This window comes from Echiichthys vipera (genome assembly GCF_963691815.1).
Source record: "Echiichthys vipera genome assembly, chromosome: 21".
Classification (NCBI taxonomy): Eukaryota; Metazoa; Chordata; class Actinopteri; order Perciformes; family Trachinidae; genus Echiichthys; species Echiichthys vipera.
This window is the reverse complement of record NC_139846.1, coordinates 1,352,044-1,496,222: the sequence shown is the minus strand read 5'-3', so window position 1 is coordinate 1,496,222 and position 144,179 is coordinate 1,352,044. Positions and strand designations below refer to the sequence as shown.

At 44.0% G+C, this 144,179-nt stretch overlaps 1 protein-coding gene across 1 annotated transcript; it reads right to left on the bottom strand.

Annotated features, from left to right (window-relative positions):
* Window positions 1-70,800: 70,800 nt before the first annotated feature.
* Window positions 70,801-138,138, bottom strand: tgfbr1b (transforming growth factor, beta receptor 1 b). The gene is made up of 9 exons (XM_083936239.1): window positions 138,042-138,138; window positions 111,021-111,272; window positions 107,171-107,440; window positions 94,880-95,110; window positions 92,768-92,935; window positions 90,798-90,954; window positions 86,854-86,978; window positions 86,563-86,693; window positions 70,801-75,959 (listed from the first exon to the last, which is right to left on the bottom strand). The coding sequence occupies exons 1-9, from the start codon at window positions 138,103-138,105 to the stop codon at window positions 75,834-75,836; spliced, it is 1,524 nt and encodes a 507-aa protein (XP_083792365.1). The 5' UTR covers window positions 138,106-138,138; the 3' UTR covers window positions 70,801-75,833.
* Between the last annotated feature and the right edge of the window lie 6,041 nt (window positions 138,139-144,179).

Below are 144,179 nucleotides of genomic sequence, written 5' to 3'. Positions count from 1 at the left end.
TCGTTCTGTGGTTAGTTCAGGTGTCTGTAATTACTGCAGGACAGTCTAATGTCAGTGGTTAGTTCAGGTGACTTAATAACTGCAGGACAGTCGGTCTGCGGTTAGTTCAGGTGTCTGTAATAACTGCAGGACAGTCGGTCTGTGGTTAGTTCAGGTGTCTACAATAACTGCAGGACAGTCGAGGGTCTGTGATTAGTTAAGGTGTCTGTAATAACAGCAGGACAGTCGAGCATCTGTGGTTAGTTCAGGTGTTTGTAATAACTGCCGGACAGTCGGTCTCTGGTTAGTTCAGGTGTCTGTAATAACTGCAGGACAGTCGGTCTGTGGTTAGTTCAGGAATCTGTAATAACCGCAGGACAGTAGAGCGTCTGCGGTTAGTTCAGGTGTCTGCAATAACTGCAGGACAGTCAAGTGTCTGTGGTGAGTTCGGGTGTCTGTAATAATTGCAGGACAGTCGTTCTGTGGTTTGTTCAGGTGTCTGTAATAACTGCAGGACAGTACACCTTCTGTGGTTAGTTCAGGTGTCCGTAATTACTGCAGGACAGTCGAGCGTCAGTGGTTAGTTTAGGTGTCTGCAATAACTGCAGGACAGTAGAGCGAATGGGGTTAGTTCAAGTGTCTGCAATAACTGCAGGAAAGTCGGTCTGTGGTTTGTTAAGGTGTCTGTACTAACAGCAGGATAGTTGAGCTTCTGTGGTTAGTTCAGTTGTCTGCAATAACTGCCGGACAGTTGAGCGCCTGTGGTTAGTTCAGGTGTCTGTAATAACTGCAGGACAGTAGAATTTCTGTGGTTAGGTCAGGTGTCCGTAATTACTGCAGGACAGTCGAGTGTCTGTGGTTAGTTCAGGTGTTTGTAATGACTGCCAGATAGTCGGTCTGTGGTCAGTTCAGGTGTCTCTCATAACTGCAGGACAGTCAAGCGTCTGTGGTTAGGTCAGGTGTCCGTAATAACTGCAGGACAGTCGAGTGTCTGTGGTTAGTTCAGGTGACTTAATAACAGCAGGACAGTTGAACATCCGTGGTAAGTTCAGGTGTCTGCAATAACTGCAGGACAGTAGAGCTTCTGTGGTTTGTTCAGGTGTCCGTAATAACTGCAGGACAGTCGGTCTGTGGTTAGTTCAGGTGTCTGTAATAACTGCAGGACGGTAGACCTTCTGTGGTGAAATTAGGTGTCCGTAATAAGTGCAGGACAGTCGGTCTGTGGTTAGTTCAGGTGTCTGTAATACCTGCAGGACAGTCGGTCTGTGGTTAGTTCAGGTGTCTGTAATAAATGCAGGACAGTAGAACGTCTGTGGTTAGCTCAGGTGTCCGTAATTACTGCAGGACAGTAGAGCGTCTGTGGTTAGTTTAGGTGTATGCAATAACTGCAGGACAGTTCAGCGTCTGGGGTTAGTTCAAGTGTCTGTAATAACTGCAGGAAAGTCGGTCTGTGGTTAGTTCAGGTGTCTGTAATAACAGCAGGACAGTCGAGCATCTGTGGTTAGTTCAGGTGTTTGTAATAACTGCCGGACAGTCGGTCTGTGGTTAGTTCAGGTGTCTGTAATAACTGCAGGACAGTCGGTCTGTGGTTAGTTCAGGAATCTGTAATAACTGCAGGACAGTAGAGCGTCTGCGGTTAATTCAGGTGTCTGCAATAACTGCAGGACAGTCAAGTGTCTGTGGTGAGTTCTGGTGTCTGTAATAATTGCAGGACAGTCGTTCTGTGGTTAGTTCAGGTGTCTGTAATAACTGCAGGACAGTTGAGCACTTGTGGTTAGTTCAGGTGTCTGTAATAACTGCAGGACAGTCAAGCGTCTGTGGTTAGTTCAGGTGTCTGTAACAACCGCAGGACAGTTGAGTGTCTGTGGTTAGTTCAGGTGTCTGTAATAACTGCAGGACAGTCGTTCTGTGGTTAGTTCAGGTGTCTGTAATTACTGCAGGACAGTCTAATGTCAGTGGTTAGTTCAGGTGACTTAATAACTGCAGGACAGTCGGTCTGCGGTTAGTTCAGGTGTCTGTAATAACTGCAGGACAGTCGGTCTGTGGTTAGTTCAGGTGTCTACAATAACTGCAGGACAGTCGAGGGTCTGTGATTAGTTAAGGTGTCTGTAATAACAGCAGGACAGTCGAGCATCTGTGGTTAGTTCAGGTGTTTGTAATAACTGCCGGACAGTCGGTCTCTGGTTAGTTCAGGTGTCTGTAATAACTGCAGGACAGTCGGTCTGTGGTTAGTTCAGGAATCTGTAATAACTGCAGGACAGTAGAGCGTCTGCGGTTAGTTCAGGTGTCTGCAATAACTGCAGGACAGTCAAGTGTCTGTGGTGAGTTCTGGTGTCTGTAATAATTGCAGGACAGTCGTTCTGTGGTTTGTTCAGGTGTCTGTAATAACTGCAGGACAGTACACCTTCTGTGGTTAGTTCAGGTGTCCGTAATTACTGCAGGACAGTCGAGCGTCAGTGGTTAGTTTAGGTGTCTGCAATAACTGCAGGACAGTAGAGCGAATGGGGTTAGTTCAAGTGTCTGCAATAACTGCAGGAAAGTCGGTCTGTGGTTTGTTAAGGTGTCTGTACTAACAGCAGGATAGTTGAGCTTCTGTGGTTAGTTCAGGTGCTTGTAAAAACTGACGGACAGTCGGTCAGTGGTTAGTTCAGGTGTCTGTAATAACTGCAGGACAGTCGACCGTCTGTGGTTAGTTCAGGTGTCCGTAATAACTGCAGGACAGTCGAGTGTCTGTGGTTAGTTCAGGTGTCTGTAATAACTGCAGGACAGCCATTCTGTGGTTAGTTCAGGTGTCTGTAATGACTGCAGGACAGTCGAGTGTCTGTGGTTAGTTCAGGTGACTTAATAACAGCAGGACAGTAGAGCGCCTGTGCTTAGTTCAGGTGTCTGCAATAACTGCCGGACAGTTGAGCGCCTGTGGTTAGTTCAGATGTCTGTAATAACAGCTGGACAGTTGAGCGTCTGTGGTTAGTTTAGGTGTCTGTAATTACTACAGGACAGTCGAGCGTCTGTGGTTAGTTCAGGTGTTTGTAATAACAGCTGGACAGTTGAGCGTCTGTGGTTAGTTTAGGTGTCTGTAATAACTACAGGACAGTCGAGCGTCTGTGGTTAGTTCAGGTGTTTGTAATAACTGCAGGACAGTCAGGCTGGGGTTAGTACAGGTGTCTGTAATAACTGCAGGATAGTAGAGCTTCTGTGGTTAGTTCAGGTGTCTGTATTATCTGCAGGACAGTCTGTCTGTGGTTAGTTCAGGTGTCTGTAATAACTGCAGGACAGTTGGTCTGTGGTTTGTCAGGTGTCTGTATTATCTGCAGGACAGTCGGTCTGTGGTTAGTTCAGGTGTCTGTAATAACTGCAGGACAGTAGAACGTCTGTGGTTAGTTCAGGTGTCCGTAATTACTGCAGGACAGTCAAGCGTCTGTGGTTAGTTCAGGTGTTTGTAATAACTGCAGCACAGTCGAGCGTCTGTGGTCAGTTCAGGTGTCTGTAACAACCGCAGGACAGTTGAGTGTCTGTGGTTAGTTAAGGTGTCTGTAATAACTGCAGGACAGTCGTTCTGTGGTTAGTTCAGGTGTCTGTAATTACTGCAGGACAGTCTAATGTCAGTGGTTAGTTCAGGTGACTTAATAACTGCAGGACAGTCGGTCTGCGGTTAGTTCAGGTGTCTGTAATAACTGCAGGACAGTCGAGGGTCTGTGATTAGTTAAGGTGTCTGTAATAACAGCAGGACAGTCGAGCATCTGTGGTTAGTTCAGGTGTTTGTAATAACTGCCGGACAGTCGGTCTCTGGTTAGTTCAGGTGTCTGTAATAACTGCAGGACAGTCGGTCTGTGGTTAGTTCAGGAATCTGTAATAACTGCAGGACAGTAGAGCGTCTGCGGTTAGTTCAGGTGTCTGCAATAACTGCAGGACAGTCAAGTGTCTGTGGTGAGTTCTGGTGTCTGTAATAATTGCAGGACAGTCGTTCTGTGGTTAGTTCAGGTGTCTGTAATAACTGCAGGACAGTACACCTTCTGTGGTTAGTTCAGGTGTCCATAATTACTGCAGGACAGTCGAGCGTCAGTGGTTAGTTTAGGTGTCTGCAATAACTGCAGGACAGTAGAGCGAATGGGGTTAGTTCAAGTGTCTGCAATAACTGCAGGAAAGTCGGTCTGTGGTTTGTTAAGGTGTCTGTACTAACAGCAGGATAGTTGAGCTTCTGTGGTTAGTTCAGTTGTCTGCAATAACTGCCGGACAGTTGAGCGCCTGTGGTTAGCTCAGGTGTCCGTAATTACTGCAGGACAGTAGAGAGTCTGTGGTTAGTTTAGGTGTATGCAATAACTGCAGGACAGTTCAGCGTCTGGGGTTAGTTCAAGTGTCTGTAATAACTGCAGGAAAGTCGGTCTGTGGTTAGTTCAGGTGTCTGTAATAACAGCAGGACAGTCGAGCATCTGTGGTTAGTTCAGGTGTTTGTAATAACTGCCGGACAGTCGGTCTGTGGTTAGTTCAGGTGTCTGTAATAACTGCAGGACAGTCGGTCTGTGGTTAGTTCAGGAATCTGTAATAACTGCAGGACAGTAGAGCGTCTGCGGTTAATTCAGGTGTCTGTATTAACTGCGGGACAGTCGCGCGTCTGTGGTTAGTTCAGGTGTCCGTAATAACTGCAGGACAGTCGAATGTCTCTGGTTAGTTCAGGTGTCTGTAATAACTGCAGGACAGTCGAGCGTCAGTGGTTAGTTCAGGTGTCCATAATTACTGCAGGACAGTCGAGTGTCTGTGGTTAGTTCAGGTGTTTGTAATGACTGCCGGATAGTCTGTCTGTGGTCAGTTTGGGTGTCTGTAATAACTGCAGGACAGTCGAGCGTCTGCGGTTAGTTCAGGTGTCCGTAATAACTGCAGGACAGTCGAATGTCTGTGGTTAGTTCAGGTGTCTGTAATAACTGCAGGATAGTCGTTCTGTGGTTAGTTCAGATGTCTGTAATAACTGCAGGACAGCCAGTCTGTTGTTAGTTCAGATGTCTGTAATAACTGCAGGACAGTCGAGCGTCTGTGGTTTGTTCAGGTGTCTGTAATTACAGCAGGACAGTTGAGCGTCTGTGGTTAGTTCAGGTGTCCGTAATAACTGCAGGACAGTCGGTATGTGGTTAGTTCAGGTGTCTGTAATAACTGCAGGACAGTCAAGCGTCTGTGGTTAGTTCAGGTGTCCGTAATAACTGCAGGACAGTCGAGTGTCTGTAGTTAGTTCAGGTGTCTGTAATAACTGCAGGACGGCCATTCTGTGGTTAGTTCAGGTGTCTGTAATAACTGCAGGACAGTCGAGCGTCTGTGGTTAGTTCAGGTGCTTGTAAAAACTGCCGGACAGTCGGTCAGTGGTTAATTCAGGTGTCTGTAATAACTGCAGGACAGTCGACCGTCTGTGGTTAGTTCAGGTGTCCGTAATAACTGCAGGACAGTCGAGTGTCTGTGTTTAGTTCATGTGTCTGTAATAACTGCAGGACAGCCGTTCTGTGGTTAGTTCAGGTGTCTGTAATGACTGCAGGACAGTCGAGTGTCTGTGGTTAGTTCAGGTGACCTAATAACAGCAGGACAGTAGAGCGCCTGTGGTTAGTTCAGGTGTCTGCAATAACTGCCGGACAGTCGAGCGTCTGTGGTTAGTTCAGGTGTTTGTAATAACTGCAGGACAGTCAGGCTGGGGTTAGTTCAGGTGTCTGTAATAACTGCAGGATAGTAGAGCTTCTGTGGTTAGTTCAGGTGTCTGTATTATCTGCAGGACAGTCTGTCTGTGGTTAGTTCAGGTGTCTGTAATAACTGCAGGACAGTCGGTCTGTGGTTAGTTCAGGTGTCTGTAATAACTGCAGGACAGTAGAACGTCTGTGGTCAGTTCAGGTGTCTGTAACAACCGCAGGACAGTTGAGTGTCTGTGGTTAGTTAAGGTGTCTGTAATAACTGCAGGACAGTCGTTCTGTGGTTAGTTCAGGTGTCTTTAATTACTGCAGGACAGTCTAATGTCAGTGGTTAGTTCAGGTGACTTAATAACTGCAGGACAGTCGGTCTGCGGTTAGTTCAGGTGTCTGAAATAACTGCAGGATAGTAGAGCTTCTGTTGTTAGTTCAGGTGTCTGTATTATCTGCAGGACAGTCTGTCTGTGGTTAGTTCAGGTGTCTGTAATAACTGCAGGACAGTCGGTCTGTGGTTTGTTTAGGTGTCTGTATTATCTGCAGGACAGTCGGTCTGTGGTTAGTTCAGGTGTCTGTAATAACTGCAGGACAGTAGAACGTCTGTGGTTAGTTCAGGGGTCCGTAATTACTGCAGGACAGTCAAGCGTCTGTGGTTAGTTCAGGTATTTGTAATAACTGCAGGACAGTTGAGTGTCTGTGGTTAGTTAAGGTGTCTGTAATAACTGCAGGACAGTCGTTCTGTGGTTAGTTCAGGTGTCTTTAATTACTGCAGGACAGTCTAATGTCAGTGGTTAGTTCAGGTGACTTAATAACTGCAGGACAGTCGGTCTGCGGTTAGTTCAGGTGTCTGTAATAACTGCAGGACAGTCGGTCTGTGGTTAGTTCAGGTGTCTACAATAACTGCAGGACAGTCTAATGTCAGTGGTTAGTTCAGGTGACTTAATAACTGCAGGACAGTCGGTCTGCGGTTAGTTCAGGTGTCTGTAATAACTGCAGGACAGTCGAGGGTCTGTGATTAGTTAAGGCGTCTGTAATAACAGCAGGACAGTCGAGCATCTGTGGTTAGTTCAGGTGTTTGTAATAACTGCCGGACAGTCGGTCTCTGGTTAGTTCAGGTGTCTGTAATAACTGCAGGACAGTCGGTCTGTGGTTAGTTCAGGAATCTGTAATAACTGCAGGACAGTAGAGCGTCTGCGGTTATTTCAGGTGTCTGCAATAACTGCAGGACAGTCAAGTGTCTGTGGTGAGTTCTGGTGTCTGTAATAATAGCAGGACAGTCGTTCTGTGGTTAGTTCAGGTGTCTGTAATAACTGCAGGACAGTACACCTTCTGTGGTTAGTTCAGGTGTCCATAATTACTGCAGGACAGTCGAGCGTCAGTGGTTAGTTTAGGTTTCTGCAATAACTGCAGGACAGTAGAGCGAATGGGGTTAGTTCAAGTGTCTGCAATAACTGCAGGAAAGTCGGTCTGTGGTTTGTTAAGGTGTCTGTACTAACAGCAGGATAGTTGAGCTTCTGTGGTTAGTTCAGTTGTCTGCAATAACTGCCGGACAGTTGAGCGCCTGTGGTTAGTTCAGGTGTCTGTAATAAATGCAGGACAGTAGAACGTCTGTGGTTAGCTCAGGTGTCCGTAATTACTGCAGGACAGTAGAGAGTCTGTGGTTAGTTTAGGTGTATGCAATAACTGCAGGACAGTTCAGCGTCTGGGGTTAGTTCAAGTGTCTGTAATAACTGCAGGAAAGTCGGTCTGTGGTTAGTTCAGGTGTCTGTAATAACAGCAGGACAGTCGAGCATCTGTGGTTAGTTCAGGTGTTTGTAATAACTGCCGGACAGTCGGTCTGTGGTTAGTTCAGGTGTCTGTAATAACTGCAGGACAGTCGGTCTGTGGTTAGTTCAGGAATCTGTAATAACTGCAGGACAGTAGAGCGTCTGCGGTTAATTCAGGTGTCTGTATTAACTGCGGGACAGTCGCGCGTCTGTGGTTAGTTCAGGTGTCCGTAATAACTGCAGGACAGTCGAATGTCTCTGGTTAGTTCAGGTGTCTGTAATAACTGCAGGACAGTCGAGCGTCAGTGGTTAGTTCAGGTGTCCATAATTACTGCAGGACAGTCGAGTGTCTGTGGTTAGTTCAGGTGTTTGTAATGACTGCCGGATAGTCTGTCTGTGGTCAGTTCGGGTGTCTGTAATAACTGCAGGACAGTCGAGCGTCTGCGGTTAGTTCAGGTGTCCGTAATAACTGCAGGACAGTCGAATGTCTGTGGTTAGTTCAGGTGTCTGTAATAACTGCAGGATAGTCGTTCTGTGGTTAGTTCAGATGTCTGTAATAACTGCAGGACAGCCAGTCTGTTGTTAGTTCAGATGTCTGTAATAACTGCAGGACAGTCGAGCGTCTGTGGTTTGTTCAGGTGTCTGTAATTACAGCAGGACAGTTGAGCGTCTGTGGTTAGTTCAGGTGTCCGTAATAACTGCAGGACAGTCGGTATGTGGTTAGTTCAGGTGTCTGTAATAACTGCAGGACAGTCAAGCGTCTGTGGTTAGTTCAGGTGTCCGTAATAACTGCAGGACAGTCGAGTGTCTGTAGTTAGTTCAGGTGTCTGTAATAACTGCAGGACGGCCATTCTGTGGTTAGTTCAGGTGTCTGTAATAACTGCAGGACAGTCGAGCGTCTGTGGTTAGTTCAGGTGCTTGTAAAAACTGCCGGACAGTCGGTCAGTGGTTAATTCAGGTGTCTGTAATAACTGCAGGACAGTCGACCGTCTGTGGTTAGTTCAGGTGTCCGTAATAACTGCAGGACAGTCGAGTGTCTGTGTTTAGTTCAGGTGTCTGTAATAACTGCAGGACAGCCGTTCTGTGGTTAGTTCAGGTGTCCGTAATAACTGCAGGACAGTCGAATGTCTCTGGTTAGTTCAGGTGTCTGTAATAACTGCAGGACAGTCGAGCGTCAGTGGTTAGTTCAGGTGTCCATAATTACTGCAGGACAGTCGAGTGTCTGTGGTTAGTTCAGGTGTTTGTAATGACTGCCGGATAGTCTGTCTGTGGTCAGTTTGGGTGTCTGTAATAACTGCAGGACAGTCGAGCGTCTGCGGTTAGTTCAGGTGTCCGTAATAACTGCAGGACAGTCGAATGTCTGTGGTTAGTTCAGGTGTCTGTAATAACTGCAGGATAGTCGTTCTGTGGTTAGTTCAGATGTCTGTAATAACTGCAGGACAGCCAGTCTGTTGTTAGTTCAGATGTCTGTAATAACTGCAGGACAGTCGAGCGTCTGTGGTTTGTTCAGGTGTCTGTAATTACAGCAGGACAGTTGAGCGTCTGTGGTTAGTTCAGGTGTCCGTAATAACTGCAGGACAGTCGGTATGTGGTTAGTTCAGGTGTCTGTAATAACTGCAGGACAGTCAAGCGTCTGTGGTTAGTTCAGGTGTCCGTAATAACTGCAGGACAGTCGAGTGTCTGTAGTTAGTTCAGGTGTCTGTAATAACTGCAGGACGGCCATTCTGTGGTTAGTTCAGGTGTCTGTAATAACTGCAGGACAGTCGAGCGTCTGTGGTTAGTTCAGGTGCTTGTAAAAACTGCCGGACAGTCGGTCAGTGGTTAATTCAGGTGTCTGTAATAACTGCAGGACAGTCGACCGTCTGTGGTTAGTTCAGGTGTCCGTAATAACTGCAGGACAGTCGAGTGTCTGTGTTTAGTTCATGTGTCTGTAATAACTGCAGGACAGCCGTTCTGTGGTTAGTTCAGGTGTCTGTAATGACTGCAGGACAGTCGAGTGTCTGTGGTTAGTTCAGGTGACCTAATAACAGCAGGACAGTAGAGCGCCTGTGGTTAGTTCAGGTGTCTGCAATAACTGCCGGACAGTCGAGCGTCTGTGGTTAGTTCAGGTGTTTGTAATAACTGCAGGACAGTCAGGCTGGGGTTAGTTCAGGTGTCTGTAATAACTGCAGGATAGTAGAGCTTCTGTGGTTAGTTCAGGTGTCTGTATTATCTGCAGGACAGTCTGTCTGTGGTTAGTTCAGGTGTCTGTAATAACTGCAGGACAGTCGGTCTGTGGTTAGTTCAGGTGTCTGTAATAACTGCAGGACAGTAGAACGTCTGTGGTCAGTTCAGGTGTCTGTAACAACCGCAGGACAGTTGAGTGTCTGTGGTTAGTTAAGGTGTCTGTAATAACTGCAGGACAGTCGTTCTGTGGTTAGTTCAGGTGTCTTTAATTACTGCAGGACAGTCTAATGTCAGTGGTTAGTTCAGGTGACTTAATAACTGCAGGACAGTCGGTCTGCGGTTAGTTCAGGTGTCTGAAATAACTGCAGGATAGTAGAGCTTCTGTTGTTAGTTCAGGTGTCTGTATTATCTGCAGGACAGTCTGTCTGTGGTTAGTTCAGGTGTCTGTAATAACTGCAGGACAGTCGGTCTGTGGTTTGTTTAGGTGTCTGTATTATCTGCAGGACAGTCGGTCTGTGGTTAGTTCAGGTGTCTGTAATAACTGCAGGACAGTAGAACGTCTGTGGTTAGTTCAGGGGTCCGTAATTACTGCAGGACAGTCAAGCGTCTGTGGTTAGTTCAGGTATTTGTAATAACTGCAGGACAGTTGAGTGTCTGTGGTTAGTTAAGGTGTCTGTAATAACTGCAGGACAGTCGTTCTGTGGTTAGTTCAGGTGTCTTTAATTACTGCAGGACAGTCTAATGTCAGTGGTTAGTTCAGGTGACTTAATAACTGCAGGACAGTCGGTCTGCGGTTAGTTCAGGTGTCTGTAATAACTGCAGGACAGTCGGTCTGTGGTTAGTTCAGGTGTCTACAATAACTGCAGGACAGTCTAATGTCAGTGGTTAGTTCAGGTGACTTAATAACTGCAGGACAGTCGGTCTGCGGTTAGTTCAGGTGTCTGTAATAACTGCAGGACAGTCGAGGGTCTGTGATTAGTTAAGGCGTCTGTAATAACAGCAGGACAGTCGAGCATCTGTGGTTAGTTCAGGTGTTTGTAATAACTGCCGGACAGTCGGTCTCTGGTTAGTTCAGGTGTCTGTAATAACTGCAGGACAGTCGGTCTGTGGTTAGTTCAGGAATCTGTAATAACTGCAGGACAGTAGAGCGTCTGCGGTTATTTCAGGTGTCTGCAATAACTGCAGGACAGTCAAGTGTCTGTGGTGAGTTCTGGTGTCTGTAATAATAGCAGGACAGTCGTTCTGTGGTTAGTTCAGGTGTCTGTAATAACTGCAGGACAGTACACCTTCTGTGGTTAGTTCAGGTGTCCATAATTACTGCAGGACAGTCGAGCGTCAGTGGTTAGTTTAGGTTTCTGCAATAACTGCAGGACAGTAGAGCGAATGGGGTTAGTTCAAGTGTCTGCAATAACTGCAGGAAAGTCGGTCTGTGGTTTGTTAAGGTGTCTGTACTAACAGCAGGATAGTTGAGCTTCTGTGGTTAGTTCAGTTGTCTGCAATAACTGCCGGACAGTTGAGCGCCTGTGGTTAGTTCAGGTGTCTGTAATAAATGCAGGACAGTAGAACGTCTGTGGTTAGCTCAGGTGTCCGTAATTACTGCAGGACAGTAGAGAGTCTGTGGTTAGTTTAGGTGTATGCAATAACTGCAGGACAGTTCAGCGTCTGGGGTTAGTTCAAGTGTCTGTAATAACTGCAGGAAAGTCGGTCTGTGGTTAGTTCAGGTGTCTGTAATAACAGCAGGACAGTCGAGCATCTGTGGTTAGTTCAGGTGTTTGTAATAACTGCCGGACAGTCGGTCTGTGGTTAGTTCAGGTGTCTGTAATAACTGCAGGACAGTCGGTCTGTGGTTAGTTCAGGAATCTGTAATAACTGCAGGACAGTAGAGCGTCTGCGGTTAATTCAGGTGTCTGTATTAACTGCGGGACAGTCGCGCGTCTGTGGTTAGTTCAGGTGTCCGTAATAACTGCAGGACAGTCGAATGTCTCTGGTTAGTTCAGGTGTCTGTAATAACTGCAGGACAGTCGAGCGTCAGTGGTTAGTTCAGGTGTCCATAATTACTGCAGGACAGTCGAGTGTCTGTGGTTAGTTCAGGTGTTTGTAATGACTGCCGGATAGTCTGTCTGTGGTCAGTTCGGGTGTCTGTAATAACTGCAGGACAGTCGAGCGTCTGCGGTTAGTTCAGGTGTCCGTAATAACTGCAGGACAGTCGAATGTCTGTGGTTAGTTCAGGTGTCTGTAATAACTGCAGGATAGTCGTTCTGTGGTTAGTTCAGATGTCTGTAATAACTGCAGGACAGCCAGTCTGTTGTTAGTTCAGATGTCTGTAATAACTGCAGGACAGTCGAGCGTCTGTGGTTTGTTCAGGTGTCTGTAATTACAGCAGGACAGTTGAGCGTCTGTGGTTAGTTCAGGTGTCCGTAATAACTGCAGGACAGTCGGTATGTGGTTAGTTCAGGTGTCTGTAATAACTGCAGGACAGTCAAGCGTCTGTGGTTAGTTCAGGTGTCCGTAATAACTGCAGGACAGTCGAGTGTCTGTAGTTAGTTCAGGTGTCTGTAATAACTGCAGGACGGCCATTCTGTGGTTAGTTCAGGTGTCTGTAATAACTGCAGGACAGTCGAGCGTCTGTGGTTAGTTCAGGTGCTTGTAAAAACTGCCGGACAGTCGGTCAGTGGTTAATTCAGGTGTCTGTAATAACTGCAGGACAGTCGACCGTCTGTGGTTAGTTCAGGTGTCCGTAATAACTGCAGGACAGTCGAGTGTCTGTGTTTAGTTCAGGTGTCTGTAATAACTGCAGGACAGCCGTTCTGTGGTTAGTTCAGGTGTCTGTAATGACTGCAGGACAGTCGAGTGTCTGTGGTTAGTTCAGGTGACTTAATAACAGCAGGACAGTAGAGCGCCTGTGGTTAGTTCAGGTGTCTGCAATAACTGCCGGACAGTCGAGCGTCTGTGGTTAGTTCAGGTGTTTGTAATAACTGCAGGACAGTCAGGCTGGGGTTAGTTCAGGTGTCTGTAATAACTGCAGGATAGTAGAGCTTCTGTGGTTAGTTCAGGTGTCTGTATTATCTGCAGGACAGTCTGTCTGTGGTTAGTTCAGGTGTCTGTAATAACTGCAGGACAGTCGGTCTGTGGTTAGTTCAGGTGTCTGTAATAACTGCAGGACAGTAGAACGTCTGTGGTCAGTTCAGGTGTCTGTAACAACCGCAGGACAGTTGAGTGTCTGTGGTTAGTTAAGGTGTCTGTAATAATTGCAGGACAGTCGTTCTGTGGTTAGTTCAGGTGTCTTTAATTACTGCAGGACAGTCTAATGTCAGTGGTTAGTTCAGGTGACTTAATAACCGCAGGACAGTCGGTCTGCGGTAAGTTCAGGTGTCTGAAATAACTGCAGGATAGTAGAGCTTCTGTTGTTAGTTCAGGTGTCTGTATTATCTGCAGGACAGTCTGTCTGTGGTTAGTTCAGGTGTCTGTAATAACTGCAGGACAGTCGGTCTGTGGTTTGTTCAGGTGTCTGTATTATCTGCAGGACAGTCGGTCTGTGGTTAGTTCAGGTGTCTGTAATAACTGCAGGACAGTAGAACGTCTGTGGTTAGTTCAGGGGTCCGTAATTACTGCAGGACAGTCAAGCGTCTGTGGTTAGTTCAGGTATTTGTAATAACTGCAGGACAGTCGAGGGTCTGTGATTAGTTAAGGTGTCTGTAATAACAGCAGGACAGTCGAGCATCTGTGGTTAGTTCAGGTGTTTGTAATAACTGCCGGACAGTCGGTCTCTGGTTAGTTCAGGTGTCTGTAATAACTGCAGGACAGTCAGTCTGTGGTTAGTTCAGGAATCTCTAATAACTGCAGGACAGTACACCTTCTGTGGTTAGTTCAGGTGTCCATAATTACTGCAGGACAGTCGAGCGTCAGTGGTTAGTTTAGGTGTCTGCAATAACTGCAGGACAGTAGAGCGAATGGGGTTAGTTCAAGTGTCTGCAATAACTGCAGGAAAGTCGGTCTGTGGTTTGTTAAGGTGTCTGTACTAACAGCAGGATAGTTGAGCTTCTGTGGTTAGTTCAGTTGTCTGCAATAACTGCCGGACAGTTGAGCGCCTGTGGTTAGTTCAGGTGTCTGTAATAAATGCAGGACAGTAGAACGTCTGTGGTTAGCTCAGGTGTCCGTAATTACTGCAGGACAGTAGAGAGTCTGTGGTTAGTTTAGGTGTATGCAATAACTGCAGGACAGTTCAGCGTCTGGGGTTAGTTCAAGTGTCTGTAATAACTGCAGGAAAGTCGGTCTGTGGTTAGTTCAGGTGTCTGTAATAACAGCAGGACAGTCGAGCATCTGTGGTTAGTTCAGGTGTTTGTAATAACTGCCGGACAGTCGGTCTGTGGTTAGTTCAGGTGTCTGTAATAACTGCAGGACAGTCGGTCTGTGGTTAGTTCAGGAATCTGTAATAACTGCAGGACAGTAGAGCGTCTGCGGTTAATTCAGGTGTCTGTATTAACTGCGGGACAGTCGCGCGTCTGTGGTTAGTTCAGGTGTCCGTAATAACTGCAGGACAGTCGAATGTCTCTGGTTAGTTCAGGTGTCTGTAATAACTGCAGGACAGTCGAGCGTCAGTGGTTAGTTCAGGTGTCCATAATTACTGCAGGACAGTCGAGTGTCTGTGGTTAGTTCAGGTGTTTGTAATGACTGCCGGATAGTCTGTCTGTGGTCAGTTCGGGTGTCTGTAATAACTGCAGGACAGTCGAGCGTCTGCGGTTAGTTCAGGTGTCCGTAATGACTGCAGGACAGTCGAGTGTCTGTGGTTAGTTCAGGTGACTTAATAACAGCAGGACAGTAGAGCGCCTGTGGTTAGTTCAGGTGTCTGCAATAACTGCCGGACAGTCGAGCGTCTGTGGTTAGTCCAGGTGTTTGTAATAACTGCAGGACAGTCAGGCTGGGGTTAGTTCAGGTGTCTGTAATAACTGCAGGATAGTAGAGCTTCTGTGGTTAGTTCAGGTGTCTGTATTATCTGCAGGACAGTCTGTCTGTGGTTAGTTCAGGTGTCTGTAATAACTGCAGGACAGTCCGTCTGTGGTTAGTTCAGGTGTCTGTAATAACTGCAGGACAGTAGAACGTCTGTGGTCAGTTCAGGTGTCTGTAACAACCGCAGGACAGTTGAGTGTCTGTGGTTAGTTAAGGTGTCTGTAATAACTGCAGGACAGTCGTTCTGTGGTTAGTTCAGGTGTCTTTAATTACTGCAGGACAGTCTAATGTCAGTGGTTAGTTCAGGTGACTTAATAACTGCAGGACAGTCGGTCTGCGGTTAGTTCAGGTGTCTGAAATAACTGCAGGATAGTAGAGCTTCTGTTGTTAGTTCAGGTGTCTGTATTATCTGCAGGACAGTCTGTCTGTGGTTAGTTCAGGTGTCTGTAATAACTGCAGGACAGTCGGTCTGTGGTTTGTTCAGGTGTCTGTATTATCTGCAGGACAGTCGGTCTGTGGTTAGTTCAGGTGTCTGTAATAACTGCAGGACAGTAGAACGTCTGTGGTTAGTTCAGGGGTCCGTAATTACTGCAGGACAGTCAAGCGTCTGTGGTTAGTTCAGGTATTTGTAATAACTGCAGGACAGTTGAGTGTCTGTGGTTAGTTAAGGTGTCTGTAATAACTGCAGGACAGTCGTTCTGTGGTTAGTTCAGGTGTCTTTAATTACTGCAGGACAGTCTAATGTCAGTGGTTAGTTCAGGTGACTTAATAACTGCAGGACAGTCGGTCTGCGGTTAGTTCAGGTGTCTGTAATAACTGCAGGACAGTCGGTCTGTGGTTAGTTCAGGTGTCTGTACTAACAGCAGGATAGTTGAGCTTCTGTGGTTAGTTCAGTTGTCTGCAATAACTGCCGGACAGTTGAGCGCCTGTGGTTAGTTCAGGTGTCTGTAATAAATGCAGGACAGTAGAACGTCTGTGGTTAGCTCAGGTGTCCGTAATTACTGCAGGACAGTAGAGAGTCTGTGGTTAGTTTAGGTGTATGCAATAACTGCAGGACAGTTCAGCGTCTGGGGTTAGTTCAAGTGTCTGTAATAACTGCAGGAAAGTCGGTCTGTGGTTAGTTCAGGTGTCTGTAATAACAGCAGGACAGTCGAGCATCTGTGGTTAGTTCAGGTGTTTGTAATAACTGCCGGACAGTCGGTCTGTGGTTAGTTCAGGTGTCTGTAATAACTGCAGGACAGTCGGTCTGTGGTTAGTTCAGGAATCTGTAATAACTGCAGGACAGTAGAGCGTCTGCGGTTAATTCAGGTGTCTGTATTAACTGCGGGACAGTCGCGCGTCTGTGGTTAGTTCAGGTGTCCGTAATAACTGCAGGACAGTCGAATGTCTCTGGTTAGTTCAGGTGTCTGTAATAACTGCAGGACAGTCGAGCGTCAGTGGTTAGTTCAGGTGTCCATAATTACTGCAGGACAGTCGAGTGTCTGTGGTTAGTTCAGGTGTTTGTAATGACTGCCGGATAGTCTGTCTGTGGTCAGTTCGGGTGTCTGTAATAACTGCAGGACAGTCGAGCGTCTGCGGTTAGTTCAGGTGTCCGTAATGACTGCAGGACAGTCGAGTGTCTGTGGTTAGTTCAGGTGACTTAATAACAGCAGGACAGTAGAGCGCCTGTGGTTAGTTCAGGTGTCTGCAATAACTGCCGGACAGTCGAGCGTCTGTGGTTAGTTCAGGTGTTTGTAATAACTGCAGGACAGTCAGGCTGGGGTTAGTTCAGGTGTCTGTAATAACTGCAGGATAGTAGAGCTTCTGTGGTTAGTTCAGGTGTCTGTATTATCTGCAGGACAGTCTGTCTGTGGTTAGTTCAGGTGTCTGTAATAACTGCAGGACAGTCGGTCTGTGGTTAGTTCAGGTGTCTGTAATAACTGCAGGACAGTAGAACGTCTGTGGTCAGTTCAGGTGTCTGTAACAACCGCAGGACAGTTGAGTGTCTGTGGTTAGTTAAGGTGTCTGTAATAACTGCAGGACAGTCGTTCTGTGGTTAGTTCAGGTGTCTTTAATTACTGCAGGACAGTCTAATGTCAGTGGTTAGTTCAGGTGACTTAATAACTGCAGGACAGTCGGTCTGCGGTTAGTTCAGGTGTCTGAAATAACTGCAGGATAGTAGAGCTTCTGTTGTTAGTTCAGGTGTCTGTATTATCTGCAGGACAGTCTGTCTGTGGTTAGTTCAGGTGTCTGTAATAACTGCAGGACAGTCGGTCTGTGGTTTGTTCAGGTGTCTGTATTATCTGCAGGACAGTCGGTCTGTGGTTAGTTCAGGTGTCTGTAATAACTGCAGGACAGTAGAACGTCTGTGGTTAGTTCAGGGGTCCGTAATTACTGCAGGACAGTCAAGCGTCTGTGGTTAGTTCAGGTATTTGTAATAACTGCAGGACAGTTGAGTGTCTGTGGTTAGTTAAGGTGTCTGTAATAACTGCAGGACAGTCGTTCTGTGGTTAGTTCAGGTGTCTTTAATTACTGCAGGACAGTCTAATGTCAGTGGTTAGTTCATGTGACTTAATAACTGCAGGACAGTCGGTCTGCGGTTAGTTCAGGTGTCTGTAATAACTGCAGGACAGTCGGTCTGTGGTTAGTTCAGGTGTCTACAATAACTGCAGGACAGTCGAGGGTCTGTGATTAGTTAAGGTGTCTGTAATAACAGCAGGACAGTCGAGTGTCTGTGGTTAGTTCAGGTGTTTGTAATAACTGCCGGACAGTCGGTCTCTGGTTAGTTCAGGTGTCTGTAATAACTGCAGGACAGTCGGTCTGTGGTTAGTTCAGGAATCTGTAATAACTGCAGGACAGTAGAGCGTCTGCAGTTAGTTCAGGTGTCTGCAATAACTGCAGGACAGTCAAGTGTCTGTGGTGAGTTCTGGTGTCTGTAATAATTGCAGGACAGTCGTTCTGTGGTTAGTTCAGGTGTCTGTAATAACTGCAGGACAGTACACCTTCTGTGGTTAGTTCAGGTGTCCGTAATTACTGCAGGACAGTCGAGCGTCAGTGGTTAGTTTAGGTGTCTGCAATAACTGCAGGACAGTAGAGCGAATGGGGTTAGTTCAAGTGTCTGCAATAACTTCAGGAAAGTCGCTCTGTGGTTTGTTAAGGTGTCTGTACTAACAGCAGGATAGTTGAGCTTCTGTGGTTAGTTCAGTTGTCTGCAATAACTGCCGGACAGTTGAGCGCCTGTGGTTAGTTCAGGTGTCTGTAATAACTGCAGGACAGAAGAATTTCTGTGGTTAGTTCAGGTGTCCGTAATTACTGCAGGACAGTCGAGTGTCTGTGGTTAGTTCAGGTGTTTGTAATGACTGCCGGATAGTCGGTCTGTGGTCAGTTCAGGTGTCTGTCATGACTGCAGGACAGTCAAGCGTCTGTGGTTAGGTCAGGTGTCCGTAATAACTGCAGGACAGTCGAGTGTCTGTGGTTAGTTCAGGTGACTTAATAACAGCAGGACAGTTGAACATCCGTGGTAAGTTCAGGTGTCTGCAATAACTGCAGGACAGTAGAGCTTCTGTGGTTAGTTCAGGTGTCCGTAATAACTGCAGGACAGTCGGTCTGTGGTTAGTTCAGGTGTCTGTAATAACTGCAGGACAGTAGACCTTCTGTGGTGAAATTAGGTGTCCGTAATAAGTGCAGGACAGTCGGTCTGTGGTTAGTTCAGGTGTCTGTAATACCTGCAGGACAGTCGGTCTGTGGTTAGTTCAGGTGTCTGTAATAAATGCAGGACAGTAGAACGTCTGTGGTTAGCTCAGGTGTCCGTAATTACTGCAGGACAGTCGAGTGTCTGTGGTTAGTTTAGGTGTATGCAATAACTGCAGGACAGTTCAGCGTCTGGGGTTAGTTCAAGTGTCTGTAATAACTGCAGGAAAGTCGGTCTGTGGTTAGTTCAGGTGTCTGAAATAACAGCAGGACAGTCGAGCATCTGTGGTTAGTTCAGGTGTTTGTAATAACTGCCGGACAGTCGGTCTGTGGTTAGTTCAGGTGTCTGTAATAACTGCAGGACAGTCGGTCTGTGGTTAGTTCAGGATCTGTAATAACTGCAGGACAGTAGAGCGTCTGCGGTTAATTTAGGTGTCTGCAATAACTGCAGGACAGTCAAGTGTCTGTGGTGAGTTCTGGTGTCTGTAATAATTGCAGGACAGTCGTTCTGTGGTTAGTTCAGGTGTCTGTAATAACTGCAGGACAGTTGAGCACTTGTGGTTGGTTCAGGTGTCTGTAATAACTGCAGGACAGTCAAGCGTCTGTAGTTAGGTCAGGTGTCTGTAATAACTGCAGGACAGTCGAGCGTCTGTGATTAGTTCAGGTGTCCGTAATAACTGCAGGACAGTCGAGTGTCTGTGGTTAGTTCAGGTGTCTGTAATAACAGCAGGACAGTCCAGCATCTGTGGGTAGTTCAGGTGTCTGTAATAACTGCAGGACAGTCGACCGCTTGTGGTTAGTTCAGGTGTCTGTATTAACTGCGGGACAGTCGCGCGTCTGTGGTTAGTTCAGGTGTCCGTAATAACTGCAGGACAGTCGAGCGTCAGTGGTTAGTTCAGGTGTCCGTAATTACTGCAGGACAGTCGAATGTCTGTGGTTAGTTCAGGTGTCTGTAATAACAGCAGGACAGTCCAGCATCTGTGGGTAGTTCAGGTGTCTGTAATAACTGCAGGACAGTCGAGTGTCTTGGGTTAGTTCAGGTGTTTGTAATAACTGCCGGACAGTCGGTCTCTGGTTAGTTCAGGTGTCTGTAATAACTGCAGGACAGTCGGTCTGTGGTTAGTTCAGGAATCTGTAATAACCGCAGGACAGTAGAGCTTCTGCGGTTAGTTCAGGTGTCTGCAATAACTGCAGGACAGTCAAGTGTCTGTGGTTAGTTCAGGTGACTTAATAACAGCAGGACAGTAGAGCGCCTGTGGTTAGTTCAGGTGTCTGCAATAACTGCCTGACAGTCGAGCGTCTGTGGTTAGTTCAGGTGTTTGTAATAACTGCAGGACAGTCAGGCTGGGGTTAGTTCAGGTGACTTAATAACTGCAGGACAGTCGGTCTGCGGTTAGTTCAGGTGTCTGAAATAACTGCAGGATAGTAGAGCTTCTGTTGTTAGTTCAGGTGTCTGTATTATCTGCAGGACAGTCTGTCTGTGGTTAGTTCAGGTGTCTGTAATAACTGCAGGACAGTCGGTCTGTGGTTTGTTCAGGTGTCTGTATTATCTGCAGGACAGTCGGTCTGTGGTTAGTTCAGGTGTCTGTAATAACTGCAGGACAGTAGAACGTCTGTGGTTAGTTCAGGGGTCCGTAATTACTGCAGGACAGTCAAGCGTCTGTGGTTAGTTCAGGTATATGTAATAACTGCAGGACAGTCGAGCGTCTGTGGTCAGTTCAGGTGTCTGTAACAACCGCAGGACAGTTGAGTGTCTGTGGTTAGTTAAGGTGTCTGTAATAACTGCAGGACAGTCGTTCTGTGGTTAGTTCAGGTGTCTTTAATTACTGCAGGACAGTCTAATGTCAGTGGTTAGTTCAGGTGACTTAATAACTGCAGGACAGTCGGTCTGCGGTTAGTTCAGGTGTCTGTAATAACTGCAGGACAGTCGGTCTGTGGTTAGTTCAGGTGTCTACAATAACTGCAGGACAGTCGAGGGTCTGTGATTAGTTAAGGTGTCTGTAATAACAGCAGGACAGTCGAGTGTCTGTGGTTAGTTCAGGTGTTTGTAATAACTGCCGGACAGTCGGTCTCTGGTTAGTTCAGGTGTCTGTAATAACTGCAGGACAGTCGGTCTGTGGTTAGTTCAGGAATCTGTAATAACTGCAGGACAGTAGAGCGTCTGCAGTTAGTTCAGGTGTCTGCAATAACTGCAGGACAGTCAAGTGTCTGTGGTGAGTTCTGGTGTCTGTAATAATTGCAGGACAGTCGTTCTGTGGTTAGTTCAGGTGTCTGTAATAACTGCAGGACAGTACACCTTCTGTGGTTAGTTCAGGTGTCCGTAATTACTGCAGGACAGTCGAGCGTCAGTGGTTAGTTTAGGTGTCTGCAATAACTGCAGGACAGTAGAGCGAATGGGGTTAGTTCAAGTGTCTGCAATAACTTCAGGAAAGTCGGTCTGTGGTTTGTTAAGGTGTCTGTACTAACAGCAGGATAGTTGAGCTTCTGTGGTTAGTTCAGTTGTCTGCAATAACTGCCGGACAGTTGAGCGCCTGTGGTTAGTTCAGGTGTCTGTAATAACTGCAGGACAGAAGAATTTCTGTGGTTAGTTCAGGTGTCCGTAATTACTGCAGGACAGTCGAGTGTCTGTGGTTAGTTCAGGTGTTTATAATGACTGCCGGATAGTCGGTCTGTGGTCAGTTCAGGTGTCTGTCATAACTGCAGGACAGTCAAGCGTCTGTGGTTAGGTCAGGTGTCCGTAATAACTGCAGGACAGTCGAGTGTCTGTGGTTAGTTCAGGTGACTTAATAACAGCAGGACAGTTGAACATCCGTGGTCAGTTCAGGTGTCTGCAATAACTGCAGGACAGTAGAGCTTCTGTGGTTAGTTCAGGTGTCCGTAATAACTGCAGGACAGTCGGTCTGTGGTTAGTTCAGGTGTCTGTAATAACTGCAGGACAATAGACCTTCTGTGGTGAAATTAGGTGTCCGTAATAAGTGCAGGACAGTCGGTCTGTGGTTAGTTCAGGTGTCTGTAATACCTGCAGGACAGTCGGTCTGTGGTTAGTTCAGGTGTCTGTAATAAATGCAGGACAGTAGAACGTCTGTGGTTAGCTCAGGTGTCCGTAATTACTGCAGGACAGTCGAGCGTCTGTGGTTAGTTTAGGTGTATGCAATAACTGCAGGACAGTTCAGCGTCTGGGGTTAGTTCAAGTGTCTGTAATAACTGCAGGAAAGTCGGTCTGTGGTTAGTTCAGGTGTCTGAAATAACAGCAGGACAGTCGAGCATCTGTGGTTAGTTCAGGCGTTTGTAATAACTGCCGGACAGTCGGTCTGTGGTTAGTTCAGGATCTGTAATAACTGCAGGACAGTAGAGCGTCTGCGGTTAATTCAGGTGTCTGCAATAACTGCAGGACAGTCAAGTGTCTGTGGTGAGTTCTGGTGTCTGTAATAATTGCAGGACAGTTGTTCTGTGGTTAGTTCAGGTGTCTGTAATAACTGCAGGACAGTTGAGCACTTGTGGTTGGTTCAGGTGTCTGTAATAACTGCAGGACAGTCAAGCGTCTGTAGTTAGGTCAGGTGTCTGTAATAACTGCAGGACAGTCGAGCGTCTGTGATTAGTTCAGGTGTCCGTAATAACTGCAGGACAGTCGAGTGTCTGTGGTTAGTTCAGGTGTCTGTAATAACAGCAGGACAGTCCAGCATCTGTGGGTAGTTCAGGTGTCTGTAATAACTGCAGGACAGTCGAGCGCTTGTGGTTAGTTCAGGTGTCTGTATTAACTGCGGGACAGTCGCGCGTCTGTGGTTAGTTCAGGTGTCCGTAATAACTGCAGGACAGTCGAGCGTCAGTGGTTAGTTCAGGTGTCCGTAATTACTGCAGGACAGTCGAATGTCTGTGGTTAGTTCAGGTGTCTGTAAAAACTGCAGGACAGTCAAGCGTCTGTGAATAGTTCAGGTGTCCGTAATAATTGCAGGACAGTCGAGTGTCTGTGGTTAGTTCAGGTGTTTGTAATAACTGCCGGACAGTCGGTCTCTGGTTAGTTCAGGTGTCTGTAATAACTGCAGGACAGTCGGTCTGTGGTTAGTTCAGGAATCTGTAATAACTGCAGGACAGTAGAGCGTCTGCGGTTAGTTCAGGTGTCTGCAATAACTGCAGGACAGTCAAGTGTCTGTGGTGAGTTCTGGTGTCTGTAATAATTGCAGGACAGTCGTTCTGTGGTTAGTTCAGGTGTCTGTAATAACTGCAGGACAGTACACCTTCTGTGGTTAGTTCAGGTGTCCGTAATTACTGCAGGACAGTCGAGCGTCAGTGGTTAGTTTAGGTGTCTGCAATAACTGCAGGACAGTAGAGCGAATGGGGTTAGTTCAAGTGTCTGCAATAACTGCAGGAAAGTCGGTCTGTGGTTTGTTAAGGCGTCTGTACTAACAGCAGGATAGTTGAGCTTCTGTGGTTAGTTCAGTTGTCTGCAATAACTGCCGGACAGTTGAGCGCCTGTGGTTAGTTCATGTGTCTGTAATAACTGCAGGACAGAAGAATTTCTGTGGTTAGTTCAGGTGTCCGTAATTACTGCAGGACAGTCGAGTGTCTGTGGTTAGTTCAGGTGTTTGTAATGACTGCCGGATAGTCGGTCTGTGGTCAGTTCAGGTGTCTGTCATAACTGCAGGACAGTCGAGTGTCTGTGGTTAGTTCAGGTGACTTAATAACAGCAGGACAGTTGAACATCCGTGGTAAGTTCAGGTGTCTGCAATAACTGCAGGACAGTAGAGCTTCTGTGGTTAGTTCAGGTGTCCGTAATAACTGCAGGACAGTCGGTCTGTGGTTAGTTCAGGTGTCTGTAATAACTGCCGGACAGTCGGTCTGTGGTTAGTTCAGGTGTGTGTAATAACTGCAGGACAGTCGGTCTGTGGTTAGTTCAGGATCTGTAATAACTGCAGGACAGTAGAGCGTCTGCGGTTAATTCAGGTGTCTGCAATAACTGCAGGACAGTCAAGTGTCTGTGGTTAGCTCAGGTGTCCGTAATTACTGCAGGACAGTCGAGCGTCTGTGGTTAGTTTAGGTGTATGCAATAACTGCAGGACAGTTCAGCGTCTGGGGTTAGTTCAAGTGTCTGTAATAACTGCAGGAAAGTCGGTCTGTGGTTAGTTCAGGTGTCTGTAATAACAGCAGGACAGTCGAGCATCTGTGGTTAGTTGAGGTGTTTGTAATAACTGCCGGACAGTCGGTCTGTGGTTAGTTCAGGTGTCTGTAATAACTGCAGGACAGTCGGTCTGTGGTTAGTTCAGGATCTGTAATAACTGCAGGACAGTAGAGCGTCTGCGGTTAATTCAGGTGTCTGCAATAACTGCAGGACAGTCAAGTGTCTGTGGCAAGTTCTGGTGTCTGTAATAATTGCAGGACAGTCGTTCTGTGGTTAGTTCAGGTGTCTGTAATAACTGCAGGACAGTTGAGCACTTGTGGTTGGTTCAGGTGTCTGTAATAACTGCAGGACAGTCAAGCGTCTGTAGTTAGGTCAGGTGTCTGTAATAACTGCAGGACAGTCGAGCGTCTGTGATTAGTTCAGGTGTCCGTAATAACTGCAGGACAATCGAGTGTCTGTGGTTAGTTCAGGTGTCTGTAATAACAGCAGGACAGTCCAGCATCTGTGGGTAGTTCAGGTGTCCGTAATAACTGCAGGACAGTCGAGTGTCTGTGGTTAGTTCAGGTGACTTAATAACAGCAGGACAGTTGAACATCCGTGGTAAGTTCAGGTGTCTGCAATAACTGCAGGACAGTAGAGCTTCTGTGGTTAGTTCAGGTGTCCGTAATAACTGCAGGACAGTCGGTCTGTGGTTAGTTCAGGTGTCTGTTATAACTGCAGGACAGTAGACCTTCTGTGGTGATATTAGGTGTCCGTAATAAGTGCAGGACAGTCGGTCTGTGGTTAGTTCAGGTGTCTGTAATACCTGCAGGACAGTCGGTCTGTGGTTAGTTCAGGTGTCTGTAATAAATGCAGGACAGTAGAACGTCTGTGGTTAGCTCAGGTGTCCGTGATTACTGCAGGACAGTCGAGCGTCTGTGGTTAGTTTAGGTGTATGCAATAACTGCAGGACAGTTCAGCGTCTGGGGTTAGTTCAAGTGTCTGTAATAACTGCAGGAAAGTCGGTCTGTGGTTAGTTCAGGTGTCTGAAATAACAGCAGGACAGTCGAGCATCTGTGGTTAGTTCAGGTGTTTGTAATAACTGCCGGACAGTCGGTCTGTGGTTAGTTCAGGTGTCTGTAATAACTGCAGGACAGTCGGTCTGTGGTTAGTTCAGGATCTGTAATAACTGCAGGACAGTAGAGCGTCTGCGGTTAATTCAGGTGTCTGCAATAACTGCAGGACAGTCAAGTGTCTGTGGTGAGTTCTGGTGTCTGTAATAATTGCAGGACAGTCGTTCTGTGGTTAGTTCAGATGTCTGTAATAACTGCAGGACAGTTGAGCACTTGTGGTTGGTTCAGGTGTCTGTAATAACTGCAGGACAGTCAAGCGTCTGTAGTTAGGTCAGGTGTCTGTAATAACTGCAGGACAGTCGAGCGTCTGTGATTAGTTCAGGTGTCCGTAATAACTGCAGGACAGTCGAGTGTCTGTGGTTAGTTCAGGTGTCTGTAATAACAGCAGGACAGTCCAGCATCTGTGGGTAGTTCAGGTGTCTGTAATAACTGCAGGACAGTCGAGCGCTTGTGGTTAGTTCAGGTGTCTGTATTAACTGCGGGACAGTCGCGCGTCTGTGGTTAGTTCAGGTGTCCGTAATAACTGCAGGACAGTCGAGCGTCAGTGGTTAGTTCAGGTGTCCGTAATTACTGCAGGACAGTCGAATGTCTGTGGTTAGTTCAGGTGTCTGTAAAAACTGCAGGACAGTCAAGCGTCTGTGATTAGTTCAGGTGTCCGTAATAACTGCAGGACAGTCGAGTGTCTGTGGTTAGTTCAGGTGTTTGTAATAACTGCCGGACAGTCGGTCTCTGGTTAGTTCAGGTGTCTGTAATAACTGCAGGACAGTCGGTCTGTGGTTAGTTCAGGAATCTGTAATAACTGCAGGACAGTAGAGCGTCTGCGGTTAGTTCAGGTGTCTGCAATAACTGCAGGACAGTCAAGTGTCTGTGGTGAGTTCTGGTGTCTGTAATAATTGCAGGACAGTCGTTCTGTGGTTAGTTCAGGTGTCTGTAATAACTGCAGGACAGTACACCTTCTGTGGTTAGTTCAGGTGTCCGTAATTACTGCAGGACAGTCGAGCGTCAGTGGTTAGTTTAGGTGTCTGCAATAACTGCAAGACAGTAGAGCGAATGGGGTTAGTTCAAGTGTCTGCAATAACTGCAGGAAAGTCGGTCTGTGGTTTGTTAAGGTGTCTGTACTAACAGCAGGATAGTTGAGCTTCTGTGGTTAGTTCAGTTGTCTGCAATAACTGCCGGACAGTTGAGCGCCTGTGGTTAGTTCAGGTGTCTGTAATAACTGCAGGACAGAAGAATTTCTGTGGTTAGTTCAGGTGTCCGTAATTACTGCAGGACAGTCGAGTGTCTGTGGTTAGTTCAGGTGTTTGTAATGACTGCCGGATAGTCGGTCTGTGGTCAGTTCAGGTGTCTGTCATAACTGCAGGACAGTCAAGCGTCTGTGGTTAGGTCAGGTGTCCGTAATAACTGCAGGACAGTCGAGTGTCTGTGGTTAGTTCAGGTGACTTAATAACAGCAGGACAGTTGAACATCCGTGGTAAGTTCAGGTGTCTGCAATAACTGCAGGACAGTAGAGCTTCTGTGGTTAGTTCAGGTGTCCGTAATAACTGCAGGACAGTCGGTCTGTGGTTAGTTCAGGTGTCTGTAATAACTGCCGGACAGTCGGTCTGTGGTTAGTTCAGGTGTCCGTAATAACTGCAGGACAGTCGGTCTGTGGTTAGTTCAGGATCTGTAATAACTGCAGGACAGTAGAGCGTCTGCGGTTAATTCAGGTGTCTGCAATAACTGCAGGACAGTCAAGTGTCTGTGGTTAGCTCAGGTGTCCGTAATTACTGCAGGACAGTCGAGCGTCTGTGGTTAGTTTAGGTGTATGCAATAACTGCAGGAATGTTCAGCGTCTGGGGTTAGTTCAAGTGTCTGTAATAACTGCAGGAAAGTCGGTTTGTGGTTAGTTCAGGTGTCTGTAATAACAGCAGGACAGTCGAGCATCTGTGGTTAGTTCAGGTGTTTGTAATAACTGCCGGACAGTCGGTCTGTGGTTAGTTCAGGTGTCTGTAATAACTGCAGGACAGTCGGTCTGTGGTTAGTTCAGGATCTGTAATAACTGCAGGACAGTAGAGCATCTGCGGTTAATTCAGGTGTCTGCAATAACTGCAGGACAGTCAAGTGTCTGTGGCGAGTTCTGGTGTCTGTAATAATTGCAGGACAGTCGTTCTGTGGTTAGTTCAGGTGTCTGTAATAACTGCAGGACAGTTGAGCACTTGTGGTTGGTTCAGGTGTCTGTAATAACTGCAGGACAGTCAAGCGTCTGTAGTTAGGTCAGGTGTCTGTAATAACTGCAGGACAGTCGAGCGTCTGTGATTAGTTCAGGTGTCCGTAATAACTGCAGGACAGTCGAGTGTCTGTGGTTAGTTCAGTTGTCTGCAATAACTGCCGGACAGTTGAGCGCCTCTGGTTAGTTCAGGTGTCTGTAATAACTGCAGGACAGAAGAATTTCTGTGGTTAGTTCAGGTGTCCATAATTACTGCAGGACAGTCGAGTGTCTGTGGTTAGTTCAGGTGTTTGTAATGACTGCCGGATAGTCGGTCTGTGGTCAGTTCAGGTGTCTGTCATAACTGCAGGACAGTCAAGCGTCTGTGGTTAGGTCAGGTGTCCGTAATAACTGCAGGACAGTCGAGTGTCTGTGGTTAGTTCAGGTGACTTAATAACAGCAGGACAGTTGAACATCCGTGGTAAGTTCAGGTGTCTGCAATAACTGCAGGACAGTAGAGCTTCTGTGGTTAGTTCAGGTGTCCGTAATAACTGCAGGAAAGTCGGTCTGTGGTTAGTTCAGGTGTCTGTAATAACTGCAGGACAGTAGACCTTCTGTGGTGAAATTAGGTGTCCGTAATAAGTGCAAGACAGTCGGTCTGTGGTTAGTTCAGGTGTCTGTAATACCTGCAGGACAGTCGGTCTGTGTTTAGTTCAGGTGTCTGTAATAAATGCAGGACAGTAGAACGTCTGTGGTTAGCTCAGGTGTCCGTAATTACAGCAGGACAGTCGAGCGTCTGTGGTTAGTTTAGGTGTATGCAATAACTGCAGGACAGTTCAGCGTCTGGGGTTAGTTCAAGTGTCTGTAATAACTGCAGGAAAGTCGGTCTGTGGTTAGTTCAGGTGTCTGTAATAACAGCAGGACAGTCGAGCATCTGTGGTTAGTTCAGGTGTTTGTAATAACTGCCGGACAGTCGGTCTTTGGTTAGTTCAGGTGTCTGTAATAACTGCAGGACAGTCGGTCTGTGGTTAATTCAGGATCTGTAATAACTGCAGGACAATAGAGCGTCTGCGGTTAATTCAGGTGTCTGCAATAACTGCAGGACAGTCAAGTGTCTGTGGTGAGTTCTGGTGTCTGTAATAATTGCAGCACAGTCGTTCTGTGGTTAGTTCAGGTGTCTGTAATAACTGCAGGACAGTTGAGCACTTGTGGTTGGTTCAGGTGTCTGTAATAACTGCAGGACAGTCAAGCGTCTGTAGTTAGGTCAGGTGTCTGTAATAACTGCAGGACAGTCGAGCGTCTGTGATTAGTTCAGGTGTCCGTAATAACTGCAGGACAGTCGAGTGTCTGTGGTTAGTTCAGGTGTCTGTAATAACAGCAGGACAGTCCAGCATCTGTGGGTAGTTCAGGTGTCTGTAATAACTGCAGGACAGTCGAGCGCTTGTGGTTAGTTCAGGTGTCTGTATTAACTGCGGGACAGTCGCGCGTCTGTGGTTAGTTCAGGTGTCCGTAATAACTGCAGGACAGTCGAGCGTCAGTGGTTAGTTCAGGTGTCCGTAATTACTGCAGGACAGTCGAATGTCTGTGGTTAGTTCAGGTGTCTGTAAAAACTGCAGGACAGTCAAGCGTCTGTGATCAGTTCAGGTGTCCGTAATAACTGCAGGACAGTCGAGTGTCTGTGGTTAGTTCAGGTGTTTGTAATAACTGCCGGACAGTCGGTCTCTGGTTAGTTCAGGTGTCTGTAATAACTGCAGGAAAGTCGGTCTGTGGTTTGTTAAGGTGTCTGTACTAACAGCAGGATAGTTGAGCTTCTGTGGTTAGTTCAGTTGTCTGCAATAACTGCCGGACAGTTGAGCGCCTGTGGTTAGTTCAGGTGTCTGTAATAACTGCAGGACAGAAGAATTTCTGTGGTTAGTTCAGGTGTCCGTAATTACTGCAGGACAGTCGAGTGTCTGCCGGATAGTCGGTCTGTGGTCAGTTCAGGTGTCTGCAATAACTGCAGGACAGTAGAGCTTCTGTGGTTAGTTCAGGTGTCCGTAATAACTGCAGGACAGTCGGTCTGTGGTTAGTTCAGGTGTCTGTAATAACTGCAGGACAGTAGACCTTCTGTGGTGAAATTAGGTGTCCGTAATAAGTGCAGGACAGTCGGTCTGTGGTTAGTTCAGGTGTCTGTAATACCTGCAGGACAGTCGGTCTGTGGTTAGTTCAGGTGTCTGTAAAAAATGCAGGACAGTAGAACGTCTGTGGTTAGCTCAGGTGTCCGTAATTACTGCAGGACAGTCGAGCGTCTGTGGTTAGTTTAGGTGTATGCAATAACTGCAGGACAGTTCAGCGTCTGGGGTTAGTTCAGGTGTCCGTAATTACTGCAGGACAGTCGAATGTCTGTGGTTAGTTCAGGTGTCTGTAAAAACTGCAGGACAGTCAAGCGTCTGTGATCAGTTCAGGTGTCCGTAATAACTGCAGGACAGTCGAGTGTCTGTGGTTAGTTCAGGTGTCTGTAATAACTGCAGGACAGTCGGTCTGTGGTTAATTCAGGATCTGTAATAACTGCAGGACAATAGAGCGTCTGCGGTTAATTCAGGTGTCTGCAATAACTGCAGGACAGTCAAGTGTCTGTGGTGAGTTCTGGTGTCTGTAATAATTGCAGCACAGTCGTTCTGTGGTTAGTTCAGGTGTCTGTAATAACTGCAGGACAGTTGAGCACTTGTGGTTGGTTCAGGTGTCTGTAATAACTGCAGGACAGTCAAGCGTCTGTAGTTAGGTCAGGTGTCTGTAATAACTGCAGGACAGTCGAGCGTCTGTGATTAGTTCAGGTGTCCGTAATAACTGCAGGACAGTCGAGTGTCTGTGGTTAGTTCAGGTGTCTGTAATAACAGCAGGACAGTCCAGCATCTGTGGGTAGTTCAGGTGTCTGTAATAACTGCAGGACAGTCGAGCGCTTGTGGTTAGTTCAGGTGTCTGTATTAACTGCGGGACAGTCGCGCGTCTGTGGTTAGTTCAGGTGTCCGTAATAACTGCAGGACAGTCGAGCGTCAGTGGTTAGTTCAGGTGTCCGTAATTACTGCAGGACAGTCGAATGTCTGTGGTTAGTTCAGGTGTCTGTAAAAACTGCAGGACAGTCAAGCGTCTGTGATCAGTTCAGGTGTCCGTAATAACTGCAGGACAGTCGAGTGTCTGTGGTTAGTTCAGGTGTTTGTAATAACTGCCGGACAGTCGGTCTCTGGTTAGTTCAGGTGTCTGTAATAACTGCAGGAAAGTCGGTCTGTGGTTTGTTAAGGTGTCTGTACTAACAGCAGGATAGTTGAGCTTCTGTGGTTAGTTCAGTTGTCTGCAATAACTGCCGGACAGTTGAGCGCCTGTGGTTAGTTCAGGTGTCTGTAATAACTACAGGACAGAAGAATTTCTGTGGTTAGTTCAGGTGTCCGTAATTACTGCAGGACAGTCGAGTGTCTGCCGGATAGTCGGTCTGTGGTCAGTTCAGGTGTCTGTCATAACTGCAGGACAGTCAAGCGTCTGTGGTTAGGTCAGGTGTCCGTAATAACTGCAGGACAGTGGAGTGTCTGTGGTTAGTTCAGGTGACTTAATAACAGCAGGACAGTTGAAAATCCGTGGTAAGTACAGGTGTCTGCAATAACTGCAGGACAGTAGAGCTTCTGTGGTTAGTTCAGGTGTCCGTAATAACTGCAGGACAGTCGGTCTGTGGTTAGTTCAGGTGTCTGTAATAACTGCAGGACAGTAGACCTTCTGTGGTGAAATTAGGTGTCCGTAATAAGTGCAGGACAGTCGGTCTGTGGTTAGTTCAGGTGTCTGTAATACCTGCAGGACAGTCGGTCTGTGGTTAGTTCAGGTGTCTGTAATAAATGCAGGACAGTAGAACGTCTGTGGTTAGCTCAGGTGTCCGTAATTACTGCAGGACAGTCGAGCGTCTGTGGTTAGTTTAGGTGTATGCAATAACTGCAGGACAGTTCAGCGTCTGGGGTTAGTTTAAGTGTCTGTAATAACTGCAGGAAAGTCGGTCTGTGGTTGGTTCAGGTGTCTGAAATAACAGCAGGACAGTCGAGCATCTGTGGTTAGTTCAGGTGTTTGTAATAACTGCCGGACAGTCGGTCTGTGGTTAGTTCAGGTGTCTGTAATAACTGCAGGACAGTCGGTCTGTGGTTAGTTCAGGATCTGTAATAACTGCAGGACAGTAGAGCGTCTGCGGTTAATTCAGGTGTCTGCAATAACTGCAGGACAGTCAAGTGTCTGTGGTGAGTTCTGGTGTCTGTAATAATTGCAGGACAGTCGTTCTGTGGCTAGTTCAGGTGTCTGTGATAACTGCAGGACAGTTGAGCACTTGTGGTTGGTTCAGGTGTCTGTAATAACTGCAGGACAGTCAAGCGTCTGTAGTTAGGTCAGGTGTCTGTAATAACTGCAGGACAGTCGAGCGTCTGTGATTAGTTCAGGTGTCCGTAATAACTGCAGGACAGTCGAGTGTCTGTGGTTAGTTCAGGTGTCTGTAATAACAGCAGGACAGTCCAGCATCTGTGGGTAGTTCAGGTGTCTGTAATAACTGCAGGACAGTCGAGCGCTTGTGGTTAGTTCAGGTGTCTGTATTAACTGCGGGACAGTCGCGCGTCTGTGGTTAGTTCAGGTGTCCGTAATAACTGCAGGACAGTCGAGCGTCAGTGGTTAGTTCAGGTGTCCGTAATTACTGCAGGACAGTCGAATGTCTGTGGTTAGTTCAGGTTTCTGTAAAAACTGCAGGACAGTCAAGCGTCTGTGGTTAGTTCAGGTGTTTGTAATAACTGCCGGACAGTCGGTCTCTGGTTAGTTCAGGTGTCTGTAATAACTGCAGGACAGTCGGTCTGTGGTTAGTTCAGGAATCTGTAATAACTGCAGGACAGTAGAGCGTCTGCGGTTAGTTCAGGTGTCTGCAATAACTGCAGGACAGTCAAGTGTCTGTGGTGAGTTCTGGTGTCTGTAATAATTGCAGGACAGTCGTTCTGTGGTTAGTTCAGGTGTCTGTAATAACTGCAGGACAGTACACCTTCTGTGGTTAGTTCAGGTGTCCGTAATTACTGCAGGACAGTCGAGCGTCAGTGGTTAGTTTAGGTGTCTGCAATAACTGCAGGACAGTAGAGCGAATGGGGTTAGTTCAAGTGTCTGCAATAACTGCAGGAAAGTCGGTCTGTGGTTTGTTAAGGTGTCTGTACTAACAGCAGGATAGTTGAGCTTCTGTGGTTAGTTCAGTTGTCTGCAATAACTGCCGGACAGTTGAGCGCCTGTGGTTAGTTCAGGTGTCTGTAATAACTGCAGGACAGAAGAATTTCTGTGGTTAGTTCAGGTGTCCGTAATTACTGCAGGACAGTCGAGTGTCTGTGGTTAGTTCAGGTGTTTGTAATGACTGCCGGATAGTCGGTCTGTGGTCAGTTCAGGTGTCTGTCATAACTGCAGGACAGTCAAGCGTCTGTGGTTAGGTCAGGTGTCCGTAATAACTGCAGGACAGTCGAGTGTCTGTGGTTAGTTCAGGTGACTTAATAACAGCAGGACAGTTGAACATCCGTAGTAAGTTCAGGTGTCTGCAATAACTGCAGGACAGTAGAGCTTCTGTGGTTAGTTCAGGTGTCCGTAATAACTGCAGGACAGTCGGTCTGTGGTTAGTTCAGGTGTCTGTAATAACTGCCGGACAGTCGGTCTGTGGTTAGTTCAGGTGTCTGTAATAACTGCAGGACAGTCGGTCTGTGGTTAGTTCAGGATCTGTAATAACTGCAGGACAGTAGAGCGTCTGCGGTTAATTCAGGTGTCTGCAATAACTGCAGGACAGTCAAGTGTCTGTGGTTAGCTCAGGTGTCCGTAATTACTGCAGGACAGTCGAGCGTCTGTGGTTAGTTTAGGTGTATGCAATAACTGCAGGACAGTTCAGCGTCTGGGGTTAGTTCAAGTGTCTGTAATAACTGCAGGAAAGTCGGTCTGTGGTTAGTTCAGGTGTCTGTAATAACAGCAGGACAGTCGAGCATCTGTGGTTAGTTCAGGTGTTTGTAATAACTGCCGGACAGTCGGTCTGTGGTTAGTTCAGGTGTCTGTAATAACTGCAGGACAGTCGGTCTGTGGTTAGTTCAGGATCTGTAATAACTGCAGGACAGTAGAGCGTCTGCGGTTAATTCAGGTGTCTGCAATAACTGCAGGACAGTCAAGTGTCTGTGGCGAGTTCTGGTGTCTGTAATAATTGCAGGACAGTCGTTCTGTGGTTAGTTCAGGTGTCTGTAATAACTGCAGGACAGTTGAGCACTTGTGGTTGGTTCAGGTGTCTGTAATAACTGCAGGACAGTCAAGCGTCTGTAGTTAGGTCAGGTGTCTGTAATAACTGCAGGACAGTCGAGCGTCTGTGATTAGTTCAGGTGTCCGTAATAACTGCAGGACAGTCGAGTGTCTGTGGTTAGTTCAGGTGTCTGTAATAACAGCAGGACAGTCCAGCATCTGTGGGTAGTTCAGGTGTCCGTAATAACTGCAGGACAGTCGAGTGTCTGTGGTTAGTTCAGGTGACTTAATAACAGCAGGACAGTTGAACATCCGTGGTAAGTTCAGGTGTCTGCAATAACTGCAGGACAGTACAGCTTCTGTGGTTAGTTCAGGTGTCCGTAATAACTGCAGGACAGTCGGTCTGTGGTTAGTTCAGGTGTCTTTAATAACTGCAGGACAGTAGACCTTCTGTGGTGAAATTAGGTGTCCGTAATAAGTGCAGGACAGTCGGTCTGTGGTTAGTTCAGGTGTCTGTAAAAACTGCAGGACAGTCAAGCGTCTGTGATTAGTTCAGGTGTCCGTAATAACTGCAGGACAGTCGAGTGTCTGTGGTTAGTTCAGGTGTTTGTAATAACTGCCGGACAGTCGGTCTTTGGTTAGTTCAGGTGTCTGTAATAACTGCAGGACAGACGGTCTGTGGTTAGTTCAGGAATCTGTAATAACTGCAGGACAGTAGAGCGTCTGCGGTTAGTTCAGGTGTCTGCAATAACTGCAGGACAGTCAAGTGTCTGTGGTGAGTTCTGGTGTCTGTAATAATTGCAGGACAGTCGTTCTGTGGTTAGTTCAGGTGTCTGTAATAACTGCAGGACAGTACACCTTCTGTGGTTAGTTCAGGTGTCCGTAATTACTGCAGGACAGTCGAGCGTCAGTGGTTAGTTTAGGTGTCTGCAATAACTGCAGGACAGTAGAGCGAATGGGGTTAGTTCAAGTGTCTGCAATAACTGCAGGAAAGTCGGTCTGTGGTTTGTTAAGGTGTCTGTACTAACAGCAGGATAGTTGAGCTTCTGTGGTTAGTTCAGTTGTCTGCAATAACTGCCGGACAGTTGAGCGCCTGTGGTTAGTTCAGGTGTCTGTAATAACTGCAGGACAGAAGAATTTCTGTGGTTAGTTCAGGTGTCCGTAATTACTGCAGGACAGTCGAGTGTCTGTGGTTAGTTCAGGTGTTTGTAATGACTGCCGGATAGTCGGTCTGTGGTCAGTTCAGGTGTCTGTCATAACTGCAGGACAGTCAAGCGTCTGTGGTTAGGTCAGGTGTCCGTAATAACTGCAGGACAGTCGAGTGTCTGTGGTTAGTTCAGGTGACTTAATAACAGCAGGACAGTTGAACATCCGTGGTAAGTTCAGGTGTCTGCAATAACTGCAGGACAGTAGAGCTTCTGTGGTTAGTTCAGGTGTCCGTAATAACTGCAGGACAGTCGGTCTGTGGTTAGTTCAGGTGTCTGTAATAACTGCCGGACAGTCGGACTGTGGTTAGTTCAGGATCTGTAATAACTGCAGGACAGTAGAGCGTCTGCGGTTAATTCAGGTGTCTGCAATAACTGCAGGACAGTCAAGTGTCTGTGGTTAGCTCAGGTGTCCGTAATTACTGCAGGACAGTCGAGCGTCTGTGGTTAGTTTAGGTGTATGCAATAACTGCAGGACAGTTCAGCGTCTGGGGTTAGTTCAAGTGTCTGTAATAACTGCAGGAAAGTCGGTCTGTGGTTAGTTCAGGTGTCTGTAATAACAGCAGGAAAGTCGGGCATCTGTGGTTAGTTCAGGTGTCTGTAATAACAGCAGGACAGTCCAGCATCTGTGGGTAGTTCAGGTGTCTGTAATAACTGCAGGACAGTCGAGCGCTTGTGGTTAGTTCAGGTGTCTGTATTAACTGCGGGACAGTCGCGCGTCTGTGGTTAGTTCAGGTGTCCGTAATAACTGCAGGACAGTCGAATGTCTCTGGTTAGTTCAGGTGTCTGTAATAACTGCAGGACAGTCGAGCGTCAGTGGTTAGTTCAGGTGTCCGTAATTACTGCAGGACAGTCGAGTGTCTGTGGTTAGTTCAGGTGTTTGTAATGACTGCCGGATAGTCGGTCTGTGGTCAGTTCGGGTGTCTGTAAAAACTGCAGGACAGTCAAGCGTCTGTGGTTGGGTCAGGTGTCTGTAAAAACTGCAGGACAGTCAAGCGTCTGTGATTAGTTCAGGTTTCCGTAATAACTGCAGGACAGTCGAGTGTCTGTGGTTAGTTCAGGTGACTTAATAACAGCAGGACAGTTGAACATCTGTGGTAAGTTCAGGTGTCTGCAATAACTGCAGGAAATTAGAGCTTCTGTGGTTAGTTCAGGTGTCCGTAATAACTGCAGGACAGTCGGTCTGTGGTTAGTTCAGGTGTCTGTAATAACTACAGGACAGTAGACCTTCTGTGGTGAAATTAGGTGTCCGTAATAAGTGCAGGACAGTCGGTCTGTGGTTAGTTCAGGTGTCTGTAATAACTGCAGGACAGTCGGTCTGTGGTTAGTTCAGGTGTCTATATTATTTGCAGGACAGTCGGTCTGTGGTTAGTTCAGGTGTCTGTAATAACTGCAGGACAGTAGAACGTCTGTGGTTAGTTCAGGTGTCCGTAATAACTGCAGGACAGTCGGTCTGTGGTTAGTTCAGGTGTCTGTAATAACTACAGGACAGTAGACCTTCTGTGGTGAAATTAGGTGTCCGTAATAAGTGCAGGACAGTCGGTCTGTGGTTAGTTCAGGTGTCTGTAATAACTGCAGGACAGTCGGTCTGTGGTTAGTTCAGGTGTCTATATTATCTGCAGGACAGTCGGTCTGTGGTTAGTTCAGGTGTCTGTAATAACTGCAGGACAGTAGAACGTCTGTGGTTAGTTCAGGTGTCTGTAACAACCGCAGGACAGTAGAGTGTCTGTGGTTAGTTAAGGTGTCTGTAATAACTGCAGGACTGTCGTTCTGTGGTTAGTTCATTCATTCATTCATCTTCAACCGCTTATCCCGGGGTCGGGGTCGCGGGGGTGCTGGAGCCGATCCCAGCTGACATCGGGCCTAAGGCGGGGTACACCCTGGACAGGACGCCAGTCCATCACAGGGCACATAGAGACGTACAGAGACAGACAACCATTCACACCTACGGGCAATTTTAGACTCATCAATTAACCTAACACATGCATGTCTTTGGACTGTGGGAGGAAACCGGAGTACCCGGAGAAAACCCACGCAGACACGGGGAGAACATGCAAACTCCGCACAGAAAGGCCGAGGTCGGGATGCGAACCTGTGACCTTCTTGCTGTGAGGCGACAGTGCTAACCACTACACCACCGTGTAGCCCTGTGGTTAGTTCAGGTGTCTGTAATTACTGCAGGACAGTCGAGTGTCAGTGGTTAGTTCAGGTGACTTAATAACTGCAGGACAGTCGGTCTGCGGTTAGTTCAGGTGTCTGAAATAACTGCAGGACAGTCGGTCTGTGGTTAGTTCAGGTGTCTACAATAACTGCAGGACAGTCGAGAGTCTGTGATTAGTTAAGGTGTCTGTAATAACAGCAGGACAGTCGAGCATCTGTGGTTAGTTCAGGTGTTTGTAATAACTGCCGGACAGTCGGTCTGTGGTTAGTTCAGAAATCTGTAATAACTGGAGGACAGTAGGGCGTCTGCGGTTAGTTCAGGTGTCTGCAATAACTGCAGGACAGTCGAGCATCTAAGATTAGTTCAGGTGTCTGCAATAACTGCAGGACAGTCAAGTGTCTGTGGCGAGTTCTGGTGTCTGTAATAATTGCAGGACAGTCGTTCTGTGGTTAGTTCAGGTGTCTGTAATAACTGCAGGACAGTTGAGCACTTGTGGTTGGTTCAGGTGTCTGTAATAACTGCAGGACAGTCAAGCGTCTGTAGTTAGGTCAGGTGTCTGTAATAACTGCAGGACAGTCGAGCGTCTGTGATTAGTTCAGGTGTCCGTAATAACTGCAGGACAGTCGAGTGTCTGTGGTTAGTTCAGGTGTCTGTAATAACAGCAGGACAGTCCAGCATCTGTGGGTAGTTCAGGTGTCTGTAATAACTGCAGGACAGTCGAGCGCTTGTGGTTAGTTCAGGTGTCTGTATTAACTGCGGGACAGTCGCGCGTCTGTGGTTAGTTCAGGTGTCCGTAATAACTGCAGGACAGTCGAATGTCTCTGGTTAGTTCAGGTGTCTGTAATAACTGCAGGACAGTCGAGCGTCAGTGGTTAGTTCAGGTGTCCGTAATTACTGCAGGACAGTCGAGTGTCTGTGGTTAGTTCAGGTGTTTGTAATGACTGCCCGATAGTCGGTCTGTGGTCAGTTCGGGTGTCTGTAAAAACTGCAGGACAGTCAAGCGTCTGTGGTTGGGTCAGGTGTCTGTAAAAACTGCAGGACAGTCAAGCGTCTGTGATTAGTTCAGGTGTCCGTAATAACTGCAGGACAGTCGAGTGTCTGTGGTTAGTTCAGGTGACTTAATAACAGCAGGACAGTTGAACATCTGTGGTAAGTTCAGGTGTCTGCAATAACTGCAGGACATTAGAGCTTCTGTGGTTAGTTCAGGTGTCCGTAATAAGTGCAGGACAGTCGGTCTGTGGTTAGTTCAGGTGTCTGTAATAACTGCAGGACAGTCGGTCTGTGGTTAGTTCAGGTGTCTATATTATCTGCAGGACAGTCGGTCTGTGGTTAGTTCAGGTGTCTGTAATAACTGCAGGACAGTAGAACGTCTGTGGTTAGTTCAGGTGTCTGTAACAACCGCAGGACATTAGAGTGTCTGTGGTTAGTTAAGGTGTCTGTAATAACTGCAGGACTGTCGTTCTGTGGTTAGTTCATTCATTCATTCATCTTCAACCGCTTATCCCGGGGTCGGGGTCGCGGGGGTGCTGGAGCCGATCCCAGCTGACATCGGGCCTAAGGCGGGGTACACCCTGGACAGGACGCCAGTCCATCACAGGGCACATAGAGACGTACAGAGACAGACAACCATTCACACCTACGGGCAATTTTAGACTCATCAATTAACCTAACACATGCATGTCTTTGGACTGTGGGAGGAAACCGGAGCACCCGGAGAAAACCCACGCAGACACGGGGAGAACATGCAAACTCCGCACAGAAAGGCCGAGGTCGGGATGCGAACCTGTGACCTTCTTGCTGTGAGGCGACAGTGCTAACCACTACACCACCGTGTAGCCCTGTGGTTAGTTCAGGTGTCTGTAATTACTGCAGGACAGTCGAGTGCCAGTGGTTAGTTCAGGTGACTTAATAACTGCAGGACAGTCGGTCTGCGGTTAGTTCAGGTGTCTGAAATAACTGCAGGACAGTCGGTCTGTGGTTAGTTCAGGTGTCTACAATAACTGCAGGACAGTCGAGAGTCTGTGATTAGTTAAGGTGTCTGTAATAACAGCAGGACAGTCGAGCATCTGTGGTTAGTTCAGGTGTTTGTAATAACTGCCGGACAGTCGGTCTGTGGTTAGTTCAGAAATCTGTAATAACTGGAGGACAGTAGGGCGTCTGCGGTTAGTTCAGGTGTCTGCAATAACTGCAGGACAGTCGAGCATCTAAGATTAGTTCAGGTGTCTGTAATAACAGCAGGACAGTCAAGTGTCTGTGGTGAGTTCTGGTGTCTGTAATAATTGCAGGACAGTCGTTCTGTGGTTAGTTCAGGTGTCTGTAATAACTGCAGGAAAGTAGACCTTCTGTGGTTAGTTCAGGTGTCCGTAATTACTGCAGGACAGTCGAGCGTCAGTGGTTAGTTTAGGTGTCTGCAATAACTGCAGGACAGTAGAGCGAATGGGGTTAGTTCAAGTGTCTGTAATAACTGCAGGAAAGTCGGTCTGTGGTTTGTTAAGGTGTCTGTACTAACAGCAGGATAGTTGAGCTTCTGTGGTTAGTTCAGTTGTCTGCAATAACTGCCGGACAGTTGAGCGCCTGTGGTTAGTTCAGGTGTCTGTAATAACTGCAGGACAGTAGAACTTCTGTGGTTAGTTCAGGTGTCCGTAATTACTACAGGACAGTCGAGTGTCTGTGGTTAGTTCAGGTGTTTGTAATGACTGCCGGATATTCGGTCTGTGGTCAGTTCAGGTGTCTGTAATAACTGCAGGACAGTCAAGCGTCTGTGGTTGGGTCAGGTGTCTGTAAAAACTGCAGGACAGTCAAGCGTCTGTGATTAGTTCAGGTTTCCGTAATAACTGCAGGACAGTCGAGTGTCTGTGGTTAGTTCTGGTGACTTAATACCAGCAGGACAGTTGAGCACTTGTGGTTGGTTCAGGTGTCTGTAATAACTGCAGGACAGTCAAGCGGCTGTGGTTAGGTCAGGTGTCTGTAATAACTGCAGGACAGTCGAGCGTCTGTGATTAGTTCAGGTGTCCGTAATAACTGCAGGACAGTCGAGCGTCTGTGGTTAGTTCAGGTGTCTGTAATAACTGCAGGACAGTCGAGCACTTGTGGTTAGTTCAGGTGTCTATAATAACAGCAGGACAGTTGAGCGTCTGTGGTTAGTTCAGGTGTCCGTAATAACTGCGGGACAGTCGCGCGTCTGTGGTTAGTTCAGGTGTCCGTAATAACTGCAGGACAGTCGAATGTCTCTGGTTAGTTCAGGTGTCTGTAATAACTACAGGACAGTCGGTATGTGGTTAGTTCAGGTGTCTGTAATAACTGCGGGACAGTCGCGCGTCTGTGGTTAGTTCAGGTGTCCGTAATAACTGCAGGACAGTCGAATGTCTCTGGTTAGTTCAGATGTCTGTAATAACTGCAGGACAGTCGAGCGTCTGTGGTTAGTTTAGGTGTCCGAATAACTGCAGGACAGTAGAGCGTCTGGGGTTAGTTCAAGTGTCTGTAACAACCGCAGGACAGTCGGTCTGTGGTTAGTTCAGGTGTCGTAATAACTGCAGGACAGTTGAGCGCTTGTGGTTAGTTCAGGTTTCTGTAATAACTGCAGGACAGTCGAGCGTCTGTGGTTAGTTCAGGTGTCCGTAATAACTGCAGGACAGTCGAATGTCTGTGGTTAGTTCAGGTGTCTGTAATAACTGCAGGATGGTCGTTCTGTGGTTAGTTCAGATGTCTGTAATAACTGCAGGACAGCCAGTCTGTGGTTAGTTCAGGTGTCCGTAATAACTGCAGGACAGTCGGTCTGTGGTTAGTTCAGGTGTCTGTAATAACTGCAGGACAGTAGACCTTCTGTGGTGAATTAGGTGTCCGTAATAAGTGCAGGACAGTCGGTCTGTGGTTAGTTCAGGTGTCTGTATTATCTGCATGACAGTCGGTCTGTGGTTAGTTCAGGTGTCTGTAATAACTGCAGGACAGTCGGTCTGTGGTTAGTTCAGGTGTCTGTATTATCTGCAGGACAGTCGGTCAGTGGTTAGTTCAGGTGACTTAATAACTGCAGGACATTCGGTCTGCGGTTAGTTCAGGTGTCTGAAATAACTGCAGGACAGTCGGTCTGTGGTTAGTTCAGGTGTCTACAATAACTGCAGGACAGTCGAGAGTCTGTGATTAGTTAAGGTGTCTGTAATAACAGCAGGACAGTCGAGCATCTGTGGTTAGTTCAGTTGTTTGTAATAACTGCCGGACAGTCGGTCTGTGGTTAGTTCAGGAATCTGTAATAACAGCAGGACAGTCAAGTGTCTGTGGTGAGTTCTGGTGTCTGTAATAATTGCAGGAAAGTAGACCTTCTGTGGTTAGTTCAGGTGTCCGTAATTACTGCAGGACAGTCGAGCGTCAGTGGTTAGTTCAGGTGTCTGCAATAGCTGCAGGACAGTAGAGCGAATGGGGTTAGTTCAAGTGTCTGTAATAACTGCAGGAAAGTCGGTCTGTGGTTTGTTAAGGTGTCTGTACTAACAGCAGGATAGTTGAGCTTCTGTGGTTAGTTCAGTTGTCTGCAATAACTGCCGGACAGTTGAGCGCCTGTGGTTAGTTCAGGTGTCTGTAAGAACTGCAGGACAGTAGAACTTCTGTGGTTAGTTCAGGTGTCCGTAATTACTGCAGGACAGTCGAGTGTCTGTGGTTAGTTCAGGTGTTTGTAATGACTGCCGGATATTCGGTCTGTGGTCAGTTCAGGTGTCTGTAATAACTGCAGGACAGTCAAGCGTCTGTGGTTGGGTCAGGTGTCTGTAAAAACTGCAGGACAGTCAAGCGTCTGTGATTAGTTCAGGTTTCCGTAATAACTGCAGGACAGTCGAGTGTCTGTGGTTAGTTCAGGTGACTTAATACCAGCAGGACAGTTGAACATCTGTGGTAAGTTCAGGTGTCTGCAATAACTGCAGGACAGTAGAGCTTCTGTGGTTAGTTCAGGTGTCTGTAATAAATGCAGGACAGTAGAACGTCTGTGGTTAGCTGAGGTGTCCGTAATTACTGCAGGACAGTCGAGCGTCTGTGGTTAGTTTAGGTGTATGCAATAACTGCAGGACAGTTCAGCGTCTGGGGTTAGTTCAAGTGTCTGTAATACCTGCAGGAAAGTCGGTCTGTGGTTAGTTCAGGTGTCTGTAATAACTGCAGGACAGTTGAGCACTTGTGGTTGGTTCAGGTGTCTGTAATAACTGCAGGACAGTCAAGCGGCTGTGGTTAGGTCAGGTGTCTGTAATAACTGCAGGACAGTCGAGCGTCTGTGATTAGTTCAGGTGTCCGTAATAACTGCAGGACAGTCGAGCGTCTGTGGTTAGTTCAGGTGTCTGTAATAACTGCAGGACAGTCGAGCACTTGTGGTTAGTTCAGGTGTCTATAATAACAGCAGGACAGTCGAGCGTTGTCTGCAATAACTGCCGGACAGCAGGACAGTCGAGTGTCTGTGGTTAGTTCAGGTGTTTGTAATGACTGCCGGATAGTCGGTCTGTGGTCAGTTCAGGTATCTGTAATAACTGCAGGACAGTCAAGCGTCTGTGGTTGGGTCAGGTTTCTGTAAAAACTGCAGGACAATCAAGCGTTAGTGATTAGTTCAGGTTTCCGTAATAACTGCAGGACAGTCGAGTGTCTGTGGTTAGTTCAGGTGACTTAATAACAGCAGGACAGTTGAACATCTGTTGTAAGTTCAGGTGTCTGCAATAACTGCAGGACAGTCGAGCGTCTGTGGTTAGTTTAGGTGTATGCAATAACTGCAGGACAGTTCAGCGTCTGGGGTTAGTTCAAGTGTCTGTAATACCTGCAGGAAAGTCGGTCTGTGGTTAGTTCAGGTGTCTGTAATAACTGCAGGACAGTTGAGCACTTGTGGTTGGTTCAGGTGTCTGTAATAACTGCAGGACAGTCAAGCGGCTGTGGTTAGGTCAGGTGTCTGTAATAACTGCAGGACAGTCGAGCGTCTGTGATTAGTTCAGGTGTCCGTAATAACTGCAGGACAGTCGAGCACTTGTGGTTAGTTCAGGTGTCTATAATAACAGCAGGACAGTTGAGCGTCTGTGGTTAGTTCAGGTGTCCGTAATAACTGCGGGACAGTCGCGCGTCTGTGGTTAGTTCAGGTGTCCGTAATAACTGCAGGACAGTCAAATGTCTCTGGTTAGTTCAGGTGTCTGTAATAACTGCAGGACAGTCGGTATGTGGTTAGTTCAGGTGTCTGTAATAACTGCGGGACAGTCGCGCGTCTGTGGTTATTTCAGGTGTCCGTAATAACTGCAGGACAGTCGAATGTCTCTGGTTAGTTCAGGTGTCTGTAATAACTGCTGGACAGTCGAGCGTCTGTGGTTAGTTTAGGTGTCCGAATAACTGCAGGACAGTAGAGCGTCTGGGGTTAGTTCAAGTGTCTGTAACAACCGCAGGACAGTCGGTCTGTGGTTAGTTCAGGTGTCGTAATAACTGCAAGACAGTTGAGCGCTTGTGGTTAGTTCAGGTTTCTGTAATAACTGCAGGACAGTCGAGCGTCTGTGGTTAGTTCAGGTGTCCGTAATAACTGCAGGACAGTCGAATGTCTGTGGTTAGATCAGGTGTCTGTAATAACTGCAGGATAGTCGTTCTGTGGTTAGTTCAGATGTCTGTAATAACTGCAGGACAGCCAGTCTGTGGTTAGTTCAGGTGTCTGTAATAACTGCAGGACAGTAGACCTTCTGTGGTGAAATTAGGTGTCCGTAATAAGTGCAGGACAGTCAGTCTGTGGTTAGTTCAGGTGTCTGTATTATCTGCATGACAGTCGGTCTGTGGTTAGTTCAGGTGTCTGTAATAACTGCAGGACAGTCGGTCTGTGGTTAGTTCAGGTGTCTGTATTATCTGCAGGACAGTCGGTCAGTGGTTAGTTCAGATGTTTGTAATAACTGCAGGACAGTCGGTCTGTGGTTGGTTCAGGTGTCTGTAATAACTGCAGGACAGTCGGTCTGTGGTTAGTTCAGGAATCTGTAATAACTGCAGGACAGTAGAGCGTCTGCGGTTAGTTCCGGTGTCTGCAATAACTGCAGGACAGTCGAGCATCTAAGATTAGTTCAGGTGTCTGTAATAACAGCAGGACAGTCAAGTGTCTGTGGTGAGTTCTGGTGTCTGTAATAATTGCAGGACAGTCGTTCTGTGGTTAGTTCAGGTGTCTGTAATAACTGCAGGAAAGTAGACCTTCTGTGGTTAGTTCAGGTGTCCGTAATTACTGCAGGACAGTTGAGCGTCATTGGTTAGTTTAGGTGTCTGCAATAACTGCAGGACAGTAGAGCGAATGGGGTTAGTTCAAGTGTCTGTAATAACTGCAGGAAAGTCGGTCTGTGGTTTGTTAAGGTGTCTGTACTAACAGCAGGAAGGTTGAGCTTCTGTGGTTAGTTCAGTTGTCTGGAATAACTGCCGGACAGTTGAGCGCCTGTGGTTAGTTCAGGTGTCTGTAATAACTGCAGGACAGTTGAGCACTTGTGGTTGGTTCAAGTGTCTGTAATAACTGCAGGACAGTAGAACTTCTGTGGTTAGTTCAGGTGTCCGTAATTACTGCAGGACAGTCTAGTGTCTGTGGTTAGTTCAGGTGTTTGTAATGACTGCCGGATAGTCGGTCTGTGGTCAGTTCAGGTGTCTGTAATAACTGCAGGACAGTCAAGCGTCTGTGGTTGGGTCAGGTGTCTGTAAAAACTGCAGGACAATCAAGCGTTAGTGATAAGTTCAGGTTTCCGTAATAACTGCAGGACAGTCGAGTGTCTGTGGTTAGTTCAGGTGACTTAATAACAGCAGGACAGTTGAACATCTGTTGTAAGTTCAGGTGTCTGCAATAACTGCAGGACAGTCGAGCGTCTGTGGTTAGTTTAGGTGTATGCAATAACTGCAGGACAGTTCAGCGTCTGGGGTTAGTTCAAGTGTCTGTAATACCTGCAGGAAAGTCGGTCTGTGGTTAGTTCAGGTGTCTGTAATAACTGCAGGACAGTTGAGCACTTGTGGTTGGTTCAGGTGTCTGTAATAACTGCAGGACAGTCAAGCGGCTGTGGTTAGGTCAGGTGTCTGTAATAACTGCAGGACAGTCGAGCGTCTGTGATTAGTTCAGGTGTCCGTAATAACTGCAGGACAGTCGAGCACTTGTGGTTAGTTCAGGTGTCTATAATAACAGCAGGACAGTTGAGCGTCTGTGGTTAGTTCAGGTGTCCGTAATAACTGCGGGACAGTCGCGCGTCTGTGGTTAGTTCAGGTGTCCGTAATAACTGCAGGACAGTCGAATGTCTCTGGTTAGTTCAGGTGTCTGTAATAACTGCAGGACAGTCGGTATGTGGTTAGTTCAGGTGTCTGTAATAACTGCGGGACAGTCGCGCGTCTGTGGTTAGTTCAGGTGTCCGTAATAACTGCAGGACAGTCGAATGTCTCTGGTTAGTTCAGGTGTCTGTAATAACTGCTGGACAGTCGAGCGTCTGTGGTTAGTTTAGGTGTCCGAATAACTGCAGGACAGTAGAGCGTCTGGGGTTAGTTCAAGTGTCTGTAACAACCGCAGGACAGTCGGTCTGTGGTTAGTTCAGGTTTCTGTAATAACTGCAGGACAGTCAAGCGTCTGTGGTTAGTTCAGGTGTCCGTAATAACTGCAGGACAGTCGAATGTCTGTGGTTAGTTCAGGTGTCTGTAATAACTGCAGGATAGTCGTTCTGTGGTTAGTTCAGATGTCTGTAATAACTGCAGGACAGCCAGTCTGTGGTTAGTTCAGGTGTCCGTAATAACTGCAGGACAGTCGGTCTGTGGTTAGTTCAGGTGTCTGTAATAACTGCAGGACAGTAGACCTTCTGTGGTGAAATTAGGTGTCCGTAATAAGTGCAGGACAGTCGGTCTGTGGTTAGTTCAGGTGTCTGTATTATCTGCATGACAGTCGGTCTGTGGTTAGTTCAGGTGTCTGTAATAACTGCAGGACAGTCGGTCTGTGGTTAGTTCAGGTGTCTGTATTATCTGCAGGACAGTCGGTCAGTGGTTAGTTCAGATGTTTGTAATAACTGCTGGACAGTCGGTCTGTGGTTGGTTCAGGTGTCTGTAATAACTGCAGGACAGTAGAGCGTCTGCGGTTAGTTCCGGTGTCTGCAATAACTGCAGGACAGTCGAGCATCTAAGATTAGTTCAGGTGTCTGTAATAACAGCAGGACAGTCAAGTGTCTGTGGTGAGTTCTGGTGTCTGTAATAATTGCAGGACAGTCGTTCTGTGGTTAGTTCAGGTGTCTGTAATAACTGCAGGAAAGTAGACCTTCTGTGGTTAGTTCAGGTGTCCGTAATTACTGCAGGACAGTTGAGCGTCATTGGTTAGTTTAGGTGTCTGCAATAACTGCAGGACAGTAGAGCGAATGGGGTTAGTTCAAGTGTTTGCAATAACTGCAGGAAAGTCGGTCTGTGGTTTGTTAAGGTGTCTGTACTAACAGCAGGACAGTCGACCGTCTGTGGTTAGTTCAGGTGTCTGTAATAACTGCCGGACAGTTGAGCGCCTGTGGTTAGTTCAGGTGTCTGTAATAACTGCAGGACAGTTGAGCACTTGTGGTTGGTTCAGGTGTCTGTAATAACTGCAGGACAGTCAAGCGGCTGTGGTTAGGTCAGGTGTCTGTAATAACTGCAGGACAGTCGAGCGTCTGTGATTAGTTCAGGTGTCCGTAATAACTGCAGGACAGTCGACCGTCTGTGGTTAGTTCAGGTGTCTGTAATAACTGCAGGACAGTCGAGCACTTGTGGTTAGTTCAGGTGTCTATAATAACAGCAGGACAGTTGAGCGTCTGTGGTGAGTTCAGGTGTCCGTAATAACTGCGTGACAGTCGCGCGTCTGTGGTTAGTTCAGGTGTCCGTAATAACTGCAGGACAGTCGAATGTCTCTGGTTAGTTCAGGTGTCTGTAATAACTGCAGGACAGTCGGTATGTGTTTAGTTCAGGTGTCTGTAATAACTGCGGGACAGTCGCGCGTCTGTGGTTAGTTCAGGTGTCCGTAATAACTGCAGGACAGTCGAATGTCTCTGGTTAGTTCAGGTGTCTGTAATAACTGCTGGACAGTCGAGCGTCTGTGGTTAGTTTAGGTGTCCGAATAACTGCAGGACAGTAGAGCGTCTGGGGTTAGTTCAAGTGTCTGTAATAACCGCAGGACAGTCGGTCTGTGGTTAGTTCAGGTGTCGTAATAACTGCAGGACAGTTGAGCGCTTGTGGTTAGTTCAGGTTTCTGTAATAACTGCAGGACAGTCGAGCGTCTGTGGTTAGTTCAGGTGTCCGTAATAACTGCAGGACAGTCGAATGTCTGTGGTTTGTTAAGGTGTCTGTAATAACTGCAGGATAGTCGTTCTGTGGTTAGTTCAGATGTCTGTAATAACTGCAGGACAGCCAGTCTGTGGTTAGTTCAGGTGTCCGTAATAACTGCAGGACAGTCGGTCTGTGGTTAGTTCAGGTGTCTGTAATAACTGCAGGACAGTAGACCTTCTGTGGTGAAATTAGGTGTCCGTAATAAGTGCAGGACAGTCGGTCTGTGGTTAGTTCAGGTGTCTGTATTATCTGCATGACAGTCGGTCTGTGGTTAGTTCAGGTGTCTGTAATAACTGCAGGACAGTCGGTCTGTGGTTAGTTCAGATGTCTGTATTATCTGCAGGACAGTCGGTCAGTGGTTAGTTCAGGTGTTTGTAATAACTGCCGGACAGTCGGTCTGTGGTTGGTTCAGGTGTCTGTAATAACTGCAGGACAGTCGGTCTGTGGTTAGTTCAGGAATCTGTAATAACTGCAGGACAGTAGAGCGTTTGCGGTTAGTTCAGGTGTCTGCAATAACTGCAGGACAGTCGAGCATCTAAGATTAGTTCAGGTGTCTGTAATAACAGCAGGACAGTCAAGTGTCTGTGGTGAGTTCTGGTGTCTGTAATAATTGCAGGACAGTCGTTCTGTGGTTAGTTCAGGTGTCTGTAATAACTGCAGGAAAGTAGACCTTCTGTGGTTAGTTCAGGTGTCCGTAATTACTGCAGGACAGTCGAGCGTCAGTGGTTAGTTTAGGTGTTTGCAATAACTGCAGGACAGTAGAGCGAATGGGGTTAGTTCAAGTGTCTGTAATAACTGCAGGAAAGTCGGTCTGTGGTTTGTTAAGGTGTCTGTACTAACAGCAGGAAGGTTGAGCTTCTGTGGTTAGTTCACTTGTCTGCAATAACTGCCGGACAGTTGAGCGCCTGTGGTTAGTTCAGGTGTCTGTAATAACTGCAGGACAGTAGAACTTCTGTGGATAGTTCAGGTGTCCGTGATTACTGCAGGACAGTCGAGTGTCTGTGGTTAGTTCAGGTGTTTGTAATGACTGCCGGATAGTCCGTCTGTGGTCAGTTCAGGTGTCTGTAATAACTGCAGGACAGTCAAGCGTCTGTGGCTGGGTCAGGTGTCTGTAAAAACTGCAGGACAATCAAGCGTCAGTGATTAGTTCAGGTTTCCGTAATAACTGCAGGACAGTCGAGTGTCTGTGGTTAGTTCAGGTGACTTAATAACAGCAGGACAGTTGAACATCTGTGGTAAGTTCAGGTGTCTGCAATAACTGCAGGACAGTAGAGCTTCTGTGGTTAGTTCAGGTGTCTGTAATAAATGCAGGACAGTAGAACGTCTGTGGTTAGCTGAGGTGTCCGTAATTACTGCAGGACCGTCGAGCGTCTGTGGTTAGTTTAGGTGTATGCAATAACTGCAGGACAGTTCAGCGTCTGGGGTTAGTTCAAGTGTCTGTAATACCTGCAGGAAAGTCGGTCTGTGGTTAGTTCAGGTGTCTGTAATAACTGCAGGACAATTGAGCACTTGTGGTTTGTTCAGGTGTCTGTAATAACTGCAGGACAGTCAAGCGTCTGTGGTTAGGTCAGGTGTCCGAATAACTGCAGGACAGTAGAGCGTCTGGGGTTAGTTCAAGTGTCTGTAATAACCGCAGGACAGTCGGTCTGTGGTTAGTTCAGGTGTCGTAATAACTGCAGGACAGTTGAGCGCTTGTGGTTAGTTCAGGTTTCTGTAATAACTGCAGGACAGTCGAGCGTCTGTGGTTAGTTCAGGTGTCCGTAATAACTGCAGGACAGTCGAATGTCTGTGGTTTGTTAAGGTGTCTGTAATAACTGCAGGATAGTCGTTCTGTGGTTAGTTCAGATGTCTGTAATAACTGCAGGACAGCCAGTCTGTGGTTAGTTCAGGTGTCCGTAATAACTGCAGGACAGTCGGTCTGTGGTTAGTTCAGGTGTCTGTAATAACTGCAGGACAGTAGACCTTCTGTGGTGAAATTAGGTGTCCGTAATAAGTGCAGGACAGTCGGTCTGTGGTTAGTTCAGGTGTCTGTATTATCTGCATGACAGTCGGTCTGTGGTTAGTTCAGGTGTCTGTAATAACTGCAGGACAGTCGGTCTGTGGTTAGTTCAGATGTCTGTATTATCTGCAGGACAGTCGGTCAGTGGTTAGTTCAGGTGTTTGTAATAACTGCCGGACAGTCGGTCTGTGGTTGGTTCAGGTGTCTGTAATAACTGCAGGACAGTCGGTCTGTGGTTAGTTCAGGAATCTGTAATAACTGCAGGACAGTAGAGCGTCTGCGGTTAGTTCAGGTGTCTGTAATAACTGCAGGACAGTCGAGCACTTGTGGTTAGTTCAGGTGTCTGTAATAACAGCAGGACAGTTGAGCGTCTGTGGTTAGTTCAGGTGTCCGTAATAACTGAAGGACAGTTGAGCGTCTGTGGTTAGTTCAGGTGTCTGTAATAACTGCAGGACAGTCGAGCACTTGTGGTTAGTTCAGGTGTCTGTAATAACAGCAGGACAGTTGAGCGTCTGTGGTTAGTTCAGGTGTCCGTAATAACTGCGGGACAGTCACGCGTCTGTGGTTAGTTCAGGTGTCCGTAATAACTGCAGGACAGTCGAATGTCTCTGGTTAGTTCAGGTGTCTGTAATAACTGCAGGACAGTCGGTATGTGGTTAGTTCAGGTGTCTGTAATAACTGCGGGACAGTCGCGCGTCTGTGGTTAGTTCAGGTGTCCGTAATAACTGCAGGACAGTCGAATGTCTCTGGTTAGTTCAAGTGTCTGTAATAACTGCAGGACAGTCGAGCGTCTGTGGTTAGTTTAGGTGTCCGAATAACTGCAGGACAGTAGAGCGTCTGGGGTTAGTTCAAGTGTCTGTAATAACTGCAGGAAAGTCGGTCTGTGGTTAGTTCAGGTGTCGTAATAACTGCAGGACAGTTGAGCGCTTGTGGGTGGTTCAGGTTTCTGTAATAACTGCAGGACAGTCGAGCGTCTGTGGTTAGTTCAGGTGTCCGTAATAACTGCAGGACAGTCGAATGTCTGTGGTTAGTTCAGGTGTCTGTAATAACTGCAGGATAGTCGTTCTGTGGTTAGTTCAGATGTCTGTAATAACTGCAGGACAGCCAGTCTGTGGTTAGTTCGGGTGTCTGTAATAACTGCAGCAGAGTCGAGCGTCTGTGGTTAGTTCAGGTTTCTGTAATAACAGCAGGACAGTTGAGCGTCTGTGGTTAGTTCAGGTGTCCGTAATAACTGCAGGACAGTCGGTATGTGGTTAGTTCAGGTGTCTGTAATAACTGCAGGACAGTCAAGCGTCTGTGGTTAGTTCAGGTGTCCGTAATAGCTGCAGGACAGTCGAGTGTCTGTGGTTAGTTCAGGTGTCTGTAATAACTGCAGGACGGCCATTCTGTGGTTAGTTCAGGTGTCTGTAATAACTGCAGGACAGTCGAGCGTCTGTGGTAAGTTTAGGTGCTTGTAATAACTGCCGGACAGTCGGTCTGTGGTTAGTTCAGGTGTCTCTAATAACTGCAGGACAGTCGACCGTCTGTGGTTAGTTCAGGTGTCCGTAATAACTGCAGGACAGTCGAGTGTCTGTGGTTAGTTCAGGTGTCTGTAATAACTGCAGGACAGCCATTCTGTGGTTAGTTCAGGTGTCTGTAATAACTGCAGGACAGTCGAGTGTCTGTGGTTAGTTCAGGTGACTTAACAACAGCAGGACAGTAGAGCGCCTGTGGTTAGTTCAGGTGTCTGCAATAACTGCCGGACAGTTGAGCGCCTGTGGTTAGTTCAGATGTCTGTAATAACAGCTGGACAGTTGAGCGTATGTGGTTAGTTTAGGTGTCTGTAATAACAGCTGGACAGTTGAGCGTATGTGGTTAGTTTGGGTGTCTGTGATAACTACAGGACAGTTGAGCGTCTGTGGTTAGTTTAGGTGTCTGTAATAACTACAGGACAGTCGAGCGTCTGTGGATAGTTCAGGTGTTTGTAATAACTGCAGGACAGTCAGGCTGGGGTTAGTTCAGGTGTCTGTAATAACTGCAGGACAGTCGAGCGTCTGTGGTTAGTTAAGGTGTCTGTAATAACAGCAAGACAGTAGAGCGTCTGTGGTAAGTTCAGGTGTCTGTAATAACAGCAGTACAGTTGAGCGTCTGTGGTTAGTTCAGGTGTCTGTAATAATTGCAGGACAGTCGAGCGTTTGTGGTCAGTTCAGGTGTCTGTAACAACCGCAGGACAGTTGAGTGTCTGTGGTTAGTTAAGGTGTCTGTAATAACTGCAGGACAGTCGTTCTGTGGTTAGTTCAGGTGTCTGTAATAACTGCAGGACAGTCAGTCTGTGGTTAGTTCAGGAATCTGTAATAACTGCAGGACAGTAGAGCGTCTGCGGTTAGTTCAGGTGTCTGCAATAACTGCAGGACAGTCGAGCATCTAAGATTAGTTCAGGTGTCTGTAATAACAGCAGGACAGTCAAGTGTCTGTGGTGAGTTCTGGTGTCTGTAATAATTGCAGGACAGTCGTTATGTGGTTAGTTCAGGTGTCCGTAATAACTGCAGGACAGTCGAGCATCTGTGGGTAGTTCATGTGTCTTTAATACCTGTAGGACAGTCGGGCGGTGGTTAGTTCAGGTGTCCGTAATAACTGCAGGACAGTCGAGCATCTGTGGGTAGTTCATGTGTCTTTAATACCTGTAGGACAGTCGGGCGGTGGTTAGTTCAGGTGACTCTAATAACTGCAGGACAGTTGACCGTCTGTGGTTAGTTCAGGTGTCTTTAATAACAGCAGGACAGTCGATCGCCTGTGGTTAGTTCAGGTGTCTGTCATTACCGCAGGACAGTTGAGTGTCTGTGGTTAGTTCAGATGTCTGCAAGAACTGCAGGACAGTCGAGCGTCTGTGATTAGTTCAGGATTCTGTAATAAAAGCAGAACAGTCGAGCGTCTGGTTAGTTCAGGGGTCTTTAATAACAGCAGGACAGTCGAGCGTCTGTGATTAGTTCAGGATTCTGTAATAACAGCAGGACAGTCGAGCGTCTGGTTAGTTCAGGGGTCTGTAATAACAGCAGGACAGTCGAGCTTCTGTGGTTAGTTCAGGTGTCTGTAATAACTGCAGGACAGTCAACCTTCTGTGGTTAGTTCAGTGTCTGTAATGACTGCAGGACAGTCGAGCGTCTGTGGTAAGTTCAGGTGTCTTTAATAACTGCAGGACAGTCGAGCGTATGTAGAGCGTCTCGTATCTAAACTCCCAAAATGGGAACATTTGCATTTTATAATCACAAAATATATGAAATCAGTTTGACGTTAAATAAATAATGTTTAGACTAATTCGATAAAAGCTGAAACAAAATGAACACTGTCTATGAACACTGTAAAAATAGGGCCCAGGTTTAAAAATAATGAAGTAATCTTTCAACCAACTTAATATCATCATTATTAGTTTTTATGCATTTTTATTATTATTATTATTATTATTATTATTATTATTATTATTATTGTTACATCCACACTAAGACTTTGCTAAGACTTCTGAAAATGATGATGCAGATAGCCATGTTCACATTCTGATTTGGTCTTATTTTTCACCATTGCTGTTCATCCTCTGTTGTTTTAAAAAGAAAATATATTAGTGTGGACGCAGTCTAAGTGTCTGCTTTTTTCTCTGGCACATGCTTTATTAACTAAGTAACTAATTTTACCCCTTTCTGTTTTAGCCATGAGGCTAAAAACTGTGATACAGAAAACAGAACGATGAGAAAGGAAATTAATAAGCTGGCTTCAAAGAATGAGGGTGCTGGCCTCAAAAAGGAGATGCACTGAGTGCAACCATAAAATGAAGCTTACAAGGGCTGATACCACAAAGGATTGATATAGATGGTATGTGGAAGCTTAATAACGATAGTTTTGTCTAGCACCAGTAACTTGACTTTAGAATATCAAGTTCATTATTTGTTCATGTAATTTATTTCAGGAGATGCAGTCGGTCTTATCACACAATTTGACGTCCTATCAGAAAAGGCTCTATTTTCTACAGATCTCATCTAACCTTGCCATCATGGTTAAAATATATGCACAGGTTAGTATTTTATTTTATTTTGTTGCATACACATATAAGAAATACACACTCACACAACCATACAGTACTCTAATGTGATATAATATCATCCTTCTGACCTTTTCAAGTTAATGCCTAGAATAGCCACCATTTTGACAGCAAGCAACCATCTCTTCCTTTAAATTTTACATACAGTATACCTACTGTAGCTATCGAAAGAAATGTCCAAGTAAATGATTTGAGAATGCACATCTTTCACAAGTATTAGCATTAAATGATTACCTATGTAATCTACAGTCGCTGAACCTTTCCACACTCACCCAATAAACATTAAAACTTGAAAACATACCATATGCAAGAGGAGTGATGCTAAAGGTGATAATATTATTTATTTCAAAGACTGTTGCCTTGTCTCTCCAACACTTTAGCTCAGGGCTTAAGGAAAAGACAAGTGGACATGATAGAGGATGGTGTTTGTGGCAGCAGCACCTCAATAACAAAGATGACAACAGTGCTATCTAAAATCAGTCCAACGTCTGGAGAGGCAGCTTGCCATGAGAATTGGAGGGAAAAGAGCTTTTATAGCTACTGATGAGAGCAAATTCAGGCATAAAAGGAAGGTAAATTGACTATTTTGTAACAGTATTACTCTTTGTTAATATCACTCACTGAGAATATTAGCCTAATTGATGTTGTTTTGTATAGATGCAAATTAGGTTTTTATTGTATATAGTATTCTCGTTGACGATTTGGAGGAACTTGGAGCAGACATTCATAGGATTTTGGTAGGCTGGAGGTCAAAGGGCAGCGAAGAAGACCAGTGCTGAGACTTATCACACAGAGATCAAGCAGAGAGCTCCTGCCTATTATAAAAAGGCATGTGTGTCCTGGGAGCGAAGTCATCAGTGACTCTTGGCGTGCCTATCGAAGGTTATCCCAGGAAGGCTATATCCACTAGGTCAACCACTTTGTACATCCACAGACTGGTGCACACACAGCACATTGAAGGGGCATGGAGAAACAACAAGGACAACATATATCGATTCAGGGGGAATTTGACTCCAAAGGCTTTGAAAATGAATTTACGTTTAATCGAATGGAACCACTGGCTAGCAAGGCATCACAAGGATGGCATTATAGGCTGCCTGTTTAAAGATATAAGGGCATGCTATAACATGTAGCACAAAATCGATTGTCAAAAAAAAAGTGTAAGAAATAGAAACATTCTCTTCCCCCTTAATTCACAATACAATAAGTGATTAAATTAATTAATTAATTCATTCATTCATCTTCAACCGCTTGTCCCTGTCGGGGCCGCGGGGGGCTGGAGCCGATCCCAGCTGACATCGGGCGTGAGGCAAGGTACACCCTGGACAGGACGCCAGTCCAATTCAATTATATATTTTTTATAGTGCCAAATTATAACAAACGTTATCTCAGGACACTTTACAGACTAGGTATAGACCACACTATGACTTATTTATTATTTACATAGAACAAACAATTCCCCCGTAGAGTACGGTGGCAACGAAAACCTTCCCTATAACAGGCAGGAATGTCAGACAGACCCAGCTCTGTGGAGGACGGACATCTGTCTTGGCCGGATGGGGATGAAGAAAAGGAGACAGAAAGAGAGAAAAGACGGACAGATGGACAGAGAAAGACAAAAACAGACAAAAAAACAGAGACAAACATTATCCCCTGGCAGACTAGGCCTATAGCAGCATCATTAAGCAGAATAAAATCAGCATAAAAATAACAACATTGCTAAAGGCTCATATGCCCTAGCTGTAAGCTTTATCAAAGAGGAAAGTTTTAAGTTTACTTTTAAATTTGGGGACAGTGTCTGCCTCCCGAATAACACTTGGGAGTTGGTTCCACAGGAGAGAAGCTTGGTAGCTGAAGGCTCTGCCTCCTATTTGACTTTTGGAGACTCTAGGAACAACAAGTAACCCTGCATTCTCAGAGCGCAGCGATGTAATCGGGTAATACGGTACTATGAGCTCTTTAAGATACAGCAGCCTGACCAATAAGAGCTTTGTTGGTAAGGAGAAGGATTTTAAATTCTATCTAGATTTTACAGGTAGCCAGTGCAAAGAGGCTAATACAGGAGAAATATGTTCTCCTCGATTTGTTTTAGTTAGTACTCGAGCTGCAGCATTTTGGACCAACTGGAGACTCTTAACAAACTTATTGGAGCAGCCTGATAATAAGGAGTTGCAATAATTCAGCCTAACAGTAACAAATGCATGGATTAGTTTTTCTGCATCTTTCTGAGACACAATGTTCCTAATCTTCGCAATATTATGCAGGTGAAAATATGCAGTCCTTGTCGTTAGTATTATGTGAGAATCGAAGGACATATCCTGATCAAAAATAACACCCAGATTCCTTACTGTGGTGCTGGAGGACAACACAACATAATCCAGAGTAACAATATCTGTAAATATTGAGTTTCAAAGGCTTTCGGGGCCGAGTACAATAACTTCAGTTTTATCTGAGTTTAAGATCAGAAAATTGCAGGTCATCCAGGTTTTTATTTCCTTAATGCACATTTGAAGTTTAGCTAACTGATCGGTTTCTTCTGGTTTGATCGACAAATATAATTGTGTATCATCAGCATAACAATGAAAATTTATGGAGTGCTTCCTTATAATATTTCCTAAGGGAAGCTTACATAAGGTGAATAGAATCGGTCCAATGACAGAACCCTGTGGGACTCCATGGCTAGCTTTAGTGTGCATGGAAGATTTGTCATTAACATGTACAAACTGAGCTCTATCCTAAACCTAAACCAGCTTAATGCGGTTCCCTTAATGCTAATAAGATGCTCAAGTCTCTGTAGCAGGATGCGATGGTCAATAGTGTCGAAGGCCGCACTAAGATCTAGTAAAACAAGTACAGAGACAAGTCCTTTGTCTGAAGTTATTAGAAGGTCGTTAGTAATTTTTACCAGTGCTGTCTCAGTGCTATGATTCATTCTAAATCCTGACTGGAAGTCCTCAAATATCTCATTATAATGTAAGCTGATTGGCGACTAATTTCTCGTGGATCTTAGAGAGAAAAGGACGGTTAGATATAGGTCTATAGTTGGCTAGAACCTCTGGATCAAGACTGGGATTTTTAAGAAGTGGTTTTATTACAGGTACTTTAAAAGACTGTGGTACATAACCTGCTGATAAAGACATGTTAATCATATCTAATACAGGAGTGCTTACTAAAGGTAACACTTCTTTGAGTAACCTAGTTGGAATAGAGTCTAGGAGACAAGTAGAAGGCTTTGATGCTGAAATAGTAGAGGTTCATTTGTTAAGGTCAACTGTAGAAAAGCAGTCCAAGAATATTGTACAGTCGTACAGTTGTTTCTAAGGTTCCTTGGTTTGAAGAAAAATTGGTGCCAAGCGAGTTGATTTTGTCTCTAATAGTTAAAATTTTATCATTAAAGAAGGTCATAAGGTCGTCACTACTGAAGGTTATAGGAATACATGGCTGAAAAGAGCTGCGGCTCTCTGTCAGCCTGGCTACAGTGCTGAAAATAAATCTAGGATTGTTCTTATCCTCCTCTATTAAAGATGAGTAATAGGCTGCTCTGGCATTACGAAGGGCCTTCCTATATGTTTTTAGACTGTCATGCCAAACTAAACAATATTCCTCCAATTTAGTAGAGAACCATTTACTTTCCAATTTCCGCGATACTTTTTTTAATTCACGGGTTTGTGAGTTATACCACGGAGCTAACTTTCTCTGTTTCATTATCTTCTTTTTTAGGTGCAACAGAGTCGAGTGTTGTTCGTAGTGAGCCTGCAACACTGTCTACAAGGTGATCAATTTCAGAGAAACTAATGTTAGTGCAGGAATCTGGATTATTAGGATAAGGCATTAAATTAAATGCAGATGGAATTGCTTCCTTAAATCTAGTTACAGCATTATCAGATAAACATCTAGTGTAGAAACCTTTGCCGATTGGTGAGTAGTCCTGTAAGACGAAATTCAAAAGTAATTAAATAATGGTCAGATAAATAGGATTCTGTGGAAAGACTATTAAGTCATTGATTTCCACACCATAAGCCAAAACAAGGTTGAAGGTGTGACTAAAACAGTGAGTAGGTTTATGTACACTCCAAAACCAATCGAATCTAATAGAGAGATAAACGCAGTACTAAGGCTATTATTATCAACATCCATGTGAATATTAAAATCTTCTACAATGATTACTTTATCAGATTTAAGGACTAAATTTGACAGAAACTCTGAGAATTCAGATAGAAATTCAGAGTATGGACCAGGAGCACGGCACACTTTGACAAGTATAATTGGCTGCACAGTTTTCCAGGTTGAATGTGAAAGACAAAGAGCAAGACTTTCAAATTAATTATAATTTAGTTTAGGTTTAGGGTTGATTAATAGATCTGAGTCATAAATAGCTGCAACGCCTCCTTGACCACTGCCTCGAGGAATATGAGTATTAATATGACTGGGAGGAGTGGAGTCATTTAGGCTAACATATTCTTCATGACACAGCCAGGTTTCCCCCAAGGGGAAAACCACACACGGGAATCAGGAGACGAAAAACGAACGGATGGTGGAAAACGGGAACTCGGGAAACTATAACAAAAGAAACAAAGAAACGATTAACACAAGACAAAGCAACACGGAAAGGTAACACCATCATCAATTAGGTAGCCAACTAAACAAGAGACACGAACCGCGAAATAGCAATAACAGTCTGGCGCCGGACGTGAGTCACATCCAGCTATTAAATCAGGCGTTGACGAGGAGATGAGCCACAGCTGGGCGAAACCACGCCTACCAGCTCCCAGAGACAAAGACACAGGAAAAGACACAATCAGGGAGAAACAGACAGAGGGAGACAAACTCATACAAAAGGAAAAGGGAAGAGACCGACAAGACCGGGGTCTTGACAGTTACAGCATATTACTTGTGTTTTGACGGTCTTTCTGCTAACCGTGCACCCCCCTTCAGTCTGCATTAGATGGACTATTCCATGTTACACATCGCGCTGCATGTCTGCGGAAATGATTACAGCGTAAAATCCAAAACAGTAAATAGCGGTAAGAGAGTCTTACCTGAGACTGAAATGGAGCAAATATATGAAAGAGGGTCACAGAGAAAGAAGAAGAGGGACCAAAGGCAGGAGTTTACAGTCAGGGAAATATGTTCCCCCATAACCAATCTTATTATTTACTATGCTATTCTCTTGTTATGTTGGTACGGAGCCCCCCTGGTGTCAGTCAAGAAAAAAAATGTATGTACTAAACTGAGCTAACTGTGCCTACCGATATGACGTCAGCTACTTCAACAATTTGTTGTTTTCTTAACAAGGAAATGCAGAGTACTTCTTAAAGTTTAAAAAGTTTATTATAAAAACAACAGCAAAGAATCTTCAGCCTGGCCAGGGACTCTCTCTGGGGTCAGAAGTCACAGGCATCTTTGCTGTGACCACTGAGCAATATAGAGCAATAAAGTAATTGAGTTGTTGTAATTAAATCCTACAGAACATTTGAGTGCAGTCCATCCCTGCTCACCACAGAATTGGACTGAACTCGAACAGTTCTGCAGGAAGAATGGGGCACTATTCCCCAATCTCGGTGCACAAAGCTGGTAGTATACAATACAGTATACAAACAGACTTATGGCTGCGTTAAAGCAAAGGTTCAAAAAAGTATAACATATGGGGACTCATCACTTTTCCAACCCTGCTATTCTAGTTTTTCATTTATTTCTTTTCCCTAATTTTTTAAAATTAAATTCTGCAGATTAGTACACAAGAAAGAGCATACCAGCGGTACAGTGTCTGCAACATAGTCACAATAACCAACCAAGCAACCGAACAACATATAACATAAGTAGACAGGTAAAGTAAAAAAACAAAAAACTAAACTAAAACCAATAGCAAAAATAAATGAAGTAATTCAAGAAGGAGGAAAACAAAAACAAACAAAAAAAGGGGGGGGAGGGGAGGTTCTCTCCTTCCAGGCATTGGGAGGTGTCCTCAGCATCATCAGGAGTAACAGTAAGACTATTACTAATAAGAGCCAGCAGTGGGTCCCAAGTTTTGTGGAATGCTGTCAAAGAAGATGAAACTTTAACTTCTTTAACCTTAGACATTGTACAATTTCATGTATCCAACTATTATGAGTCGGTGGAGAAACCTGTTTCCATTTAAGCCTTGCGTTGCCCTCAGGGCCACAATGACCCTCGCTGTTTATTATTTTACAGGACAAGTGGTCCTCTGGGTGGGTGAAAACAGCCCCCATATTTTTGCGTTATATCGAGATGTCTCTATTGTGTCTCTGTCTTTTCACAATCGCTGCATTTATGTACACATCATGCTTAGACGAGAAAATAAAATGCCCTGTAACTGTGGGCACATATATCAAGAAGTCTCTATTGCGTCTGTGTCTTTTTGCCATTGCTGCATTTATGTACACGTCATACTTAAATGACACAATAATAGTAATCATAATCACAATCATAATAATAGTTAGGCTTAGACCAACCAATGGTAGATGAATCACAGGTTTATTACGTTAGACAGAAAACACATGACGATACACCGTATACAACAGTACTATCATATTTGTACAGAGCTCTCTTGTCAGTAAAGGATCGTGTTCTGCGTGGGTCACTCTCAGACCCACCTACGCGTTAGGCAGAATTGCGGTCCCTTTACATGCCGGTCTACGTCAGACCCACCTACACGTAAGAAAGTCCTGCTCGTTGATTAAGCTGTCTACACAGAGGCACACATGTGAAATAAAGTCAGTGTCCCGACTAAATAAATGTGACGCAGCAGCAACACTGGCAGAAGCCGGTCATGTTCACGTTGCGGTCCCTTTACATGCCCGTCTACACGAAACATAGTCTATGTCAGAGCCACCTAGACGTTAGACAGTCCTGCTTGTTGATTCCGCTGTCTACACACAGGAACATATGTGTTTGGCAAAAAAGTCCTAAAACATACAGGAAGGCCCTCCGTAATGCCAGAGCAGCCTATTACTCATCCCAGATTTCTTTTCACCACTGTAGCCAGGCTGACAGAGAGCCACAGCTCTATTGAGCCATGTATTCCTATAACCCTCAGTAGTAACGACTTCATGACCTTCTTTAATGATAAAATTTTAACTATTAGAGACAAAATCAACTCGCTTGGCACCAATTTTTCTTCAAACCAAGGAACTTTAGAAACAGAAACAGCTGTATGACTTGATATATTCTTGGACTGCTTTTCTACAGTTGACCTTAACAAATGAACCTCTACTATTTCGGCATCAAAGCCTTCTACTTGTCTCCAAGACTCTATTCCAACTAGGTTACTTAAAGAAGTGTTATCTTTAGTTAGCACTCCTGTATTAGATATGATTAATATAACTTTATCAGCAGGCTATGTACCACAATCTTTTAAAGTACCTGTAATTAAACCTCTTCTTAAAAAGCCCAGTCTTGATCCAGAGGTTCTAGTCAGTAAGATCCTCGAGAAATTAGCTGCCAATCAGCTGTGTGACTTTTTACATAATAATGAGTTATTTGAGGACTTCCAGTCAGGATTTAGAATGAATCATAGCACTGAGACAGCACTGGTAAAAATTACTAAGGACTTTCTAATAGCTTCAGATAAAGGACTTGTCTCTGTACTTGTTTTACTAGATCTTAGTGCGACCTTCGACACTATTGACCATCGCATCCTGTTACAAAGACTGTAGCATCTAATTGGCATTAAAGGTTCCGCATTAAGCTGGTTTAAGTCTTATTTGTCAGATCAATCTCAGTTTGTACATGTTAATGACAAATCCTGCATGCACACTAAAGTCAGTCACAGAGTCCCACAGGGTTCTGTCATTGGACCGATTCTATTCACCTCATATATGCTTCCCTTAGGAAATATTATAAGGAAGCACTCCATAAATTTTCATTGTTATGCTGATGATACTCAATTTTATTCATTGATCAAAGCAGAAGAAACCGATCAGTTAGCTTAACTTCAAATGTGCATTAAGGAAATAAAAACCTGGACGACCTGCAATTTTCTGATCTTAAACTCAGATAAAACAGAAGTTATTGTACTTGGCCCCGAAAGCCTTTGAAACTCAATATTTACAGATATTGTTACTCTGGATGATGTTGTGTTGTCCTCCAGCACCACAGTAAGGAATCTGGGTGTTATTTTTGATCAGCATATGTCCTTCAATTTTCACATAAAACTAACGACAAGGAATGCATATTTTCACCTGCGTAATATTGCGAAAATTAGGAACACTGTGTCTCAGAAAGATGCAGAAAAACTAGTCCATAGATTTGTTACTTCTAGGCTGGACTATTGCAACTCCTTATTATCAGGCTGCTCCAATAAGTCTGTTAAGAGTCTCCAGTTGGTCTAAAATGCTGCAGCTTGTCTACTGACTCAAACAAATCAAAGAGAACATAATTCTTCTGTATTAGCTTCTTTGCACTGGCTAACTGTAAAATCTAGAATTTAATTTAAAATCCTTCTCCTTACCTACAAAGCTCTTATTGGTTAGGCTCTGTTGTATTCCTAGAGTCTCCAAAAGTAGAATGGGATGCAGAGCCTTTAGCTACCAAGCTCCACTCCCAAGTGTTGTTTGGGAGACAGACATCGTCCCTATATTTAAGAGTAAACTTAAAACTTTCCTCTTCGATAAAGCTTACAACTAGGACTTATGAGCCCTTAGCTCTGTTGTTATTGGCATTCAATTTTTCTTAGAGCCAGCATGTACAGGTCCTAATGTCAGGATCCCAGTTCTGGCAGCCTCTCACTTTCCTTTTGTGCTAAAGTTTGTCTACCCTGTCTGTGTTTTCCTGTATGTGTCTGTTTGGAGACTGGAGGCGTGGTTCCGGACAAGCTGATTCCAATTCCACTAATAACCTCCCCAACAGTATAAGAAGCCGGATGTTGGACACATCCGGCGCCAGATCGTTTCATCATCTACTCGTTTCCAGTTATCCTGTTTCCCTGTCTGCATCCCCGCCTGCTTGCCTACAACCCCTTCGTGTTTTTCCCGTGATCACCCCGTTGTTGTTTCTTCACCGTCACTGGACTCGCTCTGGAGAGCTGCACCTTCACCTGGACCTCACCCCTAAAAACATCATCAGTAATATATCTCACTGTATTGCAGCTGTTATTACCACTACTCATCATTGATCATATTTACCACCATAAGTGTTATATTCTGTCACCTTGGCTGTGCTTGTTTCCTAATATTCTGCTAAATTAACTGCCATTACATATACGTCATATTCACATTACTATAGATATTATTTTTGTGGTTGCTTGCATCTCTGGAAGTGTGTCTGTCTCTCTGTCTGTCTTTGTCTCTCTCTCTGTCCATCTGTCCGTCTCTTCTCTCTTTCTCTCTTCTTTTCTTCCTCCCAAACCGGTGCAGACAGATGTCTGTCCTCCATAGAGCTGGGTCTGTCCGACGTTCCTGCATGTTATAGGGAAGTTTTTCGTTGCCACTGTACTCTACGGGGGAATTGTTGGGTCTATGTAAATCCTGAATAAGTCATAGAGTGTGGTCTATACCTACTCTGTAAAGTGTCCTGAGATAACTTCTGTTATGATTTGGCACTGTAAATAAAATTGAATTGAATTGAAACAAGCCCCACCGTCGGAGGACTCAACTTTTTCCGTCTTCAACATTGTGCACGGCCTGGTGGGTTAAACGAGACCACACCGATTGCGTTCGGGGGTTGGGATTGGTCAAGGGTGTCAGCAGCATGTTTCATGTAGATTGTTATAACGTAATCACCTTTTAATGTCACATCCAATCATGTCACAATCTTCAACAGAACTTGACTCGTGTTATTATCTCTATGTCAGATGCACCTAGGCGTTCTACAGTCCCTCTCGGTGCTTTTACTGTCTACACACACAGGCACATATGTGAAATAAAGTAATTGTCCAAACTAAATAAAATGTGTAGCAGCAGCAGTGGCACCGGCAGGCCATGTACAAGCTACGTTACGTTTACATGCCCACCGAAGGATTACTGGCCTCTGTCATACGCACCTACATGTTAGGACAGGACAAGTGATTGTCCAATTATCAATTTTGTGTTATATCAAGAAATAGCTATTGTATCTGTCTCTTTCGGCTATAACTGCATTTATGTACATAATAATCTCATCTCATCTTCAACCACGTATCCGGGGTCGGGTCACGGGGGCAGCAGCTTTAGCAGGGGACCCCAAACTTCCCTTTCCCGGGCCACATTAACCAGCTCTAACTGGGGGATCCCGAGGCGTTCCCAGGCCAGTGTGGAGATATAATCTCTCCACCTAGTTCTGGGTCTTCCTCGAGGCCTCCTCAAACTGGACGTGCCTGGAACACTTTCCTAGGAAGGCGCCCAGGGGGCATCCTTACTAGATGCCCGCACCACCTCAACTGGCTCCTTTCAACACAAAGGAGCAGCAGCTCTATTCCGAGCTCCTCACGGATGGTTGAACTTCTCACCCTATCTCTAACTCTCTATCTCTAACAACTAAAATCCACCATCTTCTACCCTCTGTTTTTCTATTAATGTGATGTTCTTTAGTTCTAGTGTTGTTTAACGTCCTTTTTGTTTGATTGTCTATTTTTTTTTTATGTGTAAAGCGTCTTTTAGTACTGAGAAAAGTGCTGTATAAAATTGATCTATTATTACTATTATTAATTACTGAGTTTCCCATGTGACACAATCAAGTCAAGGTAAAATATGTTTTACTAGGCCTTGAGAAGAGCCTACAGTGTGTAGAATGTGATGGAAAAACACAAGGAGTTGTGATGTCATGCGAATAATGAACGTAAATAAAACAATCAATTAGAGTTTTACTCTTGCTGAAGAGGGAGGTGGAAAAGAACAAGACAGAAATACAGAAATAGCAACAGAAAGTTAAAAATTGAGCAGTGTGTGTGTGTGTGTGTGTGTGTGTGTGTATAGCCTATTTCTATTTGGTAGTCTGTTAATGAAAGCTGTTGGCTGACTGCTCTGAATTAACTCTGTAAGTGAAATCAGTGAGCTGATGGATCAAAAGGAGCTGGAGTACAGGTTCCGAACAACCTGCAGTCACAAATTAGCTGCTGGCCTCAGGTTAGTCCGTGTCACAGGAATCGATATTAGGATTAAGTTCCAGGTTGACACACCTGGAAACTAGTGTTGCTGTACTTGTTTCACAGGATATGTAAAAGATATGGTTGTTGTCTAGACCAGGTGTGTCTAGACCAGGTGTGTATGTATACTAACTTAGAATGGCGGAAATTTCAGTCTAGGTTGGTAAGTATAATGACAATAATAATAATAATGTCATGCTCTAGCCATGCCTTGAGCGGGACTGCTTCCTTAATCTTGCTCCCCTCTGCGTGTCTGCTCCTATTTACACCTGCAAAAGATATGATTTTTATATTTTTAGTGTCATTGGTTTTTATGGAAGCCCATTTCCGCCACTGAAAATAAAAATATCGCCATGGTAAGTCATTATTATGAGACAAAAAAGAAATAATGAGATAGATAGTTGAAATTATGAGATAAAATGTTATAATTATGAGATAAAAAGTTGAAATTATTAGATAAAAAGTCAAAATAATTAGATAAAGTCATAATAATGAGATAAAGTCATAATAATGAGATAAAAAGTCGAAATAATGAGATATTTTATGAGATAGTTTTTGTCAACACTTACAGTAGCAGCAATTTGACACTGACATGGATTGCGAGTCCATAGAGGACTACTTTAAACGTGGTTTTACAACAGATGATATGCCGTCGTTGCTCAGAGTAGCTTCGTATTAAATTAGTAGGCATCATACTAGAATTGTCCTATGTAGTAAATGGCATGGCATAATGGCACCCTTTTACAAATAAAACAAACCATGGGTCTGGAGTACTTCATTAACGCTGCCAACACAGGTTGGCTAACACAGATAAGCTCGGGGTGGTGAGTTGGAGGCATTAAAAAGTATTTTTTAACCAATAATAATAATTAAAATAACACCAAACCTTTGCAGTAGCATGATAAGAGTCCTTACACATTGACCGAAGCACCAACAGACTTACCTACTCACCCCAGTACAAGCTGCTCCATTCAAGTGTCGATTACCAAATGCAATCCAAAAGGAACCCAGTGATGATTTATTCCAGCAAAACACGTAGACGTTGTGGTTTGTGGCAGACACAGTAATCCCTTTGCCTAAGCGTCTCCATCGGCGTCTCAATGTCCAGATTCAAAACAATAATCCACTGGTTTATCAGAGCACAGTCAGAGTACCACAATGGCAGCCTATGAAAGTTTTCTGGGTTGTGAGCTTTCATTTTTGGTTTGCAGCCAGGAAAGATACAAACCAAACCATTCTGTCTCTCTTCACTTCAAGTTGCAGGCTAGTCGTCTTTACCCGTGCCTGCACTCACTGTGCGTCTTCCGGCAACACACGCCCCCTGACCCCTGAGAACTGTTTTTTGGAGCAGTATTAGTGGTTACAAAAGACGTTTTAATGCGTCCAACTCGACGCCCCAAGCTTATCCATGTTAAATGCGGCAGGTTGTTAGCGACTCAAAGGAAAATCTATGTTAATAGTAGTTACACGAAAAAAAGTCTTGATGGCTTATTTGATGACCCAATTTGCCCAAAATGGGATGATTTTACACCGGAATATCACTTTAATGAGGTTGTATTGACTTGGAACAACCACAGTGTCCGTCAAGTCCACAACTCACAATCACCTCATGGACGTCCCTCCATTTCGCATGCAGTCCCACACCTGTATGCAGGCAGAGACTGTTTGCATCTGGTGAACCTGGAGAAGGTCTCCCTGGAAGAGTGAGTGTTCAAGGACTTCCCGCGTGACGAAGATTTGTTGGTAAATATTGGGGCAGATAACTTATCAGCCGATACTGGCCTATCCAGCTATACATGATATATCTGATTTGACAAATTGTTATTGCATTTAATTTGAATCCTTAGGCAAAATGCACTATAAAAAAATGTCTGAAGATTTAAAATAAAGAGCTGTGAAATATTAAACCATCCGTCTATATTCACTATATCTCAGCTTCTCTTACTCTCAGGTGTGCATAAACTACAGGTTATATAAGCATAATTTATCAGCTATCAATATAAACTGGAAAAAATACATACCGTGCATACATTTAAATGAAGGTATTGTGTGATTGAATATGTGATATGTATGTTTGTATGTATGTGTGTATATATATATATATATATCACGTATCTCCGGTGCAACTCACACCAAAATTATCTAGAGGGTTAAATTGCACTACAGGCTAGGGGGGAAATCAATTTTTTCATTTTGAGGTTAAATTACTGCCTTAATCACAATGAGTTCTCTGCACTAAAACATAGTCACTTAAAAGATTGTGTTCTTGAACTGAAAACAATGTTCACATTCTTCTGCTGTTCTTTGCCACTTTTGTTTTGTTGGACAGCTTGTTAAAGATGCAGCACTCAGTAAGGTTAAACAAGGTCACATCCTTTCTAAGTCAAAGATCTGGAAGACTTGCAAAAGCTAATAATGAACCTCTGGTGCCAGTCCAGTTCCTGTTGGCTGAAATCTTTTCATCTTAGGCAATATTCATTACCCATACGTTGCCCTCTAGGACTTTGTTCATTTCATGTTGAAAATCTGGGTAGCTGTCATAACTGACTGGCAACTCCAAATAGCAGCCACATGTATGAGCAACAGGTCTTCTCTGAAAGCCCTGAAGTTGTGTGAAGGTGACAGTGATGCTCCTTCCTGTGAACAAGTCTGATCCAATGCGAAACCTGAGAAAAGAGGAGAGGTGGTGGGTGTCGGACTCTCGAAGGTATGCACTTAAGAACTTGACAATTTGTTTCTCCTGGGCATTCTGGGCATTAGGGTAGGTAATTGATCTCATGATCTTGTGTGATATTGGTTGTAAGTGCATCATAGGAAGCTGCAATTCCTTTCAGCTCTGATTGAACAGGTGTGAGCGTGTTGCCTCATGGTTCAATCACAAAAGCTGGCTCTTGAATTATTTTTTGGTGACTAAGCTCGCTCAAGATTTGATCGATGTTATCTGCTGTTGGAAGCGTCTGGCAGTTGTGAATATCCAAGATTTCCATCAACTCTTCTTGGTCAACAACCTCAAAATCTGAACAACAAGATTCAAAGATCACTTGCTCAGACTCATACATACTTGAGAAAGCTGTCCACCAGACAACTCTTCACAATACAAGAACAGCTTGCTCAAGAATTACAGGTGCAAGTTTTACAGGAAGGTGCTTCTCCTGTTGACAGCCAAATGTGATTATTCAGCCTACTTGTTTACCAAAATCATGATGTAGGTATGGCACTTTAAAGGAATTTCCCTTAGTGCACTGTGCATAAAAGTCATTCCAAAATTGTGACAGCACATCCCTCAAAACACCTCCATCATCCACAGCCTTTTCAAGCTTTTCATCTAGAAGAATCACTTTAAAGCTGATGTCATCCCCTATGATACTTTCCTCAGAAAACACTTGAATAAGTTCCCTAAGAATCTGTCCACGATGAAGCACAATGAGTTTCTTCACTCTTTCTCTCAAGGGTCCTTCAAAAGAGAGTTCTTCACTGAGAGGCAAGGTATCATCAAGACTGGAGTACTCCATCCCAGAGATGCTTTCTAGTTGGAAAGTTACAATGCCCTCAGGGTTCTAAATTAACACCTGCAAACCCGGCGGGTGTTAATAATAACTTAGAGCGTACTCACACTGTCCTCCCGGACCGAGACCCGGACTTTAGGGTACTTGTCCCCCCTCCCTCTCCCCCCCCGCGCCCCAGCCCCGTTTGTACTCACAATGCCTCCCCAACCATCCAGATGCATATGGGCTCGTTGCAGCAGGTAGATAACAGCGTCATTGACTGCTAAATGGGGCTAAAAGGCAAACTGCAGAGGGTCCAGAAACATCCTCACCTGTGGCCTCAGCTCGGCCAAGACCATTATATGACCCATTTCTAAAATGCTTTCGACAGTGTGAACAGCACAAGTCGCATTGAATTTTCGCATTTTCCAATCAGAATTAGGCCACTTTTAAATGTGGTTGTGGCGTGGTGTCATCAATGTTGAACTGTGCATGTGGGTCACCTCAACTATCACCTCAAATATTCTCCCGTATTAGCTTCTTTGTACTGGCTCCCTGTAAAATCTTGAATAGAATTTAAAATCCTTCTCTTTACCTACAAAGCTCTTACTGGTCAGGCTCCGTCGTATCTTAAAGAGCTCATAGTACCGTATTACCCGACTAGATCGCTGCGCTCTGAGAATGCGGGGCTACTTGTCATTCCTAGAGTCTCCAAAACTAGAAGCTCCTCTCCTGTGGAACCAACTCCCAAGTGCTGTTCAGGGGGCAGACACTGTTCTCATATTTAACAGTAAACCTAAAACTTTCCTCTTTGATAAAGCTTATATTTAGTACTTACGAGCCCTTAGTTATGCTGCTATAGACCTGGTCTGCTGGGGGATAATACTGTTCCTGATACTCTGAGCTTCTCTCCTCTCTGTCTGTATCATTCATGTCTCATCAATGCATGTCACTAATTCAACTTCTTCCCCGGAGTTGTTTGTGCTTTGTTGTCTCGCAGGTCTCTGCTGATCATGGTGGTGCCTTCTGCCGTGGTCCTGCATGATGCTTCCTGCTGCTTTTATTATCATTACTGCTTTTACTTCTACTATTCATATCGCCCTATCATATTTACATGATTATTGGCCATAGCTATATTTCTATTATTGCTGCTATTCTAATCATTCTATCATAGGGGAGGGGGATGTTAAGGGGGAAAAAAACATTAACAAAAAATGGTATGTTTAATGAGTGCTGCTTCCAGATGTACCTGTGGTTCTGAATAAACATGTTTTACTAAGGTAACTAAAAAGACCAGTTCAATGACTGCTGGCTTCTCAGTGGCGGATAAATAAAGCAGACAAACACAACTGTGTAGTGAAATGTTGTTTCTTTATTCACACCATTTTCTACTCCAGCTATGTTAGAAATTAACATAAGTGTCAATCCTCTAGTTCCTATGTTGATCTCTCATTCATCTGTACACACTATAAAAAAAAGTCAAGATTATAATAGGTTTAGAAATCCAAGAGGGTTGAGGTGAGGAGGGTTCAGTGGCTGTTGAGGGGCTTTCTCTTTACAGTCCCTCCCCTCACTTCCAGTCCCCTCCATCTCCACTTACTCTTTTTCTTTTTTTTAATGAAACAAACATATTGAACAAGGCATTTGTACCAGAGCTCAGAAGGGGGCTTGGACATTTGTAAAGCGCTTTGACTGTACAGCTCACGCAGAACACAACCAACAGGTCATATACAGAGCATGGTAAAGGATGAATAGTATACTGCTTGGGCACAACACAAACACAATACAATGCCATCTGACAAAACAGTAGTGTTGAAAAGAAAAAAATATATTCTCTTCAACTTCTTTAAGCATTTCATAGAAACAAAAGAGAAAGATAAATTGCAAACTTGGAGTAAACAAATCAAGAATATATATATACAGTGAGGTAAAACACATTGGTCTTTAAAAAGGAGGTATTTTCTTTTTGATTAAGTGACCTTTTCAATATTTAAATTTTGCTTTTTAAGATACTTCTCAGATTTTGGATGACATCTATAAAGCAGGTAATGCAGACATCGATGCAGACACAATCACATGCAGTCTTGTCATTCGAGGAGAAAAGTAAAAGAAGTCTTGTCAAACTTAGGCAACAAATAAAACATGATAAAGCTTTCTACTACCCTACAAAGGCCTCACTGCAGCACTGAACCCCAAAGGAAAACTGAACCCTTTGGTGACCCAAACCCCTCATCACGTCAACCTGAACACTTTGCCTGGCTTTTGACCGTTGCAGATGCTTCAGCAGAGAACAGCGTACAGTAAGTCTGATGATGGAGGGCGACCATGAAGGTCCTTTGGCCCTAACGCGTTCCTCGTCACAGTGTGTGGATCATGCTAGCATAGATAGGTAATTCAACCTGTGTGATCCAGAGGGACTGAGTGGGCACATATGATTGGCCCTTTGCATAACAAGAGAGACACAGATAGAAACAGACCCGGATATTTGCATGCTCAGAAGTTGCTGCCACAACCTTTGGGCTTAGTTCACAGGTTGTGCTTGGATTGGTTGGAGAATCTGAGAGGGCCGATACATTCACAGCTGTTGGAATTTCTCAGTGCATGGTTTGAAGCGGTAGAGTTGCTGGCATAGTTTGACACCTCCCTGTTTTGGCCCTCCATCAATGCACACAGAGCGTGAACAGAATAGCATGAACAGGTACACAGTTTATCAGATTTACTGGGTTTGAGTCACAAAACGGCTCAGCAACAATGCTGCTCCAATCCATAACCTGCAACTTTGTCAACCATTGAACCTAGGTTTGAAATTGCATGGTTGCTGCGTATCAACAGTGTACAAAGAGCCTCCACACTTTAGTCTGAGCTAAGGAGAAAGAAGGCAATGCAAGATTCTCAAAGAGGAGGTACAGTGGGTTTTTGTTCGAAAAGTTTTAAAATGGGTCAGAGCCCCGAGAGTAAATACCTACACAAAAACTGTTTACCAAACCCAAATAAGTTAGAAAGAAGAGGGTTTACAGGCTCAGTCCTGGCCTACTGTATGGCCCCTTATGTAACCGCCAGGCCAACATATGTTTCAAACAGACTAGTTTGTAGAACATATGGACCAGCCCTATCTGTAGGCTGTTATATGCTGCCACAATCACACACTAACACAAACTCCTCTCCCAACTGTTGTGTGTACTGAGCACAACACCATGAATGTCTGAAGAAATGTCTCCTCATTGTCTCCAATGCACTAGTTGTTTCAAACATACGCCAGCCTCAAGATGCAAGTTCAGAAAGAGAAAGTGGGCATGAATGGATGTGGGTCGGTTCGCCTGGTGCGTACCTGGAAAGCCGGGGAACCAGCTGCAGTGAAGTGTGGCTCTTGCAGTTAGGAGATATCCTTAAGTGGTTTAGAGAAGATGGAATGACAAGAGAAAGGCAAGTAAAAATCAAGGACAGAGAGGTCGCTCTTTGAAGACCCCAAGAGAAAAACAGCTGGGTGCAAACATGTCCTTTTACAGTTAAGTCATCTTGGGTTTTGAAAAGAACAAGGCTGCTGGTGACTTTAAGACAGAATGAAGGTTGTTTTAGTAGAGGCATACCAGAGGTGCTGTTGAGCTTTTGTTGTTGCTAATGTCCCAGAGAATGCCACTGCTAATGGAATACACAAACGATTAAGTCTAAACCCCACCCAAAGGCCAGCAGGACTAGCCAGGCCTTACTTAAAAAAGTTTACAGCAGCCCCCCCACCCTACCCCCTTACCCACATGACTTACACCGAACATGCCTTGGCTCTAGCAAGTCCCAGTTTCCCTACTAATTTGGCCACTTTTGTATGCATTTAACATTTAATTCAGCATAATCACCTTTTTGTATTCAATATAGCAGCGATATGCACTTAACCTCCTTCAGATATCAGGACAGCTTTCTTCTTTTGTTTACTCCAAAAGATATTTACAACATGTCACCATTGTGCCACTGCTGACCATCTCTACATATTTAGGAATATTTAATTCACAAGGACTCTGAACAAAGGAACTACACAGGTGGTATATCATAACTTGCCCGCGTTTTGTCAAAGAAATTTTCTTTTTTTTTTTAAAGGGATGACAAGGGAATCATTGAATAAAGCCTGTTACAACTGATGTGGTTTTCATGAAAATGGGTGTGTCACATTAGAAACTGTTTAAAAGGCTACAGGAAAAAATGTTTAATTTCACCTAGCTACACGAGCATCATTTTGTGTCTCGTTCTTCAGAAATGTAACAGCAATTGTAAATTAAGTTCATTTAAGGAAAGGGTATCTTCACATTTATCAATCTCAACTCAAGGTCCACTTATGTGATCTGGAGCTTTAGCCTGTAACACATGGTCTAATCAGTCGCTCCCTGCTGGGCTGAGCTCACTGTTGACTTACTAGTGATGAGTGATGAGGTCAAAGTCCAGACACCAAATATCAACCCTCCACTCAACATGATCGACTGGACTTCATGCTGAAGGAGGTGACATTTCCTAAGTTAACATGGAACTGTAGATGTTCGAACCGTTTGTCCCTGATGCCCTACAGTGCAGAATCATGGAACGTTTGAATATTAAAGCTGCAGTTGGCAAGTCTGGCAGATAGAGTTGACTCAGTCAAATTTTGAATGTTTAAAACTCTCACGCCCCTCCCCCTCAGTGCGTGTGCATCATATTTATGCCTGTCTCTTCTACACACTACACAGAGGTAGGCTGGCTAACTTACCCATAGATAGCAACTGCTAACATTAATTTAGCGTATGCCTAGCTTGAGGCGTGTGCATGTGATATTGCAACATGCACGGGGGGTGGGGGGGGGTGGTATGTTCATGAACTGCGCTGAGTGGACAGGATGATGCTGGTGCGGTGGATTTTGCAAAACAAACAGGCTCTAGGTGCACGTATATGAGCGTTTTTCTTCTTCCTTCTAAAACCGGATGATTTGTCGAGTGTCGGCTTCAGTGAATATGATCAAACAAATGTTATCGAGGTTTCATTTTAACTGATGAACACCATGTGATACAGTTGAAAGTTCCGGAAGAAGCAAGTTCAGTGATCCATGAGTTGAGATTTTGTCACCGGCTCTTGTTTTATTTTCTTGTTGCTGTGATTGGTTTGAAACTTCAATCCACTGAAGCAAGAACTGGTAAAAAGAGATGAAATTATATCAACTGGAAGAATTGAACAAAAAGTTCTGTTTGCAAAGTAATGGGCACTAGAGCTCTGTCTGACTGACTTCAAGTGACACTTTTTGGGCGAGACACAGGCGACGCTACATTCAACCTTGGTGGGCACTAGTTCTTTGATGTTGGTTGGTGTGTCTGGGCCTTTAGAAGAATGCATTAGTTCTGCTATTACATTACCAGGGACTTAAAAGCTTGTATTTAAAAAAAAACCCATATGTGATTTTACATGACCAGTTATTCCATCAACAAGGTTTGTGTTTATAGAGAACCACTTTTTGATAAACAAATCACTACCTGTCAAATAACTAATGTCTTTCCTCCCAGTTTATACCTGGACTTCTACCAGAGGAAAAATATGTATCAATACATTTTCAACCGTGGTTATGTGTGGAGAGAACAAGTTACTCTGATGCCATTGGTTAGATTGGCACAGGTGCTTTCAACTATGGAGTTTTCCAAGTGAAGTCATCAGTGTATGAGCTGCTGCTCTCTAACATACCTCTCCTTGAGACGACCGCCAACCAAATGACACAGGGCTGGATTTGTGTCACAATAACATGGCACAGAATGATCAGATTCAGGCAATCTGACGGGATTTACACCAGCCAGCTGAACATCTAAGTAGCAGCACATCAATACATTATGTATCCATAAAAAGAAACAATGGAGACAGACTGAATCACGGATATCCAAACTGCCACACAGGTAAACCCTGCAGTGGTTCAGAAGTGCACTTATTGCTGAACAATCAAGAGACTCTGTGGGATTTCTTTGAGCAGATCACGGTCTGGCAGATCTGATTTATGGGACTGACTGCTTAACAATTTAAGCATTTAAAAGCTGTATTTAATTATGGACTTGGTTGAACTCCGACACAAGCAACTGTGTAAAATGAGATCAAAAGTATTTACTTTAGATGTATGGCAATTTCAGAACACGATAGAAAAACTGTTAAATCAGGTGCTACATAGGTTTTTCTTTTTGCCATTTAGAGAGAATAATGACACTACCTTTATCAAAGTAATCAATGATATATATATTTTTTTCATTAAAAACAAACCAAACAAAATAAAGAAAACAAAATAAGAGCAGATCCTGACTCTTACGTGTTGGTCCCTTAAGGTTGCTAAGCTGTAATGACAAAACTGTCTTTTTTTTTTTTAACACATTTTTTCATCTTTTGTTTTTCGTAAATGTACATTCTAGTAGAAAAACACCTTGCCACAAAAAAAGAAAATACACAACCTGGAAAATCTATGGCTTAATAAATCTCCATTTGCTATATTTAAATGAATGTACCTCATTGTTGTCGATTATCCTACAAAGAAAACGCTTGAAAGGTTGATTTGCACTGCTGTGCTTTCAATGGCGCAAATGCGTGAAAAGAACAAAAGTCAAAAACCCAAGAGTTTACATTTATAGGGCATCTTCAGTAATGCTTACAAGTCTTTATGTCTTTTTCCCAAAGCCGCCGCAAGCTTTTGGGGGCATCATTCAACGTAAGACAGTTTGAGGTGCTGGAGCACAGTTTCCAGACTCAGTCGACTAGGAGGAGAAGCTGTACGATGAGTTGTTTCTGGGGTGGTCGTGTGTGTGTGTGTGTGTGTGGGGGGGGGGGGGGGGGGGGGGGGCACCAGAAAGTCGGCTTGGTCGCGGTGTTTGTCCCTCCTTGCTTTCCGTCCCTACTTCTTGGATGTGCATAGTACAAGCTTGCTGTATGCTTGGTATGGCTCCCGCAGGCCTCCTCTGACGCACACGCACACGCTGCATACACGCAAGAGCAAGGGCTCCACAGCAGCCGACATGAGAGGAGTTGGGTTGTTAAAGCACTGGCACTTTCCGGTAACAGCTGGCTTGGAAGGCATGGTGGCAGCTGATTGTTGTTGTTGTTGGTGGTGTTCTTGCTGTTTGTGGTTTAGCAGAGCAGAGTATAGAAAATAGATACATTTATCTACTGTATATTGCATATGTTGCAGCATGTTCGCCAAAAATGAATGAGGTCATCATGTCCAGTTTAGTTTTGCGAAAAGGTTCCCCCGTCACAAGAAAGAAAATGTAAAAAACACAATAAATTAAACTGACCAATCCAAATCCCTGACCATACGGAGGGAGACGGGGATATACAACAGTAACAAATGGAAAAACAGGTGCAAAATTGTTGAAGAGATGATAGAGTCTGCTCAAAACTCAACAAGATGAAGAACAGATGAAGCCATTGTTTGTTTGGACCCCACAGGGTGGCTTAAACACTGCCCCATAACCCCCAGGTCCAAGCTTCAGTTCCCAATACCTACTATAACAAGACTCAAGAGTAGGGCTGCAACTTCACATCAAAACTCTTTTCTTTGTTCAATCATCTCTACTCTCTGAAAATAGGCTCATAGCTTACAGCCATGATCAGCCTCACTAAGCTTCATGACACAAATGAAGAGGAATTACGTCATGAAGCCTGGATGCAGCTTGCTTTGCTGCTCCTTTTCCAGCAGTAGACCAGTGACCAAGGAAAACAATTGCTTCTGGTGAACAGCAAACAAACGTCCAATGTTCTGTATATTTCACAAAGCATTCTGAGCCAAATGTGCAGTGCACATAAGCACAATGGAAAATATTTTCCCATAGAAAAACGCCTGCTTGTCTTGAGATTTGGACCCAAAGAAATGGCAAACAGGTTAACTGTCCATTCCCTGAAGTGTTGATATGAAACTGCTGGGGTGAGTGCATTCCTCACTGTACAGGACTGTTCACTCCTGCGCTAATAGTTGTGGGAGCAGTGCACATTGTTACATTAATTAAACTAATGGGAGATCACAAGGCCTGGATCAATCCAAAAGTTCCATTTGGACTTTAACACATTTTTGTGTTTCTAAAGGGAGGGCATCTTCCATTATACAAAGATGTAAATGAGCAACTTGCAGCCCTACTGAAGAGAAGCTCAACCCTGAAGAGAAGAATTAAATGCTAATATACAAATGAGGGGGTGATGATAAAGATGAAAGGAGATGAGAGTGGAGCTCTGGCAGCTCAGAGGCCTCTCAGGTGATTCCCAGCAGCCTGGCTGGCCTTTCGTTTACCTGATGGGGTCTGAGCTGTTATTGGTTGGTTGTGTGTTGAGTGATGGAGGTAGGACTTGAGATGGACATCAGTTGCCCCAATGGGTCTTTCAGAGACTTCATGTGATGAATGTAGTAAAGGAAGATGGAGGATAATGAGCGGAGGCTTCCTTTCTGCCTCTCTTATCCCCTTTAGGCACAACCATCCCTCATTAGATGCATCCAGCCACTCATTCATGTGTGTATGTCAGCCCAGTGCAACACACAAACACATCGTTTCTCATCAGTTTATCAATGAATGAAGTGGAATCAGAAAAAAGAGCACAGGAGGGTGTGTGTGGGTGTGTTGATGCGTTACTTTCCTTCAACTCAAAGGGGAGGAACAGCTGATGAATAATAATGAAGATAATAATGCTGTAATGCTAACAATATAGATGCCAGTCAGAGGTGTGTCCGTGTATGTGCGCGCACGTGTGTGTTTGGTAGTTATGTCTACATCTTGATTCCCTCCTGATGGCTGAGCTGAGACAGGGTTTTCTTGATTCGGAGAGCAGTGAGTCGGGCAGCACTGTTGGCATACCAACACTCCCTCATTATCTTCGCCATCACTCGCAACGCCTGCAGAGGAGAGAGAGAAGACAGAGGTTAGGGTTGATCAAGACCAATGAGTTAGAATCAGAATCAGAATCAGAATCAGGTTTATTGCCAGACAATTTTCATCGAAGGAATTTGACTTGATTTGACAGTGGCTACATAAATATAAACATGAACACAAGCAAGACTAAACATATGGCATTGAATTATATACATGAAATATAAGTGACTGTATTTGTATGACCAGTGCAGGTGGTAATGTGCAAGTTAAAGTGTCCAGTGAAAAAGGGGGGGAGGGGGGTGTTAATATAACACCTGTGATTTGGGTACGTTAATATAACGTATGAGTTCCAGATGTCGTTAATATAACGAATGACAGTTAAGTGTCTTTAACAGAATTCCAAAGCCTGATGGCAGAGGGGAAGAAACTGTTCTTGTGGCGGGAGGTTTTGGTCCTGATGGACCGCAGCCTCCGGCCAGAGGGGAGAGATTCAAACAGATAGTGTTCAGGATGGGAGGGATCAGCAGCTATCTTCCCTGCTCTCCTCAGAGTCCTTGAAGAGTAGAGTTCTGGGAGAGAAGGGAGGTTACAGCCAATCACCTTTTCTGCAGAACGTATGATACGCTGCAGTCTGCACCTGTCCTTGGCAGAGGCAGCAGCGTGCCAGACGGTGATGGAGGAGGTGAGGATGGACTCGATGATGGCGGTGTAGAAGTGGACCAGCATTGTCCGCGGTAGATTGAACTTCTTCAGCTGCTTCAGGAAGTACATCCTCTGCTGAGCCTTCTTGATGAGGGAGCTGTTGTTTGGCTCCCACCTGAGGTCCTGGGAGATGATGGTTCCCAGGAAGCGGAAGGACTCCACAGTGACCACTGCTCAAAGGATTTCATGACCACAGAGGTCAGGGCGACAGGTCTGTAGTCGTTTAATCCAGTGGGTCCTGGTTTTTTGGGGACTGGTATGATGGTGGAGGCCTTGAAGCAAGCTGGCACACGGCATGTCTCCAGTGAGGTGTTGAAGATGTCCGTGAACAGAGGAGACAGCTGGTCTGCACAGTGCTTCAGGCAGGATGGCGACACGGAATCTGGCCCAGCAGCTTTGCGGGGGTTCTGTCGCTTGAAGAGCCTGTTAACGTCTCTCTCAAGGACAGACAGAGGTGTCGGTGGAGGGGGGGTGGGGAGGGGCAGCTGTGGTGGTAGGAGGTTTACAGTCTCTATTGTGGTGGTGGGGGGAGAAGGGCTGATGGGCTGGAGCTAGTGGGTAGTGTGGTGGGGGGTGGTGTGAGTACTGTCCAGGTGATCTTCTAAGCGACAGTAGAAGTCGTTGAGGTTGTTGGCAAGTCGTTGATCGTTAGCAGCAGGGGGGGCTCTTGGCTTGTAGTTGGTGATCTGCCTGAGCCCCCTCCAGACAGAGGCAGAGTCGTTAGAGGAGAACTGATGTTGTAGCTTCTTGGAGTACAGCTGTTTAGCGTCCCTCACCGCCCTGCTAAACCTGTACTTGGCCTCTTTGTACTCTGCTCTGTTGCAACTTTTGAAAGCCCTTTCCTTGTCAGACCTCAACTGTGTTGGTACACAGCAGTCCTCACAGAAGCTGATGTATGAGGTCACAGCTTCTGTGTACTCATCCAGACTGGTGGAAGCAGTCCTGAAAACATCCCAGTCAGTACAGTCCAGACACGCCTTTAAGTCCTCTGCAGCTTCACTGGTCCACTTCTTTGATGTCCTCACCACAGGTTTAGAGAGTTTTAGTCGTTGTCTGTAGGCAGGAATCAGGTGGATCATGTTGTGGTCAGAGTGTCCCAGTGCAGCGCGGGTGACGGCGTGATAGGCGTTACTGACTGTTGCGTAACAGTGATCCAGAGTGTTCCCCTCCCTGGTTGCACATTTTATAAACTGTCTGTATTTGGGCAATTCGTGACTGAGGTTACCTTTGTTGAAATCCCCGAAGACAATAACTAAGGAGACCAGGTTGGTCCGCTCCACTTCCAGTATCTGGTCGGCGAGCGCGCGCTGTGCGTCCTGCACGTTGGCCTCCGGTGGAATGTAAACACCGACCAGAATGAAGGAAGCGAACTCACGTGGGGAGTAGAATGGTTTGCAATTAATAATAAAAGTTTCCAGGAGGGGAGAACAGTGCCGTTGTATCACCGTTACGTCATTGCACCAGCCGCTGTTGATGTAGAAACAGATACCTTCACCCTTTCTTTTGCCAGAGAGCCACGTGTCACGGTCCGCTCGGTGAAGCAGGAATCCATCCAGCTGTAGCGCAGAGTCCGGGATGTTCTCACACAGCCATGACTTGGTGAAGCACAAAACAGAGGATGAATTAAAGTCCTTGTCTCTCCTCAACAGAAGCTGAAGTTCGTCCATTTTATTGCCCAGTGAGCGCACGTTAGAGAGAAATATTCCAGGTAGCGGCGTGCGTCTTCCCCTCTGGCGAAGGCGCACGAGCGCACCGGCTCGTTTCCCCCTGCGACGGCGTAAAGTTATAAAGGCGAGGGCACCTTGGACTAAAAAGTTCACCAGAACCGATGTGGGAGCCAGAAATTCGGGAAACAAATCCCGCTGAGTTGTTACCCGAATGTTCATGAGCTGTTCTCTGGTGAAAGACAGCTGTGAATCCAGACAAAAAACACTGTTTACAAACAAAACAAGACAAAACAAAGCGCACCAACAAATCAAGGCAGCCATCCGCGGCGCCATCTTGAATTTACCATGATAAGTGGGCACATGTGGCATTAACTGAATAGTTTCTGTCATTGACAGGATTTTTTTTTAACAATGACAGAATCATCTGAAGGCTGAATGCTGACGGTGATCCACTGTGACTTTAATTCATACCCTGTCCGGTTAAACTGAAAGTGTCTTCTACAAATAGCATCAGTAGAGTATCAGGACAAGAGTTTACTGACAAGTTGAGGGCAGAGGATATGGTATCAAAGCGAAAAGCAAAAGACCTACTTGGCAATATTTGGGATTTAAACCCCATGCTAATGACTCCTGCGGTCTCGCACCCAAAACGCTGTGCAGATGCGCCCACTCGGCAGTGGACACCCGACCGAGACGAGATCAGATATTACTGATATCAAAGCAGCGGAGTGTCCAAAGTTTCCAATAACTGTGATGGCCCAATTGCAGAATTGTTTATAGTGTCCTCCGCTGGCACCGCGTTAAAAAATTAATCAAAATTGTTTTTGAAGTCTGACATGAAAAGGTACGGCGGTCAGGAACTCAGTTCATCTTTCCTCTCTATTTCCTTACAAATGTATAGTCTATAAACTTGCTCTGTATGTTAATGAATAAAAATAAATGGATGAAAATGAAACACTAAAATATCATTAAAAAACTAATAAAAAACATAATGATGGAATTTTTATGACCCTGACACCGACAGTGTGGGGTTCCTCAAGGCTCAATTCTTGGCCCCATTATATTTTATTCTACAGGCTTTTAGACGACTGTGCAGAGGTTTGGATAGGATGTCCAGTATTTACTAAATTACTCAGCTTTTGGGTGTTTTTGTATATTGTCCATGAATTACTCTTTTTCATGATTGAAAGCATTAAAAAGAGAAAAGTTTTCAGATTCACTTAATCTGTACATTAAGCAGCATCACTTGTGCCTTTGTTGTCAGCATCAAAAGCAGGACATTTCAGGTGATATACAACTCAACTTGAAGATACTTTTTCATGTTTGTTCTCCCGTTTTTCCCATTAAACAGGATTCCTACACATTTTCCATTTCTAAATTCCACACTTTTCCAGACTCAAATTTCTATATTAATATTAAACATCTGAATACCAATTGTTAGATGCTTTTGTAAATAAATGGTTTTAAATCCAACTTTAACCATGTGTGTTAAATTCTGACTATGTATGCCATTATGTTGCCAAGTAATGACAAGACATTTTTATGTACGTATTGTTCATATAAGTGAATGAACTCTGTTCAAAGCACAGCATATTATTCAAGCTAAATGATTAAAGAGTGAAATTAGTAACTGTGAACCTTCAACCCCTACAGACAGGAACAGTAGAGGTGGACAATTAACCAGGAACTACAAAAGAAAACACAAGTCTGTGATTCATTTGAATGGAGTAAACATACTGTAAATAAATAAAACAAGAATAAATAAAAATAAATCATAAATAAAATGTAGCTGACACGTATCGCGGTACGTAACCAGGGTAACCCGACATCGTTCTACAGCCAGCTTGAATAGTTTCATATCATCTACAGGTCGGCTATGTTGCTTTAGTAAAGTTGTTTTGATTTGTATATATTACTATATTTTATTTTAGAAAGTGAGATAATAGTCTGGAAACAACACAAACATTTTTCCATTCTCTTTTCCCTTTTTCCATACTTACTGTATCCAGACCTAGAAATTACACATTTTTTCACAAATATGCCTTTGTCCTTGTGTTATTATTACTTTATCATTGCTCAGTTTAATCTTGTTTTTCTGAGAAATGTGGATGACTCTTTCCTCACTATAGTGGTAACGTCCTATTGAATCTGCACATAGGCTTTGAAATGGGGTGAGAGCCTCTAGAGTTCACACTAATTCCTTTACGTCTCCCCTGGTATTTATCAGAAAAATGTCTGTGTCTCAGCCTCCATTTCACAGTGCCTATCTGCTGGAATGCCAGTGCTTCATCTACAAACTTCCTTCAGTGCTCATTCAGGTCTAGTCATAAACATAGGTATTTTTGAAACCGAACTTCTATGGCCCTCAGTTACAAAAAAATTCCCATCCACACCACCGTTGTGATAAGAAAATATATCTGTTGAGATGAAACAGCAAAGTCCGCCTCAAATAATGTCATGCACATGCCAAAGCAGTAGGTGGCGATAGCACTCCAGGAAGGCCATTTTAGCCAATCACAAGGCTGGAAAAAATCATACCGGAAAAACAACAATGGCAAACTTTTTTGGCTCAATCTTCCATAACAACAACTCTGTCAGCTGTTCACGTCTAGAGTGCTCCACACGTCTCCATGGATACAACTTACTGTTTACCGTCGCACAGTGTGACGTCAAATTTTAACAAGAAATTGCGGTTTTCCTGTCCACACATGACTGCTGAAACCGGACTTTTCAAAAAAGTTCACCCTGGACTGCGGCTACAAAAAACTCCGGTTTAAGGAGCCCACAACTGCGGTAACATGTGGATTAAAATGCAGAGAAACACACGTTTTCAAAAGTACCCGTGTTCGTGTCCCGACAGTCAACACATTCCAGGCCTCCATTCCTCAGGTAGATTAGAGAGTAGATTAGACAGTGGGAACTTTATTTCTGTCAAGGATCCTATAATAGACCCATTTCAAACCCGGAGTGAAGTCTTATTTGATCACATTTAGTCACCAGGATCCAAATGGGAACATTTCAGTTGTTAGTGTTAATGCACAGTAGAATAAGAGAAAATAGCAGTGAGAGTTTAACAAATATACAGGGGGAACAACCATTATTTTTACATGGTTCATGGTTGTGGTCATTGTTGTTTATATTGATCGTGAAATAAACAATTCTTCATTAATTGGAATCAACTGTTATTTCCAGTAACTCTTGGTAGTTGGATACTAAATGTATATGCACGCAAGTATGTGCATGGGCACAGGAAAATTGTGTTCACTGTTCATACAGTGTAAAATAGAAGTGTTTAAAATGTTCTTATTGTTGTCTTATTGTTCTTATTGTTATAATGAAAATAGTGCTTCCTCAATCAAATCCTACCACTGTAATTAAAAATGCACCTTTCTCTCTCTTTCTACCTTAAAATCCACATAGTATATTGTAATATAATATTTTAAATCTTGAGGATAAATAAAGTTATCTATCTATCTCAGTCCCCAGCAGTATGAATTGAACTGTGAGTGCTGGGCAAAGTCTATGGCTCAAAAGAAATTTTAGAATATAATCAGAAAAGAAAAGAAAAATAGTAGTTACTGGATGTAACCTCAATTTATGGCTGATGGCTGGTTTTTAAATGATATCGATATATTTAAAACACGATATAGGTTAGAGAATGTAGAGAATGACGTGTATATCAAGATTTATGCAGCGTGTGGCGGCCGGTGGCACAGTGGTTAGAGCCGCTGCCAGGTCTCCCCCTTTCTCTCTCATCCCATTTCCTGTCTGTCCTATCTAATAAAAGGCTTGAAAACCGCCAAAAAAAATCTTTGAAAAAAAGAAAATTCATACAGCGTTAACGTTACATTTCTTTCTTTGAGCCTATTGATCCTCTTCCTGTCAGTCCCTCACACAATTTTGCCTTCCTCTGAGTGAAACCAATACCAGCCCTTCCCCTACCCACTCACTCACACACGTCCCGCATGCAGCACCAACACAGACACACAAACAAGAGGAAAGAAGCCGAGGAGGAGTTGGTAAGTAAAATAAAAAATGAATGGCTTGATCATTTGGATTCAAAGTTTCAGATAAGCAGCAGAATACTTCAAACAGGTTGACACTAAAAGCTCTAGTGCGACAACCTCTACCGCTATTTACAACAGTGCCATTAAGTGCAATATGAGGAGTGTATGGACAACGTATGTCACACCAATACGACCATCATTTGTCTAAAGGGGATTTTTGTGTCCTTTTCTTCTTCCCCCAAATATTTCTATTAAGTTTTGCAATGCAAAAAATGTATATGTATATATTCTGGATATTCTGGATGTGTGAATGCCTGTGGGTCCTTGCATGCTTTTTTACTGCTTACTGAGTCAGGGATACTTTACCGAGGGCTACAATTGTACATTTACAGATGGCTAAATGAGCAGTATGATGTATTTTCATTGACTGTATGGACCTGGAAAATCATAATAAAAACTAATTAAAGAAAAAATGTATATGCAATCTATATGTATGCTGATCAGATGTTCTGTGAGACAATGCCACCACCACTGGAGAAACAAACCACAGGTGCAGGATTTAAATCAATATGCTGCCTGAGGCTCAGAAGGGTCTCATTACTGCATGTTTTGAGGGTGATTTCTCAGGATCCTCTCTGAGGTGAGGATATACTGTATGACTGACTACTAGGTCTATAAGATGTATTAAAGCAAGAAAGGGATAATAATAAAAAAAATAATCACAAAACATTGATGTTTTGTGGAAAAAGATATAATAATATATCACCATTTATAACATAAGCACCACACCACATGCATCAGAAAAACCATGACAAAAGGAATGAAATCACTTTCTTCATTAAGTGGTGGCTGTGGCCAGACGGAGAGATGACTCAAAGACAGAGAGAGTCTCTGAGCATGAACATTCAATCAGAAGAAGAAGAAGAATTCCTTTATTAGTCCCACGAATGGGGAAATTCAATTTTCACTTTATTATTTTTGATTTTACACACACATGCACAGCGGGACCTATATACATGCAACCAATGGAGAGATGTTAGAGCGAGGGGGCTGCCAGTGACCGGCGCCCCGAGCAGTTGGGGGTTCGGTGCCTTGCTCAACAGCACCTCGGCAGTGCCCAGGAGATGAACTGGCACCTCTCCAACCACCAGTCCACACTCCATTCATGATACCTCCCCAGAAAAGCTCATTTGTATTACTCTATAGCACAGCAATTCTATAAAGCCCACAGCACAGAACATTTGGGGTAGCGCTGGACTGGAATTATTATTGCAGAGAGAAACTTTTTATATAACTTATAATAATAAATAAATTATGTAGTGCCACCTAGTGGTCATACGTACTATATGTATGTGTTACCTGTGAGTTCAGTGGCTTTTTGTTCAGGTGTTTGCAATATTCTTATAACTGCTAAAGGGGAAAGTGTGTGCTGAGCTCACCACCACACAGGGACTGAATGTAAAAGCAATGTCAATGCTTTTAGAATTTCACCTGCTTGCATCAAAAAGCATCTGAATAAATAATCTTTACATATTTGCAAGAAGAATGCCTTGGACCTTTCTTCTTTTCTGAACCTTTGTGTTTCCTACCAAAAAGCTCCTTCATGGCACTTGTTTCAATGTCCGAGCGTGCAGGACTTTCTATTTTCAGAAGATGGATCCATTTTAGATAAAAAAATAATATGCCAGCTACTGTATCTGGATGCTGGCTAATGTCAAAATATACAACATAATGTGAGTTCTAACATAAGGTGATCAGGGTTTGTTCTAGCATTTACGCTCTTTAAGAAGTGTGTGCTTGCAGCAGAGTTAAGAGAGTCTGTGTTTATAAAGAAGTCTGGTTTGAACAGCCAAGATGTGGAGACTGGTCAAAGGAGCTGGATCTACTACCATGCAACTTGACTTAGGGCGCACTTAAACTGTCCATCCGTACCGTGCCCTGTGCTTTAGGGTGCTTGTCCCCCCCCTCCTTCTCCCCCCGTGGGCCAGGCCCGTTTGTACTCACACTACCTGGGCCTCGGCGGAATACTTCTTGCCTCCATATACGTCATCACGCCGTAACACGTCACACGCATTGATTGACGTCATCGCGATGCGTCGCTTTGTTTACAAATCTTTCCATAGACCTCTGAGTTTTTGTGCGTCTTATCCAACTGTTTTTGAATATTTTCATCTGACCAAGTGACAAGAAGTGTAAAAACACCTTGAATGGTTAGAAGACTAGATAGGCGCTATATAATTACAAGTCCATTTCCCATTCACAAGGGCATGACAAATGTCCCTCTTCACTGCATTAGGCTTCACAGCGGGATATGGTGCAGCTAACTGATAGCATTTCACCGATAGTGCCTACCTACGTTGAATCCTATCACATCGTAGCTAACCATTAGCCACAGGTGTTGGTCTGCAGCCAGTGGCAGATATCGTATCTCCTTTTCAAAATGGATTTGCTGTGTTTCTGTGGTTTTCTACGTGTGGTTCAACCCCTAACAAATGGCTTATAGAAAATCACTAACAATATGAAAATACATTCAACAGTTCCTGGTACACAATGCTGGCAAAAAGTAACATTAGGTGTGCTGTTCTTAATATAATGATATCAAGGATTACATTTAAAAGATTAATAAAGATCCATTCATCCATTCATGCATCCATTCTCACACCATGATGCTGCTGCTGCTGCAGCCTAAATCTACATGGACAAGATTAGATTATTGTAATGACTCCCAACACAGCAAACAAACTGATATCACAAGTGTGTGTGCCTGTGTGTGTGTGTGTGAGTACAATACTGTTCAAACTGAACCCAGAGACTGCACCAGATTCAACACACATGCTTTCTCCTCCTCCTAGCAGAGTGATTGCTTCCTTGGGAATGTGCCCCCCTGAGTAGATGCGCCACTCAGTTCGAAAATCTGGTTCGTCTTAAAAAGTATTCCGTCCACACACGAAACCATTGTAACGCTGTAGTAAACATGCCAGGCCTTTATGTGGAGCTGTAACTCTGCCACAGAAATACACCAACAATAGAGAAGAAGGGATGAGTATGAGCATTGAGCTTGCGCGCAGTATGCAAACCCAACACAACAACAAAAAGAAGATGAAGATGGCGAGTGCAAGATCAAGAACGAGAATGGAATTGTTTGTGTAGTTTTGTTGCTTTTGTGTTGTTGTTACGTGACGTCGCAGGGTAAGAGGGAGGAGGGCTAGAGGTTGAAGGCTTTAGTGTAGTGAGGTGGGGGCGATGACATCCATCGCTTCACAAAATATGCAGATTAGCGCCCCAGACAAAAAGGCAAGGGTGGTATTATGAGATGCATCCACTCTGGGACCCATTTTCACAAAATAACATATTCAGGCTCCCAAAACACTGCATCCATGTGGATGATTGGCCAAAACGATAAAAAACTTTTGCGGGTACAGCAAAATGCATCTCGGTGTGGACAGCCCCATAGTCAAATGGCGAAAATGATTTATTCATGTCATGCCATTTTCAGACATGTAGTAGCATTGAGCTTCTTTAGGTGAAGTGTAATAAATGATTGATAGCTAGTGGATGAGGAAAACTTCCATGCGACGGAAGTTCAAGGCATATACTGTGTATGCAAATGGTGGAAATCAGATGGGTGAATTGAACCCTATAGTCTCACCACTGACACCATAATGGGAAAACAGAATTGGAAAACTCCCTGAAACACTCTTGAATGAGAGGTATAGTGACTTTTGACTGCAAAGTTTTGAGGCTTTAATTCCCTGGAAAAAAACATAAGAAATATTTGGGTACTTCAGCCCATTGTTGACCTGTCAAGCTTAGGCACTTACTCAGCCTGCAGTGCAGTGTGTGTGCCCATCCGTTTCATCTTAAAAGACACTGAAACAATCAGAAACTAACGTCTAATTTCTTCCATTCAACTGCTTTCTCATTCACAGTGTGGCCTCCCTGTCCCTCTCTCTTTGCACATGCAAACTCAACACACGTCTGCAGCCACAGTCCAGTATGGCCGCTGGCTCTCATTAATGTCTATGTTTCTCTGCCTTTTTCAAAAAAGAGCCAGGAAGCCAAAATCAAAGCCCAACTATATCAGAAAATATTCTCCTCATACTAAAATGGTCATAAATTGATAGTAGAGTACTTCCTTGTTTTATGCATGAAGTGGTAGGCTGTGGTCAAAGTTCTTCAGGAGGTTCCTAGTCCTTGGTCCAATGGTCAAAAAGCACTATTAGACTCAGATACAGTTGCTCAAGTCCTACCTCACAGCTCTGCCAGCGGTTGGGAATGTTGGGCCGGAGCTTCTGCTCACAAACTACCTTCCTCATCTCCTCCACTGATGGATCTGACTGAACCAAGTCGTAATAGGGAAGCTGGTAATCCTCATGGATGCCTGACAGAAAAACATGAGATTAAAATACTCTGGCTTACATTAAGTTGTCTGCATGCTACAAGCAATCATCAGTCAGTCTGATCATCATCTTATGTTCCATGCATCCTTCACTTCCTCCATCATTCAGCCAGTGATTCACCTCCTCTCATTTGATCCTCACCTCCCATAGAGCAGCGGCTGGCAATCTCCCAGAAGACCAGGCCCATGGCGTAAATGTCAGCTCGCTTGAAAGACTCAAAGTGTTTCATATTTATTGAGTCGTCCAGGACCTCCGGAGCCATATACCTGAGAAGAAAGATAATAGGCTGTTAAAAAAAATATGTAAATACAAAAATCATGCATGCAATCATGCTCAATAATCACTTATGTCCTACTAGAAGTGTGTGGTGGTGTCTACATTTGCAGAGACAAAACATAATAAAATGTTATTGGACTGATTCTGATCTTGCAGTATGGCAGTATGATAGAAGGTTGAAAAAACATGGGTGGGATGGGATCATCAATATGTAACATGAATTTCACCCAAGGACAGAGCTTTTGTCTCCACTGACCCGAGGCTTATTGAATCATTTAGTAGCACTGGAGTATGCCTGCAGCATCAAACCACCACCCAGACACGGAGGCAGGAGAAAGTCGTGAACAAGATAATAAAAGAGGAGGGAGTGTGAAAAACAGATTGGGATTTAAGCTATGCTGATAATACTGTGGATAGGATGAAGAGAAAGAGTGTTGGCCATGGCCTCAATGTCCTGCTCACTTTCCAACCCTGCAGCTAGAGAAACAGAACAAGAGACATGTGGACAGAGACAAACAAAGGGAAAGGGAGAGTGAATTCCCTCGAAGCAAAGGCAGAGCCAAGTGGCTTTCTTTCTACGTTTTTCTCTCTCTGTATCATCCATGTCTCATCAATGCATGTCACTAATTCAACTCCTTCCCCGGAGTGGTTTGTGCTTTGTCGTCTCACAGGTCTCTGTTGATCGTGGTGGTGCCTGCTGACGTGGTCCTGCGTGACGCTTTCTGCTGCTATTATTAGCATTACTCATATATACTATCATTAGTCTGATAAATTTGTGACAAAAACAAAGTGTAGCCATAAAAACACCACCAGTGGTATGTCTCACTGTATCGCCGCTGTTATTACCACTACTCAACATTGATCATGTTTACCACCATAATTATTATCATTATCATATTCTATCACCTTAGCTGTGGTTGTTTCTACTATTCTACTATATTAAGTGCCATAACATACAAGTCATATTCATATTACTATAGTTATTATTATAGTTCCTGTTACTTTTGTGGTTGCTTGCATCGCTGGTCAAGTGTATCTGTCTGTCTGTCTGTCTGTCTTTGTGTCTGTCATCACCCAACCGGTGCAGACAGATGTCCATCCTCCATAGAGCTGGTTTGGTTCCACGTTCCTGCCTGTTATAGGGAAGGTTTTCGTTGCCACCGTACTAAATGGGGGAATTGTTGGGTCTATGTAAATCATAAATAAGTCATAGAGTGTGGTATACCTATTCTGTAAAGTGTCCTGAGATAACTTTTGTTATGATTTTGCACTGTAAATACAATTTAATTGAAATTACTTGCACAGAAGGATTGTGGTTGCATTGGAAGAGTGTTGGGGAAGATTTGTTTCAAGGTCCATGAGTGGCCCTGTCTTCCACTGAAAACACAATGCTATCTCTGCTACTGTGAGCACCAACTGAGACCTGGTTTCCATTCTCTGCAACAACAGGCTAGCCAGAAGTGACAAGATGACTGACTTTGAAACAGAAATGAAGTCCTAAGAAACTTCAGAGCTGAAATAGTCACCTCTTTTTTAAACGATGTTTAATTAATACATGCTTTATCTAAAGTTATAATCTGTAAGATTTTCATCTATTTATTTGTCTTTTAGGTTTCAATCTTTCAAATAGTGAGTTAAAACAATGATGATTGATCATATGACTCACTAATGAAAGCACTTGTTGCCTTTTTGCAGAGTATTCTTATATCCGTGTCTGTGGAGCAAAAAAAAAAAAAAAGAGTCCACACAGTGTGAACGTCAAGACAACAAGATGGAGCCTCTGAAAGAACAGGCTCGCCTGCAGGTACATCTTACTGCCACAGAGGCCGTTAGAAACAAGATATCTCAAATCCTTTGGGGTACAACTTTAAACTTTAAATAACCAGGTTAAGTCCCATTGAGATTAAGAATCTCTTTTTCCAGACAACACAGACAGAAAGAACAAAATACATTACAGCAATTACAACAAACACAAACAGATGTAGTATGAATAAAATCATTTACTGTATTGTACTGATTCCAGATATTTTAAAATGGATTTAGAGTGGTGGAAACCAGTTCATGAAATTTTGGGGCATTCTGTAAACTGTTCCAGTCTGAGGGGACAGAGTACTGGAACACCACTTTTCAAGGGACTTAAAATTTGCGATGAATCAAAGGGAGGCATGAAAAACTGAATCAAGCATATGCAATGCCTTGGCTGGGGCATGCATATATAAGAGACCCCCATAGTCCAACACGGGCAATATATTACATTAAAAGTAAAACACAACTTGTTTCTGAAATAAATAGTTAAGTGTCAGTTCTTTTAACAAGACATTCAACATGTGGTTTAAAAATGAGAAAATCATCTATTAAAATACCCAGAGAATTAAAAGAGTTGACTTTTTCAATAACTGTTCCCTCAAGAGTGACTACTGAAGGGAGATTCTGTGGCCTACTCTTAGATTTAGAGAACAGCATCAGTTTAGTCTTGATTGCATTTAGTGACAGGGTGTTCTGTACTGAACATTGAAAGCACATTTTAAAGAAAACAGTGGCTGCTGCAAGGGCTGACAGAAAGAATAAATAACCATGTCATGAGCATCAGTCACATCTTGACCCACGTTGTTTATAGACAAATCCGGTGAGCCGCCTTTGTGTTTCGCCATCCAGCTCCGCCGGCATTACTGCGGTGGAGTCTCCCTCCATAATGTGTGCTGTCATTAGAAGTGTACCTTTTCTACTTTTACCTGCTACTTACCAACTTCTTATGCAGCATTACTTTTGAAAATGTCTAGGAAGTCAGGATGAACCTTTGCAATTCTCTGCTGCTCCAAAAGCAGTGAAAACTTCAACTTTGGAAAGAAACTGAAATAACTACATAAACCTTTACCTCATGAAGAGCGCCCCTGTCTGAGGCCGTACGGTCTACATGGATTCAAACCTTTACCTCATGAAGAGCGCCCCTGTCTGAGGCCGTACGGTCTACATGGATTCCATTGGCGTGCAGATGTTCTCCAGAAGTGGATCAAGAATATTAACAGAGGGGACTTTGTTCCCAACAGCAACAGACGCTCAGTTTTGGTTCACACTCGTCAATCTCACAATGAACAGCATGCAGCTGCCTAGCTTAACACAGTGAAAAAGCATTGTCAGCTAAGCTAACACTGCTTAGCTAGCTCATGTTAGATGCCTCTATCAAGGCTGCCGTGGTCACAGGGTAAATTAACTCAATGTGGTGTTATTGTGAAATATAACCTAAGTTGCTCTAACTAGGGCAACCTAATGACCACAATGTAAACGTCAAAATCTGAGTTCATCAGCTGTGGAGGTAAATTACAAAAAATTACAAGCACTCTTCATGAGGTAAAGGTTTGCGACGGTTGTAGAAAAGGTACATTTCAAGTGACAGCTCCCATTCAACCACGCGTATACCGGAGGGAGAACCTACCACAGCAATGGTGGCTTGTTCACTTCTGGTACTTCGCTGGACTTGTCTATATAAATGCAAATAGAAAAGGACCGAAGACTGAGTCCTTCGGTACAGCCATGCTAACAGACAGAACATCAGAGCAGTACTTGTCATAATTGACACACAGACCTATCAGTGAGGTAGCTAGAGAACCAACCGCTGACTCCCTATATTAAAAAGTCTCTGCTTAAGTATATCATGGTCAGTTGTGTCAAAAGTTTTAGACATGTCAAGAAAGAGAGAGGTACAATAGTGCTTTCAATCTTTGTGTATACAAAGTTTGTTGTTGTTAGCTGCGTCAAAAGATATATAACAACAAGCACTTTAATTAGGGGTCTGTACAGCATGCAGTTACCTTTTGGTTCCCACTCTGTGGTTTGGAGCGATGTCGATGGTGTCAGTGGCTGAGTCGTGGCGTACAGCTAGACCCAAGTCAGCGATGCAGCAGGTCCCATTCTTCTTCACCAGAATGTTCTTTGACTTCAGGTCTCTGTGTGCAATAGCTGGCTTCCCTGGAGAGAGAGAGTCATACATTCAACATGAGCCCTGCAGCAACTGAAACCTCATAACTGAGCATTCAATACCGGAGCTACATAGCAATATTGGATAGAAAAAGGAGATGATAATGGTTTTGCTTTGCTACTTTGAACCAGGGTTGGGTATGACCTAAAGTTTCTGTTGCGACATCTTTTGAATTTTGGTTAGTAACAATGGGAGTGTGAATTGAAATGAACGCTGAGCACCAAGATACATTTAGATAAAGTGAAGTTACGTAGCATGCTTGACCCCTTCCACAATCCAGATTTAATACATTTGTATTCACACTCATTTGTAGCCACACATATGCATCTCCATTATTCCAAAACTGATACGGCCATCTTGGTGTTCCCAGCTACATTATAGAAGACAGTGACCCTTTGCCATGTAAAAGGCCACACCCTCTCGTCGGTGAAAACAAAGAAGAGTGTTCTGTAGGTGCTACTATAAAAAACAGGAGTGAGTACAGAGTTTATAAAAATACATTTGAATACATGTAAGGATATACAAGTAACATTTCCATATTTATTGACAGAATGATGGAAGAAAGATGCAGTGAGTGTGTGTGTCAGAGAGAGAAAGATCATTTAACCGTAGGTGGACAAAGCCTTGGCTGTTTTGTTTTGTTTCACAGAGCTAAACTAAAACAACAGTGTCTTAACCACAGAGAAAGGGATCGATGTCATAGTTCTGCATTACCTGCGGATTCAGTGAGGTAGAGTAAATGTGTGGGGATGTCACCTCTGGACACTGAGTGGCTCCTTTACCCACTTCTCCTCCAGTAAACTGGACAAACATTCACTAAACTCTTTAAATTTTATCCATATAAAAACCATCGCTCTGCAACAACGTAATATAGCAGTCTGCCTGAATAACGTTAGCCATTGCCGGAGGTTTCCAGGCCGGTTAAGGTAAAATAGGCAAAATCAGGACAGATAATGGCGGGATTAGTATTTACTGCCAGTCAAAGGCAGCAGTTTGTTTTCACCGGAATGGGGGTGTGGATTTATGTGCTACTCTCATCTATCAGTTAGTGACATAACTTTCTATCAGTTTACAAATACACGGATGGACTATGGGTAAGTAGAAGAATAAACTGATAATAACCATTCTTTCTGAATCCAACTAGCTGCAAAGGTCCTCAAGAGTCTGTGTAATGAAAATCTGGTTGCCCACACCAACGCAGTCCCCGAGCTGATTTTGGTCTCAATCCCAACTTCAGGGATCAGATACATGCTACGACAGCACATTATACCGAACTGAAGCCACTTTGATACACTAATTTACAGTTCCACTTCAGCAAAGGGGAACAAATCCTGTAGTTAGCCAAACAGTTACTGATGTACTTTCACTTGGGTGGAGTAACTACTTATGTGTCGTGGAGAGACGCTTTTCACTCAAACAGAAGGTTTTGCAGAGCTTTAAGTGGGAGGGGCAGCAGCTCTGTATTGGATTTGCATTAGATTTTAACAGCTACTTAACTATTCACTGCAAGAGTTTTCCTTGTTTATTCTGGCCAGCGCTTACGTCCCACCTCATGCCTGTGTCAGTGAGGTGTTAGAACAGCTGACTGACCAAAAAAACATTCACAATTTAACAGAGCAATGGCAGCAAAAAACTACCAAAATAATTTAACTAAATCTAAGTTAAAGTATTTGGAAGGCATGCAATAGTACGTGTCTGGAACGTGTGTGTGTGTGTGTGTGTGTGTGTGTGTGTGTGTGTGTGTGTGTGTGTGTGTGTGTGTGTGTGTGTGTGTGTGTGTGTGTGTGTTTGTGTTTGTCTCACCTTGTGTTCCCACTATCTCCATGTGGAGGTGGGCGAGGCCACTGGCTGTGGACAGGGACAGTTTGATCATGCCCTCCACAGTGACGGTGTAGCGGTTCAGGTAGTCAAACAGGGAGCCGTGTTCATGATAATCGGACACCAGCCACAGCTGAGTCCATGTCCCGTTATCTACAGACAGGAAATTGAGCAAGAAGACAAAAATGGTTAAATATTAAGGTGACTTTGTCCCTGTTTTGCACCTCCAGGAAGAACTTATCTCCACAAGTGGGACTGATTTTTTCTTATGACTTAGTGCCGTCATCACTGAGTTCAAGTTGCTCAGATATGCCATCTGTTGTGGAATATACAGGTGCATCTCAAAAAATTGGAATATCGTGGAAAGTCATTGTTTTCCATAATGTAATTCGAAAGTGACATTCTCATCTAAATCCATTACACAAACTGAAATACTCCATGCCATTTTTGTTTTAATTTTCTGGTAAAATCTCCTGGTAGACGGCTGCTTTGAATTTGGACTTGATAAAACACAGTGGACCTACAGCAGCAGATGACATCATCTCTGACTGTGGAAGCTTCACACTGGACTTCAACAACCTTGATTCTGAGCCTCTCCACTCTTCCTCCAGCCTCTGGGAGGTTGATTTACAAATGAAATGCAGTGTGAAAATGAAATTGTCTCAGGTAGACGATGTCATGAGTCTAGAATACAATTTTCACTTTCTGAAATGACTGACAAAACCAACTTTTCACAATATTCAAATTTTTTAGATGCACCTGGAAGTTCTGTGACAGTTTTATGAGAAAAAGAGTGGAAATGAAACATACTGGGATGTTTTGGCCTGTATGTTCAGTTTTCAACACAAATACCTGTCTATGGAGTGACAGACGTGTTCCACAACAATATTTATGGGACATTGTGAACACTGAACACAAAACTGACTCATGGTGTAAAACTAAACTAAAACAAACTACTGTAATGAATGTTGTTACTCTTCTTATTTTCTCATAAAATACATTTATTTTGAGATTTTCATACCCACCATGATTAAGGTCAGTGAATAAAAAATATTTTGCAAGATGATTCTTATAGGTTAACTTCATCCTGTTATTTTTATAATCCTACATTTACATTAAATCTGCACTATTTAAAACTCTGCATTAGCTACTACAGTTCCTGTCTGTACTGGAATCATGGATGTGTGCAGACAACAATCACTGGATTACTGCTGACAATGACTATTTTCTCCATGACTTGTAATTGAATTTACAAGCAAAATGTAAACACTTTTCAATGTTAATTTTCTTGCTTATTCCAGCACCTTATTGCTGTGGTAAATAACATATGTATATACAGTATACTGATTATTACACTTCTTCAGCACATTAAATACATTAATGTTATTGTGCTATATATTTGTTTGTACTTTTATTCCGTTTCTGTGTCTGCATTGGGCCCTCTCTTTTGTGTGTTATCTCTGTACCGTTCATGACACGACACACATTATAGAGTTCTAATCAATGTTTTTTCAAACACAAGACAGTGTCACTGTTACTACATCATACCCTACATACCACATATAGATAGCAACCTGCAAAACATATCGGTCAAACTGTAATGAACACAAAAAACCCATTTGCTCAAGGGCCCCAGCCATCCTGTGTGTGTGTGTGTGTGTGTGTGTGTGTGTGTGTGTGTGTGTGTGTGTGTGTGTGTGTGTGTGTGTGTGTGTGTGTGTGTGTGTGTGTGTGTGTGTGTGTGCTCTTAGACTGTGTGGTAATGTGTGCTTAGCCTTCACTGAACTGTTACTTTGTCTAGCAGCTAGTCCATTCACGGTGAACACTGCACCACAAACACAACTCCACCAGGCCACACAGCTCAGTCTTATGAAGATCTCATTCACAGGGTTTGGAACCGATACTCTTGACTCAATCGGGATTCTTTGATGGCACTTTAATTTGCCTCACAATTGTGTAACCTATTTTCATTATTTTCTTTGTGTTAATTATTCATGTTAAGTTCCTGCTGACTCCAGTCTTGTTCTATTCTTCTGCACTGTATGCTAACCCTAACCCCAGGTACAAATACAGTCTTATCTTCTGGATCTTTCTCACCTTTGTTGTCAGCAGCGATGAAGCCCAGAATGTTCTCGTGTCTTAGCATCACGGTCTGGTAGATCTCAGCCTCGCGGAACCAGGAGCGCTCCTCGCGGGAAGAGAAGATCTTCACAGCTACCTCCTCACCGCGCCATTTACCCCGCCACACCTCCCCGAAACGGCCCTTCCCGATGCTCTCCTGGAGGATGATGGTCCTGGCTATAGTCCTTTGGACCAGAAGTGGCAGGCCTGGTGAGAAACAAACAAAAATAAAACATTTATCAGCATGCCTTGTCCTAGAAAAATTAAGACACACAATGAAAAAGAAATCAGCCAAATTTAATGAGATCTGGAACCCCTTTCCTTCATTCTTGGAGAACTGTGAACTGGGGGAAACTCTGGAATTATTAAAGTGATCTATTCACAAGGAATGCCAATGTAACTTTTGTGTTAGCCATATGATGCTAAGCTATTTTAATGTCCCATTTATGTAATGTCGTTACCCTTTTTGTGTTTTTCTGGGTGGGGGTTTTTGTTTTGCTTTACGTTAATTGTTTTATGCTTTGTTTGAATGTACTGTGATGTGATTTGTTAGAAATCAATAAACATATGTTTATATTAAAAAAAAACATTTAAAAAGCTGTAAAAAAACGTTTGAGTTTACTTCATTTCAAAAGGGACAGTGAAAATGAATACATACCCCAATTCCAATGAAGTTGGGATGTTGTAAAACGTAAATAAAAACAGAACGGAAATCCTTTTCAACCTATATTCAATTGAATACTCTTCAAAGTCAAGATATTTAATGTTCAAACTTATAATTGGTTGATAATTGGTTGTTGTGTTAAAAACTTACCCACATACAATAGTGCTATTTTCTGATTGACTATTGTGTAACCCTGTTCTTTTTTTTACTGGCTTGAAGAAGAAGAAGAAGAATTACTTTATTTATCCCGCATGGGGAAATTACATTTTTTCACTCTTATTATTATACATGTTACACACACAGGCCCGAAATACACACATGCACAAACAGGACCTATACATGCAATTAAGGAGAGATGTTAGAGCGAGGGGGCTGCCAGTGACCAGCGCCCCGAGCAGTTGGGGGCTCAACAGCTCAACAGCACCTCGGCAGTGCCCAGGAGATGAACCGGCACCTCTCCAGCCACCAGTACACGCTCCATAAATGGTCCACACAGTGACTTGAACCAGCGACCCTCAGTTCCCAGCCAAGTCACCTATGGACTGAGCTACTGCCGCCCCATATCGCCCGAACAGGGACTTGAACCCTGGACCCTCAGATTAAGAGTCTGAAGTTCTGCCGTCTGAGCTACCCAGGTGTCTCTCACTTGGTTCCATAGTGAGAGACATTTTGTACACTGTAGCATTTTATAAATTGTTTTTCCACGTGAGAAACACAATGTGTGGCGGGAGTGCGTGACCAAAGACCGAAAAGAGTGACTGACACTTGAGGCCTGGAATTAATTTTTTCCCCAGACATTTTTTTATGAATTTTACATATGGTTAAAGAAGAAATGGTACTTCCGGTTTGGCTGAGATTGAGCAGACAAAGGTTGAGTCTTGCTCCCGCAACTTTTGATCATTTTTACGTTTCAGGACCCCGAAAGTAACAACAACAGTAATATTCGTCACGTTCAACTTATTCACCACCTAAATATGCCAACACATTCGACCAGATACATTGTAAAAGACCAGGGGGCGAAGGTTAGCCCCGCAGAGAAGGCAGGCGGTGAGATTAGCATGGCGGCTATTACTAACCTCTTGGAGTATCACCGCACAGCCCTCTCCGCCGAAATCAAAGCCCTCTCTGTCAAGTTCAAAGCCTCCATTTCAATGCTCGAAGCAAAGATGGACCACGTCCACGCCACAGTGTCCAACCACGCTCAGAAGATAGGCTCCCTCAAGGTGAATGCAAATTTACAGTACGAGCGCTGGAGGCCTCCTGTGCCGCGCTAACAGACAATGCCAAGCTGTTGGCTAAAGTCAGCAACCTGGAGTCCCACAGCTGCCGCAATAACAGAGTGATTGATTACCAGAATCTGTTGAAGGGCCGCGGCCCACAGCCTTCTTCGCGGAGCTGCTCATGGAGGTTTTTGGGGAAGGCTTCCTGGAATCACGTGACGGGGCTCACCGCACACTAGCTGAGAAACCAAAGCCGGCGCAAAGAGCACAGGCAGTCATCATCAGGCTGCACAGGTATCAGGAGATGGAGAAAATCATACGCGAAGCCCGTGCCAGGAAAAGCCAGCTACAATACAGAGGTTCTCCCATCGCCATCTACGAGGACTACGCTCCGGAGGTGGGGGAGCAGCGCCAGAAATACAGAGAGTTTGATTTCACCGCAGAAGAGCCGCCGTCATGTTGTCTGGATAACCGCGAGTGGTGCTGACTGTGTCGCTGTGCTATAATAGCCGGACTGACCGGAGTTTATATATTTTATATTTTTTTAGACCGCTTCATTAACAGTTAGGGTCTTAACGGGCTGCCGATTTTCTGCCAAAGTTTTGAACAGGAATTGCTAAGTGGTCAGTTTAACGCACTGTGGACATGTTGACTCGAGGTCAAATGTTTGCTGATGTTTTTTTAAATTCCTATTTCCTCATCCTGTTTTTGTGCCTGCTCACACTGTTATGTGAATTCAGTTTGTCTTCGGTCAACCTTCGTGTCAAGCACTGGAAGCTCGTCTGCATGTGGATTTCAGTTCGTTATTATACATTTCTTTCACAGCTTTATTTTATTTTAAACTTTTTATCACCCACCACCACAGTATTATCTGAAGTATTCTTGTTCTCTGTTTGGTCAAAAGGCTTTACTGAAGCCTGACACTTTTTATAGTCTGATGTGCAGAGGTGACCTGTATCGATAGAGCGTGCATTCTAACGCAGGTGGAGGGTTTTATAAGGTAGAAAAATACCCTCACACTGACTAATTTGATTTAATGTCTGTTCTGGAATAATTATTAATACTATTTTTATGTTTTATTCTGTACTATTATTCTCATGTGACTTTAAGGGGTCAAACACTGTTTGTTTAGGGAGGAGACCCCTGAAGTTCAGTTTAGTGGTTAGTTCGAGCTGGAATGCTCAGAATGTGTTTTTTCTATGGGAGTAACCCTCAGATTGGTCACATTGTTACTGGCTTGTTTTATGTTGTTTTTATTCTGCTTTATGTGCGTTTGGGCCTTTTTTTGTTTTATTATTATTATTATTATTATTATTTATTGTTTTTTACCCTTCCTCCCCACTCTCTTCCTCCACTACTACGGAGTACTTTAATGTCATGCAGTGTCATTCAAACTTATTATTTTTGTTCCTATGGCTAATGCTGTAAAGACAGGTACTGGAGTGCGTCTGATTTCCTGGAATACTAAGGGAATGAACAAAGCGATCAAAATAGGTAAGGTCCTGACACAGTTGCAGCACCTTCAGGGGGATGTGATCTTTCTGCAGGAAACACATCTCAAATCTGCTGACACCTTACGTATAAAGAGGGCGTGGATGAGCCACTTATTCCACTCGAAATTTACAGATAGAGTTAGAGAGGCAGCTATCATCATTGATCAAAGGGTCCTGTTCGAGCCAACAAATGTAATCCTAGATACTGACAGCCACTATGTCATAGTTTTGGGCACACTCCAGAACATACCAGTGGTCTTAGTTTCGCTGTATGCGTCCACCTGGGACGATAAACAGTTTTTTACAAGGCTATTCGGCAAAATCCCAAACGCTGACAGTCATCACATTATCATGGGTGGAAACTTCAACCTAGTGCAGGATGTGACTCTTGACAGCTCTTCTCCTACACAGGTTACGCTATCCAAATCGGCACACACAGTAAAAACATATGCATCACAGTTGGGAATTTCTGATCCCTGGAGGTTTAGAAACCCCCATGGGAAAGCTTTCTTCTTTTTTTCCCCCATCTACACCACACATTAACCCGAATTGATTTCTTATGTCAATAACAACCTCCTCGACTGCGTGAATGCATGTGAATATCAGCCAATAGTCACTTCTGACCACGCTCCTACCACAGTTGACATTAGTTTTCCACAAGATACTATTCCACATTCACCGTGGAGGTTCAGCTCACACTTACAATCGGATAGTAAGTTTAAAGATTTTGTTGCGACTGAAATCCGCTCTTACATGGGGTTTCATGACACCTCTGATGCCAGCAGCGGCACTCTGTGCGGAGCAATTAAAGCTACTGCTCGAGGACAAGTGACATCCTATATTTCTCAAATGGGAAGGGCGTAATGGGCTAGGCTCGTGAAAAATGTGGAGGAACTGGTAAAACTTGATGGAACTTACTTCACCTCTCCACCCCCTCTATATAAGAAACGGCTACTACTACGTACTGAACACAGCCTCTTAATGACACGCGTAGTGGAGAGACAGCTACGACAATCCAAACAAAACTTTTTTTGAGCAGGGAGATAAGGCAGTGAGACTCCTGGCGCAAAGGGCCCGCGCAGCTAGTGCTTCCAGACTAATCTCTAAAATTGTGAGAATGTTCAATGACTCCTTTGCTGAAGACAGACTGCCAGCGACATCTATTTCATTACTCCTGAAGAAAGACAGGGATCATACTTCATGTGGCAGCTACAGACCAGTCAACGAGTATTGAGAGTACAGAGAGTAGCAGCAGTGTTTGCATGTTAATCAGTTCTGTGTGTGTGTGTGTGTGTGTGTGTGTGTGTGTGTGTGTGTGTGTGTGTGTGTGTGTGTGTGTGTGTGTGTGTGTGTGTGTGTGTGTAAGTAAATCAGTTCAGGGATGTGAGGGCGGGGGGGGGGGTCTTGATGAGGGAGCTGTTCACCAGCCTGATGGCCTGTGGATAAAAACTGTTTGTCATCCTAGTGGTTCTGGATCTCAGACTCCTGTAGCGTCTGCCTGATGGCAGCAGCGTGAAGAGTCTGTGCTGTGGGTGGGTGCTGTCTTTGATGATGTTGTGGGCTCTTCTGGTGGCGTAGATGTCCTGAAGTGAGTGGAAGGCTGTTCCAGAGATGGACTGTGCAGTTTTGACCACCCGCTGGAGGGCCTTCCTGTCTTGGGCAGTGCAGTTTCCATACCAGACTGTGATGGAGCTGGTGAGGATGCTCTCAACCGTACACCTGTAGAAGTTGCTGACGATTTTGGATGACATGCCAAATTTTCTCAGCTTTCTCAGAAAGTACAGTCGCTGCTGGGCTTTTTTAATCCTCTGCTGTGCGTTGTGAGACCAAGTGAGGTCCTTGCTGATGTAAGTCCCAAGGAATTTGAAGGTTTTCACCCTGTCCACTTCTGTCTCACCTATGCACAGTGGTATGTGCTGCACTGTCTTCCTTCTCGAGTCAATGATCATCTCCTTGGTCTTTTCTGCATTCAAGGAGAGATTATTGTCTTGAAACCAGGCCACAAGTTCTGCCACCTCTCTCCTATACGCCGTCTCTGACCCACCAGTAATCAGTCCGATGATTGTATTATCGTCCGCAAACTTTACAATACTGTTGTTGTTCTGGGTGGCCACACAATCGTAGTTGGTGGTGGATTTGAAGCAGACAGGAACAACAGCTTGTGCTAGTGACAGGTTGTAGATATCAGCAAGCACATCAGCCAGTTCCCATGAACAGACACTAAGGGCATGCCAGGAGATGTCGTGTGGGCCAGGTGCTTTTCGTGGATTCTTTCTCCTCAGAGCTGTGCACACCTCAGCTGTTGTCACGGTGAGTGGTGAGTCTTGTGCATGCTCCGTAGTCAGTGGTCCTCTCTGTTGGTTGGTGTCGAGGGCCTCGAAGCGGGCATAGAACTCATTAAGCTCATCTGGTAGTGAGGGCTGGCTGGTTGTGGCCCATCTGCTCCCCTGCTGGTAGTCAGTGATGTGCTGCAGTCCTTGCCACATGCGACAGAAATCTGTGGTGGAGTAGAAACCCTCCTGCTTTAGTCTGTATTGTCTCTTGGCATCTCTGATGGACCTACGCAGATCATATCTGGCCTTTTTGTAGTCCTCAGCGCTGCCTGATGCAAATGCAGCGGAGTGTGCACGTAGCACGGACCGAACTTCACAGTTGATCCAGGGCTTTTGGTTTGGGTATACCCTGCGTTCTTTGTGGGTACAATGTTTTTTTCACATGTACTGATGTAGCATGTTACACTGGAGGCATATTCCTGCAAGTCCACAATACAGTCAGTCCCCGTAGCAGCAGCTTTAAAAATTGTCCCAATTTGTACTACCAAAGCAGTCCTGAAGCACCAGTTCAGTTTCTTCATTCCACACTTTAACAGTAGTACTTACTGGGGGGGCTTGCTTGAGGCGTTGTCTGTATGCGGGGTAGAGAAAAGCTGAGATGTGGTCGGACTGACCAAAGTGAGGCCGAGACACAGCCTTGTAGGCTCCCTTTATGTTACAGTAGACCTGGTCCAGAGTGTTGTTCTCCCTCGTCGGAAAGTTCACTTGTTTGTGGTATTTGGGGGGAACACTCTTGAGGTTGTGGTGGTTGAAATCGCCAGCAGCAACGAACACTGCGTCCAGGTGTGTGGTCTCGTATTTGTTGATGATGTCATGCAGCAGCCTCAGCGCCGTGGTGGAGTCCGCCCGCGGCGGGATGTAAACACTCAGCAAAAACACAGCACTGAACTCCCTAGGCAGATAGAATGGTCTGCATTTCACCATTAAAAGTTCGATATCAGACGAGCAGTGTCTTTCAACCACCTGTACGTCCGTGCACCAACTGTTGTTTACGTAGGCGCACACGCCGCCGCCTCTCTTCCTTTCCGAAGACACTGTACGGTCTCCGAGGTGAACGGAGTGCGTTGCAAGATGAATGGCAGAGTTTGCCCACTTTGAATTGTTTAAACCTATTCATGGCAAATTGCGAGAGAATTGCCTTCAACACACACACATCTTGTCTCTGTCTCTCTACCTCTCCCGAGGCAGTAAACTGAATGCTTTTGCAAGAGCATATGGGAGGAGGCAGCACATAACAGTGCACAATGGCTGGTCTCTCTGAGAGAGGAGCACAGCAACCTCCCTGAACAGAACCCAGTGACTATCACAGGCAGACAAGAAGAACAAGTCTCAGGTATGAAAAACTGGACAGCACCCGGCCCGGACATGATCCACGTCTACTGGCTAAGGAGACTCACAGCACTCCATAAGCGCCTTGCAGCATAAATGAACCAGCTGCTGAGAGACGGAACTCACCCAGAATGGCTAACCGAAGGGCGAACGGTCCTTATCATGAAGGACCCCATGAAGGGTGTAGTCCCCTCCAACTATCAGCCAATAACCTGTCTCATGAACACATGAATACATGAACAAAGCACAGAAGGGCATTGGTAGAGACACCAGAGGAGCCAAACACCAGCTCCTGGTTTACAGGACAGTCACCCAAGACTGCAAGTCCTGACACACCAACCTGTGCACAGCCTGAATTGATTACCAGAAAGCCTACGATTCGATGCCACAGACATGGATCACGGAATGCTTAAAGTTGTACAACATCAATAGGACTCTGAGGGCCTTTGTTGCAAACTCAATGGGGATGTGGATAACCACACTTGAGGCCAATGGTAAGCCAATTGCACAAGTATCCATCAAATGTGGCATCTACCAAGGAGATGCTCTGTTCCCACAGCTGTTCTGCATAGGTCTGAACCCCCTAAGCCAAATAATCAACAAGACTGGCTATGGATACCGCCTCAAGAATGGAGCCACGATCAGTCACCTCCTCTACATGGATGACATCAAGCTGTACGGAAAGAGTGAACGGGACATCAATTCCCGGATCCACACTACCAGGATCTACAGCAATGACACGGGGATGTCATCCAAGCTCGAGAAATGTAGTAGGATGGTGACACGGAGATGCAAGGTAGTCCACACCGAAGGGGTCCCACTCCCAGAAGGAACAATAGCAGATGTGGAGGACAATTACAAGTACCTTGGAATACCACAGGCAAATGGCAACCTCAAACAGGCAACGAGGAAAGCGGCAACTGACAAATATCTCCAGGGAGTAAGACAAGTCCTAAGAAGCCAGCTCAATGGCAAGAACAAGTCTCGGGCAATAAACAGCTACGCCCTGCCAGTGATCAGATACCTTGCGGGAATTATCAGGTGACCAAAGGACGAGATACAGACCACAGATGTTAAGACCCGCAAGCTCTTCGCCATGCATGGTGGGGTCCATCCCAAAACCAGCCCCCTGAGACTGTACGCAACCCGTAAGGAAGGAGGCCGTGGACTATTGAGCGTGAGAGCCACTATCCAGGATGAAACATCCAAGCACCATGAATACATCAAGGATAAGCCCCCCACAGATGACGTACTCAGTGAATGTCTCAGACAATGGCGAGCAAATGAGGAGGTGCTGGAGGAGGAGCCAACATGGCAGGACAAGCCCCTACACGGCATGATCTCAAAAAGTCCTACCAATGGCTAGAGAGGGCTGGCTGACAGGACATCACTGAGGCACTCATGGCTGCACAGAAGCAGGCCCTGTGCACCAGAGCGATAGAGGCCCAGATATACCACACCAGACAAGACCCAAGGTGTAGGTTGTGCAAAGAGGCACCTGAAACGATCCAACACATGACCACAGAAGATCCTGTGGGACTTCCAGATACCAACTAACAGGATGGTAATGGCAAACCAATATCGTGGTGGTGGATAAAGGACAGACGAAAGTCGTGGTGGTGGATGTGGCGATACCAAGCCATTGGGACAACCGCAAAAAGGAAGACGAGAAACTTGAAAAATACCAAGGGCTCAGAGAGGAGCTCGAGAGAGCCTGGAAGGTAAAGGTGACAGTAGTGCCCATGGTGATCGGAGCACTAGGGGCAGTGACCCCCAAGCTGGAGGAGCGGTTACAGCAGATTCCCGGAACAACCTGGGACATCTTGGTCAAAAAAAGTGCAATGCTATGAACAGCAAAAATACCGCGCAGAACTCTCAAGCTCCCTGGCCTCTGGTAGAGGACGCAAGCTTAGAGAGAGGGTCAACCACCTGCGGAGGGTGGGGAGAAGATTTATATATATATCCGATTACTCGATTTATGGATGGAATAATCGGTAGAATACCCGATTACAAAAAGATTTAATAGCTGCAGCCATACTCTGCTCATTTCAAGTAATGTGAGTGCAAGCAGGTCTGGGCCACGTGCGAAGAGGGAGGGGGACAATCATGCTATAAAGTACAGCACGGATCATCTGGGCCAAGTGTGAGTGCCCCCTCAGTGTCAAGTCTCCAAGTTTTTTTAAAGTTTCTTTAGCAATTGCAACAGGTGCAACAGGGTTTACTCAAAACAGCAGAGAGTGAGAGAGTCAGTCACCCAAACACATTTGCATATCCTTGCAATATGGTGTAAATAGCTAGAAAAACTGAATCTAAGTCACTGGCGGTGTTGAAGGTGCCAGCCTCCACAGAGAACTGCAAATTTATGGCTGGCTTGAAGAACAGCTTTTGCCACTGCAGAGTGTGTGTGTGTGTGTGTGTGTGTGTGTGTGTGTGTGTGTGTGTGTGTGTGTGTGTGTGTGTGTGTGTGTGTGTGTGTGTGTGTGTGTGTGTGTGTGTGTGTGTGTGTGTGTGTGTGTGTGTGTGTGTGTGTGTGTGTGTGTGTGTGTGTGTGTGTGTGTGTGTGTGTGTGTGTGTGTGTGTGTGTGTGCGTGCGTGACATTACGCAGCCTGAATCTGCACCAGACAGTCATTATAATTTATTCTTTATTTGGATCCCCATTAGCTTCCACAAAGTTTAGTCTTCCTGGGGTCCACACAGGAGGAGTCAATAATTAAAACAAATAATAATAAAATCACACTATATCATTAAAAGAAAACAACTGTATCAATAAAAGAAAAACAAGGTAGCTATATTCACAAAACAAAACAAACAACAAGCTCAGACTCATAAATAAACAGTGAATTAGTGAAAACACCACAGTAGACTTCGTAATATAACCGTGGTAATTCATTAACAAGCACAATTTCTATAACTCTAAAAGGGAATTACTTTATCAACAAGGATTTAAAATAAGGATTTTCCAGAGATTCTCTATGGGGTTTAGATCTGGACTCTGGGCTGGCCAATTCATTGTTTCAATATTCTTAGCTTCAAGGCACTGCTTCACTTGTTTTACAATGTGACAGGGGACATTGTCTTGTATGAAAATTGCAGCTGATTGGGAGACAGTTGTAGTAAGGTATTGCATGTTGCTGAAGGAGGTTCACAAACATTTTCATTTACCCTGCCATGGAGCTGTACAAGAGGCCAAAACATCCCCCCAACCATGACACTTCCTCCTCCAAATGTAACTGACTTCTTTACACACTTTGGGTTCAGCCTTTCCCCAGTCATACGCCGTTTCCATCAGACCCAAATAAACTGAACATCCTCTCATCGCTGAAGTCACTCCTCTGTCCACACAACATGATCCTCAGCAAAGGCAAGTCTAGTTTATTCTTTCTGCTGATGAGAGGTTTGGTCACTGTAGAGTGGGCTTTCAGTCCAAAAAGTCTTAAATGATGAGACACAGTGTGCAGAGACAGATCCTTGCCCTGTTCAGCACTGAACTGGAGACCACCCCAGCTGCAGTGTTGAACCTATTACCCATTGATAGTCTTCCTGTCCTCTCGTGCACTTGTTTTACATGGACAACCTGCCCTTTTGAGGGACTTAGAGCCTACTCACACTGTCCTCCCGGACCGCGACCCGGACTTTAGGGTACTTGTTTCCCCTCCCTCTCCCCCCCGCGCCCCAGCCCCGTTTGTACTCACACTGCCAGGGCCGGCCAATGCTTCTTGCTGTCCATACGCCATCACGCCGTAACACGTCACACGCATTGATCGCGTGTGTGTGGCTTTGTTTACAAATCTTTCCATAGACCTCGGAGTTTTTGTGCGTCTTGTCGACTGTTTTTGAATATTTTCATCCGACCAAATCTGCAGTAGACACTCCACCTCCGCATCACACCAACATGAACCTTTCACCGCCATTGTTGTTGTTGTTAAATGTCCGCGCATGGTCCGTCCTTCTATTTACATGTCCGAACAGGCGGACATAACGCTACTGCCGTAGGGCTCGTGCTTGTGCTCGTACAAGTGCACGCGCTCGTACATGTGCAAACGGCTCCGCTAAAGCCCACCTCTTTCAAGCGGGCCGTGGACGGCCCGCTGGCCGCAGTTGTGGCCGGAGCGGGTGCACTCACACTTCTTAAAGGTACTAGGCTTTAGCTGAAAAACCGGTTTTGGCAGCGGCCAAAAGGACAGTGTGAGTAGGCTCTTAAAGGAATCTGTGTCCTTGTAAAGTTTAAATCTTCTTGAAATTACAGACTGTGAACGCCCAACCTCTCTCTGATGGCTGATAGGGGCATCCCTTTGGCCTTCATCTGGACAACCTGCTGTCTCAGTGTTTCATTCACCTTAGAGCAGCTTGATATCTTGCCAAGTAACCAGGAGAGCAGCAGATAAAAAGGCTGTGTCCAACAATGAAGTCAATTGTCACCAGGTTTCAGATTAACACCAATAACTGGGAGGGTTTTGAAAGTGTTCTCTAATTTTAATCACTGCTTTTTACACAAAATAAAGGTCAAGTGCCTTGGATATTATTATAAAAAACATCCAAGTACAGCAGATGTATACAGTAGACACAGCTGCTATTCTATCAAATTATGAACAATAAAAAATAACAGTATTTCAGAATAAATCAAGAATTAATACTGTTCTCTAATTTTCTATCTCCAGTGTGCACTTAAGCCTAATTGGTATAAGCATGCATATAAACCCTGACCATGTAAACCTCTAACTTTGTTTTTAAAAATAACAGTAAAGAAACGTTTAAAGCTTAACCTTAAATGTCAAAATTATAACAAACTTAATTGTCTTTCTTGAGCAACATACTGTACATTTTTTTAATAATGGTCGGATCTCGAAGTGCTCATAAAACTATGCAGCGCCGCTCCGATGATCTAAACCCATTCAGAGTGATAAGTCACCTCTGGAGTCTAGTAAATCCCTCTGGGGTCCTTTTTTTGTAATGGAGACACGGCGAGAGAGAGCACATGCGAGAGGACGTGCCGTGAAACTTTCCCAGTGGCCACATTTTACCTCAATGGCTGCCCATCATTTAGTCCTACCTCAACACTATCATTAGTGGTGCAGAAAGTATGTTACATCATCAGCCCATGCTTTATTCACAGCAGTAGATGCCACACCAGCCCCTCTCATTTAGGTGTTGGTGTAGTGTGGATGATGTTCAATGCATACACAAATTATGTCAGCCCAGACTGAACACCAGGGGTGTAGCATCGTACCTGATCCAGAGCCAGAGGTGGTCATGTCATAGATGAGGTCCTTCAGCGTTGTTCCAACGGTGATGAAGGGGTGGTCCATTGATGGGTCCTCTTCATTGGGCACCCGATGGTGATGGTGGTGATGGGCCCCAGCACCCCCGGCCCCCAGACCCCTGTGGCTGTGGCAAACATAGAATGCCAAGACCAACAGCAGGCAGAGCACACATACTGGACCAGCAATCACTGCTGCGAGAGCCATGGGGCCCAGAGGAGGAGTGATGACTGTGGGCACTGCAGACAGATGGGACACAGACACGTAGAGTAGGTTAGAAAATCAAAAATAATGAAGATTTGACCAGTGAGTGTAGTTGGTTACACTTGGCTCTGAGATCAACATGTGAGGATCAAGTGAGGCAGCGAACTGTTGGAAAGGTTTACTTATACTGAGGGCTGTCAAGTGGAGGACTGAAGTGCTAGCCACCAGCCAGGAAGCTAACGGGCCAAGTGTTGCAGGGGCACATTCTATCTGCTGGCTGATGGGTGGTTTGCACACACACGCACGCAAGATTTTGGTCCCAACTAGAGGCTGATTAATTAGGGCCAATTTTTGCTATTTTGAAATATTCGGCATTGGCCAACACAAGCAGGGGTCCGTTTCACAAAGCAGGTTCAACAAACTCTGAGTTGATATACTCTGAGATAGGAAACTCTGAGTTTATGGTTCCAGAACAGCTGATTTGCGTTAGTTTTATCAACTTGGAGTAGTTTGACCTGGAGTTAAGCACATGCACCACAAGAATAAAAAGACAGCATCAATGGAGCCCTGAGTCGACAAATCACCATGGCAACGGGGAAGAGGATGGCTACGCTACCACTGGAATTGGAAATATGAATGCGCTCATACGGTGAGTTTGAGCACATTTTTCGCCAAAAGCGTAACACTGCTGCTGCAGCAAAAGAAAGGTAGACAGGTCAATGGGTACATTTAAATGTTGTCCTTTGCAATCAAAATAATGTCACAGGGGAAACTGCTTGAGTGGTAGCCTATTTATTTTATTTAGGTGCATTCCAGCAAAGGGGGAAGCGCACTTGGCAGTAGCTCAAGATGAAATATAAAAAGATTGTTCAAATAGGTAAAACCTCGGCACAATCTCATGGGGGTACCTCATTTTGAGGGTGTTTTACATTGAATAGTAAATATTACCGTAAGTGGCAGTTTTATACGTTGTTTAAAAAAATACAATAACAACATACAATATCTGAGAGCATGACTTCGGTAGGTAATGTTGGAAATGTAAGGACGGATGAGGTTGTGTATGTAAATGATGGAGTGTGACGTGAAACGGTCCCGCTCAAAAAGATAATTGTCTGGAAATGCAAGAACATCTACGCGCGGCCTGATAATCATCACCTGATGAATATTTAATTCTCTGCGCAGTAATGCTGCACCTTAATCCACGGGATCATTATCAAAAGGACATAATGAAATTGTCGCCACCTAATATAACTTCTAATTTAGGCCTACTGACTGATTTTTGCAATGATTTTCTCAGAAAACAGACAGAACTATAGCAGAACTATACTACGTCAAAACTCGCCTGCTGACTGAATGAATGAGGAAATCAAATACCGTATGTGGCTTAAAGACGACAGAGAGAAACTCAAGGTTTGCTGAGAAAAACCTGGTCCCGAACGTGGTTAGGTTCATAGAGGATGTTACCATGGTAACTGACCGAGGGGTTAAGTTACCTCTCTCTGTGAAACAGGCTAGAGTTAACCCTCTTTCTCTGGTTTGAGTTACCTGCCTTTGTGAAAGGAAAAACTCAGTTTCCCTCATTACAGGGTTAACAGACTCTTTTCACTAAACCTGCTTTGTGAAACGAACCCCAGGTTAAGCCGATTATCACGCAGACACATCTGCTTAGTTTAGAGCATGGGTGTCAAAGTCAAGGCCCGCGGGCCAGATTCGGCCCGCCAATGAATTATCTTGGCCCCCAGGATGATATTTGATTAGTATTAGAACGGGGCGCACGCCACAGCCGCCTGCTGGTGTTTTTCACGCAAAAAACTACATTACCCACAATGCAACGGTAGCCCGCAAACTCACTGTAGCGCCGCAAGTGGGCCGCCCCGTCTTCAATATGCATCAGCATTCAGGGCAGATGTCAACATTCAGCACCCCCCCCCCCCCCCCCCCAATTATGGCTAAACGGAAGGTGGACGATGAGAACAGGGTGTTTTAAGCTGGGTGGGAGGCAGAGCACATGTTCACGGAGGTGATCCAAAATACAAAAATATTGGATTATTTATTTAATTATTATATATAACACGGTACACTGTGTTAGGTCTGGGTTCAATAGGTTATATGCAATCATTTTAATATGTGTTAATAAACATTGAACCAGTCCGGCCCTCGGCTTGTAGCAAATTTGTTTTTTTGGCCCTCTGATGTATTTGACTTTGACATCCCTGGTTTAGAGCTTATCACACCTGTCTGCGCACGTAGAGTGTGTAATATAACAAGGCTGATTTTATTATTACTATTATTTCTTTTTTCAATCACTTAGATTATGGCCATTTGCCTTGTAACAGTATCACAAAATGTTTTGAGCCCTGTACTCTTACTAATAACCATCATGTTCCTTAGGCTACTATAAACATTACCCAAAATTCTCTCAATCATGTCTTGAATCGTGTCTTTTTGTTGAATACATATTAGATTGTAATGGAATTATAGAATACATTTATTAAAAAAAAGATAAAATACTAACCTTAATTTTTTGGTTGTTTTTAATAGTTTCTAATATGGCTGAGAAATTGAATCCCTTAATAATTTTTTGCATCATTTATTATTATTATTATTAAACTGTTATATTTTTTCAGATGTAGGGAAAAAAAGAAAAATCTGCCAAAAACGACCTATAGACCCAACTACACACCTGTAACGTTTTGTGACTGCATCTTGCACGGTGGTGATACTAACATGGTGACAAATCCTGCATGATCACTTGAAATTTGCTGTAAACTTTACCACCTTTAAATGAGCTACCAATTCCTGGTTAATTCAGAAACAAACATGTACTGATGTTTACTTTTAAATGTAATGTTTGTCTTCTCTCTTTTATTGTATTTTGCCCCCCCCTTTCTCTTTTCTCCTCTTCACTGTCACAGCTGAAAATTGGGTTGCCAATATTATCTCTGCACTGATATTATAAATGAATGCAGACACAATGCACTGAGGAATGTTGCTTATGTCAGCAATATTCCCACCCAACTATTACATCACAAGACAATATTCTCAATGTAAATTCTTAGTCAAATTTGACAATATATATATATATATATATATATGTGTATGGTTGTTGTTGGTTATGTCCAAATGAAGCCTCATGGAGCATTAGTTGTATTGTTGAGTCCACTAGATGGAGCTCTTGGTTTAAAGAGAAAGGCTCAATGAATGGTGATTCAGTGCTTTTTCAACCCTTTGTTGAACAGAGAGCTCCATCTAGTGGAAGCTTCATTTGGACAACACTAGTTGTGCATGCACTCCTTTCCTCTATGTTGTAAAGTAGGAGCAGACATACCAAACTGAAATATTTATAAACTGTGATAATAACATAATACAAGGGAAGGCTAATAATATACCAAGTAGGACCCCCACCCAGTGATAATCTTCTTTCAATAAAAGGGGGAGAATTCATCAACAGGGATGAACCTGAAGGCTGTGTGTTCTTCATGGTCCTGCTCTATACTTGTTTCTCCTCTTGTCTCTTGTTAATGACGTTGGTGAACAATCCAAGGCTTTTGGGAAAACTCAACTATGTAAGGCCCTCACAAATATATTTACACCAGTAAGTGTATGTGTTTTTACCAGGGAAGATTTCGAGGTCAGGCTCTTTGTTGCAGTAGTCTGTGGTACAGCACATCGGGTAAATGCCTGTGTCATGTTTGACAGACGGGGCACAGATGAAGGGCCTGTCTCGTGGGATCAGTTCATTTTCATGCACACACTGGCGCTGCTCGTTGGTAAACTGGCTGCCCGACTTGTGGATGGCTACGAAACAGACGCCATCTGTCGTGCAGCTGGAGTTGGCACTGCAGCGGTCACAGTAACACTGGAGGGCTGGAGGAAGAAGAGAGAAGAGTTGGAATTGAGACTTGTAACATATATTTGACCAAAACCCTGTAAAGTCAAGAGTAATTTTCAGACCTGCAATTTGACCAAAGTCACCTGTCAATGGGGTGGGCGATGATAAAAGATTGTGAAAGCGATTAGACGTGCTGACGATCTGCCAAAGCAGAGAGATCGTAGTATTGTCTGTAGGACACATTCTATCCTCTGCTGTTCTCTGCTCTGCACGGATGCGGCAGGTTTTTTTTTCCTCAGCCAAATCACACTATTAGCTAGTCTGCTTCAGGCCCGCCCTAAAGACACGCTGATCAACCAATCATAGAGAACTAGAGGCTGAAAAATATGAAAACAAAACTACCGTGTTTTAACAGTACACAAGCGTCAGACTGTTGCGTGGCATCGACGCTGTCTGACCACACTTATTCACAGAATGGGCTGAACAAACTGTTAAATATGAGCCTCAAAATAAAGATAAATGTCTCATGCAACCGCGGACTCCTAATGTTTTTAAGAAACGAGTGCCGTCACTTCACAGAGGCCGAAACGAGTGCCGTCACTTCTGCCCAAAACTGCCGCATATCCGATGGTAACACAACAAACCTTTTCGACCACCTACAGAGACAGCATCCAAAACAGTCTGCTGAGAGTGAAATGGCGAGAAGACCATCCACACCGCAGCCAGCAGAGGCAACAGGCAGCTTTAGGTAGCTCTTCGGTAAATGTCCATTGGCACAAGTTTTCAAAATTGCACAAACTGATTCAAATCTGTTCAGAAAGGTTCTTTGGCCTAAGTGATTTGTTATAGGTTTTCTCTTTTAGGGCTATATTTTTACAAAGGGAAATCCTTGCATAATAATTCAAAAGTAATGTAAAAAACAGGGATAAAATCATAAGATAGTGATTTAATCGTGATGTGAAGGTGGAAGGAACTTTCTCAGTCCAAAGTCACTTCGGTCAAGTCACTGAGACTGTGACTCATAATGCATATAGGTTGCAGGAGTTGATTAACTCATATTTTTGGAGGTTGGCCCTAATAACAGGCTGATAGTGTGGGTCTGAGCCATCACTACAGCCAGATGGATGACATAGCGCTGCAACATGTGTCTTCTTGTTTTATTGGTATTGAATATTAAACATTTTAAAAGGGGTTTGCTGAATTTACAGTGGTCCCGCACAGCCAAGTTCTTGGGCATTTTGTCTTCTCTTTAAGCGTGATGTTCACTGCTGTGAGTGTCAGGGGTCAGATGACCAATGTCTTGAATGCCCAAAATGAAATTGCTCCATATTTAAAAATTAAGAAATTAAGTGCAAGAATAAACATAGTACAAGAATGTGCTGACGAAATGTCTTTTGCGGTTCACCTTTATCGATGAAAAAAGAAGAAGAAGAAAAATATAAGAAAGAAGAATATATACAAATACCAACCCAACAAATGAATATCATCATAGTGAAATATTCAGGTTACTCAACAAAGTTTAAAGTATGTATCATCTCATATACCACAATGAAATGGCTAACATGCAAATACTCCACAGTAACAGTTCACCCCAGATAGATATGATATATTAATGGTAGAAGTTAGAAATACTAGTCACTGAGAAAATGAAACAAACTTGTTATTATGTCACCTTTGACAAAGCTTTAAAAACGTGTGTATTCTCTTCATTAACTTCTGTTTTTTCAAAAAAGTCCAACACACATCCAAGGCTGAGTCGTGGCATGACTCTAGTCATACTTTATACACACACTCATTCTCCTCCAAATGTTTGGTCCATTACTGGCACTCTGGTTCTCTTCTGAAACTGGGTCCTAGAGTGGATATATCTGAAAACGCCAGATTTAGCGAGAAAGTCGGCTGCATTTGTATCGCGTCACCCCCTCTCTTCTTCTCTGTTGTTGTTGTATTTCAGTGGTAGAGTTTCAGCAGGCCTGGCATGTGTACTACAGCGTTTTGAGTCTTATATATATAGTCTGATCAGACACTTAGGTATAGGTACATTAGACTAGTTTACACTCTCATAAGCCTTCCCTAAGGAATCTCAGTTTACATTTGAAAAGGCATTATTTAGTTGAACAAATGAAGCATTATTTACTTACATTATGTGGTTGATAATAGCTCCCAAAAAGTCGACCAAGCACTGGTCAACCAAAAAATCATTAGCAGACCAAAATTTCATTGGTCGATTGGTTGCAGGAAAAATAGATAGAATAGAATTATTAACAATTGCTAAAGTCCATAAGGTCCCCTGTTCATTGTTTACTATGAATGATAAGAAATCATAAGATAATTACCTTTTTTTAATCTGTAGCAGTGCAGTTTACATGCAAGAAAGTGAACTAACTTTAGCATGACGGAAATTTTTGCATCTCGCTCTCACGTTCATGTCATCACACAAGCTAGTGAGAAGACAACAAACAACTTCCGTGTAGGCTACTTCAAAAATAAAAGCACTTCCTGTGACATCCGTAGTATCACTGAATTACTGTTATTAACAAATTACATTGTGTACATTCTCACACTTTAAACCATGTTATCAAAGGCATACTGGGGTGAGGGGGAATGAGCAGGTGGACTTGGCAAAGGAAAGTTTAAGAAGAGAAATAGATATCCATGTATCATTTAGGAGAGTGGAACATTCTTTTTTCATTCATCTTCAACCGCTTGTCCTTGTCGGGGCCGCGCTGGAGCCGATCCCAGCTGACATTGGACGTGAGGCGGGGTACACCCTGGACAGGATGCCAGTCTATCACAGGGCACGAGAGTGGAACTGAGATAAATAATTTAAGGGTGCACTCACACTGTCCTTCCGCACCGGGCTAAAACAGGTTTTACGGGTAAAGCCTAGCTTGTTTGACCAGTGTTGTGCAACCGCTCCGCGCCTTGCTGCGGCCAGCTGGCCGCCCACGGCCTGTTTGAGAGAGGTGGGCTTTTGTAAAGCGTGTTTGCACATGTACAAGCACGAGCATGCGCACGTGTACGTGCACGAGCACGACGCCTACGGCGGCTCTCACGTCATTTTATGTGCGCCTGTTCGGACATAGAAGGAAAAAAAAAGACGGAACATGCGCGGACATTTAACAACAACAATGGCGGCGAAAGGTTCACGTTGGTGTGATGCGGAGGTGGAGTGTTTACTGCAGATTTGGGCGGATGAAAATATTCAAAAACAGTCAGACAAGACGCACAAAAACTCTGAGGTCTATGGAAAGATTTGGAAACAAAGCGACGCATCGCGATGACGTCAATCAAAAGAAAAGAATGGCAGAGAGGTTGGAAGTCAGACACTACTTTTACAATCTGAAGTTAGGAAGATATGTTGCTGTACAACTCTGTCCCGTAGGAGTTAAACTGTGTAGATTGAGGTTGGGACACTGTGGATTAAATTACTATTGAAACAGTAAAGCATTTTTTCCTTGAATGTAAAAAGTATTGGGTAGAAAGAAAAGAACTGTTCGTCAGTTCTTCTGAGGAACTATTTTCTACAGTGGTGACGTCGGGGGAGCTACTTTAGTGCGACACACAACAAATCACCAGTTTAGCACTAACGTTTGCTACCGTCGTAATTTACCATTTTATAGCTACTACAATGTTTTGCTATATCATGCATAATTTATTGCACAAGCACGACCATTGGGACAAACATTTACCCGCCCCATGGCATGGAGCCCTCCAAAATTAAATCACCAGGGGAATATTTTAGTCACATTTGGCGAGTGGCGACCGCTAGTTTACAGCCCTGGGTAAGTGTGTGTGTGTTCTTTTTAAATAAAGCTTTACCATTTCGATATGTTCCTTCCTGTGTCACTTTTTTCTCAATAAAGTGCTATTGTGACAGGTGTAGTTCTCAGTAAATAAAATATAATAAAAATAGCAATAATGATAATTAGTGGTAGCAATATTTTTACTAGTTGTTTTATTATTCACAGTAGTATCCTCATTGTAATTATCAATTATTATAAGTTAATTATTTTAGAAATGGGGAGGGGCAAACAACCATGTGCCCCAAAGGAGACCAATGAGTGAGGGAGTGATCACACTGTCCTTTTGGCCGCGGCCAAAACCGGTTTTTCAGCTAAAGCCTAGTACCTTTAAGCCATGTGGGTGCACCCGCTCCGCGCTCAACTGCGGCCAGCGGACCGTCCACGGCCCGCTTAAAAGAGGTGGGCTTTAGCGGAGCCGTTTGCACATGTACGAGCACGAGCGTGCGCACGTCTACGAGCACGAGCCCTACGGCAGTAGCGTTATGTCCGCCTGTTCGGACATGTAAATAGAAGGACGGACCATGCGCGGACATTTAACAACAACAACAATGGTGGTGAAAGGTTCACGTTGGTGTGATGCGGAGGTGGAGTGTTTACTGCAGATTTGGTCGGATGAAAATATTTAAAAACAGTCGACAAGACGCACAAAAACTCCGAGGTCTATGGAAAGATTTGTAAACAAAGCCACACACACGCGATCAATGCGTGTGACGTGTTACGGCGTGATGGCGTATGGACAGCAAGAAGCATTGGCCGAGGCTCAGGCAGTGTGAGTACAAACGGGGCTGGGGCGCGGGGGGGAGAGGGAGGGGGGACAAGTACCCTAAAGTCCGGGTCGTGGTCCGGGAGGACAGTGTGAGCAGACCCTGACGGATATGCTGTCACAATCACAAGTACCCTAAAGCCCGGGGCAAGGTACGGACGGACAGTGTGAGTGCGCCCTTAAAGGATGGCGTCATCGCCCCACTTCCGACCTCTAACCCTGCGGTGTCACAACAACAACAGTGCTGCTGCATGAGAGGAGAGAGAGACAGACACATAGACTGTTTACTGAACTGGACTCTGAGCCACATGCATGGGAATGAATTAGGCCGACCCCAGATTTCTCCTTCTCCTTTTCACAGCAGCTAAACTGCTCTCTAGTCTCTTTTTCTAAATAAAGTTCTAAGAAGGTGTGAAGAGTCTCTAAATCTAAAGAGAAAGTGTCCGCCTGTGAGTGCTTTGGGACAGGGGAGGACCCTCGTTGAGGGTGCTGCTGTGTGCTTCTGTGTAACTACAGAGTGATTGGTGCATCAGAGTCCAAAACAGCACAAAAGTCTCCACTAACACCAGAAACGACAGATTTCTCTCTAGGATGGAGGAGGATTTGGGAAGTCTCCAGATCTGGAGAGAAAGTCTCCAGATCTGGAGAGAAACTCTCCAGGGTTTGTATTATGATTCTACACAACAGTGGCTCTCCCTCTCTTCTTCTCTTTGTTGGTGTATTTCTGTGGCAGTTACAGCGCCACATCCAGACCTGGCATGTGTACTACAGCGCTTTTAGTCGGTTTAACTGGTTTCGTGTGAGTCGAGGCCGTGTGGACAAACAACTATTCAAAGTAAACAAGGAGAAATAATCAAGAAGCAAAGTGACCGCGAACGAGGGAAAAAGAGGATCACAATTGGAGAAGGCTTACCAACTTTGAGAGAGTTAAAAGAACAAAAATGCTGCTATATTAACTGCCATAACATATATGTCATATTCACATTACTATACATATTATTATAGTTAATATTAATTTGTGGTTGCTTGTATCTCTGGAAGTGTGTCTGTCCATATGTCTTTGGGTCAGTCTTTGTGTCTGTCTTTGTCTCTCTCTGTCCATCTGTTCTCTCTTTCTCTCTCCTTTTCTTCCTCCCCAACCGGTGCAGACAGATGTCCGTCCTCCATAGAGCTGGGTCTGTACGATTGTCCTGCCTGTTATAGGCAAGGTTTTCGTTGCCACAGTACTCTACAGGGGAATTGTTGAGTATGTAAATCATAAATAAGTCATAGAGTGTGTTCTTTACCTACTCTGTAAAGTGTCCTGAGATAACTTTTGTTATGATTTGGCACTATAAATAAAATTGAATTGAAAAAAAAAACAACTGATGGCAGATATCGCTGTGGCTCTATTTCTTTTGGACTGGCGAGTACCTCTATTTCTTTTTTTTTTTTAAACAAACTTTACTCTACATAAGCTGTGGGTCTTTTAGGGGTAGTTGCATAACGTGTTTCCTTATAGCCTGATTGAAAACAACAATTTCTGCAGTCTGTTGTCTAGCTGTTAAGTTGTGGGCTATTGTTGATCAAAAAAGTTAATCTCAGTAAATCCTACGTACGAGATACGCTGTTGGGTGAATAAGGCTGTTTGGAATGCAAGAAAGAAACATATAAGGTCTGATGAAACCATTATCGTGAGTAGACTGCGTGTTCCAATGTTAGATAATATTCATAAGTATGCCCGATTGCGATATTAAGCAAACATGAATATGTATTAGCCATGTGGACCTATAAGTCATTCCTGCATGCAGTTTGATTGCAGCTCGTCTACACATTTTTTTTTCTGCGGTGTGTGTTTTTGGTTAATCACAATATCTTAATAAGATGGTCATTTTACCAAAGTTTCTGTATCTTTTTCAACATCTCCAAATTTGTCTTAATAAATCGTTTTTTACTAATCTAGACCAACAACGGTTTTATTTGGCAGAACAAACCAGCCCGTGTCAAAAAACATTCTCCAACTCCCTAAACCTGAAGGTAGACTTGAAATCCCTAATTTCCACCACTACTTCTGGGCTTGCAACATTAATAAACTTTTATATTGGCTCCACGGTTCATACTGGGCTCATACTGAGATAAAATAGTCTTCCTGCTCTTTGCATACTATGATTTGCTCACAGCTCCCCATAACTGCCTATAATGTCTCATCCAATCCGGTCATCACCACTACCATTAAAATTTGGATCCAGTTTAGGAAGCAGTACGGTTTGCAAAGGGCTTCGAACCTTGCCCCAGTTTTAAATAACTATGCGTTTCTCCCTTCCTGCACCAACCCTGCATTCCGCATTTGGTAAAATAAGGGCCTCAAAACGCTTAATGGCCTGTATGACGGAGCATCCTTTGCATCTATTTCGGACAAATACAGCCTGTCTAATAGCCACTTTTTTCAGTACCTTCAAATGAGACATTTCATCCAAAAGCAATTCCCACATTTTCCAAACCGCCCCCCCTGAAGCTGGGATGGAACAGTTCCTGTCTCTCAACGTACAACACAAATGACTGATATCTGTCATTTATAATAATATTGCTCTTCTGAACCCAGTCCCCACTCTCTCATCTAAAAATGCATAGGAAAAAGATTCGTGGGTAGACATTACTAAGGTCCAGTGGAGGGACATTCTAATCTGGTTAACTCATCTTTGACTTTTGCCAGGCACGGCCTATTACAGTGGAAGGTGCTCCATAGAGCCCATTTCACCAACGCTAAACTGGCTAAGATATGCCCTAGCCACAGTGATGCTTGTAACCGCTGTATGCAGTCTCCAGCTCGTGCCCGAAGCTTGCTGAATTTTGGTCCAATATATTTCAAACCCTCAAACAGGCTCTGAGAACAAATTTGGAACCAAATCCATTGACTGCTCTTTTTGGGGTCCCTCCGTCTAAAAATCTGCCCATTACTACACAGTGCCGTGGCCTTTACCACCCTGCTCGCCAGACGTAACATTCTCTTTAAATGGAAACATGTTTCTCCACCGACTCATAATAGTTGGATATGTGAAATTTTACAATGTCTAAGGTTAGAGAAGTTTAGGTTTTCACAGAGGGGATCTTTGACAGCAGTCCACTAAACGTGGGACCCACTGCTGGCTTTTACTAGTAATACTCACGGTTATACCTGATGATGATGATCTTCCATTTTCTTGAATTACTTTATTTATTTTCGCTATTAGCTATAGTTTTTACTCTATTTGGTTTCATTGTTCCTTACTTATCTACTTATGTGATGTTAATTAATTACCTAGTTGTTTACTGTGACTACATCTGACATGGGTTGTTGGGAGGGATAGTGGGATTTATGTTGGGTCTGCAAAATTTAATAAAGAAATTTGAAATAAATAAATAAACTAACATTATATTCTAATGTCAGGCAGATTATATTAGAAAAAAACTCACGTTAGCTACTGTTAAAAACCGTTAGACAACGCTAAATGTCTTTTCAAATAAATAGCCGACATAAGAGAGTCTTAACTTTAATTAACGCATATGTATAACAAACGTTACATAAATGTTGCTTTTTTTAACATTCAATTTTAGATTTAGTCCATAGGCTAAAAAGTTATATTAGAAGACATTGTTTCCCTTCGGATTTCCTATTAGTGTAGAGCAGGTGAAGGCATCACACTGATGACATGTCATACAGTAAACACTGTTCTGTTTCCAAAGCAACTCACAGGCTCCCCTGCAGTTCTTATGCAGTACGACTTTAAAGACCACCAACAGCAGCACCAACAGTCTAAATGATGCTGCTAACAGAGAGCTAGGGGAAACTCCCACACGCTCTGATGTGCCTTCAGGGGGTTTCATTCATCTATTAAATGAACTTTTTCTTTCAACTCTCCTAAGGTCAGTCTTATGGAACTCATTCAGAGACAGCATGCATGGCTGGCCATGTCAAAGCAACATACACTAAAATCGGCCAATGCTTCTTGCTGTCCATATGTCATCACGCCATAACACGTCACATGCATTGATCGCGTGTGTGTGGCTTTGTCTACAAATCTTTCTGTGGACCTCGGAGTTTTTGTGCGTCTTGTCGACTGTTTTTGAATATTTTCATCCGACCAAATCTGCAGTAAACACTCCACCTCCGCATCACACCAACGTGAACCTTTCACCGCCATTGTTGTTGTTGTTAAATGTCCGCGCATGGTCCGTCCTTCTATTTTCTATGTCCGAACAGGCGCACATACTGCTACCGCCGTAGGGCTCGTGCTCGTACACGTGCGCACGCTCGTGCTCGTACATGTGCAAACGGCTCTGCTAAAGCCCACCTCTTTCAAGCGGGCCGTGGAAGGCCCGCTGGCCACAGTTATGCGCGGAGCGGGTGCACTCACACTGCTTAAAGGTACTAGGCTTTAGCTGAAAAAACGGTTTTGTCCCGGGACAGAAAGACAGTGTGAGTGCGCCCTGAGTTACATTTGCTGGTGGGTTGTGTTGTTTCAGGTAGCAGTGAGTAAGAATTATGATCCAGAAAGTGTTGTTTAAGTTACAGATCCACAAGGCTTATCAGAAGGAATTACTACAGGCAGGGTTTGAAATTATCACCCGCCACAAATATTACATTTTTAAAAAAGGCTCCGAACCATCACATTTTAGAACAAGTCCTCAGATTTCAGGGACAATGCAACTTGAATGTTAAGAAGCAGACCATATTGTCTGCCCAGCGAATTCACCAGGGTTTTTGTTGCTGCTGTTTACATTTCTGATGCAAAATTGTAAAAAAAAAAAAAAAAAAAAAATTTCATTAAAAATAGGTCCGACCGGAGTGATATTAATAATAATAATAATAATTAAAGCAGCAGTGAACATGCATTTCATTAATCCACAAAAGCTACGCAATTCCGCATAACAAAGGTCTTTAGATGCAACCAACCAGATTGTAAGTCACATTGTTAATTCACTTGGAGGAGTTTGTTAAAGTACAGCATGTCCGACTGGCTTCACTTTGCAAAAAAAATGCCACCATAAATCCAAAATGGCCGACATCCTGTTGGACTTAGGGTATGGCTCAAGCCCCCACCACTGCGACTTCCTGGTTGATCCAATAGAGAGTGCCAAAAACTGCAGTTCCAGTAGGAGTAGTTTGCACAATAGAGCAGTTTCTCATAGACCCCATCTTAAAAAGGCTGTTTTGACAGAATAATTAAACCGGTTTAGGACGTGTTTATAAAAAACATTATAGTCTGTATGTTTAGGTCATATTTCCATGACAACAAAAGGACAAAAAGGGCTCTGTGTGAGCTCATCATCTTGTCCTCTTGAGCCCGGTGTGGAACTCTGAACCACACACAACAAAAGGCTTCAAACAACAAACAGGTTCTGATATGCAGTTGGTGGTGATGAGTGATAAAGATTGGACCTGATTAGAAGAGCTAAGCTGACCAGACTGGCAGGTCTCTGTGCAGACAGTGGTTGTTGGTTTTTGAGTCAACAATGCAGATGAGTCAGCCACAGACAAACCAACCCATTACTTCTGTTATTGAATAGGGCAACTCATCATTTCTCCTTCCGCTTTTATTCGGTTTCTCTTCCGTCATGTACTTAGTCTAAGTGCAGCCTGGTCTGAGCAGTAAACTTTGGGGATTTATTTTTATTAAAATGCAGTAATCCTGCTAAGATTTAGAATTCCAGTGGCCTGCCTTAGTCCACAAACAAACACACAAACTGAATACTTTTACAAAACAACAATCAAAATAATAACAACCCTGTCCCCTGAAGGGGCAACCTCCTTTTTTTTTTTTTTAATCACGATTGTGCTTTGTCTCAGCAGCACGGATAGTCTCAGTGTGTGTTCGGGCGCACTCACACTGTCCTTCCGCACAGGGCCAAAACTGTTTTTTCGGCTAAAGCCTAGTGCGTTTTACCAGTGTGAGTGCAACCGCTCCGCGCATGTGGACAGCGGGCCGTCCACGGCCCGCCTGAGAGAGGTGGGCTTTTGTAGAGCGCGTTTTTACATGTACGAGCACGAGAGTGCGCACGTGTACGAGCAAGAGCACGAGGCCTACGACGGTTCTTACGTAATTTATGTGCGCCTGTTCGGACATTTGACAACAACAATGGCGGCGAAAGGTTCACGTTGGTGTGATGCGGAGGTGGAGTGTTTACTGCAGATTTGGTCGGATGAAAATATTCAAAAACAGTCAAACAAGACGCACAAAAACTCCGAGGTCTATGGAAAGATTTGTAAACAAAGTGATGCATCGCGATGACGTCAATCAATGCGTGTGACGTGTGACGTGTTACGGCGTGATGACGAATGGACAGCAAGGAGCATTTGCGCGAGGCCCAGGCAGTGTGAAGCATCCTTATTACACTTTAGAGTTATTATTCCAGAATTGTATTACATTATTTATATTGAGTAGTATCTCAGGCAAAAACAGCTACGCCCTGCCAGAGATCAGATACCCTGTGGGAATTATCAGGTGGCCAAAGGACGACATACAGACCAGAGATGTTAAGACCCGCAAGCTCCTCACCATGCATGGTGGGTTCCATCACAAATCCAGCACCCTGAGGACTGTAGCCGTAAGGAAGGAGGCCGTTGACGGGTGAGCGTGAGAGCCACTATCCAGGATGAAACATCCAAGCTCCATGAATACATCAAGGATAAGGCCGCCACAGATTACGTACTCAGTGAATGTCTCAGAAAATTGCGAGAAAATGAGGAGGTGCTGGAGGAGGAGCCAACATGAGAGGACAAGCCCCTACACAGCATGTACCACCGGAACATCACTGAAGTGGCTGATCTCAAGAAGTCCTACCAATGGCTAGAGAGGGCTGGCCTACAGGACAGAACTGAGGCACTCATCATAGCTGAACAGGAGCAGGCCCTTTGCACCAGAGCGATAGAGGCCCAAATATACCACACTAGAGAAGAAAAACAATATATATATATATATATATATTAGGGGTGGAACGATTTGTTAAAAAAATCCGCCCTGTTCGGTACGCATGTCACGGTTCCGTGTACCGTTCGGTATATGAGGTGCAACGTAGCGTAAGCCTTCATGACCGCTGTCCTTTCTTGTATCTCAGCGCTACGTCTCAGCGCGTCAAATCCCAGCATGTATGGCAGGCCGAATGTGCCACAATTCGCTCCCACTACGCTCTTCTTCGGGGGATTTTTGAATCCTCTTGGCAACAGCTCGCTAAGATCCGCTCTGTTGTTTTTACTCTGAAAAAAAGAAAAGTTGTCACAGAAAACCGCCAGTTCACCAGAGAATGGACAGAAATTTTTGTCTCTGTCACTGAGAAGCCTGTGTTTACTCTGCAGCCATATCTGAGTGTAAAGAGGATAAGTTAATAAGGCATTTTCAGAAAAATCATGCTAGCTACTCTGCATTTATGGTACGTTCATTTGTGTCCAGTTTTTGATGAATAAACTAATGTTTGACATGTACTTGTAAGCCTGGTAAAATAACTAGTTACTGAAGTAACCAGATAAATGTAGTGCAGTAAAAAGTAGAATATTTCCACTGATTTGTAGTGGAGTAGAAGTATAAAGTAGCATGTAAATAAAATACTCAGTAAAAAGATAAGAGCCTCAAACTTTACTTTAGTCCAATAATTGAGTGAAAACCTCTGGTTAAAAGGTTTGTTCATTTAACAAGGGTTGTTTTTTGACAAGCTTGTTGCACTTTGAGGTCATGACTACTATTAACATTGATAAAATAAAGACAATATACTGTATGCACTCCTATGTGCTGCATTGTTTTACAATATCCATTAATGTGATGCTCATATTTTTCTGGACCCTCATTTTGGATCATTTTCCTCAACCGGCCTCAATTCATATATACACATACATACATACATTATATATATATATATATATATATACATACATACACACACACATATACATACACACACACATATACATACACACACACACACACAACCACAATGAGCTACACTTGCTGAGTGATGTGGTGCATTAATTGATGAGGTGACAGGCATTTTTAGGGTGTGCTACAACTCATCTCATCTAATCTTCATCCGCTTATCCGGGGTCGGGTCGCGGGGGCAGCAGCTTTAGCAGGGGACCCCAAACTTCCCTTTCCCGGGCCACATTAACCAGCTCTAACTGGGGGATCCCGAGGCGTTCCCAGGCCAGTGTGGAGATATAATCTCTCCACCTAGTCCTGGGTCTTCCCCGAGGCCTCCTCCCAGCTGGACGTGCCTGGAACACCTCCCTAGGGTGGCGCCCAGGGGGCATCCTTACTAGATGCCCGAACCACCTCAACTGGCTCCTTTCAACGCTGAGGAGCAGCGGCTCTACTCCGAGTTCCTCACGGATGGCTGAACTTCTCACCCTATCTCTAAGGGAGGCTCCAGCAACCCTTCTGAGAAAACCCATTTCGGCCGCTTATACCCGCAACCTCGTTCTTTCGGTCATGACCCAGCTTTCATGACCATAGGTGAGAGTAGGAACGAAGATTGACCGGTAGATCGAGAGCTTTACCTTCCGGCTCAGCTCTCTTTTCGTCACAACGGTGTGGTAGAGCGACTGCAACACCGCCTCCGCTGCTCCGATTCTCAGGCCAAACTCAGGCTCCATCGTCCCCTCACTCGTGAACATGATCCTGAGGTACTTGAACTCCTTCACTTGGGGTAAGGACTCATTCCCTGCCCGGAGTAAGCAATCCACCGGTTTCCTGCAACAACTCTCCTGTACTAAAATGACTGTCAACCTCTGTGGCACTAGTGCTATTTGCTGAAAAAGTTAACGTACGGCCCTGTATAGCACTGTAATTTGGCTTATTTGAAGCTAATGCGCTTACTTAATTTTAGCTCTTCTAGTTTTTTGCCTTAAGTCGAATGCCCTTATTGGAAGTTGCTTTGGATAAAAGCCTCAGCTAAATTAAATGTGATGTAAATAAATTATTTCATTAAATATTCTGTGTAGGGCTGCAGGCAACCATTTTCTTAATTTTAACTGATTAATCTTAACTGTTTTCTGGATTCATCCATTTTTTTTGTATATAAAATGGCAGTCTAAACCCCGAAGATACTATTCACAATAGATACACTGGAACCTGAGAGTGACTGAATTGTTCGATTAAGTAAAATGACAATTAAGTTGTTATCAAAATTGTTGTTAATTACTTTTGGTGAAGCAACTGATCGATTAACTGACTGTTTCACAACTAATACAGTAGAAACAGCCACTGCATCACAACCTCTTTCTGACCTGCCTGTCACTTGTTGATATGCGGCCAGGAATTTCTCTGTAGTCATTTTTAAGTGCATGGAAGTAAATGTAAATGTAGCTATCTGGATGTTCAGTCAATGCTGGGTCCTTATAGCTTCATTCCCACCACATTGATGCATTAAACACCATTTTATAGCCACGTTACGCATTGTGCATTGTTGGCTGTGTAGTAGCCAGGCAACAGAGGAACAATACATTACAAAGCTGCCTGTCAGCAGATGCCAAGCCACATTAATCCCTCCATCCCCCCATCCCTCTCTCATCCCCTTTTCTTTTTACCTCCTCTTCGCCCCTTCTGACCCCCTTCCTTCCTTTTATTCTTACAACAATAGAAGGGAAAATGCTGATTAGAGTGTCAAGAACAAAGAAAAGGCATCTACGAGCTGCAGACAGTACGAGTCAATATTTCAAGGTACAAGCATGAAATTAATTCAGTGTAATCTGCCTGACTGTGATTATGTTTGCCTGGTGGGGTTGAAACGGTGTGTGCTTACAGCAACAGGGAAAATATCTTATTCTGGAAGCTGCGTTGAATATGTCGTGAATGGGGCTCTGGGTTTGCACTGTACTGGACTGCTGACAGGAATAAATCGTAAAGGGAACTTTGATATTTGGTCTACAAGAGAAGTCTGGGAAATCTGAATGTGCATGTTTAAACTGCAATAAACTGTGCTCTGCAAAATAAACTTCTTCAATCTGATACCTTGAAAGGGGTTGATAAAGATTGTGGGTAATGGTTCAAATGTTTTTAACCAGTGCATTTTCTACTTTTTTTTTTCGATTTCGGCTGTGAAAAAGAAGATATTGTGCAAAGCTGGTTTTGGCCAGACATGACGAGTATGAATATTCGAACATCTATATATTTGTATGGCATGTAAATAGAGGCAGCCAGCCAACACTGATATTCTATTTTTTCATTTTTTATTAATTTTCATGTTGTAAGGCAAAATGTGTAAATGTATCGATCTATTTCAGTGTATCATGACTTTCTATAGGCACTGTATATACGGTATATATACATATATGATATCCTTTTCTGACTGCCGACAAAACGATTTGTAAATACAGAAAACACTCCAGGAAGAACAACAATGGTGCAAAGTAGGAGCAGAGATATATTAGCTTGGATTGACGACAAGGTGGAAAGGCGGAAAACAGATTGGGAGTCGTTGCAAAGAAAAACACAGCAACGTGTAAGAGCGGTACCAGGAGCAGTAATCATTGCTGGGGGCAGCCACAGAGCAGCACCCATACAAAAATGACGAAATCACAAAAGTTCTGTCTGCGATCCTGACTGACATGGGTGTTGTTTCCAAACATCTCCGTTTCTGCCTGGCCATTCTGAACAATCTGACAACGGTTAAATTATTCTTACACTGTTGGAGTGGTGGGGGGCAAGAGAAAAAGTGAAGGAAAGAGAGACAGATTGCTGATTGCTTGAAGTAGCTACAGCATTGCAAATGAAAAGAGATGATAAAGTTTAATCTAATACATTAAATTGCAGCAGAGGGCAGGAGGGAAAAAGAAGAGGCAAAAGACAAGGACTTTTCACTGCACTTAAGAGTGTGCGATATGACAATATTAGATTGTGAACAATTAAAATGTGTCTACGATCTGCCTTTACAGGGAGGTCGTTAGAACCGTGCTGCCAGTCTATACTCCATTAGTTGCCGTTCAAATCTATGCCGACAGCATTATTTTTCCCCCACCCATGTTTCCGCTGCTTCAGGGCGCACTCACACTGTCCTTCTGGCCGGGGCCAAAACCGTTTTTTCAGCTAAAGCCTAGTACCTTTAAGCAGTGTGAGTGCACCCGTTCCGCGCATAACTGCGGCCAGCGGACCGTCCATGGCCCGCTTGAAAGAGGTGGGCTTTAGCGGAGCCGTTTGCACATGTACGAGCACGAGCGTGCGCACGTGTGCGAGCACAAGCACAAGCCCTATGGCAGTAGCGTTATGTCCGCCTGTTCGGACATGTAAATAGAAGGACGGACCATGCGCGGACATTTAACAACAACAACAATGGCAGTGAAAGGTTCACGTTGATGTGATGCGGAGGTGGAGTGTTTACTGCAGATTTGGTCGGATGAAAATATTCAAAAACAGTTGACAAGACTCACAAAAACTCCGAGGTCTGTGGAAAGATTTGTAAACAGAGCCACACACACGCGATCAATGCGTGTGACGTGTTACGGCGTGATGGCGTATGGACAGCAAGAAGCATTGGCCGGCCCTGGCAGTGTGAGTACAAACGGGGCTGGGGCGCGGTGGGAGAGGGAGGGGGGACAAGTACCCTAAAGCCCGGGTCGTGGTGCGGAAGGACAGTGTGAGTACGCCCTCAGAATGTTCTGAAAATGTCATAAAGATGCAATTACACGACTCTGCAAGGGCTTTTAAGTTGACATGACAGTGAAGACACATCTACGGAGTGCTCTTGAATCTGGGAGACATGCACCTGAGGAGAGGTAGGGAGAGAGAAGTCCCACCCTCTTCCCTCTGCCTTACCTCTGACGCCTTTACTCGGACCAAATAAAATGATTGGGCAGACTTTTATCAGAAATATGAGAATTGAATAGTCATGAGTTTCAACACCTGGAAGATTTCTTTGACATTTTAGTGTGCCATACGCTTATTAGGAGCATTTTAAGATTACAAAAGAAACTGTCAAAAGAAAGGTTAGAATTGCTTTAAACAAACATTGCCAGATGAAACATTCAAATTCCTGTCCCTCCTTTCCAATCAAGGAAATGTAAAGTTTTGATCAAGTCAAGTCAAGTCCCAGTGTGTAGTCTGTAGTAACAGCAAGAATTTATCACTATGATCGCAGAATCTGACTGATTATCTGATAAGTGAAACATATCGTGCCACGGTCTGGCCATGAACGGATCGTGAAACATTGTGGGGGAAAGTGAACCAAAAACACACATCAGAGTGGGCTCTTTATCCACAAAGGGTTCAAAACTGGGCGACTCCATTGGGTTTAGGAGAAATACCATAAACTGGACATACCTGATTCGGGCTAAGCACTAAGCCTTGAAGTGGAGGTTGCACCTTTCAGGCTCCAGACCCTTTGTGTCCCCAAAACTGTGTGCACACTGGCCTGGGAACGCCTCGGGATCCCCCAGTTAGAACTGGTTAATGTGGCCCGGGAAAGGGAAGTTTGGGGTCCCCTGCTAAAGCTGCTGCCCCCGCGACCCGACCCCGGATAAGCGGGTGAAGATGAGATGATGATGACAAATAATGATTATGAAATATATTATTCAAGAGGCTGTTAGTACCCTGCAGCGTAAAATACTATTTTCTCTCAGCAGGATTCAACCATTTACTACTAAAATGGTATACTTTTCCTTCCTATATGTGGATAAAAGTTGTTTGAGGTAAATACTTTTCTGAAATGGGCTGTCAATGAAACAGAATGGAACTCCACTGTGAGAGCCTCATTTTCTGCTGCCAAGCACACAGTATGTCTGAAGTAGAGTCTCAGCAGACTGAATGCTGGAAGGTGTGGGAGTTCCAGTTGAATGGTTGCATGTAGCTGAAGTTTATAAATCATCTTAATCAGAAATAAAGCTGTTAGTTTTGCCACGCTGCATCAAGCAATGCTTTGCACTTGTCACATCATAAGGGCTGGGTATTTTTGATATTGATATCCTTATCGATACTTTGTCTTCAAGCTCCTTGGCATTTTTTACATTTTATCAACATATACCTCCCCCATAACACCACCTTGAAAAAGACAGCAAACCTTTAACAGTAACGTTTCTGACTGCCCTGTGCCACACATCTTGCTTTTCCTTAGTCAGTTTCCCTCATCTGCCTGCATGAACTGATTGCCTGTTGAACGGTAGTTTTAGTGGCCTAAAACAGGCATGCAGTCTGCCGCTAAAAGTTAGCCGTATTTTAATGTTTGCATTAACATTGACTTTTTCGTCAAATTCCTGGTCAAAGCACTGTTGCTTTCCTCAGTACTTTTGGAGTAGGAAGCGGTCTTCTATACAATAATAATAATAATATTATTATTTTAGACAGGTATCATACAAAAGTCGAATTTTGGTATTGTACTGACAACACTAATCCCGGGTCAATCATTTTCAGAGTATCTTTGATGAAGATCCTAATGACACAAAAATTATGACTTTAATCAATAGAAGGGGGAGTGCTGCGTCTCAACTACAATGAATTCTCTGCCCCCTGCCAACAGCGATTTCATTCATCTAAGGCATGCTATTATCTGCTGTACAAGCAACACCTTGGTGAATGTGCAGTCACATGAGCACACTTCTCTACACCGCAATCATGCTCTGAATTAATTATTTTTTATTACCATGGCAACCACAATCTTCACAAAGAGATTGGCTCTCCTGTATGGCACCTTTTCTTTATCTTAATTTGAACTTTTATTATTACACCGTTGAGGCCTGCTTTTACTGATCTATTCTTTTCCAGGTTTGCCATTTCATTTTTCCTTTGATATGACTAATGGAAATTCTGCAACAAAGGGAAAAATGAGATCTCTACATAATGTGTTATTCTTTTCTAAAACAGTGTACTATCTGAGGCTTTTATTGTATCTCACAAAAATAAAGCAATGGATATCATGAAACGTAAGCGTAAACAGAAGGCAGCATTTCTGAGGAAAAATAGAACACACAGGGAGGGACGCACCGATCCAATATTAAGATCGGATGGCGGTCAAGGTATTGACAAATATCAGATTATTTGTCAGATCCATGGGCAGATCAATTAAATTAGTTTGCGACATGTGCTACATCATGCGCAAGAGGCGCTGTGTAGCATGCCCGCTGACTCAGCACCAGCAACAACATGGAGCGAGCCAAAAACCCATCTGTACAGAGGTATTTCACTTAGTTCAGCTGTTGAATTCCAGTTTGCACCAAATATTTACAAATAAGTTTCATTACTGTTTATTCTGCCCTTACTAGGTGGTAGATGTGACAACTAGCTTGGCAGATAGCTAGACTAGAATGAGTAGAACAGACATCCAGAAGACAGTTCATTCATTTAGGATGTTTATCTATAGTATTCTTCGTGTGAAACTGAAATAAAGATACAAATGTACAAATTTTGTATTCACAACACTTTGAAAAAAAATCGTTGCACAGGCAATTGTTATTCAGTTATGAAAAATGCCAATTAGCATGAATGCTAACTTGACATTGAAAACGCCATAAATGGGCTAGCGTAATTGGCATAGCACACACACGCACGCACTTTAGCTCCCAGAGTAATTTCCGTAGGTCATGGCCCCACCTACCCCAACCACCTCCATTTGGGCCAACCCTTTGTCCATACCGTGTGTGTGTGTGTGTGTGTGTGTGTGTGTGTGTGTGTGTGTGTGTGTGTGTGTGTGTGTGTGTGTGTGTGTGTGTGTGTGTGTGTGTGTGTGTGTGGTGTTAAATAATATAGGTAACCAATGACCAAACAAAAATGATGTGCTGAAAATGGAGCAGGTGGGTGTAGCACACTTTGTCAGAGGGCTTTTCCTGTGTTGCATTTGCAGAAATCTTGGACATAAACAGCATTTGCTGACACCTGCATCATTGCAACTTGCCCTTGAAACCAATATGGATGTCACATAGCCTGCCTGTTTGTCACAAAAGATGAAACAAAACGGTGCCTCCTGCCACACAGATTGAGAATGGGAGGGTAGGAGGATGCAGTACATCTGTCTGAGCCGCCGGTCTAATAAATATGCAGCAGCTTGATCTAAAGGTTAGACAGCCTGCACCCTAGCAGTTGCTCCAATCCAGACACACTGTATACCATTCGTGTGCATAACTTACACACTCAGGATAGACAGAACTCAAGGTAGAGCCCTTGATCAAGGAGTCCAACTAAAGAATCGCGCACATCATCTCCCAGATGTCCTCTCTCTTCACTGTTTCCTGATACAAATGACTTCACTAAAAAGCATTACTCTTTTCACAAACCTGGCAGCTAGACCGGGTAAGGTCATCTCTGTTTTTGAAATGAGGTTTCTGCTTCAATGCAAGCCCAATTCACTTTATAGATTTAATAGATATGTCATCTCCCTCGTTTTCCTTCTGACAAATAAATGTGTGCCTCTTCATTTCAATCTATGTTTACTGAAACAGGGACACGGAACATTTCCGGAAACTTTCCATGGGAAAATAAGCTGGGGAATTTCAGAACTATACAGAAGCGTTATGTAGTCCACCTTCAGATTTGTAAATTACAGGTTTATTCCCATGAATTCCTTTTGATTACCATGAAAAGTCCCCAGAATTTTGCAGACATAATCAGATTATCAAAGTTCCCCCAGTATACATGAGCAGGGGTTGAATGGGAAAATGACGGGAGTATCTCGACAGTACAGTAAGTAGCGCTCCGCCAACATACAGCTGCTCTGAATACAGCTTTATTTCCGGCTCCTCTTTGTCAAAATCGCAAACGGCAGACTTTTGGACAGACTTACGACAGAAACGAGTCTTAGAAAATCTTTCTTTTCTTTTTACCGTGGTATTAAATTGGCATTGATAATAGTGTAATTTCACTGGTATTGGCACAGGCTACTGAATTTTTGGTATCGTGACATCTCTAATTCTTACTCCCGTCACCAGCATAACTCTCGTCTCTCACAAGAGTAGAATCAGCAGTAGAGCTAGTGATTCCCTGCCTCCCCATGAAGGAGAGCAGGGGGTCATTCATTAACGCGTTGGTGCCTTTGAATCCAATGGCCACTGGCATGGCTACAACCTCTCAAATTAGTTGTGGTCCCTTGGGCTGGGACAACGGGCGTCCAGAGTCACCCGCATGCCTGGCATTCCTCCACTGCTAGTACGGGCAGCAGCAGCACACAGCACCCAGAAAAACAACACTACATAAGCATTTTGTGGAAACACGCACAACTGACAGAAAACTACTCCCCGGCAGCTGGGGGATGCAGATGAAAGGAAGTGCAAAATATCGACTCTGCAGTCTCTGGGAAATTTTTACAGAATCGAGATAGATTTTTTTTTTAAAAAAAGCACCACAACATATCAGTTGAACCCTACAGAAAAGAGAAGGCATAGCACCCACAGTGGCCTTGATGAAAATCCCATGACTATTGCTTTCCTGAAAAAAGGCCTTCCTGGTTCCTGAAAGGAGCCAACACTCTGGTTTCTATTGCACGTGGGCTGTATACCACTCTTAGTACATAATGCATCGTTAATTACTTTGGGATTTCAGTGTGCAGTAACATCCCTAGAGCATTCAATGAATTTTACTGCATCAATTTTAAATTATCAATGAATGGCCTGTTAGATCCCCACCAGAAATTTTGAACTAGCTTCAACCTTGCTTTGAATGGTAGTAGAAATTGGCAAAAACAATTATGCTTCAAAATGCCAGTGTTTTGACTAAAAACTTGCTAGTTTCAAATGTACCCATCTGTAGGCCCATGGGTGTATCCAGTTGTTAAATTGACGTAACGCCCTTTCAAAAAACGATTTCCAGGCCTAAGTCTCATAGTTCTGCAGTGCTGTGTTCTCCGTTGTTTGAACAAATGTGATTAAAAAACAAAACAACGTAATTTTCATTTTACTGCCATACTATTGATGAAAAGATGTCTTGCTGTAGAAAGAAGCAATTATTATTGTTCACTTGATTGGTGTTTGTTGTTTGTTTGTTCCACGGAACGTTTGTAGGAGGAAATCGTATTTTGAAAGGGTTATGTCACACTTAACATCCGCATTGGTCATTAAATGCGGTGTGGTCAGGTGCATTGTTGGAGCATAACTATGTTGAGGTAGCAGGAAGCGGGTGCGCCATTGGCCCCCAAAAACCTTGTCTGAAGGGCGAGAATGGAAGATTACACTCTTTGCACCCAGATTATGCATGGCCTAACTTGCAAAACTGGAGCTGGACACCGCCATACACTGGGATAGATTGTCTGGTCCCTTTGTCTCCATAATAATAATAATCATAATATTAATAACAAAAAATAATAAACACTATAGAGTGGAGTTCAAAATTAGAGAACAACTAATAAAAAATTGATCAATTGTGAAAAACTAGGGGTGGGAATCTTTGAGTTCCTCACGATTCGATTGATTCTCTGTGTCACGGTTTGATTACAAATTGATTTTTGAATTAGTACATGCTTCAGGATCTACTCCAGTCCTAATTACGGCAAGAAAACATTAGATTATATTTTATTTTTTGAAAAAGGTATCAAATGATTGCTATAATGTAAACACACATAGGCAAATCTATGACCAGTCATTTTTTATTAATTTTCAGAAATGAAAAAAATAAATCACTGCGATTTTATCAGGTTTTTTAACATTGATTTTTAATTATTTTGCAAGTTACTGAACATTGCAATCAAAGTATTTCCCTATGTAAAAAGATAGCCCCTAAAAGAGAAAATGTATAACAAAGCATTTATGCCAAAGAACCTTTCTGAATATATTTTAATTTGTTTGTGCAGTTTTGCCAACTTGTGCCAAATACAATGGCAATGCGATAATCTGACGCTCGCGTGTTGCTAGGACACGGTGTAACTCCTCCATTCTGTTTAGATTTTCAGCCATCACTTTCCTAATCACTGCCTGTATTTCGCTATGATTGGCTGATCGGCGTTTCTTTAGGGCGGGCCTCAAGCGGACTAGCCGCATTATTTTTACTGCCAACTCAAGGGTCACTCACACGGCCATTTAGAGCGTACTCACACTGTCCTCCCGGACCGCGACCCGGGCTTTAGGGTACTTGTCCCCCCTCCCTCTCCCCCCGCGCCCCAGCCCCGTTTGTACTCACACTGCCAGGGCCGGCCAATGCTTCTTGCTGTCCATACGCCATCACGCTGTAACACGCCACACGCATTGATCGCGTGTGTGTGGCTTTGACTACTAGTCTTTTCACAGACCTCGGAGTTTTTGTGCGTCTTGTCGACTGTTTTTGAATATTTTCATCGACCAAATCTGCAGTAAACACTCCACCTCCGCATCACACCAACATGAACCTTTCACCGCCATTGTTGTTGTTGTTAAATGTCCGTGCATGGTCCGTCCTTCTATTTACATGTCCGAACAGGCGGACATAACGCTACTGCCATAGGGCTTGTGCTCGTGCTCGCACACGTGCGCACGCTCGTGTTCGTACATGTGCAAACGGCTCCGCTAAAGCCCACCTCCGCAGTTGTGCGCGGAGCGGGTGCACTCACACTGCTTAAAGGTACTAGGCTTTAGCTGAAAAAACGGTTTTGGCCCCGGCCAGAAGGACAGTGTGAGTAGGCTCTTAGAAGACAGGAAAAGCACTTGTGACCGGCATCTTTTGCCTCTCATTGTGTGGTTGGTGGACCGTGGTGTCTGTCACCATTTTCTGTGAAACTAAGCAATAGGCACTCAGAAAATCACTAAAGACCCACCCACTACAGTCAGCAAGTTAGTCTGATCCTTTTACTGCATCCTGATGCTGGCAGCAGATCACAACAGTGGAAAACACAAGCACCGTTCTGGAACTGATTTGGCCACGACGAGGATTGCGGTGCTTCTGGGGCAGAGAGGAACAATAGAGATCTATTTGAAGACGAGTAAGTGTTTTTACTTCACAAAAACGATGCGTGATTGTGACCGGTTTGGCCAAAGTGTGCTTCTGTGTGCAAAGCGTAAATTGGTCTGTGTATCAATAGACATGAACTTTCTTGTTGACTGTCCATTAGTTAAGTATGAATCTGTAATAGTTATTTAGTTTTGTATTATTGATTGGTGACTAGATGAATGGATATGTTTTGGTCACTAGTTCAGCACACTGTTCTGTGCAGATGAAACTGTCTGTCATAGAATTGCATTTCTTATTTGTATGTGATTTTTAATAGTGAATGTAACAGTGAAATCCTTTTCTGTCTGCCACCAGGAACCCATCATCTTTGTCCTGTGTGCCTGCACCACAGCCATCACCACCATATATGAAGCATAAAAACATGCGCATTACGTAAATATTGTAAATTATGTATTTTTTGTATATAAATATTTGGATGTATTTTCATACATCCCATGAAGCTAGATATGTAGTATGAAGTCCCATTTAATTTCATCTCATGGTGAAGATACAGTGAGAGATGACATTTTTTCTCATGTGTTTTTTTAAACATTATTATTTTGAAAACATTCCTGATGAATTGTTTGTTCTGGATGTTATCAGACTGTTGGCGATGTGTCAGTCTGTTCCTTATTCAGCTGCAGATGCACTTATCCCGCTCTCTGGAGCTTTTCCGTGGTTTACTTTAAAAGGCCCGCTGATGGATAAAAACCTTATTTTAAGATTATTAAAATCGATCCGAATTCATGAAAATATATTTATAGAGATTTCTGTTCTTTCGTTGTAACATCAGCCCTTGATATTGACAGGTCGCCGCAGCTGTGAAATCAATAAACATTTACATACAGATGTGTACAGATCTGAGAAATAAGTGAGTGCGTGTGATGTGAAATAGTCATAGAGTGTGGCCTTTACCTACTTCATATGTAAAGTGTCCGGAGATAACTTTTGTTATGAATTGGCACTGTAAATAAAATTGAATCGATCAGATCACTCAGATCAGATGTTTTTACCAAATGAAAACAGGGTCTGAAAGTGCTGACACAACACTCATCCTTTATACCAGCCACTCCAGCTAAATGTGGTCCCTTTACTTACTATGCCTAAAGGAGGCAGGGGAGAAACACAAGACTCAGAGCAGACAAATTAAACTGGGGGGCTGGGGGGGCTAGTGACAGAGCATGGGGACAGATCCTATTAGGCAGGAGGATGACTGAGGCTGATGGAGAGGAATAGCGACACCACCCAATTTAGCCCACTGCTAGCACTCTGATGTGTGCGGACGCTTTGTGTGTGTGTGTACACTGCTGCATGTGAATACTGCTAAAGCAAGTGTGTGTGAGCTGCAGGGGTGTGGTGAACAGCAACGTGACATGTTAAGGTATCAATGACGCCAGGTGCTCTCTAATTAAATTGTATAAATCCTTCCTTGAGTGTATATAAATCTAATATACCGCCTGGATATTAACTCATTTCAAATGTGCACAAATTCTTTTCCTTATCAGTGGTTCAGATCTACATCAGTGTTATTGTATTATTTTCTGATGTAAATGTAGCTCCGACTGTGGACCCATGCCATGACCATCCTATTGCTGGACAAAGAACGCGGAATTCCCTCCTTTCTTGCGTGTCCTTGAGCCAACATATCAATTTAATAAACAGGCTACATCCGAGCCAGCGAGTCGGGTATATGAGGACACGACCCTGCTTTTGGCATGGGGAGGGTCTGATGAGATCTTACATGCTTTTTGAAATGCCTGCTCCTCCACTCATGATGAGGCCTGTCTCTCTCTCTCTCACCAGACAAAGGGATGTCACACAAAGGAAACGCATGAGTATGAGTCAATAGGGGAAAAAGCACCGCTGTTTGTTCCTATGAAAACAGCCTTCTCCTTTTGCAATAAGCTGACCACTGAAACAAAGAGAAGCAAACACAGGTCCGTTTGTAAATAAAAATTAAAATCCTAAACGTAATGAGAGCATGCGTGAATGGTAGCAGCGGTTGGGGCTGGTAAATCAGTGCCGTTCCCTCGTAATGGAGCTATAAATGTAGAATCCAATTGACAGATCTTGCGAGGTACTTTAATACTGGTTATTGTTAACGATAAACACCCCATCATGCATGAGTCAACATTCTTCCAGGCGTCTATAGAGGACTGAAAGATGCAAAGTTGTCTCCTCTGAACGTTTCAACTGCAGTCTTCATCCGCTGCAATCACGTGAAGTGAACTATCTAACTGAGCGGTGTTCAAAGTAGACTTTCTGGTTAAATGATGTGTCGTTTAGAATTGTGTAAACCTGACTGGAAGACTACTAGAAACAACACTTCAGCATTACAAAGCCGCATTAAACTGGCACATTTTGAATGGAGTTTGGCGCACCCTGATGCCTTATATACTGTTGAAGTGGGAGACTACTGAACACATTATTTCTCATCTTTTTGAAAGGTAGCTGTCTAACCGTACATGCCTCGTTTCAGACCTATGTCACCACCTAAGAGAAAGTGTCATTTCCCAGACACTAACCCAGCGAAACATGTCGAAACTCATGTTACAGTTCTACGCTGTACGGACAGAGGCTTCAAACTAGCACGCTAACGTGACGGTGCAGGGGAGGAACTGTCACACGGCTACTATGGAGAGAGTTACACCAGCAGTTAACACCCCTAAGATACTATTGGTAAATCCATTAGACAAGGGTGCAGAAACGACATCTACCAAACTTGACAGAAAAAAGTCCAGAATTGCACTGCACACCTTAGTCAAGAGTCAAAACATGTACACAAACAGTGCTGAGCAAGGGTGTCATTGTTGCAGCATCTGAGACGACTAAAGAGCTGAAATAACTGAAGCACAAACCTGAGGTGAAACAATGTTGCACCGGGAGATAACGGTCACCTGGATCAACACAGGCATTCAGCCCTGAGGCAACAGAAACTTATGCAGTTCAACTACGTGCTCCAACAGAACTTGCGAAGGGACATGCTCCAACCACAAGGTAAATGAACAACTAGTGCTTGAGAAAAAAGCAAACATCCACTAGTGATGCTGCCAACTTTGTTTTTGCGAAGCAGAGGACAGTTCCTCAGGACGGACTCCAGTGCTCTTTGTTGGCAAAAACAGAATCCAAAAGCTTTGACCAAAATCAAACCGAAGACAGGCCAGCTTTTATCCTGGGCTATAGCCATCCGCCCCTTTAAGCCCAATGTGGCTTTTAGCTCGCTGCTCCTTTTTCCCAGACAATAAACATTCCTCAGACAGGCAGCAGCAGGCTGGCCGCCGACCCTGCGCCATCTTAGTTAGACACACTCTGCTTCTTCAGTCTTCTTGAACAAAGAGCGTTTCTGGCTTAACTGGTCGGACCCGAGGTGAAACTTCCGAGTGACACACTACACAATATTATCCATTTAAGGGCACTTACCGGTATTCTCTTGTATCCTTGTCCCGAACAGGAGGACGAACAGAAGGTATGGTATTGCATCCATCGTGGCTACGGACCAGACTGGCAGCCGACTGCTAACTTCTCCCAGCAAAGAGGAAGGGAGACGCTGGTTGGCTAATAGGAACGAAGTCCCGCCTCTCCAGCGTTTGCCCGTGGGGGAAATCGATGCTGATTGGCGGAGAGACATGTCACAGCTCCCCCATTGAACCACTGCTGTAAACAAACACTGTTGCAATTCACTATAGACAAAGTATACGTTTCTCAAATTACGTATTACCTCTACAATAGGTATGTTTCGATGCATTACACGTTCATGTGTAGCCTAATCTTTAAACATTCACCTTGTGAGCACAACTAATAACTCCTAAAACAATAGTTATAATATTAGTTGTAATACTTTTAACTATTCCAGTCGGACATTTGCTGCATTTCAGTCTAAACACAGGACAAACTCCAGTGCAGTCAAAGGTTAAATATAGGGAATATGATTTCTCTATACATAGCTCACGCAACCTTACTTTGAATAGAATCCTCGACAGACAAGTAGTCTTTGTGAGGGGAAAAAACACTTTTAGTGCCAGTGGAAATCAGTGAGGAAGGAAGGTGACACACTGATATTGTCAGACAGAAAGAACATGTCACCGTGTCTCTGACTGAGGACACATATCATAATAATAACTTCAGCAGCAAACAGTGATAACATTCTTACTGCTGCCATGCTTCCCAGATAAGATATCCTCAATGACATGCTGTGGCTAGGCCTGTGTGCATGGTCCATATGTCGATCACACACACACACACACGCACACACACAAAGACAGATGTCCTACGCTATCACAGCAGCTTACACTCTCTCTCTCTCTCTCACACACACACACACACACACACACTCACTCACTCAACCCTCGTACATTGTTCTAAAGCCTATAACCCCTTTGTCTTGTCCGCATTTACTCCATCTCTCAGAGTACACACACACACACAGACACAAACACATACACTTGACCTGCCCCCCATTCCCCCTCCTTCCAATGTGCACATTCACACACAACCTCTGTATTCCCAGGAGAGTGTGACAGAGATTGATGATGGCCTATTATTTGATGTCCTACTGAGCCCTGCATGGCCTTCCATACACGCACACACGCACGTACACACACGCACACGCACACGCGCACACACACACACACACACACACACACACACAGATACACTGCCTAGCATATTTATTGTAGTTATGTCTAAAAGATGGACTATAACAACCATACTGCTGGTCAAATGAATGGAACAACATATCAGTCATGCAAATATAAATACGAAAGATCCTATTACCTAAATAATATAATAATAATATATTTACTTAAACAGATGTTGCTAAACAGAGAGGCACTTCTGACACCCCATCCCCCACACACACGATACACACATAGGCACCACCTGCTCTTAGCAGTAATCAAATGCTGTTCCTGTTTAAGTGCTTGTACCTGTATCATTTTCAATTTGGGCATTTAGCTGACACATTCATCCAGAGTGACTTGATATATGGAACAATAGAAAAAACTACAAAATTACAAGCATCTAACAAGTAGTGTAAAGGTCAGTGACAATATTGCTATAAACACAGCATGATGTTGCAAAAAAAATGTGGAAGCAAAAGAAGTGAAAGACAGAGAACAAAAATAAAGGCTGGTCTATTTTATTCTGATATTAAATACTGTATTGTTATTCACGTCATTTTTGTGTCAATTTAATGAATTGTATTTTGTAATTGTGCTTTGCAACACGTTTCAGATATCATGCCAATAAATCATTTTGAATTGATTGATACTGTCTGGAGAGGGAAGGTCAAAGTTCAGGAGAGTGCAGATGACTCAACAGACCCCCAGGAAGTACAATGAACTTTGAAGACAATTTCACACAGTGCCCAAACTGGGAATTACTACTTCACCATCGGGCCTAAAAATACTTTTCCCCATGTGGCAAAAGAGCCGTCTGTAAACCTGTGGTCCGTGTATCTTTTGGTCATTTGGATTTTCAATTCACAAACAGATATTAAAAAACGAAAAATTAAAATTGAATTACAAGGCGTTTTGTTAGATTTTTGTTGTCTCGTTATGATAACAAAAACTAAAATCACTAGAAGACAAAAACGAAAAAACAACTGTTTGTTTCATGTACTCTGACCGGACGTTTCCATTTTCACAGTGAGAGCACCTACGGTATGAGGACGGTGCTGTGTCGGAGAGGAATTTATGCTTCTTATTTGATTTTTATGCTTCTTATTTGATATTCTCATTTGATATTTGAACTTGGGACAGCACATCGGTAAGGTCCTACTCTTGGTAGTTGTAATTGGTGTTGTTCAAAAGTGCCGAATTATGGCTTATTTTTGTTGAAACGCTAGCTTGATGTTACCATAGCTACGGTAAACATTAAGGTAACGTTATTGACCGAGTACCATTATTCATTCATTCATTCATCTTCAACACCTTGTCCCTGTCGGGGTCGCGGGGGGGCTGGAGCCGATCCCAGCTGATATTATTATTATTATTATATGGATAAAATACAGAACGACAACCCATGATACTTTATTGATATACTGCTATAATTAACGTTAGATATAAGGCCACAGAAGCTGTATTGTTTAGCCTATACTAGCTTATATTAGCTTAGCTTTAATCTTCTAAACAACAATAAGCCATGAAATCCAGCATTTCTAAACAAAACCTACTACAATAGAAAACGGCGCCCAAACGTTATGACTGTTTTCTCTCATAAAATCACTTTCTTTATTAATAAGATGTATAACTGTCCATGTACAAATGGTCACGTGATGACGCCGAGTAAGATGGCTGCTTAGGCTGAGAGCTGCGACACCACCCTTTGACATTTTGTGTGAATATATCGGCTTTTGTTTTTTTTTTCCACATTTTTCTCTCACAAATTGCCGATTGTAACTTTTTCTCACCACCGATATGCCGAATAACCGGAAAAATGATGCAAGTGCATCTCAACAACAACAGAGCACCAGGGCTAACGTTAGCTCTAGAGCTAACCCGCCCTCTCCTGATGCGCCTGCCCCGCAGCCCGTGGATGAGTCAACTTCCATTGCTAAAATACATGAGCTTCTTCAAGAACTATCAGAGTCTCAAACGAAAATCCACAACGACCAAACCAAACACTTTGCAGACATCCGTAAAGACGTGTCAGAAACGAGAAGAGCTGTCGAGGCGGTCGAAGCTAAATTAGGTGACGTGCTAACCAGGATGACTAGCGCCGAGGCTCGTTTGGACATGCTAGAAGAAGCAGAGAGGCAGCGGTGCGACTCCCCCCCGGCTGCGGCTTCTGAGGTTGAAAGGCTGAGCGCCAAGCTAACTGAGTATGAGGACCGGGAAAGGCGAGTTAATCTACGCATTTATGGATTCCCAGAACGGGTTGAAGATAAAGATGCTATATCGTTTTTGAGAGCTACCCTCCCTGAAATCCTCCGAGATGACTTCCAAGGGGGTCTGGATTTGGAGCGTGCCCATCGGTTGCTGTTGCCAGCTAAGCCCGGAGCCCCCCCAAGGCCTTTCATCGTGCGCTTCCTGAGGTTTCAACAGAAGGAGCGGGTGAGACAACTGGCGAGAGAAATCGGAGACGTCCGTTGGCAGAATCACAAAATAAGCTTCTATCAAGATTTCTCCAAGGCCACGCAGGAGCGACGACACTCCTTTCTGGAGTGTAAACGTCTGCTTCACTCAGCTAAAATCCCGTTTGGCATCGGGTATCCAGCTGTGCTTTCATTCACAACGGCAAGCGGGGTAAAGCATCGTTTTGATGACCCTAAAAAGGCTCTGAAATGCATCAAAAACCTGTAAGTGACACTGACCTCAAATGACCCCCCCCCCCCACACCGTCAGAGTGACCTGGGTGAGACAACGTGATTTATGTTTATCTTCATATCTTCAGCCCCCTCTCTGATGGACATTTTGATGAACATTTTTAGTTTCATTATATTGAAGATGGGAATGTTTTGTTTTGCCCTTTCATCCCGGCGTCATTACTATTGTTTTTATTGGCATACATTGTATTATAATCTATAGGCCATATGTGCATTATCAGTAGGTGTGCATTCATACTGTATCTGTGCCTAGGCTGCAAGTGATGTGGATCCACGGGGTGGGTGTGTGGGATGGGGAGCTTGTCCAAAGATGTCACAGACTGCTAAAGGTGTCACATAACTGTTACAAACCAGATGTTTTATTGCTAGAAGAGGGGGGGGGGATGGAAAAAAAGAAAAAAAAAAATGTTCACACTGTTGCTATTTTTGATATTTGATAATTTGTGGTGTTGCTGCCTTACTTGGGTGGCCAGAAACTCATAGTTCTTTGAGTTAGTTGTCCGGTTGTGGATTTATCAGGAAGGTTTGAAAGTACTTTTCTTCTTCACCTTCCTTTGTTCTTTTTGGTGTTTTTGATGTTTTTTGTCCTTTCTTGTTTTGGGGTGCTTTTCTTTTTTGGATCCAGACTTCTCTCTTAACACTATGGAGGCACAACTTCTTTTATCGTATGACTGCTCTTAATCTCATTTCAGTCAATGCCAGGGGTCTTAACATTCCACATAAAAGAACTACTGTACTAGATTTTCTCTGTAAGAAAAATATAGATTTTGCTATGATTCAGGAATCACATCTATTATCCAAAGATGCGGGTCGCTTAGCTAATAAGTTTTATCACCCCATTGCAACTTCTTCTGCATCTACTAAATGTAGAGGAGTAATGGTACTGTGTAAACGAAAACTGAAATTTGATATGATTGACTCTTGGGCAGACGATGTGGGTCGGATGGCCATTGCTAAAATCCGTATGGATGGGAAAAACATTGCACTTATTTCTGCTTATGCCCCTAACGCATTTGATGCCGCTTTTTATGGACTATTAACTAAAGCTTTGCTTGATCTCACAGGATTTCATTTAGTTCTAGGGGCAGATTTCAATGCGGTGTGGGACAGCAGTATGGACAAAACGGGCGGCATTGAGACCAGAGACCAACGTCTTGCATCCGAGGCGCTGCGCCAGTGGGCAGCTGATACGGGCATGGTTGATATTTGGCGTATGTTAAACCCTTCTCTAAAAGACTTTTCATTTTACTCAGGAAGGCATAAATCCTTTTCGAGGTTAGATTTTATCTTCGCCTCCCAAGATTTATTTCAAAATATTCAAAAAGCGCATTATATTCCAGTTACCTGGTCTGACCACAAACCAATACATTGTTCGGTTACTGTTCGTCCATCTTCTACTAAAGCCCCTAGGTGGCGCTTTAACTCATCCTTACTTCGAGATGAAAAATTTAAAACTCAGTTTGAAAGCAATTTTAGCGAATTTCTGGAGTTTAATGTCGGCTCTGTTTCTGATCCTAGAATACTTTGGGAGGCAGTGAAGGGCTTTATAAGAAGCAATACCACCTTATATGCCTCAACACAAAATAAGGAGCGCTCGGCCAAATTGGAGGATTTAGAATTAAAATATGCAACTCTCGATGCCACCTTGCAACATAATTTTAATGACCACACAGCCCTACAGAAGGAAATGATTAAAAAAGAGATTAATTCTCTTTTGAAACGCCGTTCAGAATTCCTCATGCACAAAACGAGGCAAACTTACTATTTTAACTCCTCTAAACCCAGTCACCTCTTAGCAATGAAGCTTCGAAATGATGAGCACTTTGCTGATATTTTTTGCATTAAAGATAAAGATGACATCATACAATCTGACCCAAAAAAAGTAAATGCTTCTCTTGCCTCCTTTTATCAGGAGCTGTATAGTTCGGAAAATCATTTTGATAATCATGCCTGCAATAATTTCTTAAATGACATTAAATTATCTCGCCTTAGCGAAGATGACTCTGTAAAACTAGATGCCTCTGTTACTTTACAGGAGTGTGAAGCAGCAGTCAGAGAAATGCGTAAAGGTAGATCACCAGGGCCGGACGGAATCCCACCCGAATTCTATCTTACTTTCTGGCCTTTGATTGGTCCACTGCTAGTGGACATGATCCAATATTCAATAGAAGTGGGTTCATTTTCGAGAGATGTTAATTCGGCTTTAATCTCACTCCTTCTTAAAAAGGGAAAGG

Excerpts from the sequence above, each read along its gene's own strand:
- tgfbr1b (XM_083936239.1), bottom strand. The coding sequence starts at position 138,105 with ATGGATGCAATACCATACCTTCTGTTCGTCCTCCTGTTCGGGACAAGG. Across the intron at positions 90,955-92,767 it reads GGAGATAGTGGGAACACAAG|GGAAGCCAGCTATTGCACAC; the intron begins GTGAGACAAACA and ends CTCTCTCTCCAG. Across the intron at positions 86,694-86,853 it reads CAGCCGCTGCTCTATGGGAG|GCATCCATGAGGATTACCAG; the intron begins GTGAGGATCAAA and ends TTTTTCTGTCAG.